Source organism: Myiozetetes cayanensis, unplaced genomic scaffold, assembly GCF_022539395.1.
Source record: "Myiozetetes cayanensis isolate MyiCay16 unplaced genomic scaffold, myiCay2020 scf6-25, whole genome shotgun sequence".
NCBI lineage: Eukaryota > Metazoa > Chordata > Aves > Passeriformes > Tyrannidae > Myiozetetes > Myiozetetes cayanensis.
Window position 1 is genome coordinate 2453019 of NW_026087853.1, and position 143839 is coordinate 2596857.

Here is a 143839-nt window from a genome sequence, read left to right on the forward strand (position 1 = left end):
CTGAGCAGGGACAGCAGGCCCAGCCCAGGCGGGCATGGCTGCAGGTACCTGAACTGCTCTGCGGAAGCGGCCACGGGGACGGTCCTGCTGCTCTGTCCGCTCCTGGCCTGGGTCTGTCCAAGAGCGAGTGCAGTCAGAGCTGAGGGGCTGCAGGACAGGCCAGGGAACACAGCCCAGCCCTGCGCTCCACAGGCAGGGCCGGCCCTGGGATGCCCAGTGGATGGAGCAGGGATGTGGGGGGATCAGCCCTGGCCCCTCTTCTCCCTGTCCCTTCCCTGGGCATGTCCACAGGGGACAGGAAGGGGCCAAGTTGGCTGCAGCCCCCAGCCCTGTGGCCCAGCTCCAGCACTCACCCTGCTGCAGGGGCTCCTCAGGTTGCTGTGCTGGGGCAGCCCCAGGGCCTCTCCTGTTCTTCTTCCTCCTCAGCAGCCTGAAGAGGCTGAAGCGTCTCCCCGCCATCCCACACTCTGGTCTCAAGGGAACTGGCACGAGAGACGCTTCGGAAAAGACTCTGGTGGACAAATCTCACCAAATGGCCTCAAGGGCACCTGCCACAGGGACTGGAGACACCTGGGATAAACTCTGGGTCTCCAAGTCCCGTGGTCTGGCCTCGAGGGCACCTTCCACAGGGACTGCAGCTGACCAAGTCCCGTGGTCTGGCCTCAAGGGCACCTTCCACAGGCACTGGCGATGCCCAGAAAAGCTCCGGGTCACCAAGGCCTGTGGCCTGGCCTCGAGGGCCACTCCCACAGGGAGTGGGGATGCCTCGGAAAAACCTCCGGGTCACCGACTCCTGTGGTCTGGCCTCGAGGGAACTCTCTGCAAAGAGAACTCTCGGAATTGCTTCTGATCAGCGACGAACGAGTTGGCTGCGAGGAGACTCCTCACAGCACCGCTCTGTCCCGTCCTGTCCAGACGCGTGCTCCGAGCACTGTGGCGTGGCCGCGTCGCCGCCAACACCAAGATCACGGCGTGTCACAAAGGGCCTTGGACACCCTGCCCTGTTCCATCCCATCCGCCACGGCCGCCGTGTCACAAAGGGCCCTGTGACACACGGCCACGTGCAGCACAAAAACATCTTGGCTGGGGAGGCACACAAGAATCTGGCATTTAAGAATCCTAAATCCAGGGAAGCATTACTTCCCATGACTTTAATGTTAAAGAAGTTTAACTTTTTAAGTTAAACTTTTAAGTTTAACTTTTAAGCTTAAAGAAGTGGCAAACTTCACCAATTTAACATTTAGAATGTCAAAAATTTGCAAGTTTGCTTCCCCTCTCAAACCTGCCACTCATTTGCCTTCACCTGGTCCATTCACCAGTCAATCTCAAAAACTAAACAGAAGCAAAAACACCTGGGCATTGTTTGGTTTGCAAAGGCTTTTCTCTTAAGGGATAAGAAAAGAAGAATTCAGGTAAGGGATAAAAGCTGTAAAGGAACACAAATTCCCTCAGTGTTCCAAAAGCACCCCAAACAAGGCAGGATATTGCAAACACACTAATCCTCCCTCTGCTGCAGACAGCTACCTGGCCAGGAAAGCTTGGAAGGGCTCTACAATACAAAGTGAAATCAGTAGGGGATGATTTGGAGTTGAGAGAGCGAGTGCTCCAGCCTTTCTAAGGCCTTCCAACTCATCCTATGGACACTCAGGTGGGGTGCTTTAAACTTCAGGCTCTCTTGAAATCTTGCCTGCAGCCATGAGCCAGTCCTGGGGAAGTTTTCTAAGAACTGGGAGTTGCCCCTGGTGGTCAGGGTGGGATCTGAACTGGCTCATATGGACTCCAAGGGACAGCCCTAAATAAGGAGGAGAGAGAGGCTGAAAGTGCCAAGTGACAACTAGTGATGCTCTTGAGAGGGGAAACCAGGGGCTTGTTTATTTGAGGGTGTGACGAAAGCAGAGGAGTGACAAGACACGGGAGTGAGAGCAGCTACACAGAGGACAAAAGGAAGTGTTTCCTTCGGAACAGCTCACTGCTGTGGGATGGAGGAAGGCAAGAAGGTATGAAAATGGAAACCAGGGAAAAATAAAACTAAGCAGAATGATCACAGCTCATGCTAAAATGTGTTTCAGAAGGAACATCAACACCCCTCCCTCCTTCCAACCCCTGCACCTCCCTCATTCAAAACCCCCGAATATCTAAATCTTCAGTTCTTTATACTTGTCTCCCATTTCATTTCCTGCCTTAAACCCTCCAGAAAGTTCAGGTGGAACCTGTAAGTGACACCAGTCTTGTTGGAATTGGGTTTTCTGGCCAATTTATTGTACTCAAAATGGAATCATTGACTCCTAAGTGCTCTGATGTTCTTGCTTTAAGGAAGATCCTCAGAAATGCTCAAGGGTAGGGCAGTTCCATGACCTGGGGTATGGCATTTTCACATGGAGGAGCAGAGGGTGTTACTCTCCTACACACAGAGCAAAGGTGAACCAGTGGGAGGATTTGGCACAGGGGACCACTCCAGCATCGAACTGGGAATTGCCTCTGCCTTAAAACTTCTTAAACATGAGTTTTAAATCACAAAAAAAACCCCCATGAGCAAAGGAGGAGATGGAAAGTGGCTGGAGTAGATTTTTGCCAAAATAATGCCTGGACTTCATCCAAATCTCCAGTGAGTAAAGCAGAAGGAACCCTAATGATGCCAACAGGCTGTTGTTTATCCTGCTTGCATCACGTTTAGGCAGCAACAGTGTGAACAAATGGGATCAGCAAAGAGAGGAAAATAATCCAGCATGGTTTCACTGGCTACAAACTGGCTACAAACTGCTGTGGCTGATAGACCTTGTTATTACACATCTGTAAAGCCAAGAATCACGGCTTGTTCCTCCCGCTGCTCCTCGTGGCTTGTATTACCAGGGGATGTTCATCTTGTCCCAGCCCAGGCTGGGAATACCTGTGGTGCTGGGATAACGCTGACCCTGGTGAGGGCAGGCATTGGTGGTGAGGGCTTGGGGTGGGATATTTGCACCACATTTTGTTTTCCTTCCAAAGAGTCAGGCCCTGATGTGAAGAAGGATCTGATAATGCAGCTGCCAGATCAGAAGTGGCATTTTCCTCAAGGAATGACTCCTCACGTTGCTGGAGACAGTAGAAGGGCTCATCAGAGATGCCCAGGGTGGCTGAGTAACTACATCTGATCATCACTTGATGGGTGTGATTATCAGTGTGAAGCTCCTCTGGTGGATCATCAACAGCATCAGGCAAAGAGCCTCCATTTATTGTCTGAGTTCTTGGGTTTTATGGGTTTTCTCAAGCTGAAAGGCTGAACTGCTCTCCAGGGAAAACCATTACCTTCTGTGTTTAGTGAGGGATTTAACCTGGAGGTTGGGCAGTGGATGAATGAGGGGTCTTAAGGCATCACTGAGTGGGATGAGCACCCTGGAAAGCACCTGGGAGCAGGTTGCCCAGAGAAGCTGTGGCTGCCCCATCCCTGAAAGTGTTCAAGGCAAGACTGGGGCTTGGAACAACCTGGTCTAGTGGAAGGTGTCCCCCCCCACCACGGTAGTGGGGTTGGAATGAGATGGTCTTTAAGGTCCCTTACAACCCAAAACCTTCTAGAATCCCACGATTCTATGCACAGCAAACACACTGGGGTAGGGGTGCTTTGCTAAAGCCTTCCTTGCTGGGATTAAAGTCTTTTTAACATGCTGTGCCCCTGGCCATGAAATGTCTCAGTTAGGGAAAAGCTGACTAAACTATGAAACTTCACATGATTTCCCTTCTGTTGCTCAATGAGGTTCCTTGAAGGATCTAGTCCTGTGCCTGAAGACGCTTCCATGAGTCTGCTTGCCAAAAAGTCCTCATCAGTGCATACTAAATGAAGGTTTTGTTTTCCCCATGTGTTCAGTTTGGCAGGAGCTAAAATTTCAGTGAAACACATCCCCTAATCTAGCAATGTAAATGAATGTATCAACTCCAAAACCAACTCGAGGTGGTGTCCAAGCTGCCATATGCTGTGTGCTCTCAGCCCATCCATATTGTCCCAGCACTACCTCCCGTTCCACAGACTTCACTTTTTTAGGATATTTTTCTATGTCTAGCTCCTTTCAAAAGCAGCAGACAAGGAGCTGTAAAAGTGTACCCAAACCTTACACTTCTAGGTTTAGTGCACAGGGAACAGTTGGTTGGGTTGGTTTCTACAGCCCTAATTCTTCAGCCATGTGATAAAGGAGCCCAACTGTGGGTTTTTTAAATATACACAAGTATTTTGTCAGCTCTGCTGGTTGCAAGGAACAGTTTGGATGTGAACATTAAAGGATAAAAAAACCCAAACAACTCAAATGGAGGAGTAAAATAAAGAAGTGCTTTTGTTATTATTTACATGACTATTTTTTTACTGGCAGAAATATTATCAATTAAAAAACCAACCTAACAACCAAAAAAAAAAAAACAGGCTGAGAGGTTGCTTGGTTTGTTTTGGCTTTTGAAAGGCTTTTCCACAGTGGAAGTTAAGAAAAATATTAGTCTGCCCTAAAGCCCTAGAAAATAGGAACTGACATTTCCCAGGGACACTGGAGGTCTAGGGTGTTCCACCTCTCCTGAGAAGCTTGTTGAGCAGCTGGGAGTGCAGCTTTTTTGGGGAGAAAAAGAGATAAATAAAGCCATTTTTGGCTTTACCAAAGGCATCCAAATACCAGCACCAGTTCTGGAAAGGTGGTGTTAGAAAGAGGCACAGCTCAGCGTGGTCTGGGATGGAGGCTTCATGTTTTGCTGATATTTTCTGATAATAATTCCAAATATAAACGAGAACATCAGGGTCTTTCATAAATGATCTTTCAAAGATGCCAGTAGAGGTTTGAAGTGGTTTTTCAAACCTAGTACCTTGCTGAAAGGTCACTTCATTGAAGGCAAGTCGAGATGTTCAATTCTGAGATGTAGATGGAAATATCCAAGATTTGTGTCCTTGAGAATGGCTCTCCTTTTGCCAGCAAAAGGAGACAAATGATGTAAACTCCATCCACATTTCAAACCCACCACTTCACTGAGACACAAGCAGAAACGTCCTTTTTTTTTTTTTTTTACTACAAAACATTTTATTGTAGTTATTTACACCCGTTCCTCGATAAGTGTATAAATGTAAACATTTATTATAGATGTATTTCTCTTATCTTACAGTCCGTCCCTTGCTCAGGTTAAATGCCAATTTTTTTTTAAGCATACAGGTGGTGGTGGGATTTAAGCTATATTCACAGAATATACATCTGCGTGCAGGGGAGGTCCACCAGCCCTAAGCCAGTGGTATAGACACTGTCCCATTAGCTCTGCTCCTGCTCCTCGTGTGAACGCTGGACTCTGTGATGTCGTCGGCGTGATCCTCGCTCTTCTTCTCCTTCAGGCTGTTGATGAACCTCAGGGTTATCTCATCCCATTCCTCGGGCAGCAGCATGAGCAGGAACCCGATGCAGATGATGATGGTGGCCCCCAACCTCACCACGCTGAAGATCATTTTGTGCTTCACCAGATCCACGGCTGCGGAGGAGAAAACAGCGACATCAAACCAGCCGTGGGATGTGTCACCAGAACCAGGATAAATCAAGCCCTGTAGCTGTTTTTTTAGTATTGGAAAGCAGGCATTACTTCATTACCTTGTTATTTCTATACATTTATATGCTTTAATAATAATCTATTACTGTTATTATTGGGGTGCTCGTGGGGTCACTCCCCTAGACACACACCGCCACTTTCAAAACTTTTCACTATTTATGCATTTTTAGCAAACAAAGGAATTAATGTTCATTGGCTATAAATTTCATAATTCTCTTCATTAATTAGTATTCTATCTCCTATTGGTTATCGATTGCTCGCTTCACATGCTAATTAATCCACATTTCCAGTCTTTTTATTATCTTTTTCCCAGACAGAGAGAGTTTCAGCACAATTGCTGAATTGTCTTGGTTAGTTTATCCCTTGCCTCTGATTTCCAGCAGACGGATGATGGCATCAGAGCAGCCTGGCACGTCTCTGTGACCCGTGTGCTGCACTCTGGCTGTGACAGTGGCCATGTGGCTCTCAGATCTCCAGAGTGAGCAGCTCCCTGAGTTCAGAGAACAGCTTTGACCTGACAGCACAGTACTGGAAGTGCCACATCTCTTCCACCCCTCACCCCCTCATGCAGGCTCTGAGGAAACCTTGTGGGATCCAAGCCTCAAGGTTTCCACGGGAAAGGGTCTATGAGGAGCAGCTGAGGGAGCTGGGGGGGCTCAGCCTGGAGAAAAGGAGGGTCGGGGTGACCTTTCCACTCTCTAGAACTCCCTGACAGGAGGTGGTAGACAAGTGGGTGTTGGCCTCTTCTCTCGGGTAACAAGTGACAGAGCAAGTGGAAAATGCCTCAGGTTGGATATTAGGAAATATTTATTAGTTGAAAGAGTGGTTAAGCACTGGAACAGGCTCTCCAGGGAACTGGTGGAGTCATCATCCCTGGAAGTGTTCAAGAAGTGAGTAGACATGGCACTTCACTACATGGTTTGGTGGCCATGGGGGTATTTTGTTGAAGGCTGGACTTGGAGGTCCAACCTCCCATCTGCTTGGAGATTTTGGAGGTCTTTTCCAACCTTAATGAATCTATGATTCCAGGATTTCTGCTCTGAGAGGGAAGGCACTTTATGGTAACTCTTTATCTTCAACAGTTTGCATCAGTAGAATGTTTCCCTGGGCTGCACAGGCCAGGGATGGGGAGACAGCAGCACCTGGGTCAGAGAGCTGGAGTCGGTGCTTCCCAGATCCACAACCAGCACCAAGAGGACACCTGAGCCCTTGGGCAGCCTCCTACAGGTACTGACTGTTCTGCATCTCGACCTGCATCCCCCTAGAAACAGATGTTTTGTTGAAAACGCCCTCAAATCCCAGGAGAAGCGAGGCTGAGAGGGTGGAAGAGCAGAGACAGAGGCTGTTCAACAAGACAGGGCTCTGGAATAAATATCCACGTGTACACCCTGCCCTGATGACAACAGATCTTGAGTATTTGGACAATAAACTGCTTGTGCTGTCTGTGTGCCCGTGGGCTTATTTTTCCACCACCAGCTGTGGTACCTGCATTTCCAGGGACGCTGAGCACTGTGCCGATGGAGATCAGGATGGGGTACGTGAGCACGACCCCAACATTAACCAGGATATTGAAAGCTAGGGAAAAACAGAGAAAAATCATACATGATTACAGGGAAAAACACCAGAGTGAGATACTTCTCTTCCACTTGACCCTCCGATGTAGTTGTCACAGAGTGAGTGATTTTGTTCTTTTTATATGTGAGTGTGAAATGCAGGGGATGTTCTGAATGGTGTAATGGGAAGGGCTGGATGGCCTTTCACAAACTGTAATACCAAGGTTATCACACTCATATTTCATGGCTTTTCCCAAGCTTTAATCAGATACAAACAACCTGGTTTTGCTGCCAGAAACCTTCATTTGTTCCCCTACCAGAAGGATGGTGATTCCCAGCTTGCTCTCTTGGCTGAGGCTGTGTTGTCCTTGTCTCAGTGGGACATTTCCCTGACAAAAGGCTGCACATCCTCTACCTGGACCACACCCCAAAGGTGGCAGCAGCAGGAACTCATACTCTAAAGGACACTAAACACAATCAGCTGATGAAGTTAACTGCAAACTAAGCAGACCGCAGCAAGACCACAGCATTGCTGCCATGTTCAAGGCAAAATGAAACCTGACAGAAATACAAGCATTCAACACCTTAAATTTATGGATTGGGTTTTGGTTTTTTTTTTACGTGACAGCATTCCCAGCCAGCTACAATTTCCTTGGGAGGTCAAAAGCAAGCTGCAAAAACTTCCAAAAATTTTCTTCTGGTCACTCAGTCCTGCTGCTGAGTCCCTGACATAAAAACAGCACAGGGTTGCTCCTCCTTGCCTGCTCCACGAGGTTGCTCCCTCATGGCTGGGTTTATACACTTGGGTAGACTGCTGGGTGATAAATTATCCCTGCTTTTTGTCCCTTAGGTGCTCAGAGAGGAGCTGAAATTCTCGTTCAGGGCACTCACAGAGCTCATCTGTCAGCCCAATCCTGTCTCAGGATGGGCTGTGTACCAGGCAACGACATTCTCTTTGCTTCTGTTTAATAAATGTGTAGTGGAGACAGAAACCTCTTCAATTATGAAATAACAGAGACTTTACTAAAGGAAAGGATGTTGTTATAGCTGGAAATTAAAACGACCCCGGGCTGAATCCAACAGATACTGTTCCTGGCTGGAGGATGGCAATTGTGGCTCAGGAAGAGGCAGGAAGGGCTGTGTGAGCCCTGCCCAGAGCCTGCAGCACCCACAGAAAGGTGCCCCAGCACTGGGGATCCAGGTATCAGTGCACAGACACCCCACAGAGTGTGCCAGGAGGACACTGAGAACACACAGCCCTTTGAAATGGGATTCAGAGCAGCCAAGCTGTGCCAGTGACAGGGGAATTCATATGGGACTAGGGTAGGGATGAAAAAGTGAACCATTAGTATGGATGTTTCATGTTTACTCCCTGCTATTATTATCCCTATTAATTATTAATTGTAATTATCACTTACATCTTATTTATTAATTATATATTAATCGTTGGTATTATTTCATTGAGAATAATGAAAAATATAAATCATTTCCAAGGAGTACCAGTTTGCACTGGGACCAGAGTTAATCTGTGAGAGAGCTCTGATGTTTAGGGGAGCAGGGGGAAATTGTTTGTGCCAGAGGCTAATGTTGTGTTGGTGGGGAGACAAGAGCTGGAAAAATGAGCATATTTTTTTATCACATACCTAACCAGAGGCCAGCTACTCCACACAGGTAACCCCAGGGCACAGCAGAGAAGGGGTACCAGTACTCCACTTTTGTAAAATACAGTATGATTGGGGTGACAGAGATGAAGATGAAATTGAAGAAGCCCAGGGTAGAAACAAAATGAGCTGCTTCCCCGAAGTTTGCACTTCCAAGGAACATTTTGAACAAAACCTGCAAAGGAGAGGAGAGAGGAAGGGTTTAGACTTCATGGCAGTCATGAGAGCAAAGTTCTCCTGCACAAATTCATTAGTGACATGAGCAAACTTGAAAGCTGGGAGGCAAATTCTGATCCCACTACAACAAACTCCAAAATTTACACACAATTCACTCTCCTCAAGCCCAAAATAAACACAGCCACGCTCAGCCCAACCTCTTTGAGACAAGACTCTACCTTTTCCATCCCTCACCTTCCAGGGCAGGCCACTGCTTCCAAGCAGAGGGCAAAGCCCTGCATGTCTCAAAGGTTCCCACTCAGGGAAAAAGCAGCACATCCCACACCCAGGCTCTCCACTCTGCACATGGAAAGTCCCTTTGAAGCAGCGTTTTTAAACTGCACTGGCATGATTAAAAAATGATCTTAAACTCCTTATAGCGTAGCAATGAAGATTTCATTAAAGACTCATAAAGCAAAGCCATCCTGAATATTTGGCAGGTGACAATTAATTACCCTCATGGTGGATTTCCTGACACGGTGACATCACCTGGTCACAACACGAATGGTGCAGGAAATAAAACATTTATTTTACAGCCACTGTCTTTGTCCTTGGGCATTTTTAACAGCTGATAAGAGTGAATGTAAGAACCCAAACAAAGAGTTGTGACCTACCTTATACAAGGCAGATGTGGAGGCTGATCCCACAGCATACGCCACCCCAATGATTGAATCTCCCTGGAAACCGTCTGCATATGCCATCATCACAATTCCTGTGATTGCCATGATTGCTGCAACTATCTGCACAGACAAAGCAAAGCAGTGTAAAGCTCAGAGCTATTTCAGCCCATGGGAGGAGATCCTCACTGCGTGGGGTTCTCATGAGTGTCACTCGCTACTTTCTCTGACTTGGAGCTTTCTTGTTTTCCCTTATGTAGGGAAAATTATGGGAGAGATGTAAAGCATAATGAAAGTGTGTGCACTGGTGGTGATATGGATCTGCAGCATTCCAAATTGTCCTGGGACCTACCGACAGAACATCCATCATTACGTGTTTTATCAGCTAAACATCCCCTTTGGAGAGAGGGCTCCAAGATCAAAAATTTCTAAGACATTGTGTTTCTATTATGCAATAAGAGAAACATTTAGCAACACCCCAAATTTAACTTGAAATACAAACACTGGATGGCCAGACTTTCTGGACAGCAGTCCAAGGGAATGACTCCTGTCTTGTGGAATGCCAGGGTACCACTGGGAGCTTTTCCAGGATGTTCTGGCCAGTTTTCTTGGACAGACATGACCTAGTTTCTCCATGAAGCCTTTACCTTTGTGCTTAGGTTTCTGGCTCATTTGGAAATCCCAGACAGGGCATCTAAGGAGCTTCAAAGAAAAAGAACAGGAATAATTAACTACACCATATCTGAAATCCTGGGTTCGGACTTCAAGGACCTTAAAGAAAGTGATAGGGAGCCCAACATGTTTTATTCTTTGGAAAACTCCCCCTCTCTACCTAATTTCCCTCAGCACATAAATAAGGAGTGGGAATTTCAAAGACACTGAAGACCCAACTTCCATGGAGTGCGGAGGAAAAGGTGTTTCCTGAGCCAGTGTACAGTTCCTGAGCCAACACCAAAGGGAGATGGCCACTTGCTTCTTGGAAAACGTCACTGAACACCATTTAAGAGATATTTAGTACTAGACAAACCTAAGCTTCACATGCTTCAGCCCCTAGACTTTAAAGGCATCTTGATCCAATCGTGTGCCCTTCTGCAGAGAAGCCTGACTTTCAGAGCTCATGGTTTGACCAGAGTCCCAAAAAACACACTGATAGTCCTACCAAGCACATGTGGGCCAGACTGAGGCTGTCAATGCAAAAATCCCACAAAACAATTTCAACAGAGCCAGTCAGTCCCACGATTCAGGGGACACACAGGACAGGGACAAACACCTGACCCAGGTAAAGGTGTCCATACATGGGGGGACAATGGAAAACCCAGAATCAACTCCCAGAGTAAAGACTACAGGTAGAAATGTTTGTGCCCCTAAATCTCATAGGTGCCCAGGCCAACATCTTCATAGAGGACCTCATCTCCTGGTTGCAGCTTTAATTACTTCTCTCTCATCATTACTCCTATTTTACCAGTACCTGAGGCACACAGGTGCCCCCCTGGCATTGCACTGGCTGTGCCAAAGGCAGTGACAAACCACACTGCATGTCTACGTTCCACTTTACTTCCCTTTAAAACATCCAAGCTTCAAGATACAGGTCCACAAAGCTGCCACCTAAGCCTGAAGATATCACTGCTCCTTCCAAATTCACTATGAAATGGCACCTGAAATTAAAGTCCCCCAACTTAATGATGTGGGCTGGAGTCACTTGTCTGATCACAGGCTCTCAGTGGTTTGATGAGATCCGGAAAGGCTTTAGCAAGAGGGGACCAAGACAAGTTCCCTCCTCTCCTTCCCAGGATAACACATCCCAGCTGTCAGGCCATCCTGGGAGACTCCACAGAAGTCCCAGCCTTGAAGCAATGCTGAATGACACCGAGGACCCCTCAGACATCCATGGATGTCTCATCTCAGCTTCCAGAAGCCCCCTTTCCCTGCTCCACTGTCTGTCTGGATTCATCGCAGGCTGCACTAAATGCCTTCCCTTGCACATAATTCAGATGCAGCATTTCAGCTGTCAGCTGGAATATTTCAGCTGGAATATTTCATGCAGTGTGTCTCACAAGGCAAACCAGAAGAGCCCAATGCAGTTAACCCCTCCTTCCAAGGGAAAGGATCAATTCTTAGAACACTCATCGCTCAGTTCTTTCCTTGTATTAGTGAAAATGAGCAAATCCATCATCCCCAATAGCAGATTCTTCCCACTGAGAAAAAACTCCTTCCCAGTCCAACTACAGCAAATTTAGAGAGCCAGTTTCCTAATTTTATCAAATATTTAGAAAGCCAAGAACACTTTTTTCCCTTTCATTTCTCCTGAAACAACTAAAGTGATGGACACATACAGGGTAAAACCACCCCATGAGACATTCCAGAAATAAGACCTGACACTGAAAACAGCAAGAACATTGTTCAAGTTCCACATTCAGAGCTCCTCCTGCACGTTACCCACCACAGCATCAGCAGAACTGACCTCTGCCTGGCAACTCTCAGGTGTTTGCTTTAGAAACCTGAGAGCACATCCTGTGCTGCTCCACACTGACAGCAAGGCCACAGGGAAGAAAAGAATGGATATTGCAGCTGCCAGCTCGTTAAACAAGGCTTTTAATTAATGGAGGAGCGTAGAAACTTGCTTTTGAAGCCCTTCCTAGGTACAGAATGAAATCAGCTTCCCTCTTTTTTTTCCTGGAAGAGAGCAAGGCCAACCAACATTTTACTCAGAAAGATTTTTTTTTTTTTCCCATGTAGAGCTCAGCAGAAAACAAGGTGTAGTTAAGAATCATAGGATCACAGAATGGTTTGGGTTGGAAGGGACCTTAAAAATCACCTAATTCCAATTCCCCTGCTATGGGCAGGGACACCTTTCACTAGACCAGGTTTCTCCAAGCCCCATCCAACCTGGCCCTGAACACCTTCAGGGACAGGGAAGAAACCTGTCCCCAGGGTAAAGACAACATTTTCAAGGGAGAAAAATGTCCCCAGATCTCTCTGTACCTACCTAATAAACACTGATTACACTTCAGAGATGAAAGCCAGCCAAGGGCTCAGACATGCAAACATACAAGCATATGGCTAAACCCAAGCAACACAGGCCAAGAACTACTCAAATATGCAAAGTCCTTTAAATATTTGTGCTCGTTCTGAGCCAAAGCCGTTGGGACTTCCCAAAGTCCCAGTGTAACATGGATACAGTTAATTGTGAGAGATGCTCAGAAGTGTCCAAGCACAGATTAGATGCAGGCAGGGACTGTGCTGTGTGTCCTTGCCCAGGGCTGTAGGTACTTCAAGGTACCTGAGCTCTACCTGCACTACTTTCATAGGTAAATAGAATCAGAGACTCAGTAAGGTTGCAAAAGACCTCATTGAGTCCAACCCTTAACCTAACATGGCCCACCACTAAACCATGTCCCTGAGCACCACTCTACACGTTTTTTGAACACTTCCATGGATGGTGACTCCCTCACTTCCCCAGGCAGCCTGTTAAATGCCTGAACACCCTTTCTGTGAAGAAATTACTCCTAATATACATTCTAAACCTTCCCTGGCACACCTTGAGGCCATTGGCTGTACAATCATGGCTGTATCTGTCCTTCCCAGCTGAATAGTCTTTCCCCAGCTGGTGTTTCTCTCTCAAGGTTTGAGTGCTACAACTTCACCACTGAGGGCACGTGGCTCTCACTGCAGAACACACGCTCCAGGTAACTCAAACACAGCCAGAGCAGCCTTTCTGCAGCTATTCAGCACTTCCACAGGTGGTATTAAGCCATACCATAATGTGGCCATCAAGACAGGTTTGTCTTTAGGCAGCACATCTAAAAATCCAGCCCCCCCTAGCCTGGCCAGGGGCTGCTCTCCAGCCGTGCAGGAGAGGTGTGCCACGGGATAGGAGAGATCCACATGCCCGTGGGCATCCACGGGCAGTCTGGGGACTGCCTGCAGCCACACCAGCTGGGCAGGGAGCTGGGAATCTGCTGCAGAGCCACTGAGGCTGCTGGCTCTCTTTCAGGCAGATGAAAGTGGTCTCGGGTGAGACGCAGACGTGCCCGACGGCTCCGAAGCTCTGGGAGAGTTGGTAGGAGCCGAATTCCTTTGAAAAGCTGGCTGAGCTCCTGGGTGCTGAGTGCTTCTACAAAAAATGGCTCAGAGTATATGATTAAGCCCTTATTTCTTTCTGTCTCCTTACTGCCCAAATAACTCAATTACTCTTGCTCTGAGAGGCTGCGGGTGAGAGCAGAAAGGGCATTCAAAGCACAAAAGGCTGGGGCTGTGCTGCTTTGTCGTATTTTAGCTCTCAAACATTCTCCTGCGTGGTTATTAACATCATTAGGTGTTAACTCTGGCAGGAGAGCTGCTGGGAAAATGCTGTGATTTACCTTTGCAGCAATGGGTATCCAGAATCTGCCACTTAGCAGCAAAACCCAGTTTCTTTTATGTTCAGAATTTGCTGCTCACTTCTCCTGCTGGGATTTTCTTGTGTGAACCCCAAGGTGTTTTAGAGCATTAATACTAATGCATAATTATAGCAACCTTTTTTTAGGCAGTGAAAAATAAGTAATAACAGAAAATAGCTTTTATTTCTAGGTTTCTTTAAGAGGGAAGGCTAAGAAAACACAAGAGCTATGCTTGCTCTTCTAGGAAGATGTTGTTTTGAGACAAAAATTACCTCAAAAGGTACAAAATTTCCTATTTTTTTCAACTGGAACCTGAGATGACCAAGGGGCAGAGGAGGGAAGTTACCATTCCTGTTATTTCTGTAGAGAAGAACTGAGGATTTTAAACCCTGCTTATTCTTTGAGTCAGCCATCAGTGGTCTGAGGGGAGGTTACATTCATCTTATGCTTCTGTATTTTAAGTTCTGTATGAAACAGGTGTCTGGCTTTAGCACTGCAAGGTGAAATGTCCATGTCCTTACCTTCAAGGGCACCGTGGTTGAGGGTGAAACACGGGTTCACCTCCTCAACCTGGCAAGCACAGTGCTCTGCCCAGTGTGCTGGTGGCTGCTCCGAGAGCCACATGAGATGCCTGTACACCAGGATGCCTCTTCCTTTCATTTCTGAACCCTTCTATCACACTATTCATTAAAAAAATAGCTGCTGTGCTCTTTTCTTTTTTTTTTTTGAATAGGTTACTTAGATGAGGTCCTGATCCATCAGTCTTTCCATGGAACTGCTGGTGGCATCTTCTGATCACAGGCATCACACCTGGCCACAAACAGTCCCTAATGAAGTTCAAGGCTCCTGACAGTTCACTCAGGATCATCAGGCCTTGAGCCATTTCAGAGGGGGAATCTGTATCAGCAGAATTGTCAGAAATCCTCATTACTCCTTAGCCAAGGTTTAAATTGCTGCATGTTAGGAGATCAGTGTGTGCAAAATTACAGGGAACGTGTTTCTTTCCCCAGATCCAGGCACACATCATTTTGTTTGTGTTCTGGTTTTTTTTCCAGTTTTTGCAGGGTCCATATTACTGCCAGTGAGTCCTGTAACACTTTAGTGCAAAATACAACTTCACACAAAGCACTTGTGCTCCTTTTAAACCAATTTTGGTACATGCACATGGAAATGAGTGTGTAAAAAGTAATAGGGTAGCATAAGAAAAACAGGTAAGGCAGTGAAAACGGCTGCCTAGCCAAACAAGGAATGAAACTGCTTTGGTTAGAACCTAAGCATTCATCACTAAGCTTAAAATAAAACTAACTAAACTTCAGCACTGTAAGCCAAGGCAGAATGGGGTCTATGTGAAACTGGAAGTCCTCCTATTCTAATTCATCACATTACACACTTTAGCTGTAATAGCTTCTTGAAATTTCCCACCTCTGCAGTCTGGGATCTCTAACTGATCTCCATAATAAAATAAAATGAGAAATGGTTTCATGGTGTATCTCCACCATAATGCAGCAGTGCTATGGCAGCCCCAAAGGGCTTATGGATTTAAGTGCAATTTTATGAAAACGAGAGAGAGTGGAAAACGAGGCACATCATTACCCTTGCTCCCATGAACCTGTCTTTCAGCACAATCCAAGAAAGCAAGAAGACAAAAGCTTTGTTACAACAGAACAGGGCAGAGACGTCTGTGGCTGTCAGCTTCTTTAAAGCCAGTAAATACAGGTAGTTAGTCAAAGTCCACAGAATAGAAAAGGGAGCAGTCCTTTTAAGAAAGAGTTTCAGCGTCAGACCATCTTCACCAAAAATCCGACTGCATTCCCTACGAAAAGAAAAGAGTTTCAGTCTCAGCCAGGATCTTCCCGAGCATTCACTCCAGCACAACAAACATTCATTAGACTTTTATCGCATTCAATTAAGTGCTTTTCCTACCTACTCCGTGCACCCGAGAGGATCCATTATTTAATTCGCAGAGAGAAAATAACCCGCAGTCGTCTTAAAACAGCAATTTCGCAAATAGAAAAGGAGTAACTTACCTGGAATAATCACACTCTGAGCAACAATAATCCCAGGGACTCACACACTGAAATGAAGCTTATCTATAATGCTCTGACAGTTCCCAGACTCTGCCTTCCAGGCCATGAGCACAGGGATTATAATCACCTTTTTTTTTTTTTCTTTCTCTCTGTAGCTTGCCAGTTTTTTTCTTGCATTGCTCCAAACCCTGTTTTTATTCTTACTGAAATATATTCTCACCTATGGCCAAGTAAGCTTTAAGAATTGCTTAAATATACCCAAAAATACTGATAGACAAATCACTGTGGTGGAGAAATGAGAAACCAGGCAGTGGGACTGAGCCAGGCAAACAAGAGTGTGAGAGAAGGAAAGAAAAGGGAGGGAGGGGTATTTAATACCTTTATTTTATTATACAGTGAAAAGTTGTGCTTGCTAAGAGACATTTCCTCGTGGATCAAACTGCAAACAAAATCTCTAGTTTCCCAGACACTGTTTCACACACAGCTCCAGTGAGCTGTTTGCTTCTTAGGATTTCAAGGAAGGGAAGGGTCAGCTCAGCAGACGCTGCTTTTGGGGACAGCTGTCCTGTACAAAGTGGCACCTTGTGGGCTTAGGGCAGACTGAGGACTCCAGCATGCAGATAGATTAAAGGCACATGGAATCCTGGAATGGTTTGGGTTGAAAGGGACCTTAAAGACCATTCAGTTCCAATCCCATTGCCGTGGGCAGGGGCACTTTCCACTAGACCAGGTTGCTCCAAGCCCCCATGCTGGACATAACCTGGCCTACACCCCTCCTGAAACATCTCTACCTTTCCCAAACTGGGAAGGACTTTTTTAGCACCTCCAGTGTCTGCACTCTTGGCTAAAGGTGTTCCTGAAGATATTCCCAAGTATGCTTCCCTTTCTTGACATGGGAGGCTCTCTGACACACCTGTTGAAAACATGACAGGTCCCTCAAGGGAACACTTCATACAACCCAAACACCAAGGGAGTGAGGCAAGGCACCACCAACCTGCAGGATGTGAGGGGACTGACCTAAATGCCATGGGGCCTCGGGGCTCCAAAATGTTCACAGCCAAACATGGCTGTGGTTGGAAGATTGCTAAAACACTCATCATGTGGAACTAATCAGTAAATTCAAAGATCGCACTGCAATGTGAAGTCAAAAACACTTGTTATTTGTGTGTGTGTGTGTGTGTGTGTGTGTGTGTGTGAGATATTTACCCTGATCTGCAAGACAAAACAGTTTTCAGAATGCCTTAATAATTTTTAGTAATTCTTGGGAATTTTTTTACTATTTACTTGGGATTTTTTTTTTTTACTATTAAGAATGGAAACTATCAGTCTTGTTTTGAGGGAAGCAGAATAATAACATCTATGTAATAAAAGAGATCAGCTACATCTTAACCTGAATGATTCTATGATTCTACTTAATAACCATTCATTCACTGCTGCCACTAAGACAACCTGGGTAAAAAGCAGTCATTTCTGGTAATAATAAATTCCATTCTCAAACTCTGTGCCAGGGTGTCCAACAAGTTAACACTTAGGTAGGCAGATCTATCTGCTAATTATCTCCTTCACTCTCGTTGACCTGGATGCTCTCAGAAGTTAATCTGTTCCCCAAAGATAAAAACATTTCAAATAGAAAAAAAAAAACAACCCAGCCAGTGGTGTGTATCATTTATCTGAGATGCAAAGCAAATACTCAGTGAAGGAAATAAATTAATGCTTAATTTGACTGCAGGCTTTTGTATCGCTGATTTGAACAGATGTTAAAGGTGATGAGTTCCCCTGTGTGGGAATGGACTCACTGGCAGCATTTCAGTGCTCCTTGACATGCAGATACAGCAGTTTGTGTTTAAAAGATGCTTCCCTTGGGGACTTCGGTGGTTGCAGAGCATGATTTTGGGCTCAAACTACATCTCACCTCAAGACAGGTGGAGGGACCATGGCTGTGTCACCACTACGTGACATCAGAGCCAGGATGGTCCATCTCCTGGCAAGAAGAGCTCTGTGTTGTGAACCATGACCAGTGTGGAACCTGCTCTCTCCAGCTCAGTGGGAATTCTGCCATTGGTTCTGGTGCACAGTTGGATCATTATATGGTTGTAAATCCAGCCTGCCTCAGAAGCTGCCAGGATCTTAGAGGAAACAAACTTGTGCTGTGTTAAAACATGAGAGAAAAGGTGCCTGGGCTGCCCACAATGATGCAGGGCATTGTTAGGTACCCAGGTGCCAAATTGGGTGAGGTTTTTGTTGTCCTGCACACAGACAAACCCAGAGCAGAGCCACGAGGATGGAGCACAGAATGCCCCAATGGTGTGAATCCTCGAAGGAGGAAGGTTCAGTGGTTGTTATTCTGGGTTGGACTCCGGGCTGGTCAAGGATTTGGAAGAGGCAGTTGTGGCTGCCCAGGCAATGGCATTTATCTCTGAGTTCCCAGGAGCAGTGGGAGGGATGAGCAGAGATTCACAGCTAGGAAAAGAAATCTGGAAACGCTTCACAGGCCCCAGGCAATGGGCTGTTTAAGCAGATGGAAGAGCCTCCCTCACACACAGCAGTGCACAGTGACCAGACAAAACAGGGGCCGGTGATTCCTCAACTCTCAATTAAGAAAATACAGCAAAGACTGTGACAGGGTCCTGCTAGACAAGACAGAGACGTGATGAATTCACCTCTGTGCCTAGGAGAGCTCCATGAATAATGCTTAGGCAATGAGGAGACAGGGAGAATACTTTATTTTCCCAGTCATGGCTCCAGCAGATTGCCTGGGGCTATGTGAGGGCTGGGTGCTCAGTGGTTAACTCAGCCTCTGTGACATGCAACTAAAATTAAACTTGCAGGAGTCATCAGACATGACAGTGATTAAAACCCCAGGCTGAGGAGAGAGGGCTCCCAGGACCCCCCCTCCCCACACACTGGTAATATCTGCAGGCTGTTGACTTAAAGGCACAGACACGTCTGAGGACAGCTGACCCTGAAACTGTGACACAAACTATTTCCAAATGCACAAGGAGTCTATTTAAAACCTGCCCTCTCACGTAAATAGCTCTTTTTATTTGCAGGTAGCCCTGAGCCATGGGCTCTGGGCAGTGTGCCATGCTCTCAGGAATTACAGCCCCTCAGGCAGCCGTGCAGCTTTGCCTCTGGCACCCCCTAAATAGCTTGTGTGGCCTCTTAGTTATTCTGATGCCAACCCCTGCACAGGAACGGGTTTGTTCACCCCTTGCCACGCAGCAGCCTCTGGAGTGAGGTCCAGCAGCTGGTTTCAGACAGCTCACAGGAAAAAACAGAGCCAGCAGGCGAGACCTGGGGTGATGGGAATACGGTGAGTGGAATTACATCACCGGGGTTAGAACCTGGCAAGGCCTGCAGTGACAGTAGGGCAGCACCACGGCACCTTCTGTGAGTGCAAGTCATTTGGTCCTTCTATCTAAACGATGGCATCTGCAGCAATGAAATACCTCCCAGCTCTCTTGCAGGAGACAGGCACCAAGCAGAGTGTGGTTAAGCTCACTGCTCGATTGTTTTCCAGGACTGGCAGAATCTGAACGTGAGGAAAGAGCATTGACCAGCTCTACTGGTCTGGTCAAGAGCTGGAGCAAAAGGAAAGGGAATTCTGTGTGAAACCCTCACATCAGCAGTGTCTGGCTCAGGGGGCAGCACCACAGGAATGCTGTCTCCCATGGGAATGGTCCATGGGAAGCCTAGTTTTGTGCTGAAAGTCTTCCTTTTGACAGATTCAGGGTTGGAGCAGTTTCAAGCATCAGAGATCCTCATGTCTCCTCTGAAAAGCCCCTTGCAGTGAAGGCCTGGGTTTGCAGTGTCACTCCCTAAGTGGCTGAGGAAGTTGGCCTGAGCTACTGCTGCAACACAAGGGGAGAGATTCCTGGGTGATGACTGCAAATACCACCTACTGATAGCTCAGTTTTTACTTCAGGTGGTGTTCACCTCCTGTTATCCCGCTTGCTAAACAACCAACTCTTCCCAATGTTTTCATGCTCATTAAACCTTCCACCTACCAACACTCTCCCCAGCCAGTGCCTCAAGGCTGTGGAGTGCCTGTAGCACTGACCTCAGCTGTTACAGCATGGATAGATCCTGGCAGGAAGCTGCTGAACGTCACAGTGTTGGTCCTTGAGAAGACCACACAGCAGATGGGCAGGCAAAATGTATTGTACATTGAAAATATCACCCACCTTTTGTTAAAATCACAGCTCTAGTAGGATCTTAAGTCAAGTCTCTGCAGTGATTTCTGCTGTGGCAAATCGTGGCAGGGTTACACGTCCTATTGCTGTGCTTCCTGAGCTTCAGGTCATTTTATCCACCAGCAGTGGAAGCTTCAAGCTCTTTATGTGGGACATGCCTTTTATTTACAACACTGAGGGGATACCAAGAGCTGTGTCTTCTGCCTCAAGGCAACCAAGATAATTCACCAAAATGCAACAGGGAGTTCATAACTCTGAGTTACTTTCTAAGATCACAGTATTGAACTTCTAAGGAAAAGTGTGAAAGGTAAGGAACACACAATTTATAATCTCAAATGTTACAATAATAGAATCCCAGAATGGTTTGGGTTGGAAGGGACCTTAAAGGCCATCTCATTCTGACTCCCTGCCATGGGACATCTTCCACCTTATCCCAGGTTTCTCCAAGCCCCATCCAATCTGCCTTGAACCCTTCCAGGGATGGGGCAGCCACAGCTTCTCTGGGCAACCTGTGCCAGGGCCTCCCCACCCTCACAGCCAAGAATTTCTTTTCAATATCCAATCTAAGCCTGTCCTCTGTCAGTGTGAAGCCATTCCCCCTCCACTCCCTTGTCAAAAGCCCATCTCTCTTGTAGCTCTTTTGGGCACTGAGTGGCCTAAACTTTTCAGGAAGCCAATCTAAAGTTGGAGATTGGGACCCCTGTCCTTCCAGGTGGGATTTATGAAAAGAACAGTGGTTCTTTACAGCTTTGCTGGCCTGGGGCAGCACTCTGCAAGTCACTCACATCATCACCGGTGTCTGCCAAGATATCATAGACACTGTCTGCTCAGATCCACTGGGAATGTCTGCTGGACAAGATGTCATATGTCTTTAAAGCTCCTAGAGAGTAACTACAGCCTCCAGAAACACAGTGATAAATCACCTCTGGACTCTGAGGCAAGCCTGGAATGGCTGCAGGAGGGGGTTACTGACAGGAATGAGCTGCTTCACGGGAATAAAACAAGCAAATGAAGCAACAAGAAACCTTAAAAGTTTTGTAACAGGAGCAATACCAAGAATGCAAACCAAGCAAATATAAAACAATTGTTGCACCTTTGAAAGTACCCCTCTTCTGGGTAGGAGGTTGGGTTAAATGACCTCCAAAAATTCTTTCCAGATTAAATCTGCCTACAAGTCTCTGAATTCAAAAACTACAAATGATGCTTTTTAATCATTTAAGCCATCAAAATATCAAGAGTTCATCCTGAAGAGATGTCTATCCCACATCCAAACTGAAAAAAGTTTGGGTAGTCAACTTGTACCATGGCACAGTCCAAGCAGTTGGTCCCCATGATAAAATCATTATTTTCCAGCACTTAATTCCTCCCTGGGATATGATTTCCTGATATATCTGGAACAAGAAATACCCTGGGAAGATGCCCATCATCTCTAACACAGGTCTCCTGATTCCACACGTCCACAGACCTACTGCACACCTCTGTGTGTGCAGAAATTCCTCTGGGCATGTAAGCATTTCAGCATTAAAAAGCTGAATTCCTAACAGCTGGGGAAATGTATCAATTATTTAAGCACAGTCTTTTTATGCATTGCCTCAAATATTATGCCCGAAATTTTGCTGTGATGGAGATGTAATCCACCAACCAACTGCAGAGGATCTATCTGCAGGGATGTTTATTCTCACTTTCTTCCTTATCTGCTGTGCAATTGTTATTACTTTACCCCATGCCCAGAAGCCAAGCTGACACTGTTAATGTTCTCACAAACACTCCAGCAAAAACCTGAATGAAGGCATCATTAATGAACAAAGCACTGGGGTTTGCAGGGAAGCACTTAATTAAGTGCAACTGCTCAATTTCAGCCACGCTGATTTGACAGAAATGATAATTCAGGGCCAAGTTACACCCCAGATCTTGGCCAAAGCAGCTGAGGGAAGAATTTGGCCCTGCCGCACTCCAGTCTGACAGTCACAAATTGAATTCCCTGTGTGCTCAGTGACAGCAGGAGCCAGGGACGAGCCACACTCTGGTGAACACCTGGTGGGACAGACAATTCTGCTCAAGTCACTAAGGTCGTTTTCAAAGCAAATATCTGCACTGGAATAACAGAATCAGGTCCCAGCTCAAAACTACCCTGTGGATTTCTTCCCTCCATGGAGAAATCCATGGGCAAGGTGTGTTATCTCCTGGCAAGCTGAGTTTTGTTCCGTTCTTTAAAGCAGCTCCTGCGTCACTCTCAGAGCAGCAGAACAATGGAAGTGGAGGAGGAAGCATGAAATTAATTGTCCCAGAAAGTGATGGTACTTCCAAGCCCCGAAGACAGATTAGACGTGGTTTTCTTAAGAGCTGGTGAAGCTCAGCCAGCTCTGTCCTGCTGCAGTACTTGCTGGTTGGACTGGATGGTTTCTTTGTGTTCCCTCCTAACCTTGTATTTCTGTGATTTCCCAGGAGCTTCTGAAGAGAGATTTATAAGTTTCCACCCCTGCAGCCTGATAATGCTGTGGACTCCTTGGCACTTGAGGTTCAGAGTTCAACAGCATGCATCCATGTGGCATGAGGAAAGGCTGGAGTCAGAGGGATGTCTTCCCCTGACTCACAAAACAGAGGAAGAGGTATTTTCATGTGGAGCCTGGCAGAAGATGGAATAAAGTCTCCACATCATTTCCTTGGGATGACAGGCACTCAGCTATGCCAGCTTATCCCTCAAAGCTACAGGGGGAGGAACCCAAGGGTCTGCAACCTGCTTTATACCTCTTACCCCACACGAAAGAGAGCAGAGAAGGCTACTTGGATGCTTCTTCTCCATACTGTGATCCAGCAGGAGGAGAGGACAGTTTTTACCCTGCAATACTTGCTGAGGATACAGAGCAAGCCATGGTCTTCCACATGGAAACCATCTCCTCAGCTCTGAGCATCTTTCTTCTCATCTATGAGTTGGTTTGGTTGCACTTAACACTACTGTTCTATCATAAATGGGCCAGAACAGATTAATTAACGGCCTGATCCAGACAAGAACACAAAATGTAGAGACATTAGTTAATATAACAGCAGTATCATAAGCAAATTATTGACCTTCTCAACTCATTAGAAAACCTCTTAAACCATCAAATAACCATTTATTCAGCGTGCATCACTCATCTGCCAGCCTCCTGGGAGCTATTAATGAATGAGGTTTTCTGCAGCACGACCTTTATTCTGCCTTCTGACACCAGGGGTCGAACTGAGCAGAGGCAGCAGTGACCTCAGGAATCAGGTTGTTTAAGGGGACATGGCCACGGCAGAGCCTACCTGAATTTTTTGATTGGAGACTGCTTTTCCTGCGCAGTTGCAAGGTGCCCAGAATAATAAATGGGGAAAATCATAATGTTCCAGTTTGTTGAGAACCAAGTCATGAAAAAAGGACAGTCAAAGGTCTCAAACGTGATTTTGACAAACTGCGTGGTCCCGACCCAGGAGGAAGAGACGGACAAAATGATCAGGAATCTCCAGATAAGCTTGAGAAACGTGGAGGTGCAAGACTGGCATCGTGTCTGTCCTTCAGCTTCCTGGCTGCTGCTCTCCGTGTGCGTTTGTGTTCCTTCTTCTCCTGAAAAGAAAGAAAAAAAAAAAGTGTAGGAAAAGATCTGCACATACAATGAATGCACTCAAAACAATTCTTGGCAAAATCTCCCTTTCTAGTCCAGTCACAAATCATCCCTTGCCTTTTTCTTATAATTCCTCTCTGTCCCATAAATACCGAAATCCTGCACCAAAATACTTTAATAATACCATCTCTGTTACTTCAAGGAGGCAGGAACAAAACATGAACGCAACACCGAAGCCTGAGGTAAAAGTGTCACAGTTAAGCTGTTGCCACTATTTGCTTTATCAGCCCTTCTTTCCTTCTGTCAGCAAACCTCCAAAATAAAAATACACCTCTCGGAGCCAACAACATTATGAAGACAATTACTGTGCATGTGTGCAACAGAAAAGCTCTTCTGAGCCTGCAATTCTGGAGCCAGGAACAAATCCTTATTATTTGAGATTTTAACTCCAGAATCACTTTTTTATTTGCAAGCAGAGAGGGAGGAAAGGAAACAATTTGGTGGTTTTATATATGCAGGTGTAGAAAGGTTTTTTGCAGTCAAGTTAGTGTCCTCAAATTCTTGAAGTTAAAAAAGGAGACTGAGCAAAAGTGAAGTTTGACACACACCTAGAAATAAACCTCTACACATAAACAAGGAGGAACCAGAAGTTATTTCCCACTTTAGTGCAGTGCTTTTCAGAGCTAACCTGCAGACCAGTGCAGAGTTCCCAAGAGAACTGGAGAGAATTGAATCTCACTGACTGGTGACACATCTCCCAGAGGTGCAACCCATGAACCCTGCTTTGATTTCCCAGATCCCATCAGGAAACAACAAGGAGCACTAACACTGTTGCCCTGTGAGCTCACGGGGCACCACTGAGCCTCAGCTGTATACCCCATATCACATTAGTCTGACAGAAGAATCAGGAAAAAATCTTTTAAAAACCGTGACCTGAAGCTATTCTTAACTATCCCTATCAGTTTTCGCTCACATCAACACCTGATGTGGTATAGATAAGAAATAATATAATTTTAAAAGGAGTTAGGTGAGGACATACACTCTCCTGTATTCAACTTCTATGTGACAGAGGTATCCTTTCAGACTCAGGTTTACTCTCCTTTTATATTAATGTTTCTGCTACAGCCACAGAGAAATGTCAAACTGGGGTTCCAAGTTATTATTTTAGGCCAACATTGCATCTAAAAAAAGATTCATCATAGCAGGGAGTGCATTTGTAATCAAGAATTCTCCTAACCAGGACATGGTGCTTTTATTGTAGTTGTAATTGTGTGATGTGTTTTTTTTCCCTAAAAATAATCCCTGTTTGATGGCTCCATTGTTCAGTGGTGAATCAAGAGTTTAAATAAAATTGCAGGTTTATTAAAAACATGCAGAGGATAACCAGCCACGGGTCTGAAAAGGCAAAACATCCTTTTAGCATTCTCTTTGGCTGCTGAGAGAAAATAGATATTTTTATGGTACTAATAATGACTGACATGTTCCATTAAAAGGTAAATTACGGTTTATTTGCAAGTTAGAATGGCTTAGAAAGAATATATTATGTAACATCCACTTGCAGGACTTCCTGCTAAGCAAAACTACCATGCAATTAGTCCTTCTTCAGCTAACAGTTCAAATAATCACATAATGATAGAAAAATAAAGCACTTTTATCTGTGCTTTCTATTTTTCAATTACCAAATAACGATGTAATTGCCGTTCCCACACATGACACCACCATTAGCATTTGACTTGGGTTTCCCAGCCCCAGGTCTGAATGCCAGGGAAAGGCACAGACACACACACTTGTTGCAGGAGACCTGCCTTGGATTTAAAGACCTGTGTAAGTTTTGGGCTGATTAAATGTACAGTGGGGAGTTTCTGTAAGTGCTTAAGGGGTGGGATTCATCCCATGTGATGGAGTTGGCAAATAATTGCTTATTCAGGCTAAGCATGTTGTCTAGGAGCCCTTGATATTTAATGACAATGGAAAGGCATGGTGAGAGGGTAGCTGCTTCCATCCTCACATATATCTAAGCCCACTGAAGACACTTATCTCTCTCTAGACGGGATATTTACATTTAATTTAAGTAAAATTGAGATTGATCCTCGGCCAAAGTGCCGTGGAAGCTCGACAGCTGCTTTCAAAATCCGTGGGATGTGCACACCTAACTCTTGGCCAAAGAATCAAAAGGAAAAGATGAGAAATATCTTTAAAAATAACTACAGGGCTTGAACTCAAAGACACATGGTGAGGAAGCACACAATTTATAATACAGAGGTTTGAAGATTTCCAAGTCATGAAGCTGGGGCTTGGAGCAAGCTAGGAATTGGAACCTGTGTTCAGACACCAAACGATGTGATAATGAGGAGCAAACAACCTGATCAGCCCCAGTGGTTGGTAGACAGCATTTTGCAATTAGCAAGGTGGCAGAAATCCTCAGTGTCTGCATTTAGATCAGACTGAAGCAAACCAAGAGACTTACCCTGGCAAGAGCACAGAAACAAGCTGAGCATTCAGAAGGGATGAAATGGCAGATAAGAATACAGATCACACTGCAGGGGACACGAGGAGATGGCACTGGCCCACAGCAAACTGTGTGAAAGGCAGGGAGCAGAAATACCCCTGCATGGTCATTTGGTCCTTACTTGTGATGTCTCTGTGATAAGATGGACACAGAAAAGCCTTTTGCTTCCGTTTTTCAGAAGAGTGAGATGTGGAAAATCAAAACCTACAGCTTTTCATCTGAACTCTTTTGACTATTTGGCAACTACATCCTAAAAAATACTATTCTTTATATTTGTTTACCTACCCGTCGGGTCAGTCTGACTTAGACTTCACTGATGAGGAAGGGAAGATCAGGATAAAAAGGGAAATTCAAAAATGCAAAATAAATGTTTAGAAGAGTACAGTGTCAAGGCCTAAAGAAGTGGCCTAAAGTCCTTTCTTAGAGAAGACAGACTCTGATTTTGGATGTACCCCAGTGCCAGCAGACACGGTTACTTCAGCCAGATATCTGCAAAGATGAGATTGATTTTCTGGTCTCTGAGCTATGATCTTTACTGCAAGATGCTGCATCATCCTCTCCTTGCAGCAATAATCACCTCCAATACTTTTCTGAGACTTTTCCATGAAGAGAGTACTCCTGGAATACGAGAGCCCTCCACTTCCCACACAAGAGGAAAAAGGCCGACTCTTGCTGCCATCGGCAGTGAAGTGGCAAGAGGAAGGTTCACCTTCCCCAATTCCAGTGTGCAAGGCAGATCCAACCTGTTTCTTCCTCCCCTTTTTTCCCCCAGCATGTACAGAGTCTTCCAAAGAACTTGGACAATTAAATCACTCCTTCCAAAGCGCTTGGACAGTTGCATTATTCACTCATGGAAAACCTCTCCTCCTCAACAGCAGCAGACTCAGAGGCCTGTGGCTGCATATGGTAATTGCTCCCATCCCATCCCTGCTGCTGATGGATGGATGGGCACTACGGTGAAGAAGTCAGTGTTCAGCAAACCTACAGGTTCATTTGAGCTAAACTTCTGCTGTAAAAGGGGGTGACACAGTCCCGATGGAAGCCCTGATGTGCAGCTGACCGATGATCTGAACTGTGATGGTCCTCCCTAGATATCCTTCCACCTGTTGCTCCTGCTCTTCCTCTTCACCAGACCATCCGTGGCATGAGCTGAGGTTGTCACTGTCTTTGAGAAGGAACAGGGCTGGCTCTTAAAGGTCCTGGTCTGTGGCCAGGCTGAAGCTGAGGAAACACAATCACTTTGTAAAAACTAACTGTGTGCTAACGTTAGTAACTTTCGAGATCTTCTGTGCCTTATGGTGCCTCAGACACCTTACACATTACATGTACCTGCTGACTCCCAGGCCTTTTCCTCCCATCCGTGCTTCCTTCCCTCCTAACCCCAGTTTGCACCCAGGCACGGGAAGGACTTGCACGTAGCTTTGCTGTTCTCAGCACCGTAAATCAACGTCAGCATGCTCGGGCTCTGCCCCATCCTTAAAAAGGCAGAGGAAAGAGGCCCCTCACAGGCATGCTGGGAATGTTCCTACCTGATCTGCTCTGCCTCTCGACTCTGCTGTGCCGACAGATTCCCGAGGGACTTCGATTCTGCAGCTCAAGAATGGGAGCAGCAGAATCTTCAGCAACAGATAGAGGGGAGAGCTGCCTAGTCATGCCTCTGTGTCTGCTGGGGCAGTTGCCTCCTGGCTTGCATTGGATGACAGATGATCGTGAGGCACCTGAGAAGAAAGAGTTTGCATCAGTTTGGCTGTAAAGTCCCCGGAGGAACGCGGGGCTGTCAGTGAAACGCACGCGAACGGTTCCGCGGCAGGAGGGAAGCGCACGGCAAAGATCAAGGCTCCGGCTCTGCTCAGAATAAAGTACATCAGTGAGTAAATAAATACTTAACTCTCTCCCGCCCTCACAGATAGAAAGGTGCTGTACCAAAACCAGTCTTTCCCCTGAGGAAATGAGAGCCCCACGCTGCCGCTGCACATCCTCAGCCCCGCGGCTCCATCCACGGGGGGCTGCACAGTCAAAGGAATTTGTACTCACGTGGGCCCCTTTCCTGAGCACTGGCACTGAATCAGGCCAAGGGAGAGGTCACCATTCCCCCTCAGGGTGGAAAGGAGGGCTGAGGAACCACTGCCTGAGAGCTTCCTCTTTCCATGCTCCAGAATGATCCTTGAGACTGTTGCACAGAATGAAGCCACAGTCACTGACAGAACTTTTGGATGAAGAGTTCTGCTTCTGCTACAGCGTTGAAGACGCCAATTCTAAGCCTTTACATGCATCAAATCAGAACCTCCACATCTTCAGAGGAGTTGCTTTTTCTTCTTCTGCACCTCCAAGGTGCTGCACTGGAGGCTCTACAGAGGCACGAGGCAGCAGAGAAGACATAGACCCTAGAATCACCAGTTGTACCAGATGGAAAATTTTCCAGTGAGTGGGACAGCACCTTTGAAGAGTAAGAACTTGAAGGGCTGGATTGAGAATCAGCAAACAACAGCAAGGAGCGCAGTGCTGGAATCCAGCCGTGTGGTTGGATGTACATCTTGGATGTACTCCCAAGTTTACTGAAGGTGTCTCTGTAAGAGGTCAACACACGAGTGGCACAAGAGAGTCTTCTTCTCCAGCAGCAAATCAAGATTACAAGCCATTTTGCTGAGTATAAATGTGTGTTTGTGGCCAGATGAGATCATCCACCACTGGTTTTGCAGCTGCTACTTCAACTGGTGACCATCTTACCCAAACTTTTGGAATATACACATACCCAGGGCAGCCACTGACCTTGCCACAACTTGGAAGGATTTAATATGATAATCCCAACTATTTCACGTTAAAAAGAACACAAAACCAGACACAAACCGCACGTGTAAGGTGCCACACATGCAACAAATACAGCAGAAACCTCAGAGGGGGAATTTCTTTCGTTGTAACACGAGTCATTCCAGTACAATTCCTGCAAATAACGCCATGCCCAACAACATAGAAGTATATTCCCAAGCAAGGACTGTATTCAGGATTCAAGAGGCTGCATGAATCTTACCAGAAGAAGACAGAGTTCACATAACCCTTGATGGACTTGAAGCCATACTGGATTCGCCAGGTCTAACTACAAAGATTTCAAAAGAAGATTTAAGATTTATACATCTTTTAGCAGGAAGAGATGTACAAAATACAGAATTACACAGAAAAAATTCCTCTCTCAGCCTATTAAGAGCCTCCAAGGTTAATTTTTACCCACCAAGTAGACAAGTGACTGAACCAGCAGCTAACCCCCTCCAGATGATCTTTCTCAAGATGCTCTTCCCTTTCTCTTCTGTCTACTATGAGATACCCCTGACACAAGAGGAACACCAAAGTTTAGGTCCCTTTCCACCTTGCCAAGTAGTCAAACCTTGCCAGGAGTTCCTGCAAATCCAATCAACACAGTAAACAAGCCACCCTCTGTGACAGCAGACCCACAAGTCAACCCTGAAAAATTAAGACCTATTTAAAAATTTAAGACCTGTTTAAGCACTGTGTTGCCCCTTCTCATTTTTTGCTGAGCATTACTTTCTACAGAGCTTTTTAGAGCCTGCTGGATGTTTCCAGACCTTTAAAAAGCCCTTCACCTTCATATATTTACATTTTAATGGAGAAAATAATCTTTTAACAGCCACACAACTCCCCCTGTGACTTTGTTCCACTCGTTTCAAAACTCCAAGTGTTACTTCTCCCACTAGTCAAACAAGGATAACATTTTCTACATCTTAGGACTTAGTAAACATCTTGTAAGTTACTCTGAGGTTGAACAGTGTGTTAGAAATGGCAGCCCTTGGCCATTCACCCCACCAGAACACTTTCATTTGGCTGCTGAGAGTCAGTTCCACGAGCTTAAGCCAATCAGTGCTTTTGGGGTTAAATATTCAAAAAGGCACGTAGGACTTTTCAGGCTCCCAACCTAAAGAAATTTTATTTTCAGGAAGTGTTTGCTGACTGCCTGTCCTCAGAGAAGGAACCACTGAAGTGGCTGGACCCAAGTCACTCCTCACTTTGATATTCAACATTTAAAGAGATTGCAGAATTGTTGAAGGACACATGCTATGTCTCAGTTCAGGTTCAGTTTAGAACAAGATCAAGATTCACACTGCACTCAGCAGAAGTCTAGCAGGTGATCTGCAACCAAAATCTGAGAGACTCAGCAGCTGGGACCAAAACTGTAATTCAAGACATTGCACTCAATGGAAAGTCACTGCTTGATATACTGAAATCTTCTTCCCTCATACTTGAAGCAATCAAGACAGCAGAGCCATTTATCAGTGTGCCATTGTTACAGCTACAAAACCTAGGACATGTAATGCTGCTGAATCTGAACGTATTTTAAGGATATCCTTTGACAGGGGAGGTGAAGAGGTGCATGCTGGGCTGGCTTATCCAAACCTGGAATCAGCAGCAAGGACAACACACCACCAGTTGCACATTTGAGCAATGAAACCTCCCAGGTGGGCAAACCTCCCTAGAGGAAGGGAAAGGCAGAACTCAGGTGACTCCAGTTCTCTGTCCCACACAGAACTATGAGCTATCAAGCAGAGATCTCTTAAGACCCTCCAAATTCGGAGGGATCAAGAGCAGCAGTTTCCATTGAAGTTCCCTATAACTCCATAAATCCCACACACATGTGGACACCTCGTGGTTTTAGGCAGTCAGACCATGTCTTCCCCAGAGAGGGCAAGAGCAGGATGCTGCCATGGCTTGCCACAAGCCAATGGAGAAGCAACTGTGTCCTAAAATGGTACCATAATACACCTCCTCCACAGCAAAGGGGGTTGGATTCATTTTACTTCGTTCAGATGTTTATCTTGGGATGAGAAAAGCAGTGCCCTGGGGCTACCTGAGTCTCCCTGTGAATATACAGGGAATAACAGAATCATGGGGTCGTTTGGGCTGGAAGGGACCTTAAAGACCATCTTGTTCCAGCCCCCTTGCCATGTGCAGGGACACCAGGTTGCCCCAAGCCCTGTCAAGCCTGGCCTTGAACAACAATCCTGAACAGAGATGTTATCACTGGGTGGGACTTTTTACCCAACTTGTGGCTTCAGCAGAGATGAACCACAGGCTGAGAGTGAATCTACATTTTGGGCATCGTTTGATATTTTAAGAGAACACCACTGGAAGAGATTAGGAAAAAACAAGTAGGAAAAACCTTGCCAGACTGTCAGGACTTGCTGCTGGAGGTATTGCTTGGGGGTTATAACTGAGTGTCAAAGCAACACTGTGCCAATGGGATTGACAAAAGACAAAAGGGAGAACTGGAAAGTATCACATCTGACTTATCAAGCACATCTTAATGAGTCAAATCCACCTGGATTACTTTTTATTATTAGATAACAACAAATCCCTGCTCTATCCCATGTTTTTTGTTAATGATTACTTCTGCCTTATTAATCTGTTTCAGCAAATCTTATTCCTTGCCCTGCAAATGTGGATGCTTTTTAACATGAGAAGCAAGTCCATCTTCTGCACATGGAGACCAGAGGGAAGCCAGCAAGGGGAACCCATGGCTTTCCTTATGCTTCTAACGAAGACTGTCCTGTCTTGCATTAATTATTATATACATACCCCAGTGTACTTTGATTTAGCAAGGTAATAATGCTTGTGAGTAGCCTAAACCACATGATTCATATCACTGAAGTGATATCACTGAAGTCCAGCCTTTCAATGTTCTCTAACACCATCCTCAGACCCAGCTGCGGGAGGAGGTGACCACCATGTGCTGCTGCCATCGTGCCCATTGAAGCCAGGAACCAGCAGCACATGCTGGTCCTGACAACCCTTTCACCATCCATAAGTAGCCTCTTAAAAGATGTGGTACGTGACTGTGGCTTCTTGGTTCATACACAGGTTTTCAGTAAGAAAATACATCCTCACCCACCTTGACCAGGAAAATCCCCCTTTGTTGTTTTCCAGGGGGGCTTGGAGAGAAGGATTATGCTTTGAGGTTCAAACTCAGTTCTCTTCAAATCATCTTCATGTGTATGACAACTTTAGCATGTGACAGCAGTGCTTGGAATGAAAAAAACCAACCCACACCATTTTGCTGGGACAGTGATTCTGGTCTCACAGTTGCTACTAAAAATGGATCATGGAATCATAGAATATCCTCAGTTGGAAGGGACCTACAATGAACACTGAGTCCAACTCCTGACCTTGCACAGGACAACCCCAAGAATTCCACCATGTGCCTGAGAACATTGTCCTTGAACAATGCTCCTTGAGCTCTGACAGCCTTGGTGCTATCCCAAGTTCCCAACCAGCCTCTGGGTGAAGAACATTTTCCTAATATCCAACCTAAACTTCTCCTGATACACCTTCCTGCCATTCCCTCTGGTTCTAGACCGAATGGATTGCCAGTTAAATAATCAGTGCAACACAAAAATGCAGTCCTGGACAGAAGTTTTGTGGCCAGATCATCATAGAATTGATTGTTTCATTTTCTTCTCTCTTTTATCCACCTGCCCTGATGGAAATTTAAAACCTCTCAAACAGGTAACCGAATTCCCTTCTGAGAGCCATCTGTGCATTCACGACACTGGATTACTGACATGAAGTATTGGCTTATTTAGAGACAGCAACATCTGCCTTGATGCTGTGTGCCAAAATACATAGCATTTCTTTGATTACACAACTAAATTGATGGTTATGTAGGTGTTGTAAACCAGCTGGACAGTTTCTTCATATTATATTCCCAAAGCCCTGCACAGCAGTGGTCACCTGTACTCAGGAGAGAGACCACCTTTTCCAAGAGGCCAGTCAAGGCACCTACAACCTACTGAACACTCCCTCAGCATTAAGACAGGCTCATTTTGCCGTGTCCCCAAAACCCCGGCTCCTAAGATGTCATTGTTCCCACACCGACAAAACGATGCCTCCCTACCACTGCCAGGGAAACAATCGCTGGGCTCTGACAGATGGATGGAGGTAGGAGCCAGTCTGGTGCTGCGTGGAAAGTACGTCAGTTGAGTGTTCCTGCTAAATCGGGCCCCGGCGGAAGAACTGACGGCGCTCCCAGCGTTACCTGCTGGGGTGGCGATGACGGACCCACTCACACATCGCCGGCCCATTGTCTGCAGCAGCCTGTCCAGCCTGCTCACGTTGAGCAGGCAGCTCACCACCATGAGGGCTGGAGGCTTTTGCAGTGAAGTTCTGGTCTTAGTGGCACGCAGCAAGGAGAGGACTGTGAGGATTTTGTGGTCGGGGAAATATCGGATGCACGCGGTCCTACAGGAAAGGGGACTGAGCGGCACTGCTGTTGGCAGAGGTGAAGAGAGCTGCTCCTGTCCATTTTACAACAACAAAACCTTGTTAGGCTGGATTAGCCATGGCTTTAATTGGATTGTCTGCTACTGTTAGCACACAGCTGGGAGCAGAGCTATCCAACACCATCCATCCAACGGCGAGTTAGGTCCATGGCTTATTTCATCTCAGCTCCTGCCTGTAAAATCAAATCCTGCCCTTCACTGCACTGGTGTAAACCCACAGCAACTCAGTACAACCAGCCCAGCTGCCTGGGCACACACTGCCATCGCTGAGGATAACAGCTGACATGGGAAGTTAAAGCTGAAGGACAAACTCTCCACAGCTTTCAGTGTGCTCAGAACCATCGGTTTAACCAAGGACATGAAGTCGTAATCACATTTACTGAACCCAGTTTACACAGGTGTGAGGAATAAGCATCTCTTGTTCAGTGAAGAAAAATCATTTCACCACATCTCAGACCTTTGGAGATGATGTTCTCCATTTAAATGGTCTGTGTGTATTAGTAATGCACCTATGTCCATTCAGAGCGCTGCCTTGTTCATTTATGATTTGCTTGTTCTGGAAGTTTTTACGTTTGAAGGGGATGAGAAGGTTACAATGATTTTTTTTTTCGTTCTAGGGGAAAAAAGATTTTCAGATTATAATGAAAAACAAATGACTCAGTGATGGCTCACAGCATTTCTCTTGTGCTATGATTAACTATTGTCAAGAGCAGAAAGCGAAATGCAGGTATTTTTGTTGTAGTTTACTGGTGACATCCATCAGCAATTTCTGCCAATTATCCCCTCAATGTCCGTACACAGCCCTCACTTCAGATCAGCAGACAGCAACTTTGCTTACAATTAGTAATCTCAACAACTTCCACGTGCCCTCCCATCCTTGCAATAAAGTGAACAAAGAGGAGCAAAGTTAATAATTAAATTTCACATCCTGTAACTCACTTAGTGCCTGACCAAGGGATGTGTCTAATTACCCTTCCAGAGGAGCAGTTCCAGCCTGATTGTCAGGGGAGGGAATACAAATTAGACAGGTAAAAAAAAAAAAATCCCCAGTGCAAGCAAAAAAGGCACCAGTGAAGTCTCATGCTTTGACACCAAATCTCACCCGTGCAGCTTTATGCCTCCCACTCCTCTGACCGCAGCCTGTGGTCCACTGTGCTCCTGAATGGAAGATACACCTCCCTGTTACACCATCCAACACCTGGGGAGAGACCACCCTCACATCCCACCTCTCACATGGGGAGAAGGAAAGCTCTGTCCATAGCGGCCACTAAATGCCTGAAAAATGGTCTCACAGCAGAGACAGAGATACCAATCGGGGATGGCCAGAGTGTGCCTGACTCTGCCTTAGAGGAGGGATGACACAGACAATGTCCTGAAGTCACCTTCCATCCCTGCATCTCCTTGGCTTTGTGATGGTAACAGTGTTAGGGCCAAATGCCAAGGTGGAACGTGTGATTTAAGGTCCAGACTGATGAAAAAACCTTGATTTCCCTTATAATTACTACCTGGAAAAGGAGCACAACAATCTAAATCAATATCTAAACAGTAAGAAAACCAGGCAATAACTGGATAGACTGAGGATGAGCCATTAAATCAAAAAGATGTGCTCAACTCTGCCAACTGCAAAACCATAAGTCAGCTCTGAGCAAAAGAAATACAAAGGACTAATGAGAAGGAGCTGAGTGCATCGGCATCTCACCCTGTGAGATCTGATGGGCAGGGACACCTTCCACTAGCCCAGGTTGCTCCAAGCAACATCCAATCTGGTCTTGGACACTTCCAGGGATGGGGCAGCCACAGCTTCTCTGGGCAACCTGTGCTAGGGCCTCCCCACCCTCATGGCCAAGAATTTCTTCCTGACATCTAATTGAAAACTCTTTTAGTTTTAAACCGTTCCCCCTTGTCCTATCATTATCTGACCATGTAAAAAGGCGCTTTTTCTCTTTTTTATTAGCCCCTCTAAGTACTGGAAGGTTCTCTAAGACCTCCCTGGAGCCTTCTCCAGGCTGAACAGCCCCAGCTCTCCCAGCCTGTCAATATACTGTGACTAAATGACATAATACTGAGATTTGACACACATATGTCGAAGAGTCAGGGAGGTTCTATTTATGTTCAATAAAGCCAGGTCATATGGGTGTAGAGATATATATATACTTATTCCCCTTCTGCAGATAAGCAAAGTGGGAAACAGTTGCTAAATAAGTTGCACAAAGGCACCTATTCCTGCAGTGAGTGATTCTCATCTCCCCAGATCCCCACAGCTTCGATGCTGTTTCATGCTGTAAGTTTGATGCTGTCAATTTTGATGCAAACCTGATAAATGCATGCCTATAAATGCATCTTTCTGCACATCAGCTACATGTTCTTCTGTTGAAGAAACTGCACTGAGATGGATGCTTTTGTGCCAACCAGGGACTATGATTTGCATCCAGTGCTGTGCCCTAAAGCCCCTGACTGGGGCCAGCAGCACAAAATGAATCCAGGATGCAACGATCCCTTATGTTCTACAGCTGCAACTGTTGGAAAACAACAATAACAACAAAAAAGACCTCTGCAAGAAGTATATGAAGGCTCTACCGGCTGTAAGCAACCTGTAGACCACCTTTTCAGGGGCCCTGATACATGAGTGTAATGACCACTCAGGAGGACCTCTCAAATTCTGTCTTCCTGAAGTAAAGGCTCCTCTTTGTATTGCTCAGGATCAAGACTGTCCCTCAAAACATATAAAACCAATTATTAGAAAAACCAAAATCCCCATTTAAATCTCTATTCCAGCACAGATAAAAACCATTGGAAATTCTTTTTTTCCCATTTCAGCATAACTCAAGCAAGTGTGTCACTGCCTCTGTTTAAGCATTGACAGAGAATTCCATTGATCTGACACCAAAAATAACACACCAGCACCAGTGTGGGAGTGTCAGAACAGATCCTGGGAAAGAAGCTTATTTGAGAACATCTGGGGTGGAACTGGCAGCTGGAGTATGCATTTTGAAACACAGTGGCTACACATATTTTAAAGTTACTGGCCACGACAACATATTCAGAGTTTGAAGGAATGTAGAAGGAAGTGCTGCAAATGAAGAACGATTTTTACATGTTGAAATCCAAACCTTTACAACTCCTACACAAAATTATCTACACCAACCTACAAAAATAGATCTAGAACATCCATTTGGAGTGAGTGGAGTGTTTTGCACTGAAAACGTTGCTGGCATCTCCGTTTGCCTCGAAAAACAAATGCTGTGTCAATGTCTCAAAACTCCGGAGTTAGAACACAGTGGCCTCCAGGGAGGCTATGGACACCTCCTCCTTCAGCACTGAACTCTTCCCAAGCAAGAACCTGTGATTATTGCTGGTTCTTCCTTACCCACCCGGACACTGTGTCCGGAATGAAGCCTGGGAAGGGCAGGACCAGGCACACAAACACTCTCTGCAACTCACAGCGTCACGCTGTAAGACCCTGAGAGCAAATTTCTGGCTAAGGGCTGCTGGGGGAAGCCAGGCCAAGCTGCCAAGCAAAGCCTGTGCCAGCAAACAAATCCACATCTTGGAGATGGATCCAGTGCCTGACAGATCCAATCCCCAGTTCCTGGGAAGAGCGACTGATTTGCATGAGCTTTGGCTCAGCCTCTGGGGAGGATGGTGGGGGTACATCCACACCAGACTGCTGTTGAGGAGGAGGGAGCTGGACTGACAGATGTTTTTGTTCAGGGGAAGCCAGCACACCCATGTCTGAGGGAACAACCCCCAGGACTTATGACTCTCTGTCCCCCTTACTGCAGCTCCAGAGCCAGGACTTCATTTAAAGCTTTTCCTTACTTAAACAGTCCCTCTGAGGCCACCTCAGAAAAAGCTTCTCAGTGAGTCCCTTGGACACACATTTTAAGGGATATTCTTTGCTGCAATGGACCTAATGGACTTTATTTTCTCCAGAAATACTTGACCTGACACCGACTCAAGCCAAGTGAAGGATTCACTGGCCTGGGATCAGACCACCTTCCCACCACTTCAGCACTGACTGAGCATGATAAAATCAAAATCATTTGATTCAAAGCTCCACACCATCCCATCAAAGAAAATATCTCTTACAAACTCTGTAATAAATTGTATCAGATGTGACTCCAATCATTTCACAATTTATACATTTTATTCCAAACCAAAAGGTTATCAGTTTATAAAAAAAAAAAAATCCTTTGAAAATGAATCCTGTCAGTGCTAGAATGCAGTGACATTTCCAAAAAGAAACAGACATTCTGAATTAAACTCCCATTTTTACTTTTACCACTGTAAATCAAGAGCAGCTTCAATGAAAGCCACGAGGCTGCTTTGACATGAAGTTGTTGTGAAAGGGGTTTAGACCCAGGACAGTCCAGATATCACTCATGTGCATCTCATTAATAAATAACCACGGTCTCCTCAGATCCACGAGTAAAAGCAGTCAGCACACTCTGACAGACAGCTCAGCAACACACTGCTTGTATTCATTTCCTACACAAACTATTGCCTCTCCTGGCTGAGAGGTGCCTCCAGGGAGTGATTCATTCCTGCTCCCTCACATACCAATCTTAGGAGGTGAATCACCTCTCAGAGGTGTCCAGCTCTCCTGCTGACTCCTGGAAGCTCCAACAACTTTCTCAGTACTTATCAAAAGGCTTACATTTATATGCACCGGGATGAGTCCAAACCCGACTGTCTCAGACACTGAGCACGTGCTTCGGTTTCCTTGCCTGACTTAGAGCCCAGTTAAACACACTTGAGGAAGGGTGGGTTAAAGAATCATTTTCCAAGTAAGCAGCTGGGGCAAAAGGAAGTATTTCTCACTGTATTGCTGCATTTTCCAACCCCAGGAGGTACTTCCATCTGTTTTCTCTGCTGCCCTTGAGGTAATAGCTCTCACAGGTCTGATCCCTGCTTTTGCATGAAGGCATATTTGAGATAGTTGTCCATACCACCCACCTGGGTACACACAGTCCCCTTGCTGTAGCTGCTGCTGGGGAGTGGGGGATGGCCAGGCTGAGGTGAAGGCACGCTCTCAGAAGTATTTGGTGGCTTGTGGTGTCAGCTTGGCACACACCTCACATCCTCCAGAGCCACTCACCCACACACCGACCCTTCTCAGCAGCTGTCTCTGCTCCATTTCTTTCCACGTGAGCAGCACTTTCTGACCACTTATCTGCAAGCATCTGGGTGTCTCTTCACTGCTGAGGGAGTCTCCTAGCCTGGATTTCACTCTGCTATCCAGGAGTCAGCAGTAACCAGAAGTTATCTAGGAAGCCACAAAGCTCAACCGTGTGAGAGCTGCCAACACAGAGCTCACTGCTCCCCTGCTCCTCCTCCCAGCACACAGGTCTGGAGCCCCAGGCTGCTCTGAAATCTCTTCCATGTGCCCTCCTCATGCCTGCTAAGGAAAGGGAAGACAGATGCAGTGCTCTCAGGAAGCTGGCTGCCCTATCCCATTAGGATTCTCTGGGAATAAGAAAAAAACCAAACTGGCTGCACACACATTTAATGTATGGGTCCAGTATTAATTCAGCTTGGCCAGCTCCATCCCCAGCAAGAACCTCTCCATTTTCAGCCTGCTGGATGTGACAAGTGCTGTCATGTAGTCACTTCCAGTCTACTGCCCTTTTTTCCTATGACAGCTGGCTTTTCTCCCCCCTAAGGAACCAGGCAGTGCAGGTTTTGATGCTGCTGCTGCAGCCCAGCATGGAGAGAAGGGTTAAGACTGGTCTAACAAAGGCACCTGACAGCAGCTGGACTGGTTAAGCTGAAGGCAACCACAGCTTCTGAGATGAGTGGAGCAGGGACAATCTTTAATCCGCTGCATTCACCAACTTGGCATGACATGAGCCCCGTCTGAACTCTGAGAAAATAAAGAGCAGCAAATCACCCCATTTTACCAGCAGAGCCAGCTCACCTGCCCAGAACACTGCTCCTAAAAAAGCAGGTGAGCGTGTGAAATACAACATCACACACCCTAAAACCTGGTGTGCCAGCAATAAGCAGTCACCTCCTTCAATTTTCCTTAATGCCTTTTTCCTTCAAGAGAGAAGCACCAGCTAACTACCAAACCCACAGAATTCTTCATATCACACATACAGTTACAAGAAAAATGACACAAACTATTGCCTGGTCTATCAGAACCCAGCCCTGTTGGTAATTTAAGCCAGCCTGAGCCAGGTAGATTGAAGAACTGGAAGTCACGCTCTGCTGACAAGCACTGGACCGTGGCTCTTGCTTTGTTTTGCTCTTGGATGAAGCGCTGAGTTTAACTCACAAAAAGGAATCACATTTCCATTGCTGGTCTGGCTCAGACCAGAGGCAGCACACACCTTGCCATTTTACGGCTCCAGAGTTCTTACCAGCGTACCTGGTGAGAAAACAGGTCATTTCTGGCACAACAGGCAACTTCAGAAAGTACCACACAGCTCTTTAATACATCTGACAGTGAACAACATAAACTTGAACGGTGCAGTTAAAGCCTGGGATTTCTACAGGCATTTTAAAACAAAAATTTGAACCTGAACATTAAGAGTATTTTTAGAAAAGCTTTCCTATCAATCCCTGATTTATATGGCACATATACCATTTGTAAGTTTTCAGCTTTATTTCTGTTTTACTGTCAGTGCAGTCAAATCTCATACTGGACAACATCCCCACATTTCCAGTGACTCTGAAGTGTGATGTGAATGAAGTTGGTGGGCTCTCTTAAAGGAATGAGGCTGTTGTGTCTGATCAAGACTATACAAAAGAACTCCCAATTTCTCTCTTGTGGCTTTTGTATTAAGGAATTGCCTCAGAGTTGACAGTTCTGAAAATAAGGGGGGGAAAAGCAGTTTAAGGGGACAAGTGCTATCTTGAGCTGAGGGACAGCAAGCACAAAAAAGTTGCTGCCTCTGTCTTTACAGCAAAAGCAATAAATCTAGAGCACACTGCTAAAATACACCAGAAAAGTCAATGACATTACATGGACCTAATTTCACATAATTTTAAGAAAACCAGAATTGAAGTACAACAACTTTATCAGTAGTTCACGTTTCAACATCAGTTCCTTCACCAGAAACCATTCACACAGGAGCTGAACACAAGCAACAGAAATTTAACTGCACTTATCCCATCCCAGATGATACTAAAGTGCTCGAAAAGCTATCTGAGAATTACTTTAAAAATACACACAGACACAGACACACAGACAGACACACACACATTCCCGTTACTCTGCACAGAACAGAGGAGCATGTGGAGAGAATTCCAGCCCAGGATTAGATGTATGGGGAGAGAGGGGGGAAAAAAGAGCATTTACCGTCTGGCACAGGCGAATTTAATTCGGAAACACTGAAAGAGGGTAATGGTGCCACTCTTGCCGAGTGTTTCTTCATCCTTTGGAACTGCTCTCCCACTCACGCTCCGGCTTTGTTCTGCATCGCCTCTGGTCCCGAGTACTACGGCAAACACGGGGCGAGGGCTGGTGGCTGGATGTTGTTCTGGAGATGCTGCAGGAGCCTATGAGTACTGATTTGCTGTTTCCCTGGGAAACCATTTGCAACACGTTCAAACAATGCTTGACCTCTGCTAACACTTCTCCCTCGCTCGATTGTTAAGCGCGGCAGATGAAAAATACAAATATAGGAAGCGACCGCGCCTCGGAAACTTGAAAGCTCCTTTGCAGGAGAAGAGGGATTTCACGTCAAATCTCTGCGCTGTGCTGGGAACGCAGACAGGGATTTCTCAGACAACTGCAAGGGAATTATGCAACGCAATTTTCTGGTTCCTTACACTGTGACAATGTACGGATGATTGCAGTAATTATTTTAGATAAACTTTGAATAATGGAACTCAGGAAAGCCTTGGGCGAAAGAGCCAGTGACACCCAGCTCTGTGTCTGATAACAAAGCAGTGGGTTTGGAGCAGGCTCTTCTAATGCTCTACAAAAATTGTCACAACCAAGAGGTAAATATATACAGGCTATGGTTGGTCTACATTTCTTCCTCACTTCCCTTGAGTCACCCAAGACATGTTTTGTCCCTCCTTCCCTGACATCTTCTCTCTCTCCTCCTTCCCTTTTATTATTAATATCATTGGAAGTTGTTCACTTGGAGCAATGGGAAAGTTTCACTGAGCAAACCAGCATCAACCCACATGCACAACTCCTGCAACTCTTAAAAGATCCCATTCACTCGTGGAGCCAGCGCTGTGCTGGGAGCTTTCTTTACCAGGAGGTGTTACCAACAACTCTGAAGAGCCCTGGCTTCAGAGCTCTTCTCCCAGAGACCTGCTATCAAGTCTTATCCAAGACTTAGTAAGGGGAAAGGTTTACCATCCGTATTCAAGGTATCTGCCATAGGAACTGCAAGACGTAAAAAGGAAAAGGCCAGAAAGGCAGCTTAGCCCTGCCAGAATCTGGTAGCAAAGCCGCTGAATTTTTAGGGGGCACAAGTATGGGCCTTTTATCTATAGTCTTTGTACTTCTGATATCAACTGGGAGTGGGTGTTCCTGGCTGGAGGCTTGTTCCTCCATCCCCTACTATCCCACCAACGAGGGAGAAGCTGTCAGCTGTGAGGAAGGCCAAAGTGGTTTAAAAAAGGATGGAGAATTGCTGACCCAGAATGTCCCATCATGGGCTTCCTAAAGCACCCTGTTGGAATATCCCATGTTTTACAAAGTAACATCAGCTGTGCTTGGGGTATCTGTGCATGGAGTGATCCCTTTTCTCATCCATAAGGAGTTGGGACACATGGAGAAGCAGGGGGGAGGAAGCAGAGTCCCAGCTGGATCATCCTTGGGACAGAAGAGGCTGGCACATGTGGAGAACTGCCCTATGGCATCCTAATGGAAGAGGCAGCCTGTGACTCCAGCACACCCAGAGGGGTAGGAAGGGATTCTTGCATCCTTGGGGAAACCATCCAGCAGCACAGGGCACTGCCTTAAACACCTGACCTTGCCCTGCACATTCCTTTAATGCTGCTCTTACTCCTCTTTGGGGCACCAAGTCCTGCCCTCTTCTGCTGGGATGCAGTGACACAGCAAGGAACAGACAGTGGTTACCCCATGGGAGGGAAGGATAAAACACCTCATCACCCCTTCTCCCATGGCCACCCTGCCCCAGCGTCACAGAGCTGGGACACACTGTGGAAGAAGCACAGGGGGAGAAATGGCTACAGCTGCCTGGTTTTCCACCCAGCACATCCTCTCCTGGAAGGCTTGGAGCTCTCCTCCAGGATCTTCATTATCTCCCTGGTGACTCATAAGGCTCTCCACCATGACAGTCTGTTCCACAGCATCACACTGCATTGCCTAAAGCTAACTGGCTTTTACGGCTTATCTGCATGCAGAGGATTTCCAGCACCCTGTAACAACCGCTATTCCAAAGGAAATTATCTCCCCAATTTGCAGGAGGAATTTTACCCTCCCGTCCAAAGTGCTGAGAGTCAGCAGAGTCTGTGATGGAGTAATCACCAGTCAAGTAATTGCTGGCTCCACGATCACAAGGCTCTCTATTAATACGTGTCTAGTCCTTGGGCATTTCTATAACATAAACAACATAATAATATAACTCGGAGATTGCTTTTAGAAAGCCATTTCTGCAAATGGGAGCTTATAATGGGATCATTAACGAACCTTAACAATGGTGGGGATGAAACGCATGAGACAATGTCAAGCAATTCCAGACGTTTCTTCCAGACAATTTCGGCATTAACAGCAGAACGTGACTGCATCCAAGAGCTGCTGCCTTCTTTTATTCAAAGGAGAATCAGCCATTGTTTCAACACTGCAAGTCAGAAGCCATATTCAACTCCTCAAAGCAATCTTTCAAATCTCTACACCCCAGAGTCTCTGCTTTGCACAGCTACAAGGGAAAACAAAGAAAATACAAAACTGTTTTAAAATTGTGTGGGATTGGTACCTAGAACTCCCATCAGGGTTTGCAGCTTGAAAAGCATCGGTTTCTCTGGCTAAACAAGCTTTGGCCATCTGTTTCTGCTCCTACTATGAATAGCTGATTGCATTTTTGTACAAGATGCTGTTCACATGGGCCCTCTGATCCTTCCTCTGTGCTCTTTATCTCTACTCTAAGAGTGCTGAAGAAAACAATCAAACCATATGGACTGGAAGAGAAGAGAGAAGAAAGCTCTGTCCCTCTCTCCTGAGGTACATCAGACACCAATCCACCCCTAAGTGCACTGTGATGACTGATTTACCAGAATGGCATAATAGTTACTCCAAGTAACTATTGCAAGACTGCAAGTCAGTGTAAAATCTGCAGTCCTGTGCCATTTTATTCACTGATGTTTATGCAAGGCACCACAGTGGAAAAATACGGGGGTTTCCCTCAAAAATTCAAGACTGAACTAGTTTCCATGTACCTTTAAAGAAGTTCTTCATACTTTATTGCTTGCTTCAAGGTTCTGAGCTTTCAGTCTGGAACATGTCAAAGTTTTCTTATTCTCAGGGAGTGGAAGCTGTGTGATACCTGGAATTCTGGCTCATGATTGTGAACCCCAGATCACTGTCAGCCACAGCCTAGAATGAGCAAACACCAGCACGATCCAGTGGTCCACGTAACATAAGGTTCTGGAGCACAAATCTGATGCTGGGTAGCTGAGGGAGCTGGGGAGGCTCAGCCTGGGGAAAAGGAGGCTCAGGGAGGACCTTCTCACTCTCTGCAGCTCCCTGAAAGGAGCTTGTAGACAGGTGGGAGTTGGTCTCTTCTCCCAGGTAACAAGAAATAGGGTGAGAGGAAATTTCTTCAAGTTAGGCCAGTGGAGGTTTAGACTGGATATTAGGGATAATTTTTTCACTGAAAGGGTTGTTGAGCCCTGGCACAGACTGTCCAGGGCAATGATTGAGTCACCATCCCTAAAGGGATTTAAAAGACTTGTGGATGCGGCACCTGGGGACACGGGTTAGTGGTGGCCTTGGCACTGCTGGGGGAAAGGCTGGACTCGATGATCTTGGAGGTCATTTTCAAGAACCCTAAATGATTCCATAATCAACCTACATATCCAATTATTTTCACTCTGGAGTCCCTATTTGTCAAGGAAACCTGCAGTCTGAATTACAGCAGTGTAAATGTAAACTATAAACTATAAACTATGAACTGCAGTGCAACTACAGAGTGTAAATGATAACACAGGCTGCAGGCTCACAGCTCCACATCTGCTCCTGGTTAAGGAGCTCACCAAAGCTCTCAGGACAGACATATCCAAGCCCTTGCACCAGCTCTGCTGTAAAAGCAAAGCACTGAATAGGTGTAGCCGAGCACAGATTTCTCATCCCAGCCAAGAGTCCCAGCGGCTGGAGGTCTCTGAAGCGCATCCTGCTTCCTTCCCACCACCCTCCAAACTGAACTTTATCCTCCTTGCAGACACTGCCTGCAGCAGTCCCTGTTCCCTGGCTCAGTAAATATTAATCCAGACGAGGGCATGGGGAAGCTGCGAGTTTGCTGACTCACTAACCAGGCAGCAAACCAGTGCTGGCAGCAGAGTCAGAGCTGGAGAGTGCTGAATCACAGCCACTAACAAGTCCTCCCCACCCAGCTGAGAGGGGCTCATGCCGTCAAAACATCCTCTGCTCTCTTGGCTTGCGCCACCTCTGCTGGCAGGAGTTGTTCATGCATATTTAAGGGACCTGCTGCAAAACTGAAGGCTGTTTACTCTTCCCCACTGAAGTTGCAACCTACATCAGAGCTGCAGCTGAATTCCAGGTAAGCACAGGTTTGTCCGATGCAGAGAAGGTGGCAAGTGTGCCCCAGGGAGACCAAATCATCCCAGCCAAGGGAAAACAGCTGCTCAGGTACATGGAACACTGAATTTCTGCACTGATAATGGGATTCATCTCACGTGACTTTGACCTAAGTCTGAGCCAGCTATACCAACATCTTTTTAGGGTGAGCAGTGGGAAACTGATAACTTCAGATGACAACTCACAACTGTCTCTCTTACAGGTGTATACACCTGATATTAGTAACTCTCTGAAGGCTCCCACTTCTTTCCCCAGCCCATCATGGCAGTGAGGTGGCTTGATCACATGTGGTCATCTGGCTTTTAAGCACCCTGGGTAGAGGAGATGCTCCCAACAGGAAAAAGAACACACCAAGAATGCCTGGTAAAGACATGAAAGGACTTTCTTTGGCTTCAGTCAATTTTGATCCATATGAAATCCACTCTGCATGTGTCCCTGCAGCCCACAGGTCAGTCCATTCCCAATCACTGGGCCGTAAGACTCTCATGAGCACGGCTTTTATTGGCTCTTCCAGGCTGAGCGTGTGTTTCAAAGATGACAAGCTAAAAGGCCATTATCAAGTTCGTTTTATCCTGTTGGAATATAAACGAGATGCAAGATGCAGAAGAGACAAAACAGTCAAACTGAGATCAAAGCAGACGGATCCTACAAAAGGAATTTTTATGTGTAGCGAAGTCAAGACTTTAGTTTGAACTTTTGCCTTGCTTCCAGCAAAATCAGGCACAGACAGCAAGTGTTACTTGATTCAAACAACAAACTCAATCCAAAACAACTTCCAAGGCTCGCAGAGAAAAGAACTGTACATGTCACTGCCGTGCCCAGCCATGTCATATGGGTTTTAAAGAATCAAATTACGAATTCCTTATTCTGTCTTTACTCTCACAGGCTTAAAAACTGTCGGATACCCCTGCCCAACAACCAAGAAATATCAGCTCTGGTCTGCAAAGCACTCCAGTAACACCTACCAGGCAGGAGATGGTCTTTCAGTCCCACCAGCTGTGTACCCACACATCACATGGAGTGGACAGAACTGCACACAGAGGGTCAGAGAATCATAGAATCATAGAAACCCATAGAATGGTTTGGGTTGGGAGGGATCTTAAAGATAATCTCATTCCAACCCCTTCTGCCATGTGCAGGGACACCTTCCACTATCCTAGGTTGCTCCAAGCCTCATCCAACCTGACCTGGAACACTCCCAGGGATGGGGCAGCCACAGCTTCTCTGGGCAACCTGTGCCAGAGCCTCACCACCCTCACAGGGAAGAATTTCTTCCTGATATCCAACCTATCCCTGCCCTCTGGCAGTTTGAAGCCATTCCCCCTTGTCCAAAGTACCTCTCCAGCTCTCTTGAAGTGCCTTTAGGTGCTGGAAGGTGCTTTAAGGTCTTCATAGAGCCTTCTCTTCTCCAGCCTGAACACCCTCAGCTCTCTCAGTCTGTCTCCACAGCAGAGGTGCTCCAGCCCTCAGAGCATCTTTGTGGCCTCCTCTGGACTCACTCCAGCAGGTCCATGCCCTTTTTATGTTGGGGTCCCAAAGCTGGACACAGCACTGTAGGTGGGGTCTGACCAGAGCAGAGAATGGGGGCACAATCCCTTACGCATGCCCACACTGCTTTTGGTGCAGCCCAGGACACATTTGGCTTTCTGGGCTCTGAGTGCACATGGTTGGGCCATGTTGAGGTTCTCATCCATCACCATCCTCAAACCCTTCTCCTCAGGGCTGCTTTCAATCCATTCTCCCCCCAGACTGTGTTTGTGCCTGGGGTTGCCCTGACCCAGTGCAGGGCCTTGCCCTTGGCCTTGTTGAACTTCATGAGCTTTGCACAGCCCCACCTCTCAAGGCAGTTCAGGTCCCTCTGGATGCCATCCCTGCCCTCCAGCCTGTCAGCAGCACCACACAGCTTGGTGTCATTGCCAAACTTGCTGATGGGACACTCAGTCCCACTGCCCCTATCACTGAAGAAGATGTTAAACAGCATCAGATCCAGAGCTGACCCCTAAAAGGCAGGTGTGATTTGTTTGAGAATGTTCACATTGAAGACACACTACAGTCTCATACATTTTGCTCACTGAGGCACAAACTGAACTTTACCCAGATTCTCTGATGCTCTGCAAATGCCAAGGAGTACTCACTGCCTGCTAAATTCTCACCTAATAACTGCAAGAAATACCTACTAAATCTGAAGAGATTTTAATGCCCTTGGGGGTTGCATGTTTATACACTGATCTCTAGTTCACGTTAGCATGGGTTGCTATTTTCAGTAAATCAGCCCAGGAATTCACTCTTTAATACTCACCCTGGAAAACACACACACCATGATCTATTTTTAGGCATCCCAAGCAGGCCAGTCCCAAAAATAAGATGAACAGCACCAGCTAAACATCCACTCAAAGGTGACAATATGAAGATGTGCAGTGGTGCTGCAGGGAGCTCCTCGATCCTCAAGGAGCTGCTGCTGACCAGCTGACAGCTCAGCTCTGCTGCTGGGCTCCCACAGCAAGTGAAACCTGTTCAAAACACTCAGATCACTGCCAGCCAGTCGTGTCTTTGCTACCAGAGGCCTCATCCTCCACCACAGAATGGTTTGGGTTGGAAGGGACTTTTAAAGATCATCTAATCCAACGCCCTACCCTGAGCAGACACATCTTCAACTACATCAGCTACATCACATGTTAGTGCTATAATGTAGTGGAAATCCTACCTTGACTCTTCTTCGTTCAGCTCCTCCACCTCTGCCTCTGGGACTGAGAATATGCACCAGAAAGCAAACCCAAAGTATCTGATGATTCCCCCACCCCCAATATCAGCACCCCCTCCCTCCACAAGTACTCAACTGACTTGAAAGTAGCAGCATCTTCTGCCACAGTGCTTTTGGAAAGCTTCTTATTTGCTATGTGATTTTACAGACCTGACAACTCCTGCGTCCCTGGGAAGCACAAGGATTAAATTTTCAATTAAAATGAACACCTCAGATTTTCCTTAATCATGCAAACTTTGAAACATAAACCATCCACCGGGCAATGATCAGGACACACTGATGTCTCCACAGCTGGCAAAACAGCTTCTTAAGCTTTTTTTTCTGCTGGAATAGGGAAATATCATACAGCAAGAAATATTAAACTTCTAATGCAATTAAAGATGTAAAGAAAAAACATGAATTGTGGGCATGGAGAGCTGTTCTTCAGTTTTAATAAAAGAAGTCACTCAGAGTTTCATGGACACAGCAAATGTATCAACTTTGATGCATCTTCAATATTTTGACATCATAAGAAACAATACATGGGTGGGGATCAGAGCAACCTGGTCTAGTGGAATGTGGCCCTGCCCATGGCAGGGATTTGGAACATGATGGTCTTGAAGGTCCCTCCCAACCCAAGCCATTCCCTGATTCTGTGATCTGCTCATCAATTGCAGGGCCATGAGGTCATACCATGAGCTTCTGAAAAACTCCAAGAGCCTGGGCACCAAATTCCTCATCAAAAGTCTCCTGAATGTCAAACTCTTTCCACGTTTAAGAGCCAAGGAGAAAGGTTCCTACTTCACCCTGGCCACTCTGAAACTCCCTGGCAGTAAAACACAGCAAAAGTAGACAACCAACGCTCAGCCTGCTCAATAACAAAGTGTAAATTGAGTATCCATGTCAAATATCCAATACAGCCTTTCCAGACAGGATAATAAAATCAGACGCCCAACACTTACATTGTTGGTTTTTTTATCCCAAGGAAAACAGCTTAGATGCAATTGCATGTCAGATAATTATTTGCCTTCCCAATGTTTTATTAACAAAGCTGCCAGGAGTGAAAGAGGCTGTTTCCATTCTCTGCTTCTGCAGTTATGAAGTGACTGTTCTTTACCACAAGAGAGCATTTGAGTAGAGAAAACTTCCATTTTGTGCCTGTCATCGTGACTGCAGAGCATGTCAGTGTGACAGTAAATCACTTCTCATATTTGCTATCTTTTGGGCAGCCAGCAGTTATAATTAGATGGCTTAGGGCTTTTTTCAGTGCCATAAATTGGAATTGCATAGCAGGCTAGAGATCCAGGGCTGGCTAGTCCCAAAATTTAGCCACCTGTGTGTTCCTGTCTAAGCAGGTTCTGTGGTAGAGGTAGGAAGTTGCACCATCCAATGCTGCAATCCCCACCACCCCAGATGGCATCAGAAAGGCCACTGGATGAAGAAATGGAACCAATTTTTAGGACAAATCACAGCTTGAGATGTAGTTTGTTAGTCACGTTAGTGGTGCTGCATCCCATTTCTCAGCCTCTCTGATTTTAAAGGCTGGGTGCAGAATTCCAGAGCTTTTGAAGCAAGATCTGAAGCTTCAGAAAATACGTGAAGAATGACCAGAGTAATCAGAAGTCTTAAAAAAAAAAAACAAAACCCACATCTGTGTGTGAGTATGGAAAGAACTGAGGTCAAACAACTTCAACAAGACAGAGGGGAGGCAGAAAGTCATAGAACAGTTTGGGTTGGAAGGGACCTTAAAGATCACCTTGTTGCATTCATCCTCACGTGAGTTTTCCTGCACAAAAGGAAGGATTCATTAGGCACATCCATGCAGGTAAAGCCAGGACTGAGAGGCTTTGATTGCATTCATGGGAAGTTCAGTGTGGCCAACTGTTACACAAGGAGAACAGTGAACCACTAAGTGGGACGATGCCAGGCAGAAAATCCCATGTCTGGGATGCATGACGTGGAGCTGAGCTGACCGTTTCAGAGCATGGTGACAGAGTTTTCCAAAGGGTGGCCAGGCATTGGAACAGTCCTACACACAGAGTGGTGTAGGAATCACCATCCCTGGAGGGATTTGAGAGCCATGTAGATGTGGCCCTTGGGACAAGAGTTAGTGGTGGCCTTGGAAGTGCTGGAGGAGTGCTTGGAGTCGATCTCAGAGGTGTTTTCCAACCTAAATCATTCTGTGACTCCATGATTCACTCAGCCTATATTAACTGAGCAACACTGAGCTAATAATAAAAAGGTGCTAATAATAAACACGAGGTATTTAATAATAACTGAGCTGACAATAAAAACTGGGGTGAAGGAAACATACTGAGAGCTCGGAACGGGTGCCAGAAGTGGGATGTTCTGCAGAATTCCTAAATAAGCATCCCGCCACTGCATCCCCATCCTTGCAAGTGGTGTTTTCCAACCTGTGAACACCAGGCAGCACAAGACCACTGCTAAGGACAGGCATGGAATGTGAGAAAAGCTGTCAGCAAGTGCTGTTTATTATTCATTTTTTTCCTGTGGCTTCTTTGGAAGGGATTTAGATATCCAAGTGCCAAAACAGCTTGATACTCACTAGCATCAGACAGCTGGTTACAGAAGATTCCTGAGGCAGATGTGAAGTCTTGGGAAAGGCTCCTTTGGCAGAGCATCAGGGCTCCTTCATGTTCCTTCACATGGAAGGAACATGAACCACCCACTGTGTCCCAGTTGCCTTCAGGAGCTGACACTGGACACACAGTGTTGTAGCTTTTGAAGGAGAACAAGGTGACCAAGTCCTGACTCAGTGGGTGATTTTGGGCTAAGGCCCTACAATAAGATTAATTTCCAGTAGCTCTGAGAGTTAACTCTAAAACCTATACCCTCCCCTGGGTTTCTGCTATTTTATTTACTTTTATTTTCCGTTTTAAGTGTTGATCTAATGCCAGGGTGGTTTTGCTTCTGCAAAATTCCAGATATCTATTTATTTACTGATGGTGAAATAACAGCCCAAAATCTCAACTGCAAGACACCACCTCCACTCCACTGCTGCCAGGCCTTGGAGTTAGCGGGTAAATAACTGTGTTGATAAAGGCTCAGCACAAAACATCTTCCAGCACCCACAGAGCCCTCTGAAATCACTGATGTGAGTGCCAAAGTCCATCTGCACTCATCAGCAGGGGTACCACAGAGGATGCTCATGTATCCCAGCAGAAAACAGATCCCAAGCAAGTTTAACTTCCTCTCTTGTTTTGCCTCATAATTTGGGTCCACTTTTTTTAAAAAAACCAAAACAAATACAACCAGATGACAAATCCAGCTAGTACTAGTCTGAAAAATAACCAATGCTGACATTCAAGAGCACAATAGAAACTTTTTGAATTTTCTAGGATAAATTCTCCACAAGTTCTTTGGAAAAACAGTAAAATCCTTGCACTATAGAAATTAAAAATTTTGGCACTGAGAAATCTACAACCTATTGTGAGCATTTCTTGTCTAATCTTCACATAATCCTCGCTAATACCTTTCAGTCCAAATCTCTGTTACGTGCAACATCTTATTAGCAAGACAATGAAGATAACACGAGAGAAGTAGACTGAGCAGCATTAGGGGATTAAGGGAGGATTAAACAGTCGTGACACAATGAAAATGTCGAAGCTGAGCATTCACCATAATTAGTCTGGTTCCTCATACCCTCCCTGGGCCAGTTACTCAAGTCCCTGGACTGTCCCACTGGACTGTTCTTAGTGTAACAAGGGGTGGAAGGACCCAGCCATCACCTCATGACTGGGGACAGTTTCCAACACAAGAAGAGGGACAAGGAGTTCTTGACTTATATGAAAATCTCAGTGTGGAGGAGAGATTTAGATTAAATATTAGAAATTCTTCCCTGTGGGGGTGGTGAGGCCCTGGCACAGGTTGCCCAGAGAAGTGGCTGCCCCATCCCTGGAGTGTTCCAGGCCAGGTTGGACAGGGCTTGGAGCAACCTGGGAGCAGTGAAGTCCAGCAGCCACTCTCAGACTTGAAAGGCCAGTGTGCTCTATCCTTTAAAAAATCCACCCTTAATCTAAAATAAATTCTTATTCAATACTTAAACCCAAGCCTATTTACTGCCACAGAGCCCAGTATTGATCCGGCACTGGTTTAACCTGTCAGAGGTAAATCAGAGCCCGCAGCAGGATTCTGCTAAGTTATTGAAGAGCCCTTCTCCTCATTAGGGGACACACTGTGCTATCAGTACTCTGCTCCCAACAATTAATCTGGCACCCCAGCGTTTCCTGACATCCCCTGCTAACTATTGGCATCCTCAGGCTCAAGGTGACCCCTCTGCTCGCAGTCCCCGTGTGACAGCACGGATCATCAGCGGGCAGGAACGGCCAGGTCCGGCCAGAGCAGGTCAAGGACACGTTCCCTGGGAGACCCAGCAGGGGGAAGCACAGCTTTCCACAGCCTGTGGAACACTCAGTCTAAAAGGCTTGTTTCTAACACCTTGACACTCATGTTAAACGCAGGAGGAGTTGTTGCCCACTTTTCCAGAATCTTTCAGTGCCTGGAATCCAAGGAAAAGACAGGGGTTTTTAAGACCCTTTTTTTTTTCTTTTTAATCCCCTGATGACTCCCTCTGGCAATATTTTGCCCCCTGGCAATGTTTTGACCCAGCCATGCAACAAATCAGGGCACAAGAGCTGATTTCCAGCGTTTCTAAACAGGCACCACATCCTGCCCACTGCACCAGTGCACAAAAGGTCTCCTCCCAGAAAGTGCTGGGTGGGGAACAGAGGAACCATGATTATATCACAGAATAACAGAATCACAGAACGACAGGAGGTTGGAAAAGACCTCTAAGATCATAAAGTCTGTCCATTAACCCAGAACCACCGTGTTTACCACTAAACTGTGTCCCCAGGTGCCACATCCATATGCTTTTTGAACACTTTCAGGGATGGTGATTCCACCACTGCCCTGGACAGTCTGTTCCAATTCCTGACCGCTCTTTCTGCGAAGAAATTTTCCCCAATACCTAATCTAAACCTCCCCTGGTGCAAGTTAAGGCAGTTTCCTCTTGTCTTGTCACTTGTTACTTGGGAGGAGAGACCAACTCCCACCTGGCTCCAAACTCCTGCTCAGGGAATTATAAATCCTGGTTCTTAAACTTACACAGTGCCAAACTTACACAGTGCCAAGTGCCATGCAGACCTCATACAGCAAGGACTGGTCACCCTGAGGCCTTAACACACAGCTGGGTGTGTTCAGCATCTCAGAAGGTGGGTACATCTGCTGGCACTCACGGCTGCTGTGGGCTCATCCCTCCCTGGCACATCCCACCAGCTCTCCTGGGCTCGGCCTCCAGCGTGGCCAGAAACTTGGAGCTCTGGGAGCTGGCACTATAAAACAAGGCTGGCCTGTGACTTAAACTGGTTACTTTTGGGGGATTGAAAATGCAGGAGTCCAAAAGCAGGCAGCAGTGCAACACTGAAGGAATGTGTCCCCTGAGCAACCTGGGCTAGTGGAAAGTGTCCCTGCCCATGGGACACTTTAAAGTCCCGTCCAATCCCAGCCATTCTATGATTCTATGAAAGACACCACCCTCCTCAGCAAGAAATTAAAAAGGATGCAAACTTTGTGGCAAGTTTCCCAAGCCTCAGGCAAGGAATGAAAAGACCCAGATAAGGGTAAGGAAAGAACAAAACATCACATTTCCAGGTGTGGTGTTCCCCCTCAGGTGTGCTGGGTGTTGGAGAAGGGAGATGCAGCAGTACCAGCACTGCTGGATGCTCCATGGGAACATCTGGAAGAAGGGATCTTTTTGGGAAGAGCACTCCAGGGACAATGGGAATGCAGGAGAGTCCCTGGTAGAGCACAGAAACTCCTCTGCCTCTCACAGATGTGTCTTGACAGCAAGAAAACTTTGCATGAGTTTCTCATGCACATAAAATGCCTGTAAGGCCTCTCTCTGCAAGAACTTGGTACAAATGGAGATTCCTGGGAGGGCTCAGTCAGACTGAGAAACTTTTTTACTCTCTCCACCAAAACTTCAAGAGTCTTGTGAAAACAAAAGAAAACATACAACCAAACAAAAACCCAAAAAAGGAAAAACAAACAAACAAAAAAAACCACACAAGAAACCCAAACAAAACCACACACATACAAAAAACAAACACAACAAAAAAAGGGAAAACAGATCTCCATATGTTCTGCTCATCCAAGCCTCCTGAGCTTGCAGGCTTGCACTGCTGTGGTTTACCCAACAATTCAGATCTGTATTTACTGGGCACAAAAACTGCTCTAATGATGCAAATATCCAGCGAACTCACTCTGGGGAAACTCAGGTCTCCCTGTACTGCTGGAGCTCTGTTCCAAGTGGAGCTGGCTGACCTCTCTCACAGCAGCTTTCCCCTCAGGGATTGTCCCACAGCTGTTTTTACTCTGCAATATGCCTCCCAGGATGGCTTTCCCTGCTCCAAGGGACCCTATTCCAGGACAGCTTCTCCAGCTATCATCTCCTGGGGTTTGTAACACAAGTGACTCAGCATTAACCTGCCTAATTACTTCAAAAAGAGGTTACAGAGGGTTTCATTCCACTTGTTCTTCGATCTTTCCTTTCCCTTTTAGATATATTCCCTTGTAGGGTCTGTCTACTGAGCACAAGCTACTGAGTTCCAGGCTCAGGAACTCCCAGTCCCCACCAGAGCAGATCCACCACGAAGGACCCCAGGAGGGTGCAGCAGGAGAGGGCTGGAAACAGAGGGTGCAAGATAAAGCTTTCAGAAATCCCAGAAGTCAAACTCATCTCTAACCTCCTCTTCCTGTAATCCCTGCTTGCTTAAAGTGGCTGTGTAAATACTCCTCCCGAAGAGGGAAAAGCTGTGCTGGGAGAGGGCATGGGAAATGTAGAGTGAGGCAGCTGCTCTTCCTCCAGCAGAGCTCTGAGCAGTGGAGGAGGATGCCAAGTCCTCCTCTTGGCGTAGGAGCGCACGGGAGGCTCTGGAGGGAGAAGTGGAAGGCTCTTGAGCTAACAAAGAAAACCTGTTTGGGATGCTCTGCGTGCAAACGTCTTTCTGCTCGATACTGGCTGCATGTTTGGGTTTTGTAGAGCAGAGCCCTGGGTTACACAGCTGCACAAAGGAGAAATCCAGCAGCCACATCCTCTGAGGCTTTTAATCATCCTCTACCTGCGCCTTCCTAACCAGGGGCACAATTTAATTACCAAAGCTGTGCTAGGAAAAGCTGCCAGAAACACAGTCAAAAGCCCAAAACTATTTTTCATGGTGGCAGGTAAAGCAACTATTTCTCTTTGCAGTGTCAACAAGCATCTATCAAACCAGCCCCTCTTTTGTCATTCCTTTCCTTCGTGGCTCCAGCTGCAGCTCCCTCTTAACTCCGCTCGCAGGCAATCACCACTTGGGGTTTTTTGATAAAGCACAAAGCAAATTGAAAGACAAAAATTATGTCAGCACTCTGGTGAGATATGGCCATTTCTCCTACTCACAGAGCCCATGTTTTTCCAGCTTATCCCGGAGCAAGGAGAGCCCATAAGGAGACCTCAGGAGAACAAACCCATCACGAGCCACAGGTAAAGCACTCCCGGAGTCCACTCCTTTATGATCTTCCTACCCTGTTTATGGAACTTCCTAATCTAGAAAAGACTAATTGTTTCCCTGCCCGTTTCCCAACTCCTGCCTGGCTCAGCAGCCTTGGAGGCGTGCAGGTGAGGGCAGGCTGCGGAGCTGCCACGAGATCCATCCTTCAGCTCCCAGCAGCCTGTGCTGAGGGCAGAGCATGCATCAAAACCAGGCTGCAAAGCACCAGGCAGGGTTCCCAGCACCAACCCAACCTGCCTAAGCCTTAACACAGCCTTGGCTGTGCTGCCCACAGGTGAGTCAGAGCACGGCACAGGCACGTGCTGGCTCCTTGTGTCCCCAGCCAGGCCAGGAGTGGTGGTTAAAAGGGCTTTAGTGAAAGTCTCCACCCCAGGAAGGAAAAATATAGAGCTGTATATAAGCTGTATATGTAATGCTGCTTTCCCCAGCATTAAAAGCTGTATTTTGGTTGTTTTACAGCAGGGGACCAGCTCCTCAAAACAGGAAGCAATCCATAAAATAACCTGCACCTCTAAAGTGTTTCGTTTTGCACTGGTGGAATTCTGACTGGAAATTGTGATTTCAACTGTCCTTATCACTGGGGTAATGCCCATAGAATCACAGAATGGTCTGGATTGAAAGGGAACTTAAAGATCATCTAGTTTCAACACCCTACCATGGGCAGGGATGACATCCACTAGACCAGGCTGCTCCCAGGCCTCATCCAAAACACAAAGAGCAAGCAACACCCCAGCTGAGTGCACTTTCAGGAGCACAACCAAGCTGTCCCTGTTCTGATTTTCATCAGTTCTTTGCTTGTCAGAAACCAAAGACCAGGAAATCCCTCTGTGGGAATTTCTAGTTGTGGTCATTAGTGTGGTAACTCAGCTGGGCAATCTGATTCCATCTGAGCATTAACCTGAGGGCTGCCCTGCAATTTTTCATGTGCCTAAATTTCAGAATTTATCTTCTTATAAAAAAAAAAATCTCAGTCTCCTGACTGCACCTCTTTTTTATTCCCACAGACAGCAACACTTCCAATGATTGAAAGAGAATGGAGCTGGCACCACATTAGGATAATTACAAGAGACAAAGTTGGGTGGTTACCTCCAGCCAAAAGTCACCAGCAGCAGATCTGCAGACAATCCCCTTTCAGCAACGTTCAGATCGGGGAAACAGTTCCAGCTTTCGACAAATGCCTACAACCACATTCCACAGAAGCCAAAGGGAAATGACAGATGATTCAAGAACTTGCAATCTTTCACTGCAGGGATGTGAGTCTATGGACACTCATTGAGAATCTCATATTACCTTTCACACATGGAAGGGGCCCAAAATCCCTCTGCTGCTCGGTAAGGGACTGACCTGGAACGAGCTTCCAACCTCTCCACAATTTAGTCCCTCCACTGACAACACAGTGGTGGAGACCAGGCTCTTCCATCCATACCCAGGACCCAAATAAAAAAAAGTGACCTGATTTTCAGGAGCCCTGAGCATCACAAATCCCCATTGAAATCAAGGATAACAACAAGATTCAGCACCTTGGAAAACGAGGACATGCACACTCTGAGGTGGCTGGGCACAGATTTAGAAGCGCGATTGAAAATCTGGCCTGCCAATTTTACTTTCCAACAAACTGCCTCTTATTTATAGCTCAGACTGTATCGAGTATAGCACGTAGTATCCACCCAGGAACTGGGGTGAAAGGCAAGAATGAGGACAAAAATGCAAGAGGTGTTTAAAAAGCTTTAAAGAAGAGAGCAGGGGGAGGGAAAGCAGCAATTTTGTTCGAGCAAAAATACGCCGGATATTTGAGAAGAGGCAGAGTCAAACACATGGGGCAGGGAGTGGACCAGTGGTCAAGCCAGGCTGAGGGTGCTCAGAGATACAGACCACCTGATAACTTGGGCAATGCTGTTATCCAGAAGGTGAGGTTGAGCCAGGGAAGGTGGAAATTGGGTATCTGCAGAGTACCAAACATTAGTGGTAGCCCTGACCTTGCACAGCAGCTGATTTGAAGCCTCTAGGAAGCTTTGCTGATGAAGCTGATGCTTACACAACTAGGCAAGGGTTTGGAGGAATCCCTGCATGGGTCTCACATCCTAAATTCCCCTTAAGTCAAGACTCATTTCCAGGTTGAGGCCTGAGCAATATCCATCTCACAGCCCATAGAATAAACTCAAATGTGAGCAGAGAGGCAAATTTTGGGCTCCTGTGTCCAAACATTTGCGTCCCCAGGATCATCCTTCCCTTTGTAAGAGAGGGAAGAAAACTTCACATTATGCAAATTTTAAAGGATTGGCTATTTACTGGCATGGAATTACAGCCAGGTGTGAATAAGCAAAGCAAGTGTAATTCCACCCATCTAACTCACATCTCCACAATGGCACCAAATTCAGGAACATCGAATCATAGAATCTGAGAGCCATGGAGTCATTTAGCTTGCAAAAGGCCTCTCAGATCATCGAGTCCAAGCGTTAACCATCGATTATTTTTAATCTGTGTTCCGTAGGGAAGATGTTTTCCCTTCCAGCTTCCTCTCCAGATTCACTTAGGGCTAACTAGCAACAAAGAAACCTTGGAGGGACAACCACAGCAGATGCCTGGTCTGCCTTTCCAGAGGCGGCTGCGCTCCGAGATTCCTTCTCCTGCCCATTCACTCGTGTTTTCCACGCCTGGACGAACCCTGTGGTACCTCAGGAGAGTCCACAGCTCCCTCTTGTGTCACTAAAGCACTCACCGGCACTTGCACCCTTGAACCCTCCCGGCCACCCTTTGAGCCTTGGACACCTCCCCTCCAAGCACCAACTCACGCCCACAAATTCCCTGGAAACCCGCAGCGCCTCCCGGTCCAGCTGCAGCTCTCCTGTTTTTCACGCCTCCCGCTCGCACACGGCGCTTTCCAGGCTTCAAGGTCACGGATCAATAGCTCCAGGCAGCGCCAAACGGAGCCGGGAGAGCGGATGAAGTCAGCTTCCCACGTGTGCTCTGGGACAGACACTGGATCTGGGTGTGTTTTCGGGAAGGCAGGAAGAGCCGGTAGTGACAAACTGCTGCAATTCTGCACCTGATGAAGCCGCTGGGTTTGAGGTTTCGAAGTGCATTTTGAGCCGATCTGGGAGAACAGCGTTCCTTACGTTTTATGAGCCTAAATTATTCATTATTCCGAAGAAAAGTGCAATTTTAAAAAAAATAACATTTCAAGAGCTAGGAACAAATTCAGAGAGAAAGGAATCAAAGATGCCCCCAAACGCCCTTATTTGAAGGGAAACGTGCTAAGCATCCTGCTTTTTGCAGCACAGAGCTGTCAGAGTGCCTGACCACAGCTACATTAAAACTGCATTTTCACTGGCACTCTCTCAATGAGGCTTTTCACACACTGTCCCTTTCTAATACTCCTCTTCAAACCCAGAGGAAGTGCAGGACCAGCTGAATCAGAGCCAAGGTGCCATTTGTATCCATTTTTGCCCATTTCCTCTCAGTTCAGAGCGCCAATTAAGTGTTACCAGTATGTACTAAATGGAATTAGCCTGTTGCTGAAAGGCAGCGACAGAAGGAGAGGAGATCTCTGCGCTGTGCCGTTCTGCGCCGAGCAGCTGGACTCTGATGGACATCAACCAGCTATCAGTGCCCATCAAATGATCCTCCAGGATCACGTGGCTACGCAGGTAATGAACCCTGCAGGAAGAACTCCTCCTCAAGGTGACCCACCACAGAACGAGCAGGGGAGGATGGTCATGCCAAAAACATCTGTGAGAACTGGGAGCTGGCAGGACAACAATGGGTTTGTGCCTCTGATCTCCGCTACATCAGGAGCTGAGCATTGCCGGGATGCTGTGCCTTCAAAATCAGTGATGGAAGATGGGGACGTGCAGAGAGGGACTGATCCCATCAGCCCTCTGAAAAGGGCTGTCCTGGCTGCAGGAGCTGCTCCAGGGCACGTCATGGAGGTAGCAACAAGTGGAAGTACAAACAGCCTCCTTGCTGAGGGGAACTTTGGGCAAGGGTCTGGAGGGAAAGGCCAAGGGGGGATGGTTTCAAACTGAAAGAGGGTAGTTTTAGATTAGGTATTAGGATGAAATTCTTGGCTGGGAGGGTGGTGAGGCCCTGGCACAGGTTGCTCAGAGCAGCTGTGGCTGCCCCATCCCTGGAAGTGTTCCATGGCCAGGTTGGATGGGGCTTGGAGCAACCTGGGATAGTGGAAGGTGTCCCTGTCCCTTGTCAGGGAGTTGGAACTGGATGATCTTTAAGGTCCTTTCCAACACAAACTATCCTATGATTCTATGAAAAAAATGACTTCACTAACAAGGCCAGACTTTCAACTGATATTAAGCGACTTTATTTTGCTCCATCCTCTAGAAACTCTTATCAAACAGGGATTATTCTTGCCAGCTCTTTATTACCACAAGCTGTTTGTTATAGCTCTGGAGCTTTTAGAAATTTCATCCTATTTCCAGGGCTTTATCACCTTCCAAAACTGCTCATTTTTAAGCCAATGTTTCTCATGCTGGCATTCAGCCTGGAGGTGAATTTCTTTGGAGAGTTTAAGTAAATCTCTTCAGTATTTTCTTTATGATTATCAGGGTACATAGCAGCACAATCCTTCTGGTGACGTATTTAATGCTTGGTTTGCCTCAAAAGGAACTCTGTCACAGAAGACCTTGAGGGGTTTTGGTGAGAGCAAAATCAGGACCCTGAATTGCACAACATCGAGAGACAAAGCTGGAAAATCTGCAGCACCAACTTCAGCTCCCTCCCTTCCAGTAAAGTGAGTTTCACCTCTGTGCTGTGGAACAACAGAGGAAAAGTCATGCAGAAAAATACTAGAATGGGAAAACACAGTTACTCCTCCAGGAAAGCCAGAGAGTGTTTATATGAAATTTTCTCTTTAAACTGTTATTTTAAAGCAGAACCTTTTGGGTGCACACGCAGCATGGTGGGTCACTGCCTTTAAAATGTATAATCATGAGAGGAGATTAGTGCAACCAGGGAGACATAGCTAAATTTTCTCTGGGAACAATAACTGACTTCCTTGATTTTGTGGCAATTAAAATATTAAACTGATTTAGAGAGAGAAATTTTAATGGAAGTTTCTGACTTCACCGAAGTGTCAAGAGGTTAGGTCATTATTTACCTTTCCTTTTCCCTTTAGGAAATTTTAAAGGGTGACTTTTATTTTACTTTCTTTGCACAGTGCTTAGTCTTAGCAAGAAAAGTGCTGTAAACTGCTAGTGTTAATTATTCATACACCATGTTAAAGTTCCCTTGAGTATTCAGCTGACATTGAAAACTGAAGTAGAAATTTAGGTTTTTTCCAGATTTAGGACTTTTCACTGGTCACTTACCCACTAAAAATGCTACATGGAAATGACCTGGCTCTGAGACTGGTCACAGACACAGACTGGGTGAGCCAGAGCACACAAGAAACATTAGATTTGTACCCAGAGGGTACAACACCAGGACTATAACTCACCTAGACCAGCTCTAGCTGCAGGCTGAGAGCCAGCTCTGAGGAAATATTTAGTGTGATGATTTGAGCAAATTTATATGGCAGTTAATAGACCACTGAGTGTGGACATTTGGCCAAAACTCCAAAGGAAATGAGCATAACCTCCCTAAGATGAATTTTTTCAATGGTGATATTATTAGTTCGACAGACATCACACTTCACACTTAAACAGCCAATCTCAACTCCTACAAATCACCATATAAGTGATGTGAAACACGTTTTACATTGACTCTGCTGTCTGCCAGCTCTCCAAGACCTGGTGGTAGCCACCAGTGCTGTGAGGGTACAGACCTAAACAGCTCAGCAGCTGAACCACCTCCACAATTCTCTTCTCTAACCCATCCCTGCTGCAGCCCAGAACCACACCAAGCCTGTAAAGGGTCTTGAGGGCACCACCTGCAATATAATTTCATTTCAATCCCCTCCTCTCCCCCACAGAAAAAAAGTTATTCTTCAAAGCTGCAGCTCTTGAATCCTGGAACAGGACTAACAAGACACCTCCAGAGGTCACTCCATCCATTTCTCCAGCATAGCAGAGGGTTCCACTCAGCCTTGCAGGAGGGTGATGTGAGCTTGACCTGCTATTTAAACCCTCTAGAAACAACTGCAAAAATCTGCTGGAGAGATTCACTCTCCTGAGAAGGTAACACAACTCTGCCTGACTGCAGTTTAAGCCTTTTGCTTCCTGTCCTGTTCCCAGTGCCCACCACAAGTACTGCAAAGTCGACCACCTCAGTCTGGGAGAGTCTGCAGGCTTTTCAAGCTTTACTGATGCTCCAACACCCCTCCATGCTCCAAAATACTGGGTGTGCATCGGATTAGAGCCCTGGTAATCCTCTCACATGTGGCCATGGGCAGGCTATAGCTGCTCCTGATGGCAGCAAGGGAGGGATTTTCAGCTGTGCTTCAGAAACAATTAAATAAGTGAGTGCAGTGGTCACACTGTGAGTTCTGAGGGCAAAATCCAGGAGGGAAACTGCTGCCCTTACATAAGCAAACAGGCTATTAAAGTTTGACAAATGTAGCTCAGCTCATCCCGCAAGGTATTTCCCTGTAAATTAATTGATGAGGGAGGGACACACACTGAGCAAGATTTACACAACTTGAAGGAGGATTTTCCTTTTCTAATATCTAACCTAAATGTCTCATGATATATGTGTGTTTATATATCCCATGATATATGTGTGTTCAGCAAATAAATCCCAGGAGTCAGTGCAACTTCCCTTTTGACTTCAAGGAAAATATTGAGGGTCTGTGTTCTGCTCGTTAGCAGAGGGTGCTGCTTCACTCTGCCTTTCATCATTAAGGTTGGAAGGGACCTCTCGGTGCTGGAGCACTGACATGGATACCTGATCATGGAAAGGCCCTATCCCATGGCAGTCAGCATGGAGAGCTCACCTGCACAGCAAGCACTGGGGCTGAGCTCAGCTGCACAAGGCGCTGACAGCTCCTCTGTCCTCGTAGGAAACCAGATCCCCGGGTTGTAAATGGATCAAACAGCTCATTGTTGTCTTAAGCACAGCCACTCCCACAGCCACATTACCCAAATTAGGTATCTGTTGTAACTGGGACAGTCAGCTGAAGATGTACATGTGGTATTTATCTGCCTCACGTGGGAATAGGAAAACAATCAGACAACTAATTCCTGAGAGCTGTTCTACGATCCACCAGCGGAGAAAGCCAAAACCAGTCCAACATCACCGCAGCTCCCTCCCTTGGGAGGGAACTCAAGGTTGGTAGGTTTGGGGAGATCAAGGTACCAGTGAAGTTATAGAGCAGCACAGACCCATTCTTTGAAAACACAGCTACTGAACAGCATTAACCACCTACATCAATCCACTAATGTGCACACTGACCCTCTGTTCATCAGTGCTCTAAGCCATCTTAACCAAAGTCTGCGTGAACAGTTTCTTGCCGACTTTCCCGGCGTTTGGGAAACCAAAATCTCTATTGTTTTCCTTCCAGTTTTCCAGAGTGAGCAGCTCTGGTGCTTACAAGCCCTCTAAAAGCCACCATGTCTGGCAGTCCTGGCCTGCTCTGCTCCAGGGGTTTGGCTCAAAAGCCTTTCAGCTCCTGGATTCATTTGCTTCACTGATCGCTGAGCAAGGCATGAATCAGGAGGGGATGAAACGGTGCCAGGTTAAAAAAACTGGGATGCTTCACGTGGTTCTTAAACAGGCATCACAAATAGCAGCTATTAGAGAGTGACAAACAAGACTATGGTCTGGGGTAATTTTAATCATTTTGATTTTGTTCCTATGCAAAATAAAAAATAAAAAAAAAGGAATTAAGAAAAAGCTGCCCCACTGATAACAGTGGCAGTTCTAGTAGTTACCTGGATGGGCTTAGGACTTGGCCCCAGATATCTGTTTTTTTCTGCCAGCCAATATCCCAGAGCGGGCAACACACTCCCAGGCAAAACTTAACTGTTAAGATTCTGGATTTCAGGAAACTTTGGGAATGAGAGGGAAGACCAAAAAGCCTCACTGCAGTTTACACATCAGCCAGAACAACCACCAAATTATTCTGGGGCTCTCAAACCTACCACATGAGAGGGCTGTGTGCCAGAGGTGCCTGTTTGGAAACAACCTCAGTGAGTACCATGGTACAGCCAGATGAGCACAGTGACCCTCGGCTCACATGCCTGTGGTACAACCAGCCCCACAAAGAATTGAACCCACTCTTCTCCTTTCTGTTTTTCCTAGAAATCTGGCTCAGTGCTTTAGGGCAACATATGTCAAGGCCAAATTTTTGTCTGGGGAAAAGAGCCACGAAGCTCCACTTCATTACCACTTGTGTTACAGGAGCTGACCCTGCAAGCTCACCAAGAAAAGCTGGTTCCTGGGATGAAGAGGCTGAGTGTAAAGAGATACAAGAGAAATAAATGCAAAAGAAAGAAGGTCTAACTGTCTTCATTTCACAGAAGTGGAAGGGACATAGTCAGGAAATTAAGCCCCATGCACCCTCAGAGTTATCCACGCACTTTGTTCTCACCAGCTCAGATACCAAGTACAGTGGGACAGTGGAGCCCACACACCCTTTCCAAGGATGAAGGCAGGTCAAACCCAGAACTGGGCTGAGACCTCCCTGCTATCCAGTGACTTCATCACAAACCTGTCCTCTTCCTCCTCCTGCCCCAATGACTCAAATTAAAAAACCAAAATCAACAAAACACTTAAAAAACACCCCATACTAGTCAGTCCCAAAAAGAGATTTACAGTCTAAGGGTCAGCGTGAAACTTAAAATTGCCAGAACAAGACAACTAAAGCAACGGCCAAGTGAACCATGTGAAGGCTTGAAAATATCCCATCCTGACCCTCATCACTGCTCTCCAGTGAATCTCATGACAGGGAAGTGAGATGAACTGCCTTCCCCTTGGCCATACATCCTTTATTAAAGTAAGAGGGAGCACACACTCCCTAGAAGGCTCCAGAAACTCTAATCACAACTTCCAGTTCCAAAGAAAATCCACATACAAACACTCTGTACTAGGAAAGATAAGATAAAATCCTCTGTACTGGAGGCATCATTGAAATAATGTGATTACAGTAATTAGGAGCACATCAGTAGGTAGCTTTGCAAGCAAGAATCTTTTACAGATGTCTCAAGGGACATTTCCTAAGCCAGGCTTTGTTAAAAATAAACAAACAAACAAAACCCCACCAAAACCAAACAACAACAACAAAATACCTAGCTGATTTGGGAGCTATGCATTGAAAAAGCTGAAATATGGCTTATAGTCAGAAAATAACAGACCTTTAGCTCTGAAAAAGGAATAGTCCTTAACGTGCAACACCCCAAAATCACCAGGCACTTTGAAAACTTGCCCATGCCCAGTCCTCTGCTCCCTGCAAAGCCATAATGAGCACATTCCACACCCATGGCCATGGGAAAATAGGGTCTGTTCCCCAGTCCCACATACCAACAGCAGAGCGCTGAGGACACCATGAATCCATCCCCTCAGAGTCCCACAGTGGCAGGGATCACAGCCAGGGCAGGAAGAGGCAGCACAACCCTCTGAGCTGTTATTCCCTGTTCCACCCCAGGCCCCAGCCTGGCAGATGCCTGCAGCCAGAACTGGATGCATTTTAAAATGAACTTACAGAGTGCTCAACTCAAAACTTTATGGATCAGTGCTTCAGTGAGGAAAATCACTGCAGCTGGGGGATGTGCATTCAAACCCTCTTGTTTATTAATACTGGTGCTTAACTCCCTTCCATGCTGATCCAACGATCCGAGCAGCCTCCCCACACATGATATCCATGTTGTTTTGGCTCTCCATGCCAGGAGCAGGCACGGTGGATGCCAACCAGAAGGCAGGAGCTTCATGTTTTGCTATTTGCAGATATTGCAAGTTGATGTGAACAACAACTGACAGGGAAGTGCAGGAGGAATTAAGGTTTCAACTGCTTTGAGGGAGGAGGGGCAGTGAAAGGAGGATCACCCAGTTGGAAGTCGCCTGGGAAAGGGATGGAGCCAGCAGGTCAGGGAGAGGTGATTGGCAGGAGCAGAGCTGGAGGAGTCTCATGGTACCCATGTTCGGGTCATGCTCCGTGCTGCAGAGTCAGAGCTCATTTCCCAGTCTTCCTCCTCTCTTTTCCCCTTCCCCTCCTGCATCAGTTGTCAAAGTTTCCTCCCCAGCAGAATCTGATGCCAATGTTTTCAAAATCTATTGCTGCCTCAAACTCCAACCAGCAATCCGAGGGCACCAACCAGCGCCCTACAGGAGGAAAAACACTAAGAGACTGCTCTGACTTCAGCACCTATTTACCAGTTCCAGAGGCTCAGACGAGGTTTCTGAGCTCAACAAACGTGAACTATTTCAAGCCCTTTTGGCATTTTTCTCCCAGCTTTTCTGTCTGTGGAAGCACAGCCAGGCACATCTGAAGCAGGCTGACATGTCACAGCAAAAGCCTCTCCTCTCCCTGCTCTGTGATCCACCATAACAGGCACTCCAGGAAGCAAAAGAAGGAAGATCTCAGGTTGATTATCCTGGAAACAAGAGCCAGACTGCTCAGGAACTTGTGCACAGCAGTGACCCAGCTGAGAGATGTGTGAGTTTGCATTTAACATGGCTTAAGCCTTGGTCTTGTGCATGGAGGCAAAGGCAAAGAATGCAGCTTCAGCTTGGAAAAGAGAAAAGAAAAATACTCTCTAGTCTGTTAAGGAAGCTTTTGAGGATTTTTGTTTGTTTGTTTTTTCAGAGGGAATGGGTGGTCTCTTTTTATTTCCATTATGGCCGTGAATCCCATTTGGATCTAACATAACAACTGACCAAACCCACCGGGTCTCTGCTTCAACACCTTTCATGTACAGTAGGGTTCAACAGCGTCCCAGGACAGGACTTTTGTCCTGCTGCAGGTGAACTCCAAACTCCAAAGCGAGGGAGGTTTGGACAGACTGTGTAACCATATATCACGTCTGACAAACCAGCACCCCACTGTGATAGCCATCATCAAACAAACCCAACTGGGAACACTTTCTGATTCAAAGTGTTTTTCATCAAGGGAGAATTCCATGGTAAGGTTTCCCCAGGGTGCCTGATGAAAAGCGGGAGTTTCAGGTCACTTCTGCTGGCATAGAGTGAAAATACAGAGTGAAAACATTCAGGAAAACTCACTTTTTTTTTTTTTTTTAAACACAGCTGCTTGCTGTGGAAGTCACCCAGCTTAGCACTCGTGTTCTCACAGACAGTAGGAACAGAGACACAAAGCAGAGCACCTTGTCAGTCCTGAGAAACAGCTCCATGGGTTTGCCTTCGGGTATTAAGACTCGCCACGGAGGTTTGGAGGCTCAACAGGAGATGAGATCTTTAGGCAGAGATCTGAGAACTGAGCAAAAAGGATGTGGCTGCTGTCCCTCCTTTGTGCAAAGAGCAGTGGAGGGGAAAGGGTGAGTGTCCTTTGTGAGAAGTTGTCTTGAACAGGCAGTGAAGAGCAGCACTGCAGAGCGAGGACAGCCAGGAGGTCACAGGCAGGACATGGAGAGGTCAGCAGAGCCCTCACAAGGCAGGCACACAACTCACATCTGAGGCAGTGGGAAAGAAAGGGCTAAAAAGAACAGAAATACAGTAGCTTCACCTCGCCAGGGCAGGGAGCCTTGTTTCTGCAACTGGATTTTCTTACTCATAGACTTGTTAAGTTTTCCTCTCTCTCTCTCTCCCACTTGCAGAGCTGTAGCAGTGATGGATTTCAGCTCTAGGCACATCACATGTGACCAGGGTTAACCATGATCTCTACTATGATTTTTTGCTTCCCACGTGCTGCTCACATTGGCAGAACACGACCTTTCTGCACCACAGTGTACAGTGTCCCTTCCCGTGTATTCCCCAGTTTCTTGCAGCTTATTTGTTCACGATGGACACAACACTAACGTATCTAACGTTTGGTGATGAGTTTCCACGCACTGCTCTCTGACAAATCTGAAGCTGAACCCATCTGGAGACGAATCTCAGGGCTGACAGCGTGTGCCTTGTTGTCTGTGCAGAGGTTAAAGCTTGTTCTGGTCTCTGACGATGACTCTGAAGAGATAAATAGCGACAGCTCCTAAACTGCGGAGCAGAGCCCTGTGCAGGCTCTGACCCGGCTCTGGCTGCTTGGTGCATCTCTGCTGTCACACAACAGCCACGGAGTGGCAGACGAGGCATCCCAAGAGCACATCACAACCCCCTCAGGCAGCTGACAGCCTCACACAGCTCCTGCAGCACCGGCCTCCCTGCCCTCGGCACAAGGAGTCAGCACCATCCCAGCATTGCTGTGCTGCCCAGAGACACAAAAGATCGTGAGCAGCCCTCGGATAACTCTAGGATTTTGCCAAAAAAAAGCACCTAATTGCCCGGCCAGCCTTGTACAATCCCACCCCAGAGATGATGGCACTCTAGCAGCCTGTGTGTAACTTTGTAAAGCCAACGCAGAGCAGCTCCACTGTAATTAAGCAGCAGTGGAATTACCACAGGGAGACAGAGTTTTTGGCAGTAAACCCTAAACTTCCATTTAGCTGAGATACAGCCACTCTGTTCTCCAGAGAGTAAAAGGCAAAGTGACCTTCAAATCACAGAATCACAAAATCACAGACGGGTTTGGCGTTGGATCATTCTGAAAACCATCCAGTTCCAACCACCTGACATGGGCAGGGATGCCTTCCACTAGACCAGGTTGCTCCAAGCCCCATCCAACCTGACCTTGAACAGTTGCAGGGATGAGGGATCTCAGGACAACCCCGTGCCAGGACCTCACCACCCTCACAGTCAAGAATTTCTTCCTAAGATTTAACCTAAAACTCTCCTATTTTAGTTTAAAATTGTTCTCCCTTGTCCTTTCACTATCTGTGTAAAACGTCACTCTCCTCTTTTTATAAGCCCCCTTTAGGTACTGGAAGGAGGTCTAAGGTGTCCCTGGAGCCTTCTCTTCTCCAGGTGAACACCTCCAGCTCTCCCAGCCTGTCTCCACAGCAGAGGTGCTCCAGCCCTCAGAGCATTTTCATGGCCCCCTCTGGACTCACTCCAGCAGGTCCTCATCTTTCTTATGCTGAGGGTGTAAGTAGGGTCCACAGGCAGAGTCAGCAGCTCCCCAAAGGCCCACTGCCCCCCACCACACTGCAGGATGGGGCTGGGCTGGCCATACTCTTGTGGTCCTGGTCCTCAGTGCCTTATCCCCCTCCTTTATCCCACAGCATCTCTTCCAGCACAGATCCACTGCTCAAAGTCACCCTGTCTGAATTGTGCTCAAGCCACATGCAGCTCAAAAGCCCCAGGCTGACCACACTAATTGCAGGATTCAGCCTGACATAAAACCTGGGCAAAGGTTCCTGACCCTGAGGGTGGTTGGGCACTGAACAGGCTCCCCAGGGCAGTGGTCACAGCACCAAGCTGCTGGCAGAGCTCAAGCAGCATTTGGACAACACTCTCAGGCACATGGTGTGATTCTGGGGGTTTTCCTGTGCAGGGCCAGGAGTTGGACTCCACGGTCCTTGTGGGTCCTTTCCAGCTCAGGATATTCTATGGACTGAGCCCCTTTTCCTTACTACACTGAGGGTGATTTGCACATATAGGCCATAACCCAAATACCCTGGCGTTCCACCTGGAGTCAGCAGAAAGAGCTGGCTTCAAACAAAAGCCACGTTATCTTCTGGGAAATATCTGTGCCACAATATGCATGAGCCAGAAATAAACACTTCAGTGGAAACGAAACTGCCTCCGGTACCAGACAGCTACTGTCAGTCCCCCGCTCCATCTCTCCTTGTAGTTCTCTGCCTTCCCACTAGTACTTCCCTCCTTGGCTGTCCCATGGCAATAGGAAGGGGCTGAAACGCACTTCTCACCCAAACAAACTTGATTATGTGCTTTAAATCGCTGAACTATAAATATTAGGCAAGCTGCATGAAATCTTAGCTAGCTCCTATTCCAGCGCTTGTCTCTCCGTGGGAATTCCATAGATGCCTGAACTTCTCCTTTCAAGTCACGTAAAGGCAAGGAGGGAAGGCAGGCAGCTCGTCTCCACACAACCACCACGAGAACGCCAGGGAAGAGCCGGATTGCAGATGTCAAAACAAGCGATCGGTTTTGAAATACGGGGAAAAGTTCACCCCGATGAGCCTGGCGCTGAAGGACTTACGTAACGTGGGAGAATAAGAAAGCAGGGAAAGCATTCTCCAACTTCCCCTCGTTTGGTGGGGCGATGGCAGACGTGATTCGCCTGCAAATCCCACCCCTGTCAGCCCAGCACGATGAGCCGGCAGCATCCTCACAGCGCAAACCCCTGTCTGCAGCAGAAGGGAGCTCGGGAGGGTTTTGTTCAGTGTCTGCCTCTGCTACAGGCGCCCTCACAACTCTGCCCTAATTTATTCACCTCTCTGCAACTTCTGGATGCTCCTGGGGCAGGATCTGTGTCTAAAAGTCAAGCACAGGAACGGTGCTGCGGCACAACGCGCTTCACATTTCAGAGGCGGCCTCTCAGGTGCTGCCACAACAGAAAGGAGAGTAAATATTTGCTGTAATTCTTCAGTACCGTGGGGTTTGGGCCTGTCAGATACTGATGCAAAAGCAGGTCAAAAAAACTGGAAGCCCTACGAGCTGATAGCCCCCCAAATTTGATCTCATATCCCTGTGGGAAGCCGCTGAGCCGGCACTTCCAAAAGGCATCCAAACGTAGAGATGGCCCTGGCAGCTGAAAACAGTGCTGGCAGCAGAGATGGGCCAAACAGGAGAGCCCAGAAGCCAGGGCTGGGTTTCAGGAGATGAATATGAGCTCTGGGGAGCTAAACTGGGAGCTAAGCAGTGCTCCCAGTGGGAAGGATCTGGCACCTGCTGAAGGGTCACACCGTGCTGCTGCCACAGGACTGGTCTGGAAAATCATGCCTGAAAAACATCCTGTACCTGGTCAGTCACATGAAAAGGAAGAAGAAACTGTCCTGAGTGCCAGAGAGGATAACACAAATCCAGGTATTGGAGAAGAAGTGGCTCAGTGACCGCTGACAACAAGGTCACTCACATACGCGTGCAACCAAATAATCTACAGATGGCCAAGGCCACTCCCTGCACAGCCCATTTTTGGGGATCAGGGTCTCACCCAAGGAAGGTTGTGGACTGAGGGCCTTGAAACCAAGGCCAAGAAGATCAAGAAGCTTTTTATCCCAAGTTAAAGGATGGGGAGATCTGAAAAAGTGATGCCTTGTCTACACTGGGGGAGTAAAGAGGGTCCTCAGTCACAAACCACAGCAGAGCCACAAGACAGGAGGAAGAGAACACAGGTTAGGAACGGGAACTACTTTACTGGGTAAAATTCCACCCCATTCTTTGTTGTTTCTTGTGAGCCCATTAGCTCCTCAAATCAGGGACTGATCTGGGCTCATACAGCTCTGCAGAGATAATTGTTTTCCAAAATTATTTAAGATGATAGGAAGAGTTAATAATTTTTCTTTTTACATATTTTTACTTGATTTCTTCACTTTTCACCTAAGCATTACCTTGCATTTCAAAACAGGACTTCAGAATATATTTAATTTATTGATTAATAGCATAGAAAATTAGTCTTTACTTACTTTTTGCTTAATGACCTAGCAAAGGCCTCAGAATTTGGCTTAATAACAGTGCTGCAAGATACTTCAACTGATGAATTATGGCATAATAATTAACATCCTTGCAGTTGTCAGGCAGAAAGCCCAGTGATGTACAAAGCCTCTGCATACACAGCATATAAATGATGCCAGTAACCCACAGTCTGATGTGCTTATTGCTGTCATATCATAGCTGATATTCAACATATCTGTAAAATAGCCAGAGACTATTCTTTCTTTCACTTGTAGAAGCTGTAAACATATTTAAGCTCCAAAACCCCAACAACAGATTTAATACAAACTGCTATGAAATAAGTCCTTGCACAGACAGTTTTGTCTCGAGAATCTATTAAAAATACAAATTCAAATATTGCTTCCAGAAGAATCTTCTTAGCATAAATCAGAGGGCTGTTCTCAGGTCTACAATCCTCTAATCACTGTTGATCTCTCAGACTGACCTAAGCCAGAGCAATTAACAGCAGTTAAACGGCTGCTCTGATTTATGTGACCTGGTCTGGCTCTTCTGAGAGCACCCACCAGCCCAGTATAGATGCCCACTCCCTGAAGGTCCTACCCAAGCTGCCCACTGAGGGATCATCTCTTCCAGCTTTTAAACAAATAGTTAAAATAGCCTGTAACAGAGTGGAAAACTCCATTTTCAGGAATGGGAGCTGTGGGCAGCTGGTGATGGCCAGAGCTATAACTTACATGGCAAAGCCAGGGACTTCCCTGACCAGCTTCTCCATTCTAGTTGTGACAAGGATTGCAGGAAAATCCAGTGGGACCAGACAGTCCTCAGCTGGCACAGCAAAGATGCACCTGGGTGTTTCTATTCTGTCACTAAACAGCCCAAGTAAAGCCAAAGATGGGCCCAAGTTCCACCTAAATCGATAAACACCACAAGACCTATTCAGTCAATAAGAAAAACTATCCCAGCAGCCTCAATGCAGCCCAAGTTGTCTGGAGATAGCTGTAAATATTAGAGTAGAAACTTCTCCAAAGCCCTTCAGTTTTGAAACAGGCACCTTTCACTCAAAAGCCCACACGTCAATCAAGTCTGTTTGAAAACCTGCCCTTAAACAATAGATGAATGATCCATCTTCAAAAAAAGCACAGCTTGTAAAACCCATCTCAGCTCATTTAGCTGTAAAACACTTGTGTATGAGCAGTTGCTGGGCTGCCTCATCAGAAGGTGTGCACCTCTGAAACCTCTGAATGCTCTGAGGAGGAGGAGTCGAGGGTCAAGAGGCTTTTGGCAGGGGCTGTGCAAGTTGCCTGAGATCTTCTGATCACTCATCTGTCTTCTCTGGGGAAAAGAACTTGTGAAAGTGTCTGTGGGGAGGGGGAATCTAGAGCAAAGAGACACTGAAATCCATCTGTTTCACCAAAAGCAGCAAAAAAGGAGGAAGGCAATAACACACTTCCTAGAAACCGGTTCTCTTAGAGTGTTAAGATACCCAGTCAAAGCTTCAAGACAAGGCTGAAAGAAGGGAAAGCTTGAGCTTTGACTTTAAAACATATTTTTCTGACCAGGTTTTTCGATCACCAGGTTGCTGGAGTTACTCCCTGACACTGTTGTAAGTGCCCACCTCGACCCAGGAGCGCAGAACCCACTCCCAGCCTCAGCAGAGTGGGAGCGACTGCCTGTGCCTGCAGCCACCTTCCCCCGAGGAAAGGCTTTGATTCAAGAGTGGAATTTCTGTAAAAACAATTACATGGAAGCTTTGCCAGCAGCTCAAGCTGCCAGGGGAGCTGTCAGCCCTCACGACACCCAAGCACAAGCGCTCTCTCCGACTGCCAGGCTGTCTCCCCAGTGTGGAAACAACCGCCCAGTTCTTGCTTTGCCCACAAATAGGACTCTCTGGTGTCAGCAGGAATCACAAACTTTCAAGGGCAGAGCGTAAACTCACTGCACAGACCCCACCAGGTACCTGATGCCACTTTGACTTAGCCACTACTAAATTTATGCACACTGGGAAGGCAAGGGGCACGTTCATGAAAAGGCTCAGATTTGGCACAGTTCAGCCAGTTTTGAATGCTGAAGACTGAGCTGAAATATCGTATCATAGCATTCCAGAATGGTGTGGGTTAGAAGAGACCTCAAAGATCATCCAGTTCCAATCCCCTGACATGGGCAGGGACACCTTCCACTATCCCAGGTTGCTCCAAGCCCTGTCCAACCTGGCCTGGAACACTTCCAGGGATGGGGCAGCCAAAGCTCCTCTGGGCAACTTGTGCCAGGACCTCACCACCCTCACAGTAAATTTCATCCTAATATCTGACCTAAAACTACTCTCTCAGTTTGAAGCCATTCCCCCTTGTCCTATCTCTCCATGCCCTTGCAAAAAGTCTCTCTCCATCTCTCTGGTAGGCTCCTGCCAGGTGCTGGAAGGCTGCAATGAGGTCACCCCGAAGCCTTCTCTTCTCTGGAAGCTCTCTGATTTCTTAACAGAAGTCTTAGACATGAAAAAGATGTTCCAGCAGAGAAGATGATCCAGTCTGGGTAGCGTTTGCTTCACTGAATACACCTGGGCAGAACATTTAATCAATGCATTTAACACCAAGGGATGGTTTGCCTGCACATGCAGGATCGAAAGCACTTTGGTTTTAGGCTGGGGTGGTAGAACTTCAGCCTGACAGTGAGAAACATCACAGGGATTTAATGACCACGTCATTTTGGCCATCACAGCAGTTTGCTTACATTCCACCTGTAAAAGGGAAGCAGATGGTGCTAAGCTTTCTTGTAATGGTTTTTAAAAGCAGACGTTTTAAATGTATCACATGGCAGAGTTCAGGCCCAGGAATCACTTTAAGGAAAAGACAGCTTTAAAAAGCCCACCTCAGTGACTGGGGATGTAGTCAGAAGACAGCTGAAAAAGCCAGCAAAAAAAACCTCAGTACTTGGGGAGGAAAGAAGAAGATAAAAGAGATTAAAAGGAGGGGAAAGAAGAGATACCACAAAGAGGTCACTAAAGGGCAGGTGAGAAACAGTGGAAATCAGCATGGAAGAAGGATAGGGGATAAAAGAGGGAAATTATAAAGGAGAAAAAACGCCAGAAAGGGTGGTCAGGCACCAGAATAGGCTGCCCAGGGAAGTGGTGGAGCCACCAAAAGGTTATGTGGATGTGACACCTGGGGACATGAGTTAGTGGTGGGTTTGGCAGTGCTGGAGGAAGGGTTGGACTCACTGATTTTAGAAGTCTTTTCCAACCTAAACAAGTCTATGATTCTATGACTCGAAGAAGAGCAGGACAGAAGGATGAATGACAGCAAACAGTGACGTTCCAGCTGCCAGGATAGAGGACCAAGCCATAAGTCCACTGAGGAAAATCTTTACATTCTCTAATGAGGTCTCAGAGGAGATTCTCAGTGGCTGCCTTTTGGGAAAAGTGTGAGATTATTCTGCAGGTACAGACGAGCTGAAATGCCACAGTTTGAAGGCTTTGGAGAGCTCTAAGACCTCAAGTGGCTTTGAACTAAGGGGGGCAGTGTCTTTGAAGGGAGTTGTTTTGGCAGGAAGCTTTGTAAGAAGGGACAAATTGAAGACCCAGAGGAATGTCCCAAAGAACTGGCAGGTGATCAGAGACCTCACAGCTCTATCAGGTGCACTGCAAGAAGTCCGTGGAGAATTCTGTGACCATAATCCAGTCCCTCTAAACCTCCTAGCAACAACACTGGCTCAGGTGTATGTTGGGTTCATGGTGGAAATAATCACCAGGCAGCAAACACCGGATAGTTAGAACTCCTCAGAGAGATCACTGCGAAATGTTTTCATGCTGCAGCACAACAAATGACAGGAGTCATTTTTCAAGAAGAAAATCCTGCTCTGCAGACAACAGGAGTCTTATCATGTGCTATTAAGTGTAAAAATTAGTGTAAGGTGGGCTGCTAACATCATCACTCAAATCCTTCCTGGGAGATATGCTGGAGTATAATAGAATTTCTCCAACCCAAGATAGGAAGAGCAGACAGTCTCCTCTGCATGAAGATTAGCTAAAAGGATGGCTTAATCTTTCTTTTTGGACTGCTTAAATCTATGCTTGTCTTCAAGAATCCAGAAGGCAAAGTTAAATGCAGATAAGGTCACTGTCAGCATAGGCAGGACCAGGGGGGAAAAAAAACCCACAAACCCTTGAAAGTGTCTCTGTTAACCATAAATCACTGAAAAGTGCTCAGCCAGTTAAGGTGGTACAGACTAGAGCTGGCACAGAGAAACAGCAGAGACCTTTCCTGGCTGAGTTGTTGGAGTTTGTATGGAAAGGTTACAGAAAGGGACAAGCTGGAACATCATGGACATGACCAGCCAGAGTCACAAAAGGGTTTAGCAGCTCCTCTGACTTTCCAGCTTAAGTAGTGGGAGTGGAAGGTGGGAAGCTCGTAGAGCTCATAGAGGATGAGACATCATCATCAAACCAAAACTGAGGAAGATCCAAGTCCACAAGGAACAAAAGGAGACAGGCTTGGTTGAACTTCGCCATAACCTGAGGTGCCAACCCACAATCACTCCCCCTCTACATGAGTGAGGAGACATTGCCTAAAATTTGCAGGAAGCTTCAGAACATCCCCAAGGTCACATGAGGAGCCTGTGGAACAGCAGAGAACCTAAACCAAACCTCAGACCCGTTTTCAGTTTTAACCCCCAAATCACCCTTTGTCTCCTCTGCAGTGGATGGACTCACATCATTCACAAGCTCTAAACAGAGTACAGAGAATGGAAAATAACTTCCAGGGCTGACAATATTGTCCCTATTTAGTTAACAAGTATTGATCTTTTCCTCAGCCACCCCATACAGATGAAAGCAGCACAGATTTGGTTCTTTTGTTTAATCCCCTAAATCCAATCAGCGTTACTGATGCTATCACCAGACTCTAGAGGACTGATTACCCATGTGCTATTTAAAGTCAGAGAGATGCTCACATCTCATTTTGTTTGGGACCAGTGGGAATTGTAGGTTATGCAGGAAGTTTTAACTTTTCTTCCCCTTTTTTTTATTTTATTTGTTGTTGACAAAGCTCTCCCATGTGAAGGGACAGATCTCTGTAAAAACAAGCTGTTCTCAGAGCAAGAGAACAGATGATGCCTTGTTCTCCTACAGATTTATCCCTTTTCTACACACGCACAGAAAGCCTCCTCCTTCCACTTCTGCCACAGTTCCATCTCTCCAGGAAAGAGAGATCTGCAGGGTGGTTGGGCACTGGAACAGCTCCCCAGGGAAGTGATCACAACAACGAGGCTGCCAGAGTTCAGGAAGTGTTTGGACACAATGCTCTCAGGCACAGTGTGGGATTGTTGGGGTTGTCCTGTGCAGAGCCAGGAGCTGGACTCAGGGATCCTTGTGGCTCCTTTCCAGCTCAGGATATTCTGTGGTCCTATGATTTTTTTTTTTTTTTCCATGAATCCCCTTGTAAAACTCCTTCCCTGTCATTTCAAGCTGAAGGAGCTCAAGTGGTCACACACAAGCTACAGCTGAAGTTTTCCACCTGTGACCAAGAAAAACAGAAAGCAGTGGGGGAACAATTAGCCTGTGTATCATTTTTTCCTTCTCTGTAGGTAGATCTTCCCTCTCTTAACTCAGATGCAATGAGCACAGAGCACTCTCCTGTAGTTCTCCACAGCTGCTGTGAAGATGAGCCTCCTTGATTGAGATGAGATTGACAAATGAAGATGGTAATTCATGAACTGCCAAGATTTTTTTGCCAGGTTTTTATTAAGCAACAAGCTCCAGAGTCTGCAGGCAGGAGGGTCACAAGGGCCTCAGTCCAAGCCTTGCAGCTGAAGGCAGAAATAAACTTTGGGGATTTTTACAGTCTTTACAACCCTTTGCTGTCTAAAGCCATCCCGTGGGAAAACCCATTCTGCCTGCTCACACAAAGCAGAATCTCAGGGCTTTCTGCTTTAGTTTAGCTTTGGGTTTGTGCTGCCAAACTGAGGCCATACAGTCTTGATATCAGGATTGCAAGTGATAGAGAATTACAAAATGGGCAGCTATGTCTGTGTGACTGCAACATACACATCCACCTGGTATCCCCCATATCCTATATAGCCTTATCTACCAGCCACAGTCATTGTCTCCCTACAATAACCCTCCCCAAAACCTCTTGAAGTGACTGCTAGCACATTTCTCCTTTCCAATCAAGGGTAAAAATACAGCCAGGTTCATACATTAAGCCCCTAGAGACACCCATTGCTGCAGCACCTCTGCATTTCTACAGCACCCTTAAGAACCACAAATCTGCACCACAGCAGCAGCAGCAGAGGGAGAGCCATCAAAAATTCCGTGCCCATCGCCACACTTCTTTCCAGCAATTGTAAATCCATTATCAAATATACCCTCAGACACAATCTGGGACACGTGTCTGGCACACATGGTATCAGGCTGTAAATAGTCAGACAGACACAATCATACCAAAGATTATTTGATTAAGCTGAGGCTCTGGCCCGTTGAACAGCCTGTGATCAGTAGAGACACCTTGTAGTGGCTGGCTGGCAGTAATTCTGTAAGCAGTAATTAAAAGAGTGTAAGGCCTCCTGGAGACTCCAAATTTTTCACTGGTCTGTACTAGTTTTATTTGGGGAGTCAGGAGTAAGTAGATGCTCACTGCTACACTCAAAAAATACTTGGCTGGCAAGCACCACTAGAGACCATTTGAGCATTCACAGCTGGACTTCCTAGAAGGAAGGCAGGCAGCAATATAAGGTCAAACTACTCTAAATACACATTATTTTCACTTTATCCAGTATCTCTGCACAAACCACAAATGTTTAGCATCAGGGGAGCTGCATTACTCTTTCAGAGCTGCCACAGCTCATACACTGGGCATGAAATTGGAGCACATTCCCACAGCAAGAGGGCAATGGGTCCTGCATTGCTGAGGTGACAGGCAAAGCACTTCAGACCACACCAGTCCCAGACTCAGCAGAGCAGCAGAACACAGGACAGCAAAATGCACCTTTAAATGCAGACAAATCTAAGCACATGTGCTGAACCCACTCCTCGTATCACACCTGTGTGCTCATCGCCTAAAAAGCACTGAAAGCTCAGCTCCCCAGTGCTGCGGATTTGCCATGGTCACCCACACCCTCAAAAACCAACGCTGCACTTTTACTACAAATTAGATTCTCCACACTTCAACCCTCCCTTTTTTCAGATGTTCACAAGTTTTGTGAACCCCAAGTAACAATCACCCAAAGGCTCAAGAAATTAATTTGCATTCCAGGCAGAAGAGGAGCATTCAGAGCCTCCAAACCTCGTGTTGGAAGTCCAGAGTGGAACTCCCATCACAGAGCTGTTCCCTGCAGCAGCTGACAGGGCAGCAAGCTCCCTGCCTGGAAACAAAATTAATTTTATATAACCACAGTACCTGCTGGGAACACGTGAGAACTGTGGTGGCTGGTGCTGCCACAGTCGCTGCTGGGGTGCTCAGCTCAGCTGAGCCCTTGGCCTGCCACAGCAGTGACTGCACTGGGACACAGTCGAGTTGAGCCCTGGCAGCTCATGGATCTGTTCTCCACATCCAGCCCAGCCAGGCAGCAGAGCTCTGACTCACGCCCTGGGGACACTTTGACAAGGTGCTGGCTTTGACAGAAGAGCCAGTTTGGGGAGTTTCTATTTCTTCCCTTTCTGAACAACTATTGATGCCACGCTCTCCCCTCTGACTGCTCCCTGCCTTCAGCTGCACCAGCTCGTGGGCCCGTTCCATTAACTGCATCACTGAGCTGAGCAGGATTTAAGCAGTGCCAAACCCAAGCAGAGAGCTGTTTTTCTGGGAGACAAGGTCGGACTGTGCCTCCAAAGGGATGGAGCAGCAGAGGCAGCACCACAAAAATCCCCAGGTGGTTTGAGAGCAGCCTTTCCTCTGAGTTACCAAAATCCATTTCTGAGGCAATGTCCACATAATATGGATATTGTCTACTCTCCAGCCATGTCAGAAGGACCACTTCTTGCTTCCCAGCTGGGAATAGACCTACTTTGAGTCCATTTTGAACCCTGAGTTCACCTGAACCCTCAGTACGCATGCATATAACCCACAAAAAACTTATAATTGACAGCAATAAAACTGTGACACAGTAAAACAAACAATCTGGGAAAACCAGAAGTGATTCCAGCAGAAATCCTGGTTTCCTCAGTTTTGTCTCCTGCAGTCACTTAGCTCTGGTACCCAAGATGATGTAAGCTCAGACTGAAGAATTTCAGCAGTAGACAAGGACCTCCTGCTTCTTCTTCTGATGTCTATAAGGGTTGAGCTCATACTGTAGACTTTTCCAGAGCCAGTTGCTGTGAAATTCTTTCCTTACTCTGCCTGCTGCACGCCCAGAACTAGAAAAAAGACAGTATCTCTGAATTTTAATTCCGCTGAGACTGCAGGAGTTTGGATCCCTTGAAGCTTTTGGATAGCCCAAGAGATTCAAAACTGTGGAGGGGGTAAGATGAACACCACACACACACAATGACAGCGACGTTATTGCCTCATATCCTGAGAAAATGAGGTTGAAAGGAGAATTACAGCAACTAGTGTTTGAAATCTCTGAATGCACAGCCAGCAATAGAAAAGAACAAGATGGAAGGGTTAAAGGCCAAACCAGTACTCATAAACAGCAAAATGAACTTGTGTGAACCAACATCAGCTTCCACCAGCTGTAATCCCTGCAGGAACGTCTCGGAACTGGCATCCACCTTCTTACCTGGGAGCAGTGGAAGAGGAGGAGGGAAAGGGACCAATATGACTGATGGCACATCACTGGGCTTGTAGTAAAAATATTCATCACCCTCAGCAGAGAAGTTAGAGCTGGCAAGTGATGCAGTAAGTTCTGTTCCCTGGAGGATCCTCAAGCAGCCAGTAGTATCCCAACTCATTCCACAACGTTCCTCGCTGGAGATGAGTCCATTATTAATAAGTTGCAAACCTTCTGCAGGCAAAGCTTGCTTTTAGGGAGAGGGACTGACTTTCATTAGCCAAATTGATACATCATCATTAAATCCGACACTTGAGCACTTCCAGCTATGAAGGGCCAGGGTTATTTTAAATTCCAGAAGGGGAAGTTTCTCCAGCAAACCACAAATGTCTTCAGGTAAAGTGGCTCACTGCAAAGAACAAATTCAGCTGGAGAAGCTTCTGTGTTTCAGGGTATTAGTCTTCCTTAGTGATTAATTACTTGACTGAAGGCTTAGTGAAATTTTATTTTTAAAATTGCATCCAAAGAACTTTATGGCTTTATTGTGTCCATAATATGTTTGTGCAGCTCAACAAAGGCTATGTCCCATTCCCTAAAATAATAGGTTGTATGCTTTCTTTCTAAGGACAGTAAATGGAATTAAACTGTCTGGGGAGCTGAATTCCCTTGAGAATTTTCATTGGGGATTTAATTTGAAATATTGATTTTTTGCAAGTAGCTCTCAACGCTTTTGTTAGAAGTTGAAGAGAGAAACAACATTCTGGAGATGGAAACCCATCTGTAGACAGTCACAGGCTAATTTGAGTACAACTCTGAAAACCAAGCCTTTTTTCAAAAATGAAGAAAAAATATCTGGTTAAAATATTTGGCAGGGGCAGAGCTGCCTGCTCTGGGTGACATCAGTCAGCACAGGTGATGTGTCCCCCCAGTTTAAAAATCTCCAGGAACGATTATGAGGAGTACCAGAGGGAGTTGGGGGTGTTCACCCTGCAGAAAAGTGGGCTCAGGGAGGACCTTATCATTCTCTACAGCTCCCTGAAAGGAGGTTGCAGCCAGGTTGGGCATCACTCTCTTCTCCCAAGGAACAAGACACAGATGAAGATGACAACAAGTGTTAAACTCGGAGTATTAACCCAGACTTGCAGCATTAAGGCAGCATCAGTCTGCTCTTTATTTGGAAAGCACTAAGCACAGAGGTCCCACCCCACTGGGACTTTAGCTTGGTCCATCAAACAATTCTAAACCAAAAGAGGGTTGATTCAGACTAGATATAAGGAAGATTTTTTTTTTTTTTCCTACAGTGAGGGTGGTGAGGCCTTGGCACAGGTTGCCCAGAGAAGCCATGGCTGCCCCATCCCTGGAAATGTTCCAGGCCAGGTTGGACAGGACCTGGGATAGTGGAAGGTGTCCCTGCCCGTGGCAGGGGGTTGGACTAGATGGTGTTTAAGGTCCCTTCCAGCCCAAACCAGTCTGTGATTCTCTGATTCTATGACTGACAGCACGAAGGACCATTTCTTCCACCAGACACTGTGGCCCTGTGCCAGTCCCTGCTCTTGAGAACCGAGTGCAACTGGAAACCGAGTCAAAGACCAAAACCCCAGTCTACATATGAGGTAGAAGATAAACCCCAACCTCCAGCATTACACAGTCACAGTCCTTACACAACACCAGTGCTGTGCAACCACCCCAGACACTCCTTTGCAATGGATTCACTGTGTTCTACTAATCCAGAACTGGCCTCTTTAGCAGCTGGCAGTAAAAAGAAAGCGCCAAGTCATCTATTTCCACATTTGGGGGATGATGAAAAGCGCTTGAAAACGCTCAGCACTTCTGCAATAATTATAACAAGCACAGTACTTGTTTTGGGAAAGTATAATGTATTCTGGGGAGCAGAATCACATCAAAGAGGAAGCTTTCAGACACTTCAAGGAGCAGAATATGGAGACATATATAGAGAGATATAATTATCACCACGGTCACAAGTCCCTCTCAGGCAAGGATCATAGGAAGGAGAAGCAGATAAGTGAAGCATTGTGGACACAGAGCTGAGGCTGTAAGTTGATGTACCATCAGTTCTCATTACCTGGGTATGCTACCAAGCTGGGCTGCAGCGCTGCTGCTCACTTGGCAAGGTTTTTTCAGCTGAGGATGAGCTGTAACTATCTGAAACCCCCAACCATTCTCTTGGGACGGTGCTCCAGAGCTGTTTGCTTCCTCTAAAGGGCTCAAAGCTGGTCAGCAGCTCCAACACAACCTATCACAGGTTTTTCAAAGGTCTCCCTCCAACCTCCAGTTTGCTGCACCTGGATACCTGTCTGGGTGTCCCTGCATGTCTGTCTTAAAGATGCCTCCAGGCAACACCGAATGGGTGTGAGGGCATGAGAGACAAAATGTCATGTGATGACAATGAAAGGTGATTGAAATCAGTAGAAAAACAAAGGGATTCAGGTAACGCAGCTGCTGGCTAAGCCAGGTTTGGGGAGTCTGGCCAAGTTTTCATTGTTTGCTAATCAAACCAGTTCAGCCTCATCAGCAACTGCTCAGAAAATTCATGTGAAGCAACATGCAGCATGTCCCAGTCACAGATGAAAGGTGGAACTACATGAAAAAAAAAATCACTTGTCTTTCTGCTTTGGCAGAACCTAAAAAAGAGGGGATAAGGCCTCATTTGGATGTAGAAGGAAGAAAAAAATCTGGTGTAAAAAGACCCAACCAGTAACACAAAACTAAAACGTACTTGAAAAGCTCCCTTGATATGTTTCTTTTTTGCCATGCTGGAGTCCCCTTGGCTCTGTCTCACATGGAAATAAGAAAATCCAGCACAGCAGAACCAGCAAAACCTGGCTCTTAAGGACTCCCCACTCCACACTGGCCTTTTGCATCAGTTCTCTGACTTCCAATACTAACTAATTACTCAAGGAATTTATAGGATCTTAATACTGATCATTAATTGTTATTGCAATTAGAATAATTTGTAAAATCAAACAATCCCAAGATCTGTATAATTTGCTTCAAATGGAGCGACGGGTTCAAAAGTTACTAAGAACAAAGAGAACCTCCCCAGCCCATTCTCAGCTGCCTTCCAAGAAATCATGGTAAAATGCAGCAAGGAGAGAAATTTTTACAATCTTTTTCCTCCACCTGAAGCCAGGATCCATGGAAAACACAGTGCAGCTCCTCAGATGCATTTTCTCTGCAACATTTCATACAGTAGCCTGGTATTTTCAGAGAAGAAGATTAAGAACTGAGGTCATTTGCTGAACACTCAGCCTGGCAGCTTTATCTTGTTAGTTAACCACAAAAATCCCTCTCCTGGCAGGGTGCAAGGACCCAAAATGTGCGGCTGAGATAGGGCAGTGTGATCTTATTTGAATAAGAGGAAGGGGAGAGCGAGCACAGAACAGCCACTTGCACATTTCTATAAATGAAAAGCTCAGCCCACCCCCAGCCCCTTCCCCTGTTTCTTTAGGATTTTTATTCAAACGTTATTTTATAGGTTTTTTTACATCAAACCTTAGCTGCAGAGAAGATGAGATGATGATGGCACTGCCCCAAGCTGAGGGGCAGCAAAGAGGAGGGATTTAAACCAGCCCAGCACCGAGTCAGAGGCACCCAGAGAATGTGCAGAGCAAAGAGGGAGCACAAAGCTCAGTCCCTGCAGTCTGACCTGCAGTGTTTCAGGCTGACACTGCAGCAAAAGTCATCTCAGCACTTTCAACCTTGGTTTTTACCAAAAGTGCCTTCTGAGGATGAGAACTGAACTGTCCCTCTGAGCCCAGGTGTTGTGCCCTGGGGACTCTTTTTTTAAGCAACCTGTGTACCAAATCCATTAAAACTTGCTTAGGGAACCCAAATGCCCATTCCATCCTCTGCCATTCCAAATGCCCTCAGCTCTCATCATCAAACACAGGCACTGCAAAGCCCAGCTGGCTGGCACCATATGCAGCACAACATTCCCTATCCTTCTCCACCTTCCACTAGAGCAGGATCCATTTCACATCCTCACCAGCAGTGGGTACTCCACAGTCTCCTTTCAGCCAGTCCCACTGTTTTGTATGTTTTTCCCTACTGAGTCTTGGGAAAAATCTCTCCTGATATGAAGCCAAACTCCCTTTTATCATCTTAAACTAAATTACCTCTTGCCCTATCCACCACAGTCCTGGGGAACAGTTTGTCCTGTCTTTCTTTCACGCATTTAAAAGCTCATAGTTGTTCCTCAGTGCTGACTCACCTGGACCTAAAAACCCTGTAGGTCGTGTTCACCAGTCCTCTGAACCAGAGAACCCCCTGACCCTCCTGGACAGGGGTGCCAGAAAGTGAGCCTGAAACCTCCACAGCATTCCCATGACATGTGATGTCAGAAAGCTTCACAGATTTGTCTGATTAACCCAATGGGAGGTGTCTGCAAGGGGGAGACGTGGAAAAGGAAGAAGAAAAGTTCGGTGCAATTCCTCATCTCTAACGCCATAAAATCAGAAGTTGCTCCATGGCACATTCTCAGAACATCCCAGAAGGACAATGAGTCACCGAAGCAGCACAGGCCAGTTTTGATAGATGGTATCTCCACAGCATCAAAGGAGCCACAGTGATTACTGGTATCATCACACTCCTAAGATAAACAAGACCCTAATCAGAGGAGAAGAGAAATGGCCACTGCAGTAGCAAGCTGACTCTTCTAGGAGGAAAAATAAATCCAGATTTTTTACTTCCTTACCTTAGCCATCCATCAATAAATAAGTCTTCTAATTGGGAAGCAGCAGAAGCAACTGCCTTTGACCTGATGTCATAAATTGGCTTTCAAATCAACCAAGCAACATCATTCCCTTCCAAAGCAGAAAATTCCTCAGCATTTCTCTTCCACATACTTATAATGGCTGAGTCATCAAAACAGACAGGCCTTGGGTAAAGCCATGTAGTTCATCAGCATCTCACAACCAGCTGGGGGACTGGCAGAAGGAGCTGCTCATTGGCAGTGCCACTTTTGGGCCTGTCACCAGCAGAGACTCTGTCCCCCTGTGGAGCCACCAGCATTCCCCCACCTCCTCTCCAGATGCCAGTGAGATCCAAGGAGCATATTTCTCATAAAGACACAGATCTGGAACCAGTCCAGACCAGCTGGAGCATCTGCTCTGTATTTGCATCACTTCACAGGATCTTTCCACTGGCTTCTTCGCTGCAGAGATGCAAGCAATTAAAAAACCCCAAGCTCATGTCTGTGGTTCTACTTGTCTTATCTTGGCTCTCTGATTGTCACTGAAATAATCACAACAAAACTTGGAACAGAGACCCAAGCTCTGCTCCCAGAGAAACCCTCTGCAGGCTCAGAATTAACTATGGGCTTAAGAGCTTTGCTGTACTGAGACCTAAATAATGGAGGTGGGAAGGGAACAGAGTCCACAGCTCCTACAGAAGCTAAGAGAGATTTTGCATGAACAACTCAGACAAGGCAGAGAATCCAAATGCAACCACCCTGACAACATTCTTAATCAAATCATTAAAACCACTGCAGAACATGGCAATGCTGCAGCAGTACAGGTAAGAGCACGGGAACAGGGATGCTGGGAGCACACCAAACCCTGCCAGAGGGCTTCACCTGAGCATCAGCATCATAAAAGCACCAGCAAGAGACCAAGAGACCCTCTCTCTGCTTATTGAGAAGCAGGAACAGAACAAGTGAAAGAAGCCAGACGTTTTCTAGTCTCAGGTCACAATCCTTGCTGATATGTTTATCAACTGGGGGGGAAGGAAAAAAAAAAAGAGAACAAGTTGCTCATTTCAGTTTCTCTTTTTGACCATATCCTGGATGACAAAGTCACAAGTTAAAAAAATGAGGACACCTACATTTTAGCTCTCAAAGAAAGGCAGAACTGAACCGTCACTTTTCCTGCCTTCATCTTGCAAGAGCTTCCGAGGTATTTTCGCCTCACACGAGTCCTGCTTCCTGCCCACCACTGACCAGATCCACTCCTCCAACCCAAAGCACATCATTCCTGGGGGTCCTGAGGCACTTTAGATTTCAGGATTGCTCATCCATGTCTCACATTTCTGAGGTGAAGCCAATCGGGCACACGTGACCGGCCACGGAAAAGGTGACTTGAAGATGCAAAGCGGAGGAGGATTTACGTGGATTAAACCTCAACAGGGCCTTGGAGCAGGCAGGCTGGAACTGTTTAGCAAGGAATATTACACAGGACAAGGACTTCAGAGGTGACTTTCAGAGGTGACTTTGGCATCCACTGAGACAAAATCACATGGGGAAGTCATGGGACAGGAGAGTAAATCGTGCTGAAGCATCAGCACCGACGCAGGACATCTCTACCAAATACTCTGGTGGAATGACTTCACTCTGGAACCAGAAGTCAGGTGGGGTTTTAAGGCTGCAGCATTTCCAGACCTGAATGCCTGCTGCAGGGTTTTTAAAGTAGCACTGGGCCAGAATTTCAATAGGGATTCACAGCCAGCCATCCCTAGCAGGGATTTGCCAGGCTCGAACATCAAAAGAACAGTGAAGACAGGTGGCTCCTGTCTCTGAGGACACCACACCGAGCCAAGCTCTGACATCACCTGGGCCAAGGCTGCCGTGGACAAACTACCCCAGCATGTACAAAGAAAACACCTCAGTGCAAGGGCACAGGGCTTAGTTTGTCTGAACAGAGAAGAACAAGGAAAAAGGGAAATAAAATTTTAAAGGGGAACACACCATCCCTTTTAAAAATAAACAAATAGACAGATAAATAAATAAATAAATCTTCCAAAATTTCCTCCCAGCTACCAAAACCATCTGCCACAAATACTGCAACAGTTCCTCAATGAGGCACTTGCAACAGTAATTTCAAAACACAAAATCCCTCGGGCAGAGAGGCCACAGGAACACGGATCATTAGTGGAGAGGGTGCACCACAGGTGCAATCCAACCCAGACTGTGCTGTGCTTAAGTAAAAGGAGGTCATTTTTATTTCCAGCTACAAAGGGGGTATATATACTATTATTTTTTGCTTTTTATTAGCAGCGTGGGACAAGTGCAGAGCAGACTCCTGTTCCTGAGCTGTGCACGTTGCAGGGGCTGCCAGCACCAAGGCAAGAGGCCAAGTGACAGCCACGGGGCCAAGAGCTACCGGAGATGACTTCAGCCCTTCCCATTAGATCTACAGGCTGGAGATAATTAACTGAGGATGGAGTGTGGGCCAGGGCACAGAGGAGTCAGCTGCCCCTGGGTTCTAATGCTGGCTAGCTCGTGCAAGGGTGGCAAAGCCTTTCACATCCTTTGCCTCCCCACCCTGTTTTTCTACAGGAAGCACTGAAGCCATGTCCCCAGTCTCTGCAACTACAAAGAATTAGTTAAGTAAGAAAACAGAGCATCAAACCCTCAACATAAAGGAAGTCTCACCAGGAAAACACCTTCTCCAGCCCTGTCACTTAAAAACCCCTGGCAGCAGAGAACGGTTATGAAGCATTTAAAAGACCAAACACCCCAGCAGGCTGAGATCAGGATGAGAAACCTCTGTCTCCACAGGTAATTTTTCACTAAGTTATGAGCAGGCAGAACCGTGACTTTGAATGAAAGAGCCAACTCAGCTTCCACTGGAGCTCCAGTACTGCTGCACCAGCATAAATTTTAATAAAATACCAACATAAATGTAGTCTTTTTACCCCTTGAAATGTTGCTGTATATAGAATGAGACTCACGGGCCTTTAAATAACAGTCTGTTCAAGCATTACAACGAGCTATTTTGCCCTTGTAAGTAGATACTTTATTCCAGCAACCTGACAGTGACTTGGAGCTGCCTCTCCCTACTCTGAGCCATAAAGCCACTCCACATCCCAGCAAACTGATTTGTCAGGTCTGCTACTACTACAGGTTCTTCTCTGCCCTGTTAGTCTGTGCCCTCATCACCAAACAGCTCACAAAGAGCACACTTTTATTCTAAAGGAACAGCCCCTTTCTTGCCTGTCACGGTACAAATTTTTTTTATTAAAATTGAGGACAATGTGAGAGATGTGTCTATTCCTTCCTGTGTGCACAGTGAATTCAGCTCCAGACCAGAGTCAAAGCCCCCACAAAGACTTTCCATTGCCTGTTGCTGCTGTAAGCAAGGTCTGTGCTACACAGATGCATCTTTATAGACCTATTTAGTTTTATTACCTTTAAATTATGGCACAACCACACTGATTACACATTTAAGGCAGGAATTAACATTACTGTTTGTAAGACATTTATTTCTAACTTGCTCCAAAAGGCTGCTTTCTCCAGGAATTTTCACCACATGCCTTTCTAACCCAAGTATAACTTGGCTTGCAAAGTCTACCATAAATCAGGCACAGCAAAACAGAGGTGAGATACCTTTTTTGCACAGACACACTCAAAGAGGTACAGCCTTGAAAACCCAGAGCTGCCTTGTTTACAGCTCCTGGGTGAGGGCCAGTATTTCATAATTCAAAGTCTTGTGGGTTAAAGGATGAAAACAGCAGTTTCCAAACAAAAGTGTCAGCTGGTTTTGCTTCCCGCTGACATATTTCATCTGTGGGATTTACATGTTATGGGCTGCAGTAAAACGGTCCTGAGCGACACGAGACAAGTTGGCATCACCCCCACTGGGAATGTGCTGAAAATACGGAGCAAAGGAAAGGAGGAGAGAGCATCACTGAGCAGAACATGCATAACCTCTCCCCCTCAGATCAGGCACACCAGTGATCTCCACTCAGAAAAGTGAGATACATTACATAAAGGTGCAGGTTTTTTTATATCCTGTCTCATTTTTCTCAGCATCCCTTGGGCTCCTCACAGAACCAGCATCAACGGCAACAGGAAAAAAAGCTTCTCCTGACTCTACCCCAAATGTGGCAGGGAGGGGAAGTGATGTAAAGGCAAACAACCCTGTAGGGAAAAAATATGAGAGAGAGGAAAGTCCTCAGAAAGAAAACTGAAATTATTGAAGCAACACTGCAACTGGAGCCCATCAGCAGGAAAAGGGACAAGACCTTCCAGCTGGAAAGGTCACCTGGATCATCCACTGCCCAGGGCAGACAAAGGACGCAGCTGCCCTGAACATCCCCATGGCAGAAAGCAGCCCTGGCACCTTCCCGCGCTGTGAAGCAGCAGATTGATTTCAGGACAGAGCTGGCTTTTGTGCAGACATCACAAATCCACTTCAGAGACCTGAAGTGGAACAGCTTGTTCTCCCATCCATGTTTTTCACAACTGTGCAGCCTCGGGAGCTGTCAGGCCGTGCTGTGATGGATGGCCTTGTGTCCAACACGGGCCTCCTGGAGGACAGCAGGAGCCACGCTGTTTTCACCAGGACAGCTGCAAACCTGGGGAAGGGATGACACACAAGGGGTGGCTGTGGCCCTGCCTTCCTGCCAATTCCCACCTTGTGCTTCGTGCCCTGAAGGCAGGAGCGCTCAGGCATCCCTTCTGAGTCTTCATGCCTCTGAAACAAGGAGTCCTTCGAGCAGGTGAATCAGCTCCGTGGATTTTGGGGAAGATGACCAATGTGAAGCAGCAGTATGGTAATCACTGCTCTTGGTGTATTCTGCTCCTTACAAATATAAACCAACCAAAACTGGCACAGGACTGTGGTTGGTCTCAGTTTAACCCCTCTGGGTCCAAGACACAACCAAACAGAACCAAACAGAGGTTTGTCTAGACTGATGTGGAAAACTACTCTCAGAGAGAGCTTGGGGAACAAGCTCCCCAGGGAAGGGGTGACAGAGTTCAAGAAGTGTTTGACAAGGCACATGGTGGGATTCTTGGGGTTGTCCCATGTAAGGCCAAGAGCTGGGCCTGGATGATCCTCGTGGGTCCCTTCCAACCCAGGATATTCTGTGATTCTGTGATTCCATTCTGTGAGAGCCATCCCTGCGGATCCCAGCACTGACCCATCCTTCCTGAAGGGTGCACTAAACATCTCCTGTGGCAGTTCTCACATCAAACAAATACTTCTTGCCCTTGCCTCTGGGGAACATGGAGAACAGCTTATTCCCTTCTTTTTAATGTTTTGAGGACAGACACTGTACATGATCTCAGTCCTGCCCTTCCTGTGCTGGACAAGCCTTCAACACCTCACACTCAGCCACAAAGGCCATCACCACCCATCTCCTTCCAGCAAGGCACTGGAGTGACCTTGACAGGACACAGGAATTGTGAAGCTGGATCTAGATGACTGGCCCAGACAGTTTAAATTTTACTCTCCAGCAGCTGGGATGTGATTCTCATTTGCTGAACAAGAAACAGATTGCAGATTTTGCTGAAGACAAGCCTTGCCAAGGGCTGCCAAGCTGGGAGGGACACTCCATCTCCTCCAGGTCACTATATTTTTCCACAACAAAACACTTCTTGGAAAGGTTTCTTGCAATTTCAGGTCCACTGTGAGCACCAATTTTATTTCTCTTAACTCACAGAACGTCTCAGAGCATCACAGCTTTATGATGAGGCTCGTCCCTTCTCCTCCAGGCCTTCCAAGCTGTCCAGGTGATGACTGTGACAGAGTAACTGAAGCTGGAGGAGTCCTCCATGGGCTTGTCCAGCCTTCTGCTCAGGCCAGGACCCCACACCAGTGAGGTGTGGTTGCCCAGGGCCTCACCCAGTTGAGTTTTGAATGTCTCCAAAGAGTTTTCCCAGCTGATCCCATTTCAGCTCCTATCTGCTCTCGTGGTGGATTCCACCCACCCTGATACCCAACTGGATTTTTCTTGCTGCAACATACATTCATTGTCTCATCTCTGAAGGGGGTATGACTCCACCCTCTATAAAACACAGCTTTAACTCTCTGGGGACAAAAATTACAGGGTGTGCCCTGGCCCCCTGCCCACCTTGATGGCCTTCACTGCATTTTACATCTGGCCTTGCTGAAAATTCCTACAAGTGACAAGTGTTGAGCCCCACGCTCCCACAGCACAGCCCTAGCACCAGCAAACTGGTTATTTATTCCCTTTGGTCAGAATTTCTTCTCTGACCTGACAGGTATTCCTCATTTGTCAGTTCAGAGGAAGCATTCCCACAAGAATTCCACCCCTCCAACGAATTGCCATATTTTGGCATCTGTCAGCTGGAAAATTCCCAGCTGGGTGTTGAGTGGTAAAGCCACTGCTCACATCTGAGATCTGTCCTGCCTCAGTTGGCTGCCCTTCACACTGCACTGCTCGCTGCCCAGAACACACTGATAAAAATGCATGCCTGATACGGGCTGGAAAAGGAGGGAAAATGGTAACACTCAGTCAACTCTATGGACACCTTCCAGTGGCAAACCAATGCCTTCAAACAGTGATGGATCATACCCAAGCAGAGAGCCAAGTTCTGATTGCTCTTTCACTAAGGAAAACAGTACCAATAAAATCACGAAAAAAAGGTAATAATTTGAACTTGGCTTAGGCTGTGTGGTCTTCCTCGTGCAAAGACTCAAACAAAAAAAGGAAATACATCAAGGTAAGTTGAGAGTGCACATCAATCAGTTAAGGCTGAAAGAAGAGAACAGTCAAGGTTTAACATTTTTGACACCTAAGAGTAGGATGTGAGCACTGTGAGCAGCTAATCTAAAGCATGTTGCTGAGTTTCAGAGCAATATTCGCTATCCCCTCATGCTCATTACGGGATCAGATACAAACAGAGAGACCTGTGAGTTAAGACTGGCAATCCAAACCTGTGATGGATACGCATTTGGTGCACTGGCATAGCCTTAACCCTGCCCTGCAAACAATACTGAGCAAAAACCACGTGAGCAGAATGAGGCAACACTTCAGCAACGTGACAGCAGATTAAAATAAATTGGGAAATTGGGGTTAGACTGCCTTAGTTCTCTGACTCCTTTCCCCCACTTTCTACCTGCCCTAGCTCCATACAATTTACTTACTCTATATACTTACTCTGCACAGCAACAACAGGAGTTGTAAGCCTGTGGCTGACAAGGTAAATTTTCCAAACACAATGATGCTGGAACTGCAGCATTTCATTCACAAGATCAGCTGAAGAAATCTCAAGCATTTAGGTGGTTTAGGAACAAGAAGCCTACCAAGAGCACAACTGCTTCTAAATCCCCTTGCCCTGACTCCAAGTATTTAGATAACTAAGAAGTAGAGGTAGGTAAGGGCTAGAAAGTTGGTATCAGCCTCAGGCCGAGATGCTCTGGTTTGCTCTGGAAGAACCTCAAGAGTAAACCTGGAGTAACCACTGCAGGAGAGTTTATCACAGACTGAGCTGGCCCAGAAGAGCTTCAGGTCTGCAGGATACAGGGTACAAATGACTCAGTTATGCTCATGAGCATAGCAAAGGTCCTCAAGTCACCTGAGACACTCCAGAGTGCACCAGAGTCCTTCAATCCTTTGAAACCAGCACATCTCACACTCCACAGGCTGCAGCACTGTACCCTTCAGCATGGTATGAAAATGGGACATGCATCTGGTTTACTATCAATTGGAAGCAGAAAACCACAAGTCACACTTAGAGTGGTAGGAGCAGAGCAAAACCTGCTGAATCCATCACTGTAACTCTCTGCAAAACCAGCCACGCTTCGGCAAAAACATTTAGTGGAATTGCCTAAGGATCAAAATCACTAAATGTTCCATGAAGGCCTTGGATTATTGTGCTGTTGTATTGTGTCAACAAGATGGAGATATAAAGTATCAGAAAAAAAACCACCCTTCTTAGAGAAAAATGAGGATTAGGCTCTCACCTGCCCCATTACTACACCTCCAAGTAATCAAACATGGATATAATTTTGCTGCTCGTTAAAATGAAGCAGTTCAGCACAAAATGATGGCTTGTGCTCCAACCCATCGTGACTAATCCAGCAATGCACACACCAGGCAATCTGCTTCATTACTGTTTCAATAAAAAATGATTTCACGGATTCTTTTTTTCTTCCCCTCCCCTGAGACGCCGGCATATTGGTGATTACTCAGGATTATAGCAGCGCTCATTCCATTAAGCAATCCAATTCACAAGGCAGCTCTGATTTAGACAGGCAATTCTGCAAAAGGCCTGATGCTGCTGGGTGTTGGAAATACGAGGCCTGAAGAACGGGAAGCGGAGACTGGGAAGTTCCCATCAACTCGAATTGCCTGCCCAGCCTGAGGACTGAGATGTTGGGAGCAAGTTCTCTGCTGCCATTGACTGGTAAATTCTGCCCAACTCCATGGAACTGAGTAAAGGGGAATTTGCTTTTAGCCTGTGCAGTCACCATCCAACAGAAGCATGTTCCTGTCACCCAGGTGTGAAATCCAGATGTGGCACCATCCACCACGGCAATGAGCAGCTTAGATTTGTACGAGCAACAGAAAGGTGAACACTAAAGCTCTCTGCCTTCTCTTCAGGCCACAATCAGCCACAACATTCCTGCCATCCCAAAATCAGTGCAGATCCTCACGGACAGCACCATCTGCTGCGTGGACACTTTGGCCACACCAGAAGGAGCAGCTTGGTTATGGCCAGTCAGCCAGAACAGCACAAAAGGCCTGAGAAGAGCAGTCCCTGAAACAAATCCCAGGCCACCAGGGAGTGTTTGCAGCCACTGTCCACCGCTGCCCAGATCTTCCTTCCACTTTTCAAATGCCCCAACTCATTGAGAGAGGTTCTTCTTGGATGTGTGTACATCCCTGCACGTCTGAGTCAGACCCTTCTGAAGGGAACCATAAAGTTCCCACTACAGGGTCAGGCACAGCAATGCTTTTATGCCCCCTTTTATGTCCTTTTTTTATTTCTTTTGTTTCGACAACAGCTCCTCCAAATGCCTTTTTTTTTTTTTTTCTAGCAAATGTGTCTGTTTTTCACCAGCCCAGCTGGGCAAAACACAAAGGTTTGTGCTGACCTTAGTATCTCTTTTACAGCCTACAGGAGATTATCTGCTCCAGCAGCTAAAGAATCTTCCTAAAGACAGAAAAAAAATTCATCTCTGGTAAACAAACATTCTGTTAGCATTCCAGCCAAAGCAGAAGTTCACTGCAGAAGGTGGATTGATTATGTAAGGCATTGATTCCTGCCTCACATACTTTTTACTCCATAATAAAGATGGTTGAGAGCCAAAAATTCAGCAGCTGCAGTAAATATAATGCAGGAGAAGTTCCTATAACTAGCAATCTGATCCCAATTTTAAATTTTCTTTCTTTCAGATGCATAATTAAGTACTAGGAGGTGAAATAAATAAATATATAATAAAATAAATCTACTTAAAACACCCCAAATCATTTCATGCCAGTATAAAGCAAAATTCAAGAAACTGGGAAGAGATCAAAACAGAACCTTTGCCTCCATCAACCAAAACTGACATCAACACTGTTAAGGAGAAAAGCACCCCAGCAAAGCAAAGCAATAGTCTTAATTTACTGCTGAACCTTTCAGTTCTCTTTCCTTCCTTTGCCTTCCTTGGAAAGCACATGTTTTATTTATGGTTAGAGGAACTTATCCCTGAAGGGCACGTCTCACCAAGCTGGTAATTTAGGGGACAAAGTAAATTTAAGATGAACTTCGCCTGCTTCAGATTGCCAGAACGTTAAATGTATTTCTACGTATTGCTATCCAGTTCTCTCAGCTGCTGTGTCTCAATTACAAGGAAGGAAAGGCTCTGCTGCCGGGATTAGGAGTGGTTTGCTTTCACTGGATACTTAGCTTTCACCACAAAATACTCCTTGAAACAAAGTAATGACTCCAGAGAGACAAGAAAAGCTTCTTGCACCGGTAAAAAGCTCTGCAAAGCTCGGCGAAAGAGCTGAGAGGGAAGTTAAAAATCCAAGAACTTGTCTTTGTCCCGTTTCATCCCACCAGACTTTCAGGAGACAGATCATTGCCAAAGGTTCCCCACGCATTTTAAAACAACAAACAAAGAAAAAATAACACCTCACAACACCTCTGACTCGAGCACTCAAGAGTTCTTTATTCAGCTGACCTAAAACCCTTTCCAGGTTATCCCAGCCTTCCTGGAACTGGACAACTGAGGAATGCCAGCCCTGAACGATGCACCCAGCCATGGGACATTTGTGTTCCACCACTGGGGATCACACAGGATCCCTCTCCTCACCCCAGCTTGCAGGTTACCAACAGGAGCAGAGGACATGGAGCAAGCTCAGGCTTATATTTAGCTCAAAAGTCCAGACTTAACAAGTGTTTGTAGTTAGATGGAGAGTGAATAAGCTCCACTGGAGGCTGGACATTTGATTTAATTGGCACAGCTTGCACATCTCTTGTAGAGGGATCCTTTATCACCAAGGGCCAGACCCAAACAAATGTTGCAAGGTTTTAACTTATTTTGCTCCACACCAAAGGGATGGATGTGGCAGGAAGGATGACAGACAGTATGTTGCTCAGTACATCACTTCATTTGTCTCCTGCCTCCAGCAGATGAAAGCAATCCTTGCCTGATAACTAAGTAGTTCAAGGGGAAAAAAAAAAAAAAAAAAGCCAAGGATTAATCCTATGAAACTGCCCTTTCTGGAGCTAATCAGATCTTATTTGCACTAATTTGATCCTTATTAGACTTTTCAAGGAAGATTTTCCCCAGGCCATCTAAGAAAAAAAAAAAATCTCTTTTTCTTCTTCATTCTCGTGCAGTTTGGAGGAAGAGAACCCATTTACACACAAAAAACAAACTACCTCCAGATTTTCCAGCAACCCTGAGGTGCTGTTTGCACAGAAAATCCTCTAAACAAAGAGAGAGAAGAACTGAGAACCTGCTTGTGCCCAAAGTGCAAATTGCTGTTTAGCTCTTCCTTAGTGTGTTTGTTCATCCCATTAGAGAACTCTTACCACTTGCAAATAATTTAAGTCCCTGTCAGGACAATGCTGAGTCAAATGCTTCTCTGTACAAGGTATTTCTCTAAGTAACCCTCCAGCTACTTGCATCAGACTTTACCTCCAACCTCTTCAGCTTTATCACATCAGGCTTAAGTTCTCCTGGCTCTGCCAGAACTGAGTTATCACTTGGGTGTCACGAAACAGCCCGGAATGACAAAAGGGAAACGCCAATCAGATGCTACAAGAAGTTTGTCATGGTTGCTCCTGGAGAGCAAGGAGAGCCCAAGTTTTCCAGGTGTGATCTGTGGAGCTGAAAGATGACAGCTCACCACAGCTCTCATCCCAGACAGGCCACAAATACTTGTGGAATAACACAGGTGAAGAAAATATTCCAAGGGTGAAGAATCAACTCAGCTCAGCTCTCCAGACGTGAAAGGCAAAGAGAGGAAGAAGGGCCTCATTCTGCATCCTACTACTCTACAGGCAAGTGTGTGCTCACACAGAGTCAGGTGCCAAAGTTAAGCCACCAGCAGGGATATTGTTGGAAACCCACGGTGCCGGGCACTAATTAAATACACCTCGTTAATCAGTCATTTATAAAAAGCAGCTGTTCTGCAGCAGAGACACAGAAACATTGGAGACATTCCAAGGTCCCTTCCTGTGACACTTCTTACTCAAAGGGGCACCAAGGCCAGCGTCGGATCAGCTCAGCCATGGCTTTAAAATCCAGCTGAATTCTGAGGGCCAAGGGTGGAGTTTCTGCCACTCCCTGGGACAGCCTGCTTCAGTGCAGCACTGCCTGTGCCAAAAATTCCCCAAATGAACCTCCCAAGCTGCAACGTGGAGGACAAGGACGCTGACCCTTATCACCCTTCCAGATAGGCTCAGGAGTTCGCTGCTATTTTTACCTCCAGCTGAGGCAGCAAAAAGCAAGGAACAACTCTGGAGCTTCTCAGAAGATGAGATTGTAGCTTGTAGCTGCTGCAAAGGTTAATTCCAATGCAGAGCCAGTCAGACAGAACAAGCCCACGGAGCTCTGAATTTTTTCAGGTTCCTTAGCTCTGAATAAGTGTTGAGCAACAGAAAGCAGATTTCAAAGCTCTCGGCAGCATTTCGTATCATCCTCAGGAAGGCAAGCACAGAGACTTCAACAGACTGAATTCAAGCATCCCACTAGTATTTACTTGCACATGCACACAGTGAATGGTGGAGCCAAATGACCCTGAAAACAGGCCAAAGCACATGTCTGTATGGCCACACAGAGGCCCTAAAACACACTCTCTAAAACGAAAAGTCGCAGTGCAGAGCGGACTCGATGCAGTTCTTGTAGCTCTCTTTCAGCTGTCACATCTGGGGCAGGAAAACATTATTTAGTTAATGAAGATATGAAGCTTGGCAGCCTGGATCAAGGAAAACATGTTAGAGCTGATCCTATTCCTATGCCTGCTGAGACAGGACCCTGCTCCATCCTCTTTCCTATCTCACCCTCTCATGCCCCAGTAGAGGAGATGCCCTCCTCTAATTCCTTTCCAATTGGAATCTTCAGGCACTTCCACAAAACGACTTAGAATTCATCACTGCAACAACAGAACATCCCAAAGATTCCATGAAAAGCCCCAGGTATTTTTCCTGCAGTTAGTTATTGGTATCGCTCGAAGTGCAAACTTCTTTTTTTTTTCCCTCCCCTCTCCTAAAGCGAACATTTCTTAGGCTTTGAAGCATGAAATAAGTAAGCCCCATAGAGAATGGTATTTTTAGCTTCCAGGATCACATGATGTGCCAATGGCTTCTGTCAGGATCATCAGTCTTGCAAATTTAAATTGATTGAAGTAATAAGAGTGCTTGGCAAACATACCAAGCTGAAATGTATAAAAGGCCCAAACTCCTAATCAGACAGCAGGAAGTAAATGCAGCCCTCTTTATAAAACCCCTGAACAATTCATATTAGCTGGGAGAAAAGCTTGCTGTGCTGCAAAACTATAAAGCATTTTTAGTCTTGTTTTTCAATTCTATCATAACCAGTTAATTTTTTTTGTCATCTCTCTGTCCTTTCTCTCCAAGTGTTTATATAAAATCAGTCTGATCCGCATTATGAACTAATTAATTCAGGATCAAACAATAATTTCTACAACAAACAAACAGCTGGATACTTGCAGTTATCCTTGCATTATTCTTATCCTGGATGGATGTGCAACGCAAAACAGGCAAAAAATACATGATGGAATACTCTTACAAGGCTGGATTAATGCTGATCAAAGGCAGAACAGCCAAAGAAAAACTTCAGAACTTCTCAGTTTTGATGTGGTTTTATTGTGGGTTTTTTATTCATTGAGGTCAAACATTAAAACAAAACCCCAGTGGACAGACTTTCCATTCCCATGGCCAGGCATCCATCACCATTCCAACTTTAGCAGGAGGTCCACACTTGCTAAACATCCACAAACATCCCTCCTACAAACACTGGAGAGGATTAAGGGCAAGAAAAGCTGAAGTAAGCAGGGATGACAGAAAAGCTTGTATTGCTCAAGGTCAGTGAAATTACAAATGAAAACTGGCCAACCTGCATTGTCTTTTAGGATTTTAGGTTTCTGTTTTATGTCATGCTCTGGGATAAGATGCACTGACTGAAACACAAGATGTGTTTAGGAAAAGACAGACAACACATGGGCCAGCTTTTCCCAATTGCACCAGGATAAATCTCCAACAATTCCAGTAATATCTGTGGGGTTTCACTGGGGTAAAAGATCTCCCCTGACTGCCACTGTTATTCACGAATTACACTGGCAAAAATAACTAGAATTTCTCGTCAAGGCTGGTCACTTTTTATATTTAGAATATGAAATCAAAACTTCATTCAGAAACCCAGTCTGTCAACTAGAACACACAATTATGGTCAAAAGTAAGTGTTGAAAGGAGGTGACTTACGGGCAAGCTCCCCTGATGTGAGCCTGACCTCGGGGACACACCAAGGAGAAGGTGCTAAAAACAAGCCTGAAACTCCAAAACAGTTTGCATTTGCTAACATGACTATAAATAATTGTTCTCCCTTTGCCATTGATTAGTATCTATAAATATTCACTTTGAGCTTGCAGTGACCTTCCCCTAAGCAGGGACTGACCAATTTGTGTCCAAACATGGGAGGCCGGGAGCGAGGCACCAGTTCTGAGTTCACAGCAAGCTCCAGGCTTAAAACTTCACCTTCCCTTGCTGAGATCCAGAGGCTCCGAGTCCAACTACAGCCAGAGACTACCCTGACTCTCCAAGGATTTCCCACAGCTTCAAGGAAAATTAACTGACTGCTGTAGTGTGGTTTTAAAACATAAACATTAAAATTATATTATATGTATGCCTCATATATTAAATGTTGGGCTATAGAATGATGTGCATTTGTACATAAGGAAAATACAGAAATAAAGGAGCTCGGGTTAACCTCAACTGTCCCTTCTGGCCTTAAAAACATCTACCAGTCACAAGGCTTTGGGAAGACAGAACCAGCTGATCCAGCTGCCAGGCAAACTCAAGTCAAGGCAGCCTGACCAGATAAAGAGCTCCCTGGCTCAAATGTTGTTGAAATCCAAGGAGTAGCAGAGAACCAAAGCTCGCGATTCCCAGCAGGCAGACTGGCTCAGAAACTTTGGAGGCCCTTCTCAGCTTGCCAGGAAAATTCCAGCCCTGGCAGGATTGCTTTTCCCTGATGGTACCACGGATACCTGCAGCAGGTACACACCAAAAGCAGCAAAGGTTGAGCAGAGTTTACACCAAAGGCATTTTAAACTTCTACTTTCCTGTTTCCTCTCAGCAGACCAAAGAAGCACAGACATGAAGGAGACCTCTGGAGCCAAAACACTAGAGAAGAGAGTTCCTTGAGAAGTGGTTCCAAAGTATCTCAGATGATCAGTGATATCCAGGAGGGTCATTTCAGGAGTTATCAAAAGAATTTCTTCCACATGCTTTGCAACCAGACACAGTTGGAAATTCGGATGCATTAGATCTGCATGAGTTAGATCTGGACAGACTAGCAGGGAAATCCCTTGGAGGAGAAAACATAGAGTTTTAATTTATTTATTTATCATGTTTTCTTTAATGCTTGTCAGGTTAATGAGGAGTAAAATCATTAACAGCCATCCACAGAGCTGGAAGAGTGCACAACACATTCCATTTCCCCTTTGTATGCCATCCTAGGAGGTTCATTTGCAAGTCCACAAGAACTCACAGAATCCCAGAATGGTTTGGGTTGAAAAAAGACCACTTCGTTCCAACCCCCTGCCCATGGGCAGGGACACCTTCCACTATCCCAGGTCACTCCAAGCCGCATCCAACCTGGCCTTGAACACTTCCAGGGATGGGGCAGCCACAGCTTCTCTGGACAACCTGTGCCAGGCCCTCACCACCCTCTGAGTAACAAATTTCTTCCAAACATCTAATCTCAGTTTCTCCTCTTTTAGTTTAAAACCATTCCCCCTTGTCCTATCACTATCTGTCCATTTAAAAAGCTACTCTCCCTTTTTTACAAGTCCTCTTTACTTGTCAAAACAAAACCTCCCTTCATTTACAAGTCAACCACAACAAAAAGGCAGTCTACAAATAACAAACTATACTCCATGTATTTTGCATTTAAAAACTAACCCGACTGTCCACAGGAGCTTATGTGTCAGATGCTCAAAATCTGTGCTATAAATAGACTCCAGCAGTCTTCTGAAAATCACTGAGACAGAAGAATTGCCAAACACAGACAGAGCACCTAAACATTCAGTGATCTAATTTTGATCTCACTCACACAAGGTATACACTGGTGTAATCCTGTATTTTTTCTCAAATGGAGAAAAGATTCATCCACACACAAGATTACTAACCTATATTTATTTCCATTTTTAATCCTTGTGGTTAATTATTTATGTTACACGGCATGTTTAAGATAAGAACATATTGCTGCTCTAGAAAAAGCTAATAGAGCAGGCTTTCTTTGCCTTCTCAGATAAAAGAAAATAACAAAGATACAATCTTCTCTAGTTTCACACAACAGTCCTGTCTTCCTGTGATCACTAAATTAGCAGCGCTGCTATTGCTTTGACATAGTATATAACATTTAAAGTTATTAGTCAGCTGTTTGCTTGCCTACAAAGAACTCAAACAAACACGCTCCACAAAGCAGACGACAAAACCTGAGCAATCTGCTCTCCCAGCTTGAGTCTTCCTAGACTGCAAGTCAAGATCTGCAGAGATGATCCTGGAAGAGGGCAAAATAAACAACTACAGGCTGATGGATGAGTACCTGCAAATAAGCACAGGCCAAAGATCAAAATGAACTCACTTTCTGCACCAGTAAGTACAGTGGATTTGCAAGCAGGATGCAAACAAGACAAAATGCAGCAGGGGGGAAAGGAAAGACCGTGGACTGACTTGGGCAGCCCTGGCTCCAGGCAACATTCCCATTCAGTGGTTTTGCCTGGGTCAGGACTCCAGCTCTAGAACCCTATTTACAGCTGAATAACCCAGCCACAGACACCTCTGCCAGCAAATCAGTGCCTCTCTCTAAACCAGGAAACAGGCAGCAAGACTCTGCTTTCCATCAGCTGCTTCTCCATTCCCCATGACACCAAAGTCACAAAGGGTTTGTCACTGACATGCAAAACTAAAGCTCTGGGGCTCAAGCCAAAGAAAAAAAACAAAACAGATGGTTCTGAAAAGACAGTCATCGGGCAGCTTATCTAGGCAGCTTCTCCACACAGTGCAAAATGAGGCTGGGACACAGGTGAATCGTCATCCCCCTTTGAGCTGCGTGAGGATTTTGATGCCTAACCCACAGTTAGGCCACCAGGAGTACAACACCTCGCATACAAAGCACTGAGGGGGGGAAATAAATCTTTAAAATATTAATTAGTCACACTTACAAGAGACACTCTGATGTTTATGAGCTCAAAAAAAACTATTTCCATGAGTTTTCAGAAACCAATATGGTCGTGACCTATCCAGTTTGGCACGTGGCAAGTGATGGAGAGTTCAGATTGCTGGGCCCTTTGTCTGGGTGACCACAGGGAGACACTTCCTTCCAGGTCCCATTTCCAGCAGCTGGGGCTGGGAAGGAGATTCTCCTACTCAAGGAGGGAAATAATACACACTCAGACCTCCCATGGATACAACTGCAACTCCTGGTCCAACTCAACAGCATTTTCATGCAGTGATCAAGTGGGAGATGTCTGGCTGGTGGACCAATCTTCTGTTTTAGGGATATTCTTCACTTCCCAAGGCCACAGGCCAAAACGCAGCAGGCAAAATGGCCTGGATTGGACAGTCTCAATCTCCTAAACGCTCACACAATGCACCAGTTTATCAGGGCCATTAAACACGTTTCTTCTGGTTATTTAAGCAGTTTCTGCTCCACTGTTCCTCTGGTCTCACATACTTTGTTATGTAGGTGAATTTTTCAACCTGTGCCAAGGTCAGGGTGATGTCTACAACTCCAAATGGTACCTGAACCTTTGCTTGCCGTACACCACATCTAACAATGTCACCATCTGTGAGCAATATGCTGAGATGACTTCACTTCCCAAACACTGGCAAAATGCTGGAGAGATCACAAAGTAAGAAGTTACAAAGATCGTTTCAAAGTCACTGATAACTCTGCCAAAATTTTTGCCTAATTATCTGCCTTGGTCATCTCCTAAACATAAGGGAAAAGCAGAATTTTATCTTAACATATATATTCAAAATTCTTAATAGAGCAATGAAATGCAGTATCTTAAACATGCCTCTGCAGTCACTGTTCTGCGAAGCAGTAAATTCTGAAGAGTAATGAGGTGGCACCAAACCGAGGTCTGCCTGGAGCTTCTGGGATGCATTTCACATCAACAATTTGGTCTGGTATATCCAGGACAAAAAAAAGCACTGTTCTCCATTCTGGGAACTTAGTGGAACTTTTAAACTTAGTTTAAAAATGTTACAGGGATCATCACAGAAACACAGAATGGCTTGGGTTGGAAAGGATCTTAAAGACCATCTAGTTCCAGCCCCCTGCCAAGGGCAGGCACAGTTTCCACTACACCAGGTTGCTCAAAGAATCTTGGACAACCCTAGGTAGGCAAAAGAAATTGGAAAAGATTGAAAAGCACAACCTCGAATAAAACAGAAATAGGAGCTGCTGGATATAAAAGGCAGCCTGTGTCCCCCATTCCCATCAAAATACTACACCAAATAATCAAACAGGGTTACATGTAAGAAAAACAGGAAAATCCCTTGAGACTAAACCCCATCAGACTAATTTCATTTCTTTGCTATGACAGAATAAGGGGTTTGTGAACAGTGAAGGACAGGAGACATTACAGATGCTGATGCCAGCACAGCTGCTGATACTGACCAGCACAACACAATAGGGAAACAATTTCACTAGGGAGGAAAAGTGCCCAAGAGCCAAATCTGGTTGTTATCATTGGGTCTCTGTCAAGCAGAAGGATTTTAAGTGAAGGTCCTTTTAATATTTGTCGGTTTTGTAATAGGGAGCTTAATCATTGTGCCTAAAATTATAATAAACAGGAAGGCTGCAACTACATTATAAGAAAGGTGATAGCTTCTGGATTGAGTTCAGAAGATAAAGAAGAGAAGAAAGTTTCCAGAAAATATGGGTACACAGAGTGAGTGGAAGAATTTGGTTTACCCAGTAAAGATGAAGGAAAACAAGAAAAAAAAAGGCCCGGAGATCTATAAGATATTGCTGCAGAGGAGGAGGAGACCAGTCACAAGGTGACAAGGACAAGTATTGGGTCTGAACTACACCAAGAAAGATTTAGCCATGAGGAAATAACAAGAAATGAAGCCCTGGAACAGACTGCCTGGAAGGATGGGCAATCTTCACCGCTGGTGTTTTCAAAATGGATTAGACATGTATCCATTCAGAAGGATCCAGGTGACCCTGATCCTTAAGACATCAGTTATTTCTCCATATCTCTGCCAGCTCTGCAATCCTCTTATTAGATGATCACTGCTCAAGCCACGGAGCTCACCAATGAAATTTCTGAAACAGTGCCCAAATCCTGAACACTGTAGTTGGCCAAAACTTCTCCTGACTCTGGAATCTGCATTGATGGCAAAAATGTCAAAGACCATGTCAGGTTCTGCCGCTTCTCACCATGTAACTTCATTTTAGGAACAAATCATTATTCAGCCTGGGTAACATCCCACTTTGAGAAAAAAGATCAAGGCAGATCTTCTGACTCACAATTTAGATGCCTGTCCACGATTCTGCAAAGTTTTAGGACTACCTTTGTGGCTTTACACTTGCATCCAATCTCCACAATTACTCTAAAATGTTCTGCTGTAATAGAATAATGAGAGGCAATTATGGAAGGTCAGGGAAGGAGCAGGGATAATATATTCTGTGAGCTCCTTCTGCTACTTTATGATGTGGAGCTTTATTAATGTGTCTGGGACACATCCCCCAGCCCACTTCAGAAATGCCAGGGCTCCCTGGGGAATGGCACTGAAGGGATGCACAGCTTTCAGCTGTCTCTTCGAAAAGATAAAGATGATGACTTTCAAAGGAGTCAAAGGAAATTAGAAAACTTTTCCCCAAAAAAATCAAATGGGGGAATGCATAGCATTAAGAACAGGTTCTGGGGGAGAAGGATTAAGGCATCCTTTCACCAGCACCAGCCCTGAGAGGCAAAGATCAGCCTGCATTCCAAAGGCTGCATTCCAAATCAATCCTGCTGGTGCAGATCCAAGCTGCTGGATACAGTATTAGCCTCTTCATGCCCTTGTGTAGTGAAGACCAGAAGCACTGCTGTGCTTTAACTCCATTCATCCAAAGGGGACAAAGTTTGAGTGAACTTTCACCACGGCCAAAATCCGCAAAACTGCTCGAGGAGGAAAACCCAGAACTTTCTTCTCCGCTCATCCATCTCACAAGTCAAAGCCAGGAAAGCACAAGTTGGAATTCATGGGCTGGTTGCCCTTTTCCTCTGATCCACTTGGTGCACATGACATTTTACTTTCTCTACCCCTTTCAGAGGGAGGGCAAAGAGAGAAACTTCTGGTACCTCATCACACTTCACATTAGGAGCACATTTCTGAAGAATACATGGAGCGTGAACAAGTTGCTAATTATATCTGCAAGGATCAAAATCGAAAGATCACCAGGTAATTTATGCAGTCTATAGTCACCTAGTGATGTGCTCCCAATCACCTGTTTATATTTCTGTCTTTATAGTAAGACTAATCATCCTGACTGTCCTGACATTAAATTATTGCTCGCTCAGAAATGGAGAGAAGAAACATTTCTCTCTCAGACCTGCCCTGGAAATTAATTCCCCTGTTGCTGACACCCTTCTCTGCCATATTTCCACTGACAAGTTCTATGGGATCAATTAAAATGTAGCCTTTCTTCTTATGGCTAATGAGCAGGAAACGTTTGCAAAATTCAATTTAAAAAATATGCTAAATGCTGGCATACCTTCTCCCTAAACTCTTCTTTCTGTATCCTACTATCCCAGAGCAGTAGGGAAATTACAGCTACATCCCCGTGGTCTTTTACAGGTGGAGACACCACGCTGTGGCCCCATTCAGAGCCCACTACACACACAGGAGGGTTTGTCAAGGCTAGCACAGCTAACCCGAGCTGGGCAAAGCCACCTCTACCCAAAGACTAAACATTCATGGCAGGGAGATAAAGTCAGTCTCTTCAGAGCCTTTGGCTCTGCCAACAAAGCAAACTCCTCTGTTGCCAACTGGATCCCTACAACTCCACCACAAACTCTGTTCCAGTATCTGATCCTGGTACAGAAAAGCTGAAGTGATGGAAAAATGCCTTGGGAGAACTCTCTTTCTCAAGTTGCCTGAAGGGAAGGTGCCAAGAGGATGGACCAGGCTCTTCTCGGTGGTGTCAGACAACAGGACAGGGGGCAGTGGGCAGAAACATGCACAGGAAGTGCCACCAGAACACGAGGAAGAACTTCTTTACTGTGGGGTGACCAAGCACTGGGACAGACAGGGTGTGGAGTCACCCTCGCTGGAGACATTCAAGAACTGTCTGGACACAATCCTGAGTGTTGTGCTTTGTGGGACCCCACTTGAGCAGGGAGGTGGGACCAGATGACCTCCAGTGGTCCCTTCCAACCTGACTCAGCCTGTGATCCTCTGCAACCTCTGCCAAGGCAGACAATGTTGGCTCTAATTTGCTGCAATAGTCACCCTTCACTCAAGAGCTGGACTCGATGACCTTTGTGGGTCCTTTCCAACTCTGAATACTCCGTGATTCTGCTTTGGATTCTGGGATTTCCCGGTTCCCTTCAGCACAGGACCCCACCCAGCCCTCTCCTGGCACTGCAAGGACCACAAACAACGCAGGAAAACACGTTTGAACAGCACAGACAACGGAATTAGTTTCACTGATAACTTCCAGCATCTCTCCTCTCAAAGCTCTCTCACCGAGGGTGTCAGGCTGATTTTCCTGCCACGCTCCCAGAGGTCAAAAACCAGCCCAGAGTACCTGGCTGCCAGCACTCAGGTGTTAAACCTTCCTTCAGGTCTCAGCCCTCAAGGAATCTCTGCAAATCCGTAAGGTAAAAAAAAAAAAAAAACAGGAGAAAACTTCATAAACCACTTTCTGTAGGTTTGCAAACATTATCTCATTATCAGCCACTTAGTTGCACTTATGCTTATGAAAGCAAGACTGAATTTTGTATTTTGCCCTCCCATCCAGCAGCATTACATAAATGAGTTTACACCAGTAGGGAGAGCCTAATAGATTTTGTAGGTCAGTGCTTCTGGCAGATATTTCTCTAAAGACTCTCTGGAGTTCAAGGAAAAAAACCTTTCAACTAGATTTTCGAAGGCACAGTCCAGTAAAAGTTAATAAGAGTGGGGAAAACACAGGAGGAGGAAAGACCTCGACTGATTTGTCTAAAATTGATCTGAAAGTGTTTCAAAAATTCAGGGCAGGCGAGGACAAAATAAAAAATATTCTAACAGAGAACAAGTCAAAAATAAAAATAGCAGCAGTGGCTAAGAACAGTTCTTCAAAGGGATGTCAGACTTTACAATACTTTGCACAGCAGCAGTGACTAAAAAGGCTTCGTGTTGTTGCCACATGGTGATATTAAAAATTAGCATTCATTTTGGGGAACATAAATAACCAACAAAACCACAAACAGCAGAATAATAAAATGCAACTATGGGATGGGTGCTTTAAATCCTATTTATAAAACCCTGCAGCACATTTCCATGTTCAGTGCAGTCACTACAATGTCAAATTTTGATTTTCAACACGGGTCAGAAATGTCATAGTGGCAACACAATGAGTGACAAAAACGATTTTTGAGAACTCAGTCTTTAAAATAAACAGAACTGGTGGCATTTCTTTATTGCTTGTTTTAAAGCTAAGAGTTATACTGGGTTTTAAATTTGCTAACAAACTTTTATGCTTTATGTGAGCCCTCTTGAGCACAATGTTTTCTTTCCCTGGGCTCTCAGGGAGTCTGAAATTACTGCAGGAGCCTCTGTCTCCCTAACCTGCAGGAAAAAGAGGGAGAAGCTTACTTTTCCTTCTCTGGGCACCATGACAGACTTGTAAGCCTAATAACATCCTTGCAAAATAGATAAAATATTAAATATTATCAGTACAAAACACCAGCAAAGAAATAGGGGGCCAACAGTCACTACCAGTTTTCTGCAAGCACAAAATTAACATTGGATTTATTATTTCAAATAAGAGGAGATGATCATCATGAATATTTGATAACATTTTCTGTAGCCTTAATAAAACAAGCCCGTCCTCTCCATTTTTTTTAGAACTGCAAAGGGTTCACACCCGTTGTCTGGGATGCTCTGCAGACCTTTACCAACAGCTGTGGTTCTGCAAAGCAATCTTGTCTTCACTGAATTCCAGACCAGAACCTGAACCTGTCCTGTGGAACCGTTTTATGGTTTTTACTGCCTCGTCTCAAAGCCCCAAACAAAGGCAGGTGTGCCCTGTGAGACTCCTGGCATTCCACCACAGCCCCTGAAGAAGCAGCCAAACAGCCAAGTCCTCTCCTCCCCAGGCTGTATCTTATCTCCATGCTGGAAGGAATTATGGAATAAAACATGTGTTAGCTCCACAGGATGTTTATTTACGCTGAACAGGCCAATGTTTTGTTCCCTTTCTCCTCCTCTCTCACCACACGGACTGGGGGGTGGGGAGGACCTGACTCCAAGGCTTCAGGGGAGTTATCCTCGTTCCTCAGCTGAAGAGCCACGTCCAAAGAGCCAGGAGCAACAGAGAAAAGAAATCCCGCAGCAGCAAAACGGACAAAGTCGCTTCTCTACAAATGCATGGAAGGAATATCCACTAAGAGCTACTAAAATGTATGTACACCAAGAATTTCCCAAGGCACAGATCAGTGACAGGTGGAAATGCACCTGGAGCCTCCATCATACCGTTCCCGGCACATCAACACAGTTTGAAGCTGGATATTCCCTAGATGTGGCTTTGATGAGATCCCAGAAGTAGTGTGCAGTCCATCTCATCTTCAGGAGTGAGCTCATTCTACAGCTTTCCCACCAGGGGACAACCAAGGGCCCCCTTTTTCCAGCTGGCCACGTGTTTTCGTAAGGCCCGCCAGGGTTTCATGCCTTTCACTCTCTCTGACTCCTGGCAACTTGGCTTGGATTTTACAGGGAGAGGGAGTAGGGAGAGGGATATGATGTTCAACATAAGCCTGGTTTCCTTAAGAAACCAGGTTAAAAAAATCAACAGCTGACGAGCTACAAGACGTTCTGTAATTTGCTTTTAAAACACCCTGGAACGAGGCGCAAAGTCCTAACAGGGCATACGAGGATGTGTTTGACAAGGAGCAAGTGCTTACATTAAGGAAAACAACATCATCCTTAAAAAACGATTCCACTGTAAAAGAGAGACCCGGTGGAAACTCCAAAGAGCAGGAAAAATGATTCCATGATAAAAGAGAGACCCGGTAGCAACTCCAGAGAGCAGGAACCTGCTCAGTCACAGACCTACCAGAAGGCACAGGACTATTCTTTGCCTTCTAAATCATCCCTTTCGCTCTCTTGCAGACCTTAACAGAGTGCTACAAAAATACCATAAATTATAGAGTATGAATGATGTCAAAGGCTGTTCTCAGAGGAAGGCTGGGAAGAGCAATCACGTATTCTTCAGTTTGGGAATATGCAGACACGATTTTTGTTCATAACTTATATAAAATAAAAAAAAATTAAAAAAAAAAAAGGGTTCTGCACATCAAAAGCAGTAAATATGTTTCCTTTCAGATCATCCCTTCAACCAGCCCGGGCCGATGCCACAGACACCAGGAGAGAAGGGAGGAAAGTCAGGACCAAGGACAGTGGCTTCAACCCCTGAGAGACACACGGAAAGCAGAAATGCAGCCGAAGAACCAGTATCTTACACAGTCAGTTCAAACTGCACTGTGCAATTCCAGCTGGATTTCAGATGCACCTGCTTCTGAACACCTGAATATGGCAGGAGAGGACTGTAACCCCACAAATGAAGCCCTATGAATCTTGTCTTTGTGTGCAAGGAGGATACTTGGCAATTCAGGCTGCTCTGAACTGCAGTTTCTGTCCACAGTACCAAGTAGGGAAACAGAAAAACTTGGGGATCACAAATAAAATAAGATTACTCGCTTTAGGCAGTCACACACCATCCATCATCCACAGGGAGGGTGTGAAGGGCAACAGTCATTAAGACACCAGAAGATTCACCCATTCTAAGGTGATCTTTTGCCAGGTAACAAACCATTAGAAATGCTTCACCATGGGGAGAAAAAAAAAACATAGAAAATTATCAGAACCCTGACGTTGTTCTCCAAAGCTGTGCTTGTCAGAAAATCATTTTTAAAAGGGCTTAACTTTTGACCACAACCAAGCCAAGAACATCCTCAGCTCTGAACATCCCACACCTGGGCGCAGCTTTGGAACTAAAGTAAATCTGAACCCAACCAGCTGAGTCCTGTCCCTTACTACTACTACCACCACATTAAATCTGAGATCCCAGCTAAAATAAGAGATCTTTTTAATAGGAGACATCTGCTAATAATGTGCACAGTGACAGATTTCCTCTACCCTCCATTCCCCTACAGAGGGCAAATCTGAGAGTTGTACCTCCCGTTTCCTTTGACTCCTTGAAGCTGTAAACTCCACAAAGCACTATGAAACTTCACTATACTGCATAAATATTTTACACCAATAACAATTAGGGGCCACATTTTCAAGGAAGGGCATCTAAAATTTAGGCACCCCAAGTCTGAGGGCACTGCAGCCACGCACACGCTCACCAGTGGCACTTCCAGCTCTGCCTAAGAGACTTTGGCTCTCAGAAGAGCCACTGCTGCAGCTGTGTGAATACCTAAGTTGAAGGCAGTTCTCAGGAGTCTGCCCACATGCAAGCATCTTTTCTTCTGGCTGGCTTCTCCAAGCCCACAGCTGGGGATGCCTGTCTTCACAGGGATGCTCAAAACAGTCGCTCTGAATTCACTTCAAAGCAGACGAGCACAAAAAACACCGCACAGACCCCTGCCAGAAATAGAGCTGCCCTAATTTGTAGGTCTAATTAACCTCCTTTCCAGCACTGAGACAAAAAGGATGCCTTGGAAAACCCAGCTAAGCTTCACTGCTCTCAGATGCTGCAGTGCACCTACAGGTGAAGGAAAACCCCAGCCTTTTAAGTTGACTCAGTGAGGTTTGCATCCCAGAGCAGGTGGCCTTCAGAAGGAACACTCCTGGACACACAGCTCCGTGAAGACACCAGGCCAGAGGGCAGTTGTGCACTTGACTTCACACTGAAATCAGTCCAACACTCCCCCTTTGTGCCACCCAACCACAGACAAACCCGTGCCCGCTGCCAAAGAGCCCCCAAAGGGCAGGGACAGAAGGCAGGCCTTGTGTGGATGAATCACCTCGACAGGACACACATGGCTCAGCACACCCACAGCAGCTCAGCTAAGTCCTTCTGCTGAAAAATGTCTTTTGTTCCTCCCTCCAACATTTGTTTTGCAAGGTATGTGAAAAGTTGCACTTCTTCGGTGATATTGCAGCCCTGGATTCTTTTTCCTCTGGAGAAATGCTTTCAAAATGCTTAAAATTTTCTTTTTATCTAATTCCTCACTTTTTTTTTTTCCCCCCCCTATTCCATCCCACCCTGAAAAGAAGCAAGAATTGATACAGAATTAGGAGAATTCAGCAAGCATGTTTTTCTTTTCCTGCTAAATGCTAAGTTCAGTCATTCTCCACCTGCTCTTTGTGCCAGCAGGCTCACTGAGCGCCGAGCATTGAGTAAATGCTTTCTCACACGTGGGACCAATCCTCCCCAGGTAGAATTCCAAACCACGGTGCAGAAGCACCACGAAAGGTTCACCTTCCTGCCATCCACGCTGTCAGCATTGAAGAGTTTCCTCTGGTGAAGCACTTTGAAGCATCCCACTCACACTCAAGCTGCTACAAACCCTAGCCCCTGTAACGTATCACACAACAGGTTATTTCTGGCACCGTGCAGAGAAAAACCCCAATCTGCACCCACACGATTCCAGGGCTGCACGCTCCACATGGCGAGCTCTGCCAAAGAAAGGAGTTAAAAGTTCCAGGACTCAGATGTATAAAAGAAAAGGGTCATAAATGACTGCGCTATCAACTGCTCTGTAAATGTGCCGTCTTACTTAAGATGCCAAATATAAATCACACTGTGAAAACTAATGTGGTCGCTTTTCTCTCTCCGGCAGAGAACACGTGTTCCAGCCCTGCCTCACACTTATCCTGCTCAGGCACAGCAGCAGATGATTTCAGTGCTGTCCTCAGACACCCAGGTATATGATGCCCATTAGCTGGAATGGGCCTGCACAGTTGTGTTCCCACGAATCCTACGAAAAATCAGTATTTTTTTCAGTGAAGTGCACAGCATCTCCAACTACCCCATTAATAATAGAGGGGGAGGTGTTAGCCCTCATCAAAAATGTCCCCCAGAAGACCAAGACTCCACAGGAAGAGAGAGAGAGCTGCACTATTGTATACTGTATATAAAAGCAGGCAATTGCTCAAGCAGTGCTTTTTCAGTGCCATAAACAGCCACTTCTCGGGCATAAAACAAGCAAGAAGGAATAAAACCGAAAGAGTTGCCAGGTTGGCTTCAAGCTGCAATGTCTTTCTCACTGTGGATGGAGGGATCACTGCCAGGACTATGACTGCTCTACTAGTGTGTCTGGTAGATTTGTTTTGGTGAAGTTGTACTGACCCATGAGCTGCCATGCTGGTACTTGTCTCTCCCTTCTTCCCTGTCCAATATAAAACTGGAAACTTAAATAAAAAACCAGGCATGGGAGCTCTTCTTGTATCAGTTAAAAACAGCTTTGAGACAAAGAACAGCTTTAAGATTGCCGGAAACAGCAGGAAACATCATCTTCTACCCCTAGATCTGAGTCCCCTTCCCTTGCTTTAGCTCATCTAGAAACCAGAAGAGGAGCAAACCACCTTCCACTTCCTACAAAAGAACAGCAGAGGCACCTTTCTCACTCCCCCTGCTCCAGCCCAGCTGAAGGCAGGAAAGGGCAAGCCCATTTTATCAGGAGTATTTGCAAGGGAGGTCTAGGAAGACTCGATGTGTTTTTAAAGTAATAACAGAAAGGTCTCTGTGTGGCAGACGCACCGAAAGCCTGTCACTTGAACACACCCTGAATAAATTCACTCTTGCCACTCAAAGTGCCCGGGATGCTCTCACTTCCAGCTCTGCTGTGGCTGTGAAAGCCATACCCTGGCTATTAGCTCACAAAACCTCACAGCTTCTATCTCTGTGCAGTGAAATCTGCCACTGAGTCTCACTGAGTAGAGCTGCTCCACTTGGTGAATAATTTAACCGGTCAGTTAAGCACTTCACTTTTTTTTCCCCCCACCCCATTTGCACGTTCGCCACAGAGCGACACTGACCTTTTCTGGCAGGCATTTTCATCCTTCATTATTATGTGATCATCCAGCAGCAGGTTTATGGGAAAAAACTCCCGCCACCAATCCTTCAACAAACAGTAAAGCCGCAAGTTCACTTTCATGGGTGAATTCCCAGGCAGGCAGTTGAGCAAAAGCCCATCAATTTCCAAATGTGCAGAAGAAATAATTGCGAACCTTTAAAGCCACTATTAGAGAAACAGGAATGCGAGCACTGGAGGGATAAAAGTCTGCCAGAACCATCTGTCACCTTGGAATATTATTTTACAACGTTTAAGCGAGACCAAATGTGCAGCTGCCTGCCTGAGTGGATGGGGAAGGTGATGTCAGGGAGTGAGTGCTGGAAGGGCGGTCAAAATGAGGGATATCCCTCCTGTGCACCCCAGGAGAGCGAGCAGGACCTCACAGCCAGGTCATTTCCTAATGCAGCAGCCACACTTTTAGGAAAAACAAGAAAAGCAGGAAGTCTGCAGCTCCACGCAGCCTTTGATGACGTCAAGTTGAGTGAGGTTAAAGCCACCTCAGGTGAATGGAGCCAAGTGAGGCAAAGCAGCAGGAAATAGGAGCTGTGCCACCTGGGAGCACGAGGCACAGCCCATCCATCACCCAGAGGGCTGGGCAGCGAGGAAGCCTTTCTGCAAGAATCACAGAACCACAGAATCATTTAGGTTGGAAAAGACCTCTGAGGTCGTTGAGTGCAACCTTGGATCACCACCGTGACAACTAGACACTCAGAGCCATGTCCAGTCATTTCTTGAACACCTAGAAGGTGGTGGCTCCATCAGTTCCCTTGGTAGTCCATTTAAATCCTTCACTACCCTTTCCATGAAGAAATTCCTTCTCATGTCCAACCTGAACCTCCTCTGGTGCAGCCTGAGGCTCTGTCCTCTCATACTACTGCTGGTTGCCTGGGAGCAGAGCCTGACCCCCACCTGGCTCCCCCCTCCTGTCAGGGAGTTGTGGAGAGCGAGAAGGTCCCCCCTGAGCCTCCTTTTCCCCAGGCTGAGCCCCCCCAGCTCCCTCAGCTCCTCCTTATAGGGCTTATCCTCAAGACCATTTCCTTTCCATTCTTGGCTTTCCAGACACTCTTCCTCCAGCCTGGAGTGCTCCATGGGGTTGTTGTGGCCCCAGTGCAGGACCCAGCATTTTATCTTGTTGAAATTCATACAACTGGCCTCAGGCCATCAGTCCAGCCCGTCCAGATGCCTCTGCAGGTCCTTCCTACCCTCCAGCAGATCAACACTCCCACCCAGCTGGGTGTCATCCGTGACTTTACTGAGGTTACACTCAATGCCCTCATCCAGATCACCAACCAAGATACTAAACAGGACTGGGCCCAACTCTGAGCCCCAGGGAACACCACTGGTGATGGGAGAAGGGCTGGAGCAAATGAGCCCAGGAGGGCAGGGGAACTGAAAAGCAGGCAGAGAGCACATGTAGAGAGCTACCAAGGTACTGCAAGCACCTCTCCCACCCTCAGCACCAGCCCAGGTACAGCACCAGACCTGCTGTGCAGTCAGCAGTGGAGGCAGAGATCACTCCATCAAACTTTATGGCTTGTTCTGAACAACCTCTGGCAAATTAGCATTGCTTCCCCCACCTTACTGCCTCAATTTTGCCTGCCAAATGGGGGTAATTTTTCTCAGCATCTTGGCAAACTTCTCTATGAGGCATCTTTAAAGCTTGGGAAATAATTCTTATTTAAATACATAAGACTGTGTGAGGTTTTTGGCCATTAATTTCAGCCTTCTGCTAATTTCCAGCCTTAATTTATTCATGGCCTGTTCATACCCATTTGTCTGTGTGCCAACACGCAATTTCAGTTTAAATAACTCTTCTTTCCTACATTCCCATGTTCGTCCTCCCAAGATGTATTTGGAGCAGCAGCCCTGCTCCCACCTTGGCCAGCCTACACAAGCCAAGCTCTGTCAGTCCCCTCATCCAAGGATAATGCTCCTCACTGCCCTGCTCACCGTGGTGTTCTTCCCAATCTGAATTCATCCCTCCTGCCCACAGATGTCCAGAACTGTACCCATAGTCCAGGACTGCAGTTTCACGGCTCAACTCCCCGGAGATTTCATCCCAAGAGGCTGAATCAGTCCCTGAGGAAAGGCCAAGGACTGAACTAGTGTCCTCTCCTCCCAGCTAGTGGGACCCCTCATCTTCCAAAACACTTGGGAGTCCCCAGGTGAGGAAGGGAGGTCCTACATTCCAGCCACAAGTTTAAGGCTGCCAGGCTGTCCCTTCCAGCACAAACAGAAATCCACATAAAGCCTGGCCCCATTCCATTAGAGAATACATACCTGGTCTTGCCAAAACTAGTCAGCAAAGGAGTATTGACAAAATCTGTTCTGTTGAAAGAAATAACTTCATAAGTTATTGCTACCAGTGCTGATACACAGCTACAATTTATTTTACCTGGACAGAGAGACAAGCCTGTGAGGAGAAGAAACCACAACATCCTGTGCCATGACACCCATTTGTGGTCCAGAGTGGGGGAGGAAAATATTGTTAATCTGGCAGTTTGCAATTCACGTCCTCCTAGGGAATAACCCCCTATGGACAATCCCTGTCCCGTGGGGAAAGGAAGGGCTTTAAAATAAAGCTTATTTTGGCCTAGCCCTGCATCTGATGTGCTTGCAACTCAAACAGCACCAGGTGGCACAGGGCCAGCTGCCACAACTGGCACAAGCTAAAACAGCCCCGAGACTTCAACTCACACAGAGACTGACCCAGACACCACTGCCTCCCTCCCAGAGCCCTCAAACACAGCTCCGTGGAACCAGCCTCATCCACCAGCAAATTCAAAGCACCTTTCCTCAGCTGCCCCCTTTCCCAGTTTCTCCATTGTGTTTGCTCTGCACAGGGAAACCGAGGGCTCTGGGAAGAGCTGGAGAAGCAGCTGGGAGCCTCCAGTAAACAGACGGAGACTTTGTTCCTCTGGCTGGAAGTGACAAGCCACCAGGAGGGCAGGGTGTTCAGTAAGCAGAGATGATCTGGGTTTGCCATGTGATTTGCACTGCAGCAGAGCTGCTGGCACAGCTGCTGTGATAACCAGGAGAAAATTCTCTCCAGTGTTTCAGAGTTAGCTTTTCCCTCCACAGCCTTTTACTCCACGCAGAGAGCGAGAGCTGAACTGTCAAGCCAGTGGTGCTGGCTCAGCATGCCATGTCTTATTAAGGCAAAGCAATTAAGCATGGACTTAACTTTAAACACATCATCAAAGCCCAGTGGCTTAGTGCAAGTTCAGACTTAAGCAGATGCTTAAGTTCACATTGCTGACTTGAGGCTGAACTTGCCAAATTAGAGCAGAAAACCTTGCCTGAGCTGTTCTCGGGGAGTAAGAAAACATAATGGCTTATTCCTGACAGTGACTGTGCTATTAGCAAAGACAGGTTCAGCATTTCAGCCCAGGTGCCAAGCACTGCTAAGGTCACACTCTGGTGTGAGGGCTCTCCAGCTCGCTGGCAGACACGCCTGGCCATGTGGCTGCACCGCAGGGGTGGTCACCCAGTGTCACACTGTGAGCCCAGTGTCACAGTCCCACTGCTGCACAGCCACGTGGCAGCACCTGCTGCTTCCAGGAGCTTACACAACTCCATGGCTTCAGGTCAGGCCTGAAGGAGAGGAGAAGGGGAGATCGAATCAGCACAGGAACCAGTTTAAAAGTCTGGCAAGCGCCTGGTGAAGATGGGCACTCGTAACCTGCTGTAGTGGGAATCAAATCCTCCAGACATGAGAAGCTCTCCAAACATGATTTGAAAAAAAAAAAAAAAAAGGTGCTGCCCCATGAGATGAACCACTGTTTCTTCAGTGCATTTATGCTGTGCTTGTGCAGGCCTGAGAAAACAGCACTACAGAAATGCAGATCTGCGATGCCGAGAGCATCCTGCAAGACACGGGACTTTGTGGATGCTGGGAAGGCTCCATCAGGAAGACATTACACAGACAGAAACTTGACTTGGAGGTGGACTTGGTGAAGCTGATGAAGATTAGAGATGAGAAACTTTGACTGGATCAGTTTTGATTCAGCAGAAGGCACAGAAGAGGTGTTAGGACAGACCTGAAGAACTTTGTAACGTGAAAGTGAAAAAGGTTTCAGTACTGACATGAAAGGCAGATGGGGTGGCAGTTGGAAAGGGTGAAAAAAAGAAAGAAAAACAAAAACCAAACAAAAACCAAACAAACAAAACCAAACAAAAATTTAAAACAAAAAAACTACAGACTCTTGAGCCTGGAAACACTAAATGTGATTGTATTACCAGCAAAAAAGTCCAAGTAGAATGAGAAGTTATGGCAAAGATTTGGAGAGGGAAGAGAGTTTCCTACTGTTTGTGGTCACTAACATGGGAGCACCATCTGCAGTCCCAGGACAGAGGCTGGAGCACCTGATCCACACCAGCACCATGCCCTGGAAATTAAGAAATAACTCCAAAGAAATTGACTTTTGCATTTTAGTACCAAGTGGGGGAAGGAAAACAACATATTCTCTTGTTCCAATTCCTGTGACTTATAAGGCAGGATACAGGAATTCTGCAACACACATGGATGTAAATACCAGACCAAAATACATCTCTGCTTTTTTAGATGATTTACAGGGAAGTAAAATAGGTATTTTCCTCCTCTAGTAACTTTTTTAAGGATAATTAAAAATGATAAAAGTACCAAAAGACTCATCATATGGACACTCCAAATGTGAAGTGGGTTAGTGCACACAAATATAAATGAGGCAAAAGTCACTGGAAAATACTGCAGTTCTCTGTGATAACAGCTCCTGAACACCACAGTCCTCTGACACTACATTCCATGGCCATTTGTGACCAGTCCTGGCATGGTCTCCTGTTAAACCATGGAATACTTGCTGATCTGCTGAGGGAGGGATGTAAATCACCAGCACAATTCACAGAGTCTTGAGGGCTTTTTGTCATTTTCCAGGTTCCCCCCCCCAAGAGTGAGCAGCAGAGCAGCCACCCAGCCCTGCCTTCAGCTTTCCTCAGTAAATTTTCCATCCCTAGCTGGGCTGCCTGGAATTCTGAGCACACTGCCCCCCCCCGCCCCCCAGCATGCTGCTCTCCAGCCAAAGGCACCAGCACTATCCACCTGCTGCTGTGTGAACAATTAGCCGTGGCAAGAACCGTCAGTCAGCAGAACTCTGAAGCAGCACCGCTCTTGGCTAAAGCCAAGACACAGGAATGGAGTGAGAACTCCAAGCCAGGACCTGCAAGAGTGACTCTCACTGCCCAAATGCCAAGAGGGTGTGTGTTCATGATGCCTGAAGGAGGCCTGTTCTTACCCCAGGTGAGGGCAGAACGTCTTTGTGAAATCTGCAGAACGTTAAAGTGCTTTATAAACCCAAAACTCACAGGCACAGGGATAAAGCAGTCACCCACCAACTGCAAACACCCCAAAAATTATGGGGATGGTTCCAAAACTTACGAGACTTAATTTAAAAACCATTCACAGCTCAGAAAGAGTTCATGCTTTTCATTTACTCAAGGGCATTTAATTACTGGGATACCTCTGAGTTATGCACTTGCAGTTTTCCTCTTCAAGCATGATGACCACAAATGTAGCTTGTTTTCTTCAACCAGCAAAACCTGAGCTACCAATCCCTTTTGTTTTTTTTTCCTCAGCACCCAGTCATCAAAGGCACAAAAGGCTGGGAGATTTGCAATAAAATCCCAAGAGTCAGCACTTCTGAAAGCCTTGGCCTCTCTTGATATGCTTTGTCAAATTTTATGCAGGTGCCCCTTGTAGCATCTGCAGAACCTGGTCCTGGACTAAAAGAGCTTCTCCTTGTCCAGGCAGTTGTCTCCTGGCACTGCCACTGCACCACACAGAGCACTTGCATTGCCAATACTGAATTCAGGTCTACAGATTGATAAGAGAGTGGGAGTGTTGCTGCAGACTGAAAAATTGCATTCTGACACCGAAGCAAACTTGGGACAGAGTATTAAGCCAGAATCCTCACTCTTCTCTGGTAAATCACACTGTAGACATTGTCTGGAATTGCTGCAGAATTTGGGACACTGGTTCCACCCGGGTCAGACTTAAATAGTCCCTGGACTGACACACAGTCATTCCTCCAGATTGTTCTGAGCTTCTTCCCAACTCTTCTGACTACAGAAAAACCAAGTGACCTCACCAGAAAAATGCCCATAACACCTGCTGTGCTGTTAACGTGCCACAAACAACAGCTGGACAAAACCACAGGGATTTTTCAGCTGACCATTTCACACAAAGGAATTATTATTTCTTGTTTTTAAGTGGTTTCAGTGCATGGCTTTCCTCCATTCAAAAAAAAAAATCCCACAGACGTGTTTGTCTCATATTTAGCAGTTTATTCACTGTGTTTTGGTTTATTGTTGCATTGGAGCTGGAGAGCACTGCACTGCCTGTTCTGGAAAGCAGTTCACCCTCCCTGATTCCGAGGGGAGTTTAAATATTCAGAAGAAAGTCTGTTCCTTAGTGCTCACCTCACCAAGGTGGGCTTCTTGCCTTTCCTTCCCCTCCCAAACCCCACTACTTTGCCTCAATTCCCCTTTTTGTTTTTTTAAGCTTTGGCATGTCGTAGCTTTTGCCAACTGCAGAGCAACTATTAACACAATAAAACCCGATTGCATATGTTTCCTGGGTGGTAAAAATGAATCATTTCTTCCGTCAGCCAAACTTTCCCCATCGAACAGCGAGCACTGGGACCGCCAGAATTCCAGAGAAACCCACCGAGGTCCTCCCAGCTGCTAGAAACCCGCTGCTCCCAATTACAAACTTCAAAAGCTAAAGATAGGGAATTTCTGCGAGGACCAACTGCTTTAATTCCCGCTTCTTCGTTTAAGGGAAATAAATAAGTAAAAACAAACACATATAATAAATAAATAAGTAAATAAATAAAAAGACCCCAAACGAACACCAAACTCCTAAACCACAAGTGTCTCGTATTCAAACGGCACGAAGTGAAGCCCCCATCGGTAACTCCCCACTTTTCTGGAAGAATCTCATTAGTTTGGGGAGGAAGATGAATAATTCAGGAGCTTCGCTTCGAAGCTCCCGCCCGGGGACTGGGGGGACCCACCGGGACCGAAACTTTCCCGGTGCGGCGGGCGCGGGGCACCCGGAGAGCGAACCCCCCCACCGTGGGGGCAGGGGGCGAGCGGGGGGGGATGGAAATTAAAAATAACCCCCAAAACCACAGCGAGAGGCCCCCGCTGCCCTCCCGAGCCGCGAAGTTCCTCGGCCAAGCGCCGCCGCCCCCCTCTCCATCCGCAGAGCTCCGGGGGGACAGCGGGGACCCCACACGCACCCCGAGGGATGGGGAGGCGAGGGAGGGGGGGAATTTTGGGGGGCCACGAGCTCTGCCGACGCCTCCCTCCGCACACGCACACGCCATCCCCCCCGGGAAGGGCCGGGAGAGGCGGGAGGGCGCCTTACTTTTCTGGCTGGAGTATCCCGGGTAATATCCATAGTAGCCGGTGATGCGCAGGATCCGGTCCTCGATGGTGGCCACGCCGTTGGGCGCTGCCTTCCCATCCATAGGGGGAAGGAGCCGCGCGCGGGGCGGCCGGGCGGGACGGCGAGTGGAGCCGGGAGGGCAGCGGGAGCAGCAGGAGGAGGAATGGGAAGAGGAGGGGGAGGAGGGGGAGGAGGGAGGAGGAGGAGGAAGGCGGCGCGGGCACGGCCGCCGCAGCCCGCGGTGCCGGCGGGGCGCTCGCTCTGCCTCCGCCGCCTGGTGCAGGACGGGCTCCTCCGCAGCGCGGCCCCCGCCCTCTGTGCATGGGAGAGGGGAGAGGCAGCGAGCGGCTCCTCCGGGCTGCAGGTGGGGTGGGAAGCCGGGAGGATGAGGGGGGGGAAGGTGAGGGTCGGATCCTGCTCCCGGCGCGCTGAGGGGTCTGTGTGTCCCTGTAAAGGAATGCCAGGGTCACCCTGACAGCCCCGCACCCTCCGCGGGACGCGGTGGGATGGGGAGGGGAGGGGGTGTTTGCTCCGGGATGGGCAGCGCTTTCCACTTAATGAGCTGGGAAACGGGGTTTGGCGTGGCAGGGGAGGGTGTGGGGAATCGGCACCTGAGAATCACAGGTCCTCAGATCTGACCCCCTCCCGGAGGGTGCACGCGTTTCAAGGGAAGGAGAGAGGACAAATTTGGCCCCAGAGGGCTCGGGGGAAATGTTAAATGTGACTATGTCTCTGTCATAGAGTCATAAAATGGTTTGGGTTGGAAGGGGCCTCAAAGACCACCTCATTCCACCCCCCTGCCGTGGGCAGGAACGCATTTCACTAGACCAGGTTGCTCAAAGCTCCATCCAGTCTGGCCTGAAACACTTCCAGGGATGGGGCAGCTTCTCTGGACAACCTGTACCAGGACCTCACCACCCCCACAGTATAGAATTTCTTCCCAATATCGAGTCTAACCCTGCCCTCTGTCAGTTTGAAACCATTCCCCCTCATCCTGTCACTCCAGACCCTTGACCAAAGTCCCTCTCCACCTCTTTTGTACCCTCCCTCAGGCACTGGAAGGGGCTCTAAGATCTCTCTGGAGCCTTCTCTTCTCCAGACTGAGCAACCCCAGCTGTCTCAGCCTGTCACCAGAGCAGAGGGCTCCAGCCCTCTGATCTGACACATTCATCAGATCCCTCCAGAGGAGCCCATCTCTCTCTGTCTCTCTCTGTGTCACTTGTAGACACACTGTGGGAAAGTTCAGAGGAGGAAAAGGCATATCTGCCCTCAGCCACCCAGGCAGGTTGTACACCTTCTCACACATCTCTCCAGAGGATGTCCACTAAATCCTTGCCTGCATTTGAAAAAAAAAGGTGAGAAATTCCCCATTTGGCTTCGTAACTCATTCCAGAGGCTAATTTTGCCTCTGATAACAGTTGGGCTTTGAATTACTTGACTTTTCCTGCCACTGGTCCTCATTAGGCCTCTCTGTGCTAGACTGAAAAGACCATTAGCAATCAGCCTTTTTTCCTTCAAGAAGTATTTCTGTCTACTAATAAATTCACTTTTTACCTTGTTTTGTGGCTCTGTCACGCTTATCTTCACCTGCTCCTATTTCATCCAGCCATTTTCATTAACTGATGCATGGGGAACCCAATCAAGACATTCCACAACCCTTCCTTCCTCCCCTGTTCACATTCACTTTTCTCCCTTCTGTGCTTGGCTAAATAAGCTGATGGCACAAAACCTCCTTTTATGAGCACAAACAAATAATAGATGTGTTAAAAATAGCCATTGCTGTGGCTTTGCTCAGGGAGTCATTAGCTGGTTAGTGTTTGCACGGTGCTTTGAAGATCAAGGTTTTCTGGTGGATGGGTGCAGATTTAATAAATTCACTTACAGTATTAAATACCTTTTGATCTTGATTTCTTGTCTCTTGCCCTGCTGCTGGGTAATACTGAGGGCAGTTACAAATTGGTAATAAATCAACCACCAGCCCCCGAAATAACTTGGGAAGTCAGGATACCCTTTTAGGCTAGCTATGATGTAAGATTGGGGACTTTTATAATTTTACAACATATTGTATCTGCTCAACAGAAGCACAGACCCCCATGTGGCGAATTTATGCCAACCAACACCAGATATTTTCCTTTGCTTCTAATCTGTGGGGTGTCACAAGCAGCCCACGCCCCTGGAGGATTTCACAGGCCGTGGGACAGAAGCAGCTGAGAGCCAGACCATGAATTAGTTGGCTTTGAGAGGTGCTGGGTCAGTAGGAGCTGGTGAGGCTCTGAGCACTTCTGCAAGATTAAAATTCCCTGTCCTACTTAGGCAAGCACAGTTGATGCAAAAAATCACTTGCCTGGTGTGTTGTGTGGAATCTCTGAACAAACTACAAGTCCCCCCCCTTCCCAATTTCACCTCCAGTGGGAGTTGGTGTTATGAGAACGTTACCAGCATTGATCTCAGCTTCAAAGTCAAATTTCGGGACTTAAAAGTGTTACTTTGAAGAGAAGGAAAGAAATGCCTGGTTCATTTGAAGGTTAAACTGATGTACCCAGAAACAACTCTAAGCTTCGAGCTTTCCAAGCACCTTAGTTCTGGCTTAATTTTTCATCTCCTCTCTTCCCCTTATCCCGAGGCTTTCAAGGACATGCTGTGCATGTTTAAACACTGCTGGATGATAATGTAAGCAAAGCCATTCCTAAAATTGCTCCTGCCTGTGGTTCTCTTCCAACATCACTCTGTGCAGGAGATGCACAGTGGTACCCTCTGCCTCGTTGAAAGCTTGTAATGAATTGCAGCATCGTATTGTTTCTGAGTCCCTACCATTTTTCCTTTCAGAAAACTCAAGCAAATTGCTTTTCCTGCAATTGGGCTTTTTACAAGTTACAGTTAGAGGAGTTGCAGGGGAAACCTCGCTGAGCAAGATGTATGAGCTACCATTTATCACCGAGAAAAGAGATATGATGAGGGGCACATGGAGAGTTGTTTCCTCTCTTCAAGTTAACAGGTCCATCAAAGTCACTGTTTGCATAAACGTGATGAAGTGATTTTGCAGAGAGATTTGTGTATTTACCATTCTGTGAAAAAATAAAATCCTAGGGACTGATCCAGAAAAGAGCTCTGAAAGCATCAATTTAACCTGGAGCTTCTTGCACAGGGTGAATTTCCCCCAGAATCTACAAATGCATGTCTTTCTCTAGGAGAAGAAAGAGCCTTACACTATTAATGGCCACAGAATTTGGCCACAGTGTTTTCAAAAAAACCCATGTTTAACTCCAGGCCATATGTTTGCAAAAATAACTTCTCAAGTGAGAGAACAATGTAAATGTCTCCTGATCATCTTGCTGATTCTGCAGACAGTCCCAGTGTCTTTTTTGCTGCTCACAGCTCTCCCAGACAGCCTCAAATAGAAAGGAACAAGAGTCTGGGTGTACTTTACAGCTGCCTTTCAAATCCCACTGGATGGGGCTGTCAGGAAACCAAGAATATCCTCACGTGAGCAGAGCCTGAAGGACCAAACCTTTCCAGACCTTTCCTTACCTGCCTGTTTGCTGACCACATCAGCTCTGGTTGTTTCTCCAAGGAGGCAGGAGACATCATTTCCTCCTTTGCAGTCCCTTGTTTATGTTGCAGGAATACTCTGAAGACTCAACAGTGATTGCTCAGGGCTCCCCATGCTGGACAAATGGCCCAAAGGGTCAGTGGAATAATAGAATCATGGAATGGTTTGGGCTGGAAAGGACCTAGAAGATCATCTACCCCTTGCCATGGGCAGGGACACCTTCCACTATCCCTGGTTGCTCCAAGCCCTACCCAACCTGGCCTGGAACACTTCCAGGGATGGGGCAGTCACAGCTTCTCTGGGCAACCTGTGCCAGGGCCTCCCCACCTTCACAGCCAAGAATTTCTTCCTCATATCCCATCTAGCCCTGCCCTCTGGCAGTTGGAAGCCATTCCTCCTTGTCCTGTCACTCCAGGCCTTTGTCCAAAGTCCCTCTCCAGCTGCCCTTTAGGTACTGGAAGGCCTCAGTAGGGTCCTCCTGGAGCCTGTGAGGTTTAGGATTTAGGGAAAGACACAAGACAAGAGTGGTAGCAAAAATGCTTAGAGTTGAAGTGGTTGATCCTAAAGCATTTCAACCCCAGGCTTTGAGGAATACAACCCAGCTCTCCTCATTCCCATGCCAGGTCCTTCTCCTTCTCCTTCACTATTCCATCCTCCTCCACATACCTTCCCAACCCACCTGAGGTGAGAAAAGGGGGAGATTTCTGTCCATGAGCAGAGGCTGCTGCCAGTCCTGTCATGTCAGCTCTCTGAGGAGGTTCAGGCCTAACTTGTTATTGGGAGCTATAAAAAAAAAAAACAAAAACCAGGCAGCTTTGGTCTATCAGTGCCTGTTAATTCCTGAGTGCACCTTATCTGCAAGCCTGTGAACATGTGAAAAAATGAAAAAAGAGCTCACACAGCAAGGAATGTTTAGTGCCAAGTGAGTCTTTTAAGTGAAAAATTAATTACAAGCCAATCATTCCAAATTAACCGTTTTCATTCTTCCAGTACACTGGTTTTCTAAACAAGAATGTGTCACTTTGGCTTGAACTATAACTTAGCAAGAATCTCTAAAAAGTCACGGTAAAGAGGACTTCTGTCATTTGGAGAGAATTATGTCACGTGTTGTTCTTTCTTTCAGACAAGTCACGCTGTTGTAAAACCAGCATAAACATGAGGAAGCTGAACCCGTAGAAAACCTGTAGCATTTGAAGTTCCTCTAATTGTCCTCTTAAGTGGAACCCATGAAAGCCACTGGAGCAAAGCCAGTTCTTTCTCACTCTGCCTCACACACAGCAGGGATGAAGGATGGACTGGTCTCTCTGTTGACATCAAGGTCAAAAGGACTCATCGACAATACGAAACCATTTAGAGTGAAGATGCCTGGAGCTGGCAGCTTGGCTTTAAGAGCTTTTCTCCCTCTCTGTTTGAAAGCTGGGGAGATTCCAGCTTGGAACAAAATTTGTAGTCCAAAGTATTGCAGAGCATCACCAGATATTAAAAGGTTTTGATTTGGCAAAGAGCAAGGCGGCTTTTTTAATGCCAGCTGGTTTAATTGATGGGAGGCAGAACAAGAAACAAATCAATCCTTTGCAAAACTAAAACACAAAGATGGTATTAAGGATGGAGGAGAAAGCTGCCAGAGCAGGCCAAAGCAATTTGTGTGAATACATCCATGCTCTGATCCACTTGAGACACCAGGAGTCAGAGGGACATTTAGCAATTGCCCCCACAGCGTATTAAAATCACAAACCCCCAGCTTGGTACATTTATTCTAACTAAAGGCAGCAAGACAGGAGCTTTCAGGGCACTCATCATTTCTGTTTACAAATAGCAAGGGGAGGTAGTTATTCCTCTGAGCCCACACTCAAACATTTCCTGGAAACATTTGTTTAGCAGTAGCGCTGTCAATGTATTGATGCCTTGTTTCAAAGAGAGGGGGAACGGAGAAGAGGCTCAGTCCAAATTGCAGCTGGTTGTTGCAGGTATTTACTCCCTAAGGATCATCCCAGACACTTCCGCTCAGTCTCAGTGACAAAAATAAGACTAACACTTACAGAACTCCATATAAATGCAAATAACACATGGTTACTGTGTTCTGCATCAACTGAAGCTGGGCTGAGACATGTTTTTACAAAGTTTTTTGTCTTCCTTCTTTGACTGCCAGAGTTTAGCTGATACACAGGTTTGAATCCATTGCTCCACTTTTTCAGCTCCCACTTATTCAGCAAGGTCTGGGAATGATGAACTGCCACAGTCAGGTTCTTCTGCTCTTTTCAGTAGAGCTCTGACCGTGTGTACCAGCAGATCTTTCTTGGGAGTAGTGAGAATCCAGATGGACAAAGTCTAGCTGGACTTTCAGATTCCTGTCTGACTGTAAAAGTATCAATAGTGAAGTGAAATCATTCTTTGTAGAGGAAACAGGGTACTTTTTGGAATAAATCTATGATGGTATTTCCAAGGAACCACTTGTCTGACCTTCCCTTTCAAACCAGGCTTTGATCCCTGAACAGCGTTCAGCACTCCGAAGGCATGGAGGGATTGGAGTTCCCCTCTGGCTCAGGACTCAGCTGTGATGAGACCCACCCTGGTTTATGAGCACCTGGTAAGGTTTTATCTATTTATCCCTGTCCCTGGACCTGCAGGCCTGTGCCATCCCAAAATGAACTGGCATGGAAGTGCCTGGATGGTTGGTGGTCAGGACAACACTGAGCTCACAATGTGGTGTCAGAAATCTCTGCAATCATCTGTGAGAGTTTTTCAATTGCTTTTGAGATCAGTGGGACCCACCATGTAACACACAGAAGAAAGCTGCAGTACTGGGCAGTTTTACTACGCAGTTTTCTTGCAGATGATCAAGTCCTGGCTCTTTTGATCCATCTGCACATCTAAAGTTTCCCAGATGGTGTTCTGAGGAGGTAAGAGTTCATGGAAAATGGCATGAAAAACTCAAAAATCTCTACCACCTCCTGGTGGCAGAGACTTGCTCCCTGTGTACACAGGAAATATGATGATGGACTGAGGCCTGACCATCTCACATCACTGTAAAGATTTTGGTGACTTCAGATCAGTTCTGTAGTCCCTTAAAACTCCCAGGGATACATAAGGTATTACCTGAGCAGCAGCTGTCCAGTCTATGCTCAGCTTTTCCTTCCTGCATTTCTCTGTGCCTACATCCATTCAGGCTGCTCCACACTCTGGCCAGGTAAGCCAAGATGAAAGTTCTCCTCTGTCTCCTTCCCTTTGGCACATCTTGTGCTGTTGGAGAAAGTGCTCTCATCTCCAGACTCACTCCCAAAACGATGGACATCAAAATAAGCAATGTGACTTAGCCCCAGCAATAAAATCAGTGCTGTCCCCTGACCTTCACAGGTCCTCCAGATCCATATTCCACAGAAGGATGGAGGTTCAGCTCCTTCTGATGCCTGAGGCTGAACCAGAGCACACCCCAAACTGCTCTGAAGTCTTGTGCAAACCAAACCCTCAGTGTCATCACTAAATAACTCTGTGACTTGACTTGGGAAAAAACATCACCCTGGTGCTTCTAGAGACTGGGATGTTTCATCCTGAGTCACACATACTTCCAGGAGGGGAGAGAGCAGGATGTTACAGTGTCCCAGGGCCGATGGATTTGCTGACTGCCTGCTCTGAATTATCCACATTGTACCTGGGAGGGGATAGGGCAGCACAACTCAGCAGAGAACAGCAGCAAGCACTCAGATCAGCTCTGTAAGTCTGTCTGTGTGCATATCTGCCTTGAAAACAAGCTGGCCAGTAGGAAAGGTAAATATTTGGAGCAAGTGAGGCCTCCCAGGCTGGGGATTGTCCCTTTAGCTGTGCTCTGCTTTCCCAGCCAGCCTCAGGAGGCCACATCACCCTCTGGAGGAGCACAACTGCAAGCTGAGCCTTCTTGCTTTTGGGAATGAGGTTTTTACGGCATGAACTGTCTGTGAAGGTGAGGTTGACTTTTATCCTGTGTTTTCCATCTGTTTTCTGTGCTGGGCTGAGTGAGGTAGATTGTGATGGGTCTTCACTGCCCAGCCTTCAGCACACTGACTTTGTCAGATTGCCAGGCAGCTTTGGCATCCCTGACCCCTCTCCAGAAGGACCTCATGAATTCAGATTCCCTGGATTCCCTCCAGTCAGGTTTGTCATGTTCTTACCACGTGGCAGATGTGGCTGGAGCTCTGCACGCCCTTTGGGCTCACGCCTGCCACTCTCACAGCCCAGCACTGTGAACTCTCTTCTGCCACACAAGTGGACGTGCAGGACCTGTGACCCGCTGCCCATGCTGCAGGTGAGGCCCCTGCAGCAGCTCTGCATCGCTCCCAAAGACCCTGCTAAAGTGTTCACTCCTTCATCTGCCCTGTGCCTCAAATCTGAGACGTCTCATGACAGGACATTAAAAACAAAACCGGGAGGACCAATATGCTAAAAAAAAAAAAAAAAAAAAAACAAAAAAAAAAGACCCCTGTTGTGGGCTTTTTCCATCATATTTGCTGCAATGCATACTTGGAAACCTTATTCTTCTGCCTTTGCAGCTACTTAACAGCCACGGGAGAAAACTTAGATCAACTAACGCTTTCTCTGAAGGGTCAGTGGGGTGAAGCCTGGCTTTTAGAGTCTGGTTTCTCTCTGGATTAGACGCATATGTAGGAAAGAAATCTGGTGTCCCGCTCCCTCTGCTGGTGCAACGTTTCAGCCATTACCTCGTACCAAAGCCGGAGCTGCTCAAGAGCTCCGTTTTCCACCCCCTGATCCGGCTCAGCCCTTTGGAGATCGATCACTGTGTCCGAGGAGAAGGCTTGGGGGGAGGGGGACAGCAGATCTCCTTTGCAGACAGTTTTCTGGCGAAACCCAGGTTGTTCCCAGGTGGCACGGCATGTTTTATGTCTCTGAACTTTCTGCGTGAGCTCTGATATTTAGAGATTTATTTCTGTGTCCATGGAGAGGCCTGCTGCTACCCAAAAATTTTCTGCTGGTGTTTTTTTCCTGCTTCCCTGAGCATTTCAAAATTCACATGTATCACCACATCTCTTCCTTCCAGATCTCCAGGCCTGCTTGCTGCTTGTTTCTTTTCTGTGCTTCCTTCCTTAGAGGGAGGATCCCAATGAACACATCTCATTTTCCCTTTCTCACTGGTATTGTATTTAAAGAGCTTTTCACACTTTCTAACAACCCCTTCCAGTCTGATATTCTGGTTTATAATAAAGCCTGTTATCCCATGCTTGTCAAATGCCACACATCTCTTCAAAATCAGGCAGAACATTAGGAATGTTGCCTGTCCCCACTGAGCACAGGCAAGGATGGCTCTTCCAGAAACCTGGACCAGGTGTGCAACTCCAGATGTGCCAGAGGATTCCTCCTGTCCTCAAGGGACTGAGGGATCATAAAACCATGAGAACAATGAGGGTGGTGAGGCCATGGCACAGGTTACCCAGAGAGCTGTGGCTGCTCCGTCCCTGGAAGTGTCCAAGGCCAGGTTGGACGGGGCTTGGAGCAACCTGGGATAGTGGAAGGTGGAAGGGAGGTTGAAATGAGATGGGCTTTAAGGTGGTTTCCAACCCAACCCATTCTGGCATTCTGTGTTTAAAAGCTGCACCCACCCAGCTTCATCCCAAGAGGTCTTTGCAGCCATACCTTCCTCACAAGTTGGACCCATCCAGTCCAGAGGCACCAGAGACCCACTCCTTGAAGCTGCACTGCTAAAAAATCATTTCCTTTCTCCCTCTTTCCCACAACGTTCCATTCTAATTCCACCAAATCCAGTTTTGTTGTACGAGGTAGAATGGAATGTGGCTGTAGGGCCAGAGAGAAAACTGCAATATGGTTCTTGCCTTAGTGATCACACACTGAAGTCACTTAAATGGGGTCTTTGGTGTTTTGCATGATCAGAGTTTGCCTCGTGTATCCAGCAAACAGGGCTTGTCAAATACCAGCACAGACCAGCATATTCAGCAGCCAGAACAAGCTGTCATATTGAAATACTGACCCAGATAACATCAAAACTGTTTGCTATTCATCACATAAATTATTAAATCTCTCATCAGGAACAGACCCAGCTGTTAATGTTTTTTTTTTAGCTAAATATATTATTTTTCAATCGTAGCGCTGTTTGCTGTTTTCCAGAGTACTGTAACTTACCATGAACAGTGTTTTCAGTGGCTGGAGGTGATCAGTTTTCTGCTACTCCCTCTTGCCACACGTGAATCTTTATCTCTACCAAAAAAAAAAATAAAACTAGAATTCTTTCTTTACTTAGAAAGAAAAAATGCTCAGTTCTTACCCAACACTGCTGGCAGCATCACTTTTCAAGGACAAAAATGGTCCTTGGGGTGGCACTGAGATCCACCTGAAAAGAGCACTGGCTCTGTAGGTTTTTTTAGTTTCTTTCATAATTTTTTATATGATAACCCAATGACATTTAGCAGAAGCCACACTACACTGCAAGAAACCTCCTCCTGTCACACCCAGGGCAGAGCTGTGTTTCTGTTTCAAGTGTAACAAGGAAGTGGCACATTTGCCAGCATAATCTCTGAAAGAAATGAATTTACTAATCCCAGGGCTGTGACTATCCTGCTATTGAAATTTAGAGCGGCAATAACCATTTCCTATCATTTGGTGTGAAGAATAACTGGCCTTCCAGCCATTTTCCTTTGTTTGTAACAAATCACCTCCCTGCCAGCTCTTCAGTTGTGGTATAAATCAAAAGTTTCCATTTCAAGGAGGTGTCGTGCGTGTCTGAAACTTCTGTCGCTACTCCCAATTTATCATGTGGAAAACAGGGAGCATTAAGGTCAAGCTTACAAAGTCAAGCATTAAAAGGTTCAGAAGCACCAGGCTTCAGGTTGTCTGTGTCACCAGGACTGTGCTGGGTGGGCTTTTACCACCTGTGAAATCATTCCTGGAACCCAAACTGCTGTTGTGAAATGGCTCTTGGCAAGACCCCCTGCCCTGTGCAGCTGCTCCACTTCCAGAAGCTGTTATTTATGTTAAAGTTACGTTATATTAATGTTATTTATGCCTAGTTTAAAGGATGGTTCTTCCTCCTCATCTTGTCCTCTGACTTAGAGACAGATCGTCCCCATCCTTCCTACCACACACATCCCCTCTCACATCTCTAGGACTTATTAAGTAGCCCAGCCTCAGAGGCAAAATTATGTGGTACAAAGACACAATCACGTCTGTGTTAAAAAAAACCCTCAAACATAAATACAAGCAGCCACTTTGGAAAGTAACCTCAAACTGCTGCTTAAGAGATTACAAAAACATCAAAACAAACCCCGTGGAATCTGCAATACACAGAACCACTCCACCCTCCTGCACTCCCTCCTGGATCTGCTGCTTATCTTTCCAGGGCACAGACTGCTGTTCCTGTGCTTTTCCAGCACTGAGCCAGAGAATCCAGCTTTCTGCTGACTTGGTCACAAGTCGGGCTCACCACCTTGTACCTGAAAGAATTTGTCTTCCTACAGACCTTGTGCAAGTCAGTTCCAAGGAGAACTTGTCAGAGAGGGGGAGAAGAATTATCACACTTTCCTTTAGCTGTTCCTTTGGCCTAAACCAGACCTTTGCATTCCTGCTGCAATCAAGGGAGAAAAATAACCAATTCCAGAGGATGCTTCATCCCATCCTGGACCCAATGCCTCAGTCAAGTGGCAGGATATTTTTCTATGTGATTGCTGAGCTGCATCTCAAAGGACTTTTCTTCCCTGATTTCTTTCAATGTCTGCAGGCATTTCTATAAACGATGTTTTACAACAACAGGTTCCTCACATTAAAATGCCTCTTGTGACAGGAAATTTATTTTATTGCCTTAAAACCTCCCACTTGAGGACTTGATAGTGCCCCTTATTCTCTTCATTATGGGAAAAGTGTTGAACTGTCCCCTTAAATCTACTGCTGCTTTCACAAGTCCATCGTATTCTCTCCCTTTTAATCTCTGCTCCAGGCTGAAGGGCCTTATTTATTTCCCTTTTCCTCAAACAGAAGTTCCATATCTTTGGCCATCTCTGATGTCCTTCACTCTACCTTCCTCCAGTTCTTTTCTGAGATGTCCTTTTTTTGGGGGGCTGGGAGATCAGCCCTGCACAAAAAGTGACTGCAAACACCCTGTGGGGCTGCAGGAAAAGCCAGGTGATAGTTTCTGATTTGTTATTTATTCTTGCCACCAACCCTCCCATGCTCTTTTCCTTTTCGAACACCTCTGGCTCTGGAAGTGCTGCCACAGCTCGAAGATCTCTTCTGGGTGGTGGCAGCTAATTTAGAGCTTCTTATTAACCTTTTGTAACTATATATTCCCTTGTATGTAGTACCTTTGAATGTCATCTTGCATTTTACCATCTCATTAGTGTCTAAAGAGCCTTTATTTACTATTTTCTCTGCATTTTTACCACCCTGAGGAGAAGGAACCTCGATGACACCCTTAATAAATGCCTTTTAGCATCATGTCCTAACAGGTGCTGGAAGGAAGCTTAAGCAAAAAAATTTCCAATCAAATAATCCCTGAAATCAACACAATAATTTCCATGAGTTGTGACTCAGGGGAAATCTCTGGCTGCCAGTGTGACTTTAGGCCAAATTTCAGCTCCTCGTGCCTCAGGCTTCCTCAGCTGTAGAACAAAAGGTGCATTTATGGTGCAGATGTGACTCTTGGCCAGTCTTTTCTCCTGGAGATTTTCTGTACAAATCAGTAACTGTTTACAGGACCCAAATTTTGGGGCGTTTCTGATCTGAAGCAATAGATTTTATCTAGAAATTGTTTCTGAATAGACATAAAAACAACAACTACTTCTTTTAAGGCAAGAGTAATCCTGTATAGAGGAAGGCAGCACCAGTTCATTGCTCCTCTTGCTCCTCCAACAGTGACTCTGCCAAATGAAATCCTCCACAGAAACTCTCTGTGCAGAGTTAAAGTGTTCAGTCAAGAATTTCTTCCCAATATTCCATCTAAACCTGCCCTTTTTCGACTTGAAGCCATTCCCCCTTGTCCTGTCACTCCAGGCCCTTTTCCAAAGTGCCTCTCCAGCTCTCTTGGAGCCCCTTTAGGTACTGAAAGGCTATTTTTCCTTGCTTCCCTGACTATTTCCCTGTTATTCCCCAGCTACACCGCACAGGTTGACAAAGCCAATCTTTCCAAGCCTTTGTTTCAAGTCTCACTTGCACTGAGGGAGATTTGGGAGCAATTACAGTGGCTTTTACAAACTAGTCATTTTTCCATTTGCAGGTCAGATGCTGATGGTAAATATGACGAAGGGGCACTAAACCTTTTAAGTAGCTCAAAATATTGCTGTGCTCAGAGTAAGGCAAACTGAAAGAGGAGCCAGAAGAATCCTTATGCAGACCACGTTATCAGGAACATTTAAGGGGACTGCATTTATAAAGGAAATTCTTACAGTCAGTTATTAGCCAATAAGTGGAGCAGTTCATTGGCAAAGACACAGAAATACACAGCAGGCTGCTGGAGCTCTCAGGGAAAACACAATTAACTCGGTAACAAAATTAAATATAGTAGATCTATAATAAGTGTGAGCAGCTTATAGTGAACCCAAAGGGAGTAATAAGAATTCAAGCCATCAATCATCACAGCGTGCAGCCACCCATGGACAGCATTTCTAAGAACCTGTTTGTAATTTTATGTCTGTTCCAGTTACCGTGTGAATAAAGATGATCTTCGATTGACTTTTGCCGCGATGGCTCCTTGGATTTCAGTAAGAAATACTTCTTCACACTGGTTTTTTCGTTTCACATTTGGATATTCTTGGTCTTTGCACACATATTGCAGTGTTGCAGCAAACCCCTCAGACTATTTCCACCTCTGCCAAATGATCTTTGACAAGGTTTTCACCAACATGCGACTCACTTTCTCCATCTATAAAATGTGGATCGTGGCATTACTTCCAATTATGAATTGACTGGATACCTAGGGTTGCTCAATGGAAATGTGTTGGTAGTGCTGCAGCCACCTCTCCTTTTACCTAATCTAAAGTAATGATGAGTAATGCCACAAACGTGATGAAGTTTTTACGGTCAAATCCCAGCAGAAAAGAAGATCCATCTCCAATCATTCTAAAAAAAAAAAAAAAAATAAAATTTCCATGATATGATTGCAGCTTGAAGAAATCAATCCTGTGCAAAAAAATTGCAGCCTGCTATGTCTTAGTATGATAATCAAGTTTAGGCTCTGCAGTGGTGATTTGGAATTACAACACGTTCACTCAGTAACTCGTCATTCTCCACAGATCCCTTCTCCATCACAGGGACAGAAAAACTCACCCTGTCTCAGCCCTGTAAGGAGACTCCTGAACTCCAACCACGAGAGCCACCTCGAGGAGACCTCAAAATACTCTTTAGCTACTTGAACTGCCCTCACAGCTGTGGATCAATCCACTCTCCTCACCCTGGACGAAGCTCAGCGCTGAGGAGAGTTGTGGTGCCTGAGTGCCCTGGTACTGCCAGCCCTGGCTGGACTGAATTTTTTCATAAGTTCCTCTGGAAAATATAATCCCCTCTTCTTTCTGTTCCAGATCACGTTATCCCAGGGAGTCTGAAGTGTCTTTAAGTGGAATTCTCAAGCTGTGGTTCCAAGAGATGCTGAGTGGTTCTCCTTCCTAAGATCACCTCGTACTTCCAGAGCCCTCCAGGGGTGTGCTGGTTCCTTTACCCCACAGAAACATGGAGAAACTGCAGTTGCCAGGAATTCTTACCAGGGTGAGGAGACTTGTTATGACCCAGAGCCTGAAAAACTGCAGAAAGGAAGAGCATGCACTTGGGAGGGCAATTATGCTGAGGCCAACACTGCCACTTCCCTGGCAGCTTCCCAGCTCCTCAAATTCCCAGCTCCTCCTCACTGTGCCCAGGGACTGCCACATAGCCAGCCCTGCGAGGCAGCTGTGGTCTGGGAAAGAAGGTTTGGACTTCTCTTCATATCCATCTCCATTCACAAACCAGGGATAGCGAAAATTCCCACAGTAGGAGCGTTTTAAACTCCCGACAGTCTCCACCCGGTGCAATTCCAGAGAGGAGCTGTGGATCACCCAGCAAGGAGGGCAGCCTGGGGGAACTGCATGATGAGGATCTGAGGAGCTGCAGGGAAAGTGTTTGCTGGAGTTGTTTTGATTCCAGCGCTGCGTTTCCCTTGGAAATAGGGATCAAAGGCACACACCCTCCCCGCAGTTTCCTCTCTGGGTCTGCTCAGTAATCAGCCAGAAAAACAAAAAGAAAGAGAATTGCCACAGCCCACTAACCATCAGTATTCCAAAGGCTTATTCAGGAGGAAGGCTTGCACCAGTTGCTCTTCTAGGGAGACAAACCAGATGTTTCCAGTCTCCATGCCCCAGGCATTTGGAAAACACATGGGTTGACCCAGTTCTCTGGGACCAGGGGCTGATCATGCACATAAGCCAGAAATTCCTTTCAAAGGTCAACCATCAATGTTTCCCCCATGTATCCTCTAGAGGATGCCCAAAAATCCCCTGAGAGTTATGGAAAGCTGCGTGGATCCTCTTCTGTGCAAAGGTGTTTCAGAAAGACAGGTAAATAAAGGCATGAAACTTTGCTGCTTACTCTCTTCAGGAAAAGCCTGAGCTGCTGCTCAGAGTTAGTGGTGACTCTCCTCACACTTGGTAGGTTTTTTAAAGCAGAAAAAAAACCCTGTTGCCTTCAGAGCAGGCACAACCACATCTATTTTAAAAAAAGAATATGTATGCTTTCAGGGAAATGTTCAGCTGACAGGGCAGAGCAGGTCACAGCACCATTTGATCTATAGGCTCAAAAGCCACTGGCAGACATCATGTCCTTTATGGGCACTTATGAGCCTCCTTTTGTTTGTACCCAGCAAATTATTGCACTTTGCAGTCATTATTTTTTTTTTAAGGTCTCTGGGCTTTTAAATAGACCATTAAAATAATGGTTCAGGCTCCAGCCTCACCAAGAGCTGCCACGAGTGGACAGATGGGCAGCAAGGACAGCATGAATGGGCTCTGTGGCCGTGACAGCGTTTGGTGACATCCTGCTGCAATGTCCCTATCCCAAATATGAGCTTCTCCAGGAGAGCAGCAGAGCAGAGCTGACTGGGACAAGCTGCTCCCAGCTCCTCAGCAGCAATTCCTGAGCTGTGTGCAGGGTGTTTGCTGTGCCCCAAAACACAAACAGCCCAGAGCCAGCACTCAAGGCTTCAGTGACACCCAAGGTCTCCAGGCCCACGGCTGGAGCTGTGATAGAACATAAACCCCAGGCTGGGCCAACCCCCTCATTTTTCCTGGGATATTTTCCCTTCCTTACATCCCACAGATCATGTCAGGTGTCTCTCTAGCAGAGACCATCACAGGTTGCCCAGAGAAGCTGTGGATCCCCCACCCCTGGAAGTGTTCAAGGTCAGGTTGGACGGGGTTTGGAGCAACCTGGGATAGTGGAAGGTGTCCCTGCCCATGGCAGGGGGTTGGAACTGGATGATCTTTAAAGTCCCTTCCAACAAAACCACTCTATGATTCTGTGACACCGTGTCACCACCCAAAGCTGTTTCACGAAGGGAACCCATCAGGCCACCCCCTCCCCCTGCCCCGACACCGCGGTGCATCCCAAATCGGCCTCATCTGCAGGGGAGCGTGGGATGCTTGATGAGCCAGGAGGAGAAGTGAGAGGCAGATCTGCCCTCCCTTCTCTGTCTGTGACTCGCACTTCCAACGAGGCTGCCGAACAAAGGAAGGGGTCTCATTTGCCTTGAAGCGGTGGGAGTTTGGGCTCTGTGCAGCCTCTCCTTTTGCCTTGAAAAGCACCTGTTAATAGAGGGGAGTTGGAGGGGAGCGGCAGACAAAGAGACATCACAAGCACGATCCTCCCCGGCAGCGGCACTGCCGCTTGCCAGGAGGGTTTCTCATGCAGCCCACGCCTGTGATGTGCTATTATATTTTATGAAAAGAAGGGAAAATGTCAAGTTTAGAACACCTCGGCTATTTCCAGAGGTTTAGTGCTGTTACAGCTCCGACATGACATGCAGTAGAGACTGCTGCCTGTTCCCAAGCAGCGGTTCAGGGGCCAGCTCTTGAGGAGTCACCTGAGCCAAAACAAAACTGATCCCAGGCTAGGGCACAAGCTCCCTATTTAGCTCGTTTCACCCATCAGGGCTCCCCAGAGCTCACCTGGAAGTGTCAGTCGTTGTTCAGAGCACACCTTGGGGTGCATAAACCGGGAGGGGACGGTGAAGGGCTCTCATCTCCTGTGCCAGTTCCCACACTCCGGCATTCCAAAGGCTTTATGCCCCAGGGCAGCCTCCTCCCCTGTGCCCCGAGCAGCTCCTGCTGAATCCCCAGGGAATCTCATTCAGCAAGAGGATGCTGCCTTCACAGTGCCGTGTGTTGGGTGAGTGCATCTGATCCCTGAGCTGTCCCGCACGTAACACCCTCCCTGGGTGGTAGTCCCAGGGCTTTACTGCGAACGAGCCACCACCCAAGCCACCAGATTTGTTGTCCTGCATTTAACTCATTTTCCTGTCGCATCTGCAGCAGCACCACAAACTGACGCCTCATTTCCTGCGTCCCGGGTCACTCCCCAGCTAATGAGTCGTCATTGCCCCTCAAAGGAGCTTAAAAAAGATCCATTAAACCATTTGCTTTGTGGCCCTTCATGAGATGATGCTCCAGGTATCCACTTCAGCATCCAGTTTCTCAGGACAGCAGCACAGCAACAACTCCCTTCTCATCAGGGATATTATTTGAAAGGGCAGAATAATCCAATGTCACACATACAGGTTTTCCTTGCAGCGTTTGAAAAGAAAGTCCCTTTAATCTGAAATGTGATACATCCTGATCAGGTACAGGGAGGAGGGGGAAAAAAAGAACCAGATCAGAGAGATTTTGCTTTCATGTGGCTACAAGATAAATCATCATCCAGGGCAAGTAATGGCCAGTAATTGTAAGTCCCCTTTGAGTTTTCCAGCACATCAGAGACCACGAGGGCTGAGATTGCTCGATAGCTACCGCGCCTTCCAGGCTCCAATTACCCTTCTCCCTGCTCTCAGCATCAAAGGCAAAATAAAAAAGCTTTCTTCACACTAAATGATCTGCAGAGTGGAGCCAGATGGGCAAAGGGACTTGGAGAAATTACTGTGGGCTCTGCTGTGCCCAGGTCTCCTCTGTTTCTCGAGCTCCTTCCAGAGGAGGAAGCGCCTTCGGAAGGTGTGGGACTGAAGGGGCTGCTTTCTGCACACACCCTGTGACGAGCTGGTTACGAGCTTTAGGGAAAAATAAAATTCATCTGCGCTCAATTTGTTCTTTGGGCACCTCAATATATCACAGAGAAAGAAACAGACTGCAGAGAAAAACCTTTTTGTCTTCCAACACAGCACTTCCACTTAGGAAAAACATCCTGCAATAGGGGCTGTCACTGGCAGATGGACACGAGCACGTCAGCAGAGCCGTTTGCTCTCATAAACAGTGAAAATCAAGGCTGATGAAATTAATTTGCTGGTGGATCACCCAGGACCCCGTGGCACGTGAACTTCAGCCTCCAGTGTCCCAGCCTGGGTCCATCACACTTTGCTGCTCTTCTAGAAGCAGAGATGTCCCTTCATGAACTCTCTCTTTGTGAAATGAGTTTCCCTCCTCCCCTGCAGTGCAAGCAAGACCTGCCAGGATGCTCAGCCATGAAGCAAATCACGGTGGGCACTTGTACTGTCAAGGACGTGTCCTGTCCATCTCTTAAATCAACACACAGTGAATTAGTGGAAGGTGTCCCTGCCCAAGCACTTCACACCTGTAGTGCCTTCTTGTAGTTAGATGGTCATGCAAGTGTTTCTATCACTGCCTAAAACGTGGCAGGTCCAGCCAGCTCCGTTATGATGTCCTGGGTTTTGCTGGATGCAGGCTTTAATTAATCCTTGGCACACTGGCAGTGTTTCCAGTGCTTGGGTTCACTAAATCCGGGCTGATCACTGCACAAATTCACTTCTCCTCTGCACCAGTTCTTGATGGCATATGTACTTATTTACTGCTGACTAGACCCATAATTACACATATTGCTTCAGTTTTGTCCCACAAGGAGCAGCCAAAGGTTTGTGAGCTCTAGAGCAGTCAGGTAAGGAAGAGGCTTTCCCTCATTTCACTCTTCTCCAGAGCCAATGCTCAGCCCATAAAATATCATTAACATTTTGTCTCCATAGTGTCAGCCGAGATCCCTCCTCTGCAAAAGATTCCCAAACAGTATTTTTCCCTGTGTGCAGCAGTGTAGGGGCTTTGCTGTGGCAGCAGAGCTCACAAGCAATTCACAGTAAGATTTTAGCTCCAGGTTCCTGTCAGACTGGGGCACCTGCAAAAGAGTCTCTGTGTGGACTCCACATGCCTGTAGGTGTTACCCAGCACCACTAGCCCCAGTGTGGCTCAGAGCACTTTGCTTTGTTATAAGGTAAAGGTGAAATAATAAGAAATAATTCTCGCTCCTGTCTCCTCAAAACCTGTATCTACCACCCAAAAAAAACAAGCAAACAAACAAACAAACAAAAACCAACCCCATGTATCTTCTGGCTTAGTGTTTCCACAGCCTCATCTCCTTTCCACACCCAGATGTCTCAGGGCAAGTGTGTATTTTTAAGCCCAGTATGCTGACAGTAAAACAAATATCCAATTAAACACTTACTTTCAACAGATGCTGTACAGCTTGCATGCAGCCAAATCCCTTTATTAGCCTTGCATTTTTCATGCTATTAAACCACACTCTTCACTCTCAATTTTAGAGGAAAGTCTTCTCTATCAAATGCTCACCAGCTCGTTCACTGCTGTTGAGCCTCTAAAAATTCACTGACCTCTCCTCTGTTCTCCTGGAAACACTGATGGACTGGGGTTATTTCTCTTGGCTCTTTTGATTGCTGGTTTTGTCTTTGCAGAGAAAAATTTAATTATAAATTCTAAAATCCTTTGGCTTGGAGCTAGGCATGCAAAGTCACCCCTGCCCGTCCCAGAGTTACTGTTTTGGGAAACAAAAAAAAAAAACAACCACTTACTTTTGGCACCACAAGTTGAAAAGTGCTTTTGTCCCACACTGATGGGCAGCTGATAAAACTGAGCAGGGCTTTTGGCAGGGAGGAGATCCCACAGCCAGGAGCAAAGGGGTGCACGGCATCCCCCTCCTCCAGCCCCCTGGCAGTGACCTCCTGCCCAACAGGCAGATCCTGTGAGTGGGTTTGAAAACCCTTCCCATCACTTTACAGCAAGAACAAAACACCTGACAAGCCTCCACCAGCATTGTTCATGCAGGCACAGCACAGCCCTCTCTCCTTCCAGCCCAAATTCAGTGATGCATTTTACTGCCTCTCTCCTCTCCATTTTAAACCCAAGACCAGAGTACCTTTTTTTTTTAAGTAGGTGCCTTTGGCCATGGCTGTGTCTTGAATATAATATCAATATTCTCTAGTTAACTGTTCATGCTCAACAGTGATAAAGTGGGGGCAACCCCAAATTCCTCTGGGATGCAGGGATTGACATAGCTGCTGTGTTATTTAATCTCACAAACCACGACCCCACCAGCAACCCCCCCCAGCTCCTTCCAAATTGCCTTGTTTGTCACCACAAACCAGTCCTGGATGTTCATGCAACAGTGCAGCTCCCACCTTATAACAAAAATCTAATTTCTGGGTACTCCAGTCGAATTTCAGTCTGTATCCAAGTGAAATTTAACCAGACTGCAGTGTAATGCGATAAACCAGTGGAATGAAAGGATGTTATTTGCTGTTTTTTATTATTAAAACTGCAAAATATAAATAATCGGGGGGGGGGGGAAATCAGAAGCCCTGAAATTGCTTTCATAAGTGCAGGGTAAGTTATGGAAAGAATAAAGCCCAGCTCTATGGGCAGATGATCTTCAGAGGTAAATCAATAAGTTTTAAAGGGCATATTGACCAGTAAGAATGAACCTTGGGAAAAGAGCTAAAAATGAAAAAAAAAAAAAAAAAAGCTAGACAACAAGTTATTTAAAACAAGGATTTTCAGCCTCTTGATATAAAGTACAGTTAAGCACAGTGATTTAAACATTTTCACTGCAAAATCCCAGGCCAGGTTACAGCCTGATGCTGCCAAATGTTTTCCATTATGGAGACTTCGCCTGTGTAAAAGCAGATGTTTCAAATTTACAGCGGAAATTCTTGATTTATTTCTGAATATCCTCCTTCTATGAATAAGGTCACACTTTTGCAGGGTTTTTTTCTTTTCTCCCTCTGACCACATTACCCATTCGCCCTCCACGAAAGGGAACAGTGCGAGTGAACCTCTGTTAACACCGGCCTTTTTCTCATCACCCACTTCCACTTCCTCGGCTCCAAATGAAATGAAACCATCAGTGAAGCGCCTCGTTTGTCCTTCCAGTCGTTTTGTACGACAGATTTGGAAAATCCATCAGCAGCAGTACCTGGAAGCCGTGCCAGGCACCCCATGGGTCCCTTCGTGCATAACGTGCAAGACCCAGGACCTTTCCGGGGGTATTTTTGGAAAGGGACACTCAAGAGCTGCCATTCAGTTCCATTTATGTCCCTCCACAGACCCCTGTGTTGAAGCTGCATCAGCAGCCCAGCGATGCCAGCAGTTGCTCATGTTCCCTGGCAACTTTTTAGTGTCAGAGCCAGAGAATCACAGAATTATTAAGGTTGGAAAAGACCTCTGAGATCATCGAGACCAACCTAACGGTGCCAAGCCCACCGGTAAATCACGTCCCTAAGCACCACATCCACACGTTTTTTTGAGCACTTCCAGGGATGGGGACTCCACCACTGCCCTGGGCAGCCTGTTCCAATGCTTGAACACCCTTCCTGTGAAGAAATTTTTCCTAATATCCAACCTAAACCACCTCCCCTGTTGCAACGTGAAGCCGTTTCCTCTTGTCCTATTGGTTGTTACTTGGGAGAAGAGGCCGACTCCCCCTCACCCATCAGTATTCCTGCCTGGACATCAAGGACCTTCTTTCAGCCCCAGAATGAAACTGCAGGTGCCAGCCAGAGGCTGCACCTGGATCCACCAGCTCCTACAAGGCATGGGGCTGGTCTCACTCCTTGTCTGTCTCAGGGCTGTCCCCATCAAGGACTAAGCAGCCCAAGAGTTGTGCCAAGAGGGTTTGTGTGCTCCTCTTACTTCCCTGATGGGAAAAGCAGAAACACCAGCATTGCAACCCAGTCTATTCCAGCAGGGAGCCTTTTGCTGGACAGAAGGAGAGTGGCACGTTGCCATTGCTCTGGGAAGAGATTTTCACCATTTCCCATCCCACCTTTGGGTTCTGCTTCAAAGACTTTGCTCCCAGAGATCCATCAAGGATGCCTCTTGTTGTGTCCTTCAGCAGATTCCACAGGCAATAAGCCTTGTGTTACACAAGGGGTGAGACTCCAGGAAACCAGCCTGAGAAAAGACCTGAGCTAAAGCAACTCGGAGTAAATCAGAAATAAACCGCTGTGCCTGGCAGGTGGAAAATTTGTGTGGCAAATACCACGTGGATCTGTGGAGCACGGAGTGCCCAGCACTTGCCCTGAGGAAGGGATTTCCACTGGTGGAAACGCCTCTGCTGGGAAGTCCCATCCTCATCTCTGCTGATTCCCTGCTGCTGGCTGAGACCCAAACCCTTTCCTTGGGAGAGCATCGCCATTGGGAAAAAAAAAGGGGGAAAACCACTGCAAGCCTTGAGTGAGCTGAGAGTCAACATCCCTGTGCACTAAATTTTTGCCCACTGAGGTCCAACCCCTAAAGCATTTATAACCCCCACATGCACTGGGGGTTTCACAGGTGGAGGACGAGACTTGCCTCAAAACAAAGGAGTTTTTTGTGCCTGGCCCCATCACAGACCCTGATGGGCTCAGGCACAGCGGTGACAAACCACTCACGGGGTGCCTTTACCACCAGAGCACACAGGGAATGACTTTTGGTTTGTCCTTCCAAAATACACATCAACAAAACCAATCCCAAGCTTGTGACTGAACTGAGCTGAGCCTCGTGCCAGACTCATCTCATGCTTTGCTCAGCCCCAGGGAACCCCACACAGGGCAGGAATCCCAGTGGATGTCCAGGACATCCAGCTCATCCCCCTCCATCAGGGCACATATAACCTGCATATGCAGGTTTTCTGCAGCCTGAGAACAGCTCCACACATGCTTTTCTTGTTCTCTCTCCTCTTCCCAGTTTTCACAAACCCCTGGCTTGGCTGGCAGAGTCAGGGACATAAGAAGGAGACAGGCTGATGGACAGAGGCTCCCACTGAGGCAGTGAGATCACAGAGAGTAATTTCCTTGGGAAACAAACCTGTGGGGGAAAGAAAAACATTGTCACTGTTTATCTTCTTTCAGCAGGTTTTGTTTTTTCCATTGGAAAAAGCCAGCAGTGCAGCAGAACAGCTTCATGAATATACAGATTGCTTTTGGCAACTGCCAATTAGCAAGGAATGTGTTCGTGCAATCCCCAGGCAGCTCTTTCCCTGGGAATATCTTGTTTTGAACAAGCCACTTTCCATCAGAGAAAATACACACAGTGACAAATAGATCTCGCTGCCTCCTATGAGTGGAGAGGGGCAGGCAGCCCCCACCACTGGTTGTGCACTGGGAGGGCTCACATTCCCACCCCGGGAATCCCTCCATGGAAACGGGATGTGCACCCAGCCCCTGTTCTCACGTGCAGGAACTCAGTGCATGCAAAGACATCTGCACACAGGGCTGGCAGGACAATTCCAAACCCAGCCCACACACCTTTTACTCACTCTCGAGTCCTGCTGATCCTGCTGCTTGGATTGTGGGTCCATGGAGCCAGGCTGGGAGAGCTGGGGGTGTTCAACCTGGAGAAGAGAAGGCTCCAGGGAGATCTCAGAGCCCCTTCCAGTGCCTAAAGGGGCTCCAGGAGAGCTGGAGAAGGACTGGGACAAGGGCCTGGAGTGACAGGACTAGAGGGAATGGCTTCAAACTGCCAGAAGGCAGGGTTAGATGGGATATCGGGAAGAAATTCTTGGCTGTGAGGGTGGGGAGGCCCTGGCACAGGTTGCCCAGAGAAGCTGTGGCTGCTCCATCCCTGGAAGTGTCCAAGGCCAGGTTGGATGGGGTTTAGAGCAACCAGGGCTAGTGGAAGGTGTCCCTGCCCATGGCAGGGGGTTGGAACAAGATTGCCTTAAGATCCTTCCAACCCAAACCATTCCTTGACTCTGTGACTCTCCAAATATTCATCTGCAATAAGGCAGCTTTTATGAAACATTTGCAGCACCTACAGCTGACACTCAAAGCTCACCAGTGCTGTATTACTGGGGTCTTGAGAGGTTTGGGCACACACCTTTGCTCATGGGACAAAACAGAAAGAAAAATGTCCTGGTGTGCACAAAGAGACCTCTGCCCACGTGGAAAGTCAGTGCTGGGGCTCATTCCTGCTACT

The 143839-nt window shown here is 46.4% G+C and overlaps 1 protein-coding gene across 3 annotated transcripts; it reads right to left on the reverse strand.

Annotated features, from left to right (window-relative positions):
• Positions 1-5016: 5016 nt before the first annotated feature.
• On the reverse strand, positions 5017-120078 carry SLC35F4 (solute carrier family 35 member F4). Of its 3 annotated transcripts, XM_050336258.1 has the most exons (8): positions 119912-120078; positions 27804-27992; positions 23470-23767; positions 15558-15777; positions 9583-9708; positions 8735-8927; positions 7024-7113; positions 5017-5463 (listed from the first exon to the last, which is right to left on the reverse strand). In XM_050336258.1, the coding sequence occupies exons 1-8, from the start codon at positions 120012-120014 to the stop codon at positions 5222-5224; spliced, it is 1461 nt and encodes a 486-aa protein (XP_050192215.1). In that variant the 5' UTR covers positions 120015-120078; the 3' UTR covers positions 5017-5221. The 3 variants fall into 3 exon arrangements, with proteins under 3 accessions (XP_050192215.1, XP_050192216.1, XP_050192217.1); XM_050336259.1 differs by lacking the exon at positions 27804-27992; XM_050336260.1 differs by lacking the exons at positions 27804-27992; positions 119912-120078 and adding an exon at positions 40861-40962.
• Between the last annotated feature and the right edge of the window lie 23761 nt (positions 120079-143839).

Excerpts from the sequence above, each read along its gene's own strand:
- SLC35F4 (XM_050336258.1), bottom strand. The coding sequence starts at position 120,014 with ATGGATGGGAAGGCAGCGCCCAACGGCGTGGCCACCATCGAGGACCGG. Across the intron at positions 27,993-119,911 it reads GGGATACTCCAGCCAGAAAA|GTGCCTCACGATCATCTGTC; the intron begins GTAAGGCGCCCT and ends CTTTCTTCTCAG. Across the intron at positions 8,928-9,582 it reads CCACATCTGCCTTGTATAAG|GTTTTGTTCAAAATGTTCCT; the intron begins GTAGGTCACAAC and ends TCTCCTTTGCAG.